General features: G+C 47.6%; 1 protein-coding gene across 1 annotated transcript; it reads right to left on the bottom strand.

Moving 5' to 3' along the window:
• Positions 1-52,441: 52,441 nt before the first annotated feature.
• PITHD1 (PITH domain containing 1) lies at positions 52,442-114,875 on the bottom strand. Its single transcript, XM_086955795.1, has 6 exons — positions 114,609-114,875; positions 105,041-105,084; positions 88,496-88,573; positions 88,119-88,223; positions 56,377-56,485; positions 52,442-52,818 (listed from the first exon to the last, which is right to left on the bottom strand). The coding sequence occupies exons 1-6, from the start codon at positions 114,801-114,803 to the stop codon at positions 52,717-52,719; spliced, it is 633 nt and encodes a 210-aa protein (XP_086811921.1). The 5' UTR covers positions 114,804-114,875; the 3' UTR covers positions 52,442-52,716.
• Between the last annotated feature and the right edge of the window lie 29,304 nt (positions 114,876-144,179).

Genomic DNA, 144,179 nt, shown 5'->3' with positions numbered 1-144,179 from the left:
AAGGGATGTGGAGCAAATTGTACAAACGCAATAATCCAGGGAAGGTGGTCACTTGGAAAGAATTAGAAATCTTTTAATTGGAGAGAGATTACAGCAATCGGGAGGACATTAATGCACTTTTAGAAAAATGTCAGAAATCAACATGTTCTTATCAGAATTGACAATGCCACTGATTTGTCATCATACAATCATACAGATTGGAATATGGAAGGAAAATCATCTTCTATCCCTCAAAGCAGCACATTTAAAGGAGAATGTAACTGCAGATATCGGAAGCAGGGTCTTTCCTTCATCTCAACACTTATCTCTCACAAGATGGGTGTTCCCCCTTACATGTCATAGGTTTGGGGAACTGTTTATAGATCCTTTTCCTCCCAAGAAGACAAGCATCTTCAAATGTTTTTCTTATGCTTTCATATATCAGGAACCTTGGGAATGATATCCTATTTTTAACGTAGCCCCTTCATATTCTTTATACATTCCCACCTATTCCAGTTATCCCTCAGATGCCTCTCAAAATTCAAGAAGAATCAGCAGAGGTGAAAATAGTTCTTCCTTTCTGGCCTGGACTCTCCTGGTTTCCTCTGCTGAGGTTGATGGCAGTAGTAGGAAAATCCTGGTGTCACCTTGTCCTCTACTGGCACTGGGATGTGTTCCTCTGTCAAGACTTTGTCTGTTTTGAAGCTCCAAGGGTCGGGTTCAAAAGAAGTGGCTTCCTGAACATTTAGCTTAGATTCTACAAATTTCAGGAAACCCAACCACTCTAAAATCATACTCCAAACAATGGAGATTTTTTCTACTTTGGTATTTTTCTCTTTCCACCCTTTCCTGTGATATCTCTTCTGTTGCCCAAAGGTTATTGAAAACTTCTCTTTCTCTAGATCATCTACTACATCATATGTTCCTCTTTGGGATGTTCCCTTGGTATTGAGAGTGTTTATAGATGCTGCTTTTGTGAAAGTAACTTTTTCTGTGGCAATTACATTGGCAAGGAAGATTGAAAAACTTGCAATCTCGTGTTTCTTAACATGTTTGAAGATCGAGTAGGATTAAGATCTAATCCTACCTTTCTTTCTAAAGTTCTATTCAAGATCAATATGGACCAAGAAAGGTTCTTACCTGTTATATTTTCTTCTCCCATTTCTGATGTGGAAAAACATTTACATTTTTTGGATGTCAAATATGCTTTTTGTATTTCTCTTGAATGCTTGCGGATGTACAGGCTTGGTATTAGTAGGAAGCTCTTAAGGAGAAGCTAGTTCTTATAGCACCCTGAGGGCGGGTGGAGTTTAAAAAACCTTCCTGTTCCTTACTCTTTTGTGAGGTGGGACCACCTCAAAAGTAATGACTGTGACAAGAACTCTTTGGACTAAGGATAATGAAGGTTTCTGGTAAGTAACTGGACATTCCTTATTTACTGAATTTTCAATGTATCTCATTTCAATGTGACATTATTTAACTCTAACAAATATTATTGGGGGGGGCGTGGCCAAGATTGCGAGTTGAGCGGTCGCACTCTCTGCGAGCTCCCCGGAACCTAGACCCTGAGCCCTGTTTTCATGCCGATCTCCCCCCGATCAGCCTAAAACTAGCAGCGGAGGCGGTGGTGCTGCCAGTAGATCATTGTGAGCCAGCATCCACTCCGGGGATTGCGCCGACGAGGCTCTGCAGCGCAGGCCGGTGCCAACGTCAGAGGCAGGAGGGACTGTGACCCGAGGCCTACCGGAGCATTGGATGACGCGGTAGCCAGGCCCGCGGCGGTTCTAGAGCAGCGGACTGGCCGAATGAACAGCGGAGGCTTCCGCAGAGCAACAGACGACGGCCCACGGGACTGCAGGGTGACCGGAGGTGACCGGCAGTATTGCCGAGGCTCTCCCAACGGCTGGGAGCTTCTACGCAAGGCCGCGGACGCGGCCTGTGGGCGGATCTGCCCGGATTCCTGCACCGGACCGGGAGATCGCGGCGCCTGCCATCGACGGAGGAGAGGTGCAGGGCTGGTGGGGGCAGGGAGGTCGAAGGAACGCAGGCCCCCTGAGGCGATGAGGCCCAACGTTTGCCGAGAAGGACTAGGCCCCGGACAGACCCCGCCAAAGGAGTGCGGCCTCACCGGAACAAGGCCGAATGTGTGGCCGGTCGTGACGCAGGGAAATATCAACACCCACTGGGCCCCTCAAGGTTGGAATGGCCTCGGGACCGTGACAGAGGTGAGGCTTATTTGCCACGGTGTTCGAAGGGCAGGGCGTTTCGATGACTAGACACAGCAACAAGGCCTTCCGGTCCGCGCCAACGCACGGAGCAGGGGTGTTGCCGAGGGTGGCCCCGTACTTGAGGCGACGGACGAGGGGCCCGAGGTGGACAAGCTGGGGCGTGGAGCACGAGCTGGGGCGTGGAGCACGAGCTGGATCGGCGCCGACAGTTGGCAGAGGCGGCAGAGCCATGAGATTGCTATCTACAGGAGCCCGAGAGAGACACATCCCTTGGAGGCCCACGATGATGGGAGCAATGGCGGCCTGCTGGAGCGGCCTGTAAAATTGCACAGGGCCCGGCTATGAGAGGCTAGCAAGGAGCGGCCCACGTACTGCTGAGGGGCTGGGGCGGGTATCTAGCCCACACAGTCTCTGTAAGCGGCGGTGAAGACCACGCAAAGATTGCTACCGGGTTGGGGTATAACGAAGAATCAGGTGCGGGGCTCCCGAAACAGACGCCTTTATCGGACACATGTAGTGACCATCGAGATCACGAAAGCGGCCCAGATTTCATAGGGGGGTGGACCCGACACGCACTAGACAGGACAGACTACCACATGGCAAGTCGGAGGGCAGAGCCGGCCACCGCACTGCATCTACACGCAGCGAGTGTTCGAGTCCTCTTGTGACTTGAGACGGAATCGGACAGCCCACGGCGCCCACCAGGGAGGTCAGACTGAACGTCGGTGGGGGACAGGGCAGTCTCCCCGGACTACCAGTGACCCCGGCATACAGCTGGCTATCACCCAGGGCCGAAGACCCGACAGGCCTCACCCAGCAGCTTCTGCTTCTATGATGGCCGGCAACAGGGGGGAAGAAAGGAGAACGGACATTACCAGAGATGCTAAACAAGGGATCATCAAAACAAGATAAAGGATAACACTCGCCAGGCCCCTCACGAAGCCCGCCAGAGGCAGGAGGGGGAGAACCACCGGTCACTAGGTCCTTACTAGAATCTCTTTTCAGCTCTCTACGGGATGATTTTCAGACTCTAAAGCAGGAGGTGGCCGGAGAAGTCCGAGAGGTGCGGAGAGAGGTTGATAGCCTAGGTGAAAGGGTGGCCAGCATGGAAGAAATGGACACTCGAGGGATGAAGAGGTCGGGCATCTGCAGCAGGAGGTGCTGCGACAGAGAGCAACAGCTGGACCTCCAGGCCCATACGGAGGACCTTAAAACCGGTCCCGCCAGAACACATCCGAGTCCGGGGGGTGCCTTCCAAAGAAGAAGGAGAGGACACTGCTGGATACTTGCAGAGCATGTTTAGGGAGATACTGGGCGAGCCAGTAACTTTCCCATCAGGATCGACCAGGCGCATAGAGTGGGCATAGCGCGCCGGTCCTCGGCGCCCCCGCCGGATATCCTAGCCTTCCTACCGGACTTCCCACTTAAGGAGCGAATCCTGCGTGAAGGAAACAACAATCACTCCAATTCCGTGGGCACCCAGTTGCACTTTTCCAAGACTTATCGGCGATCACGCTGCAAAAACGCAGAACATTTAAAATAGCAACAAACTTTCTGAGAACCCATGGGACACAGTATTCCTGGGGACACCCCTTCTGTCTTATCTTCCGGTGGAATGGCGTCCTACACCAGCTCCGATCGCTCCAGGACACTTGCGAGGTGCTGGGAATCATGCGACGGACGAAGAAACGCACACACCACGCAGAAGGCGCATCACCAGAGATGGCTGGCAGAGGATCTCTGAACGCCAGTTCTCTGCTTCTTCTGCTCGACCAGACTCGCCTACCATTCGGGCCGGAATGGACGGGGCGCTCCGAGAGACGGCCGGTCACACTACCTCGAGTGAAGTCGCGATGACAGCCTAAGTCGACTCCGGCGGGAGATCAACACAGCTTATTTCGCATTGCAGGTTTGGAGGTTCTGGGGGAAGGAGGTGGCGAGAGGAGTGTAGTGGCTGGACGTCCACATCAGTGACTCACCACGGACTTGTCCTTTGAGGACCGGCCTGGGACTATGCCGTTCTGGAACTTGTTGAGGGCGGGAGGGGTGGGAACGGAGGGGTGTGCGGGTTGTTTTCAGGGGAGGGGGGGTCGGGGAGTTTGGTTGAGGGTAGGGGATTTGGGGAATAGGGGGAAGGGGAGGGTTCGTCCAGTGCATTATGCAGGTCTCAGCCGCGCTAACGGCATGCATACATTTTGCCCTGCTCAGGCAGGTGTCTTCTGCTTACCTTCGAACACTTCACATGCCTCCCACGTCTCTTAAGATAGTGACTCTAAATGTCAGAGGCCTCAATAACCCAGTTATGAGGAGGGCAGTACTGTCTTTATTAGAGAGCACACAAGCAGATATTTGTCTTCTTCAAGAGACCCACCTACTACCTAGCGACTCCCATAGGCTGCGCTCCCATAAATTCCCGACACAATATTTTTCCTTCAGCAACACTAAGACCGCGGGGTGGCAATCCTAGTAGCGCGACATTTCAAGGGGGAGGTCCTTCATAAACATGCAGAACACAAAGGCAGATTGTTTGCCTACAGATTTAAGATTGGGGGCCTTCCATTCACGGTTGGATCCCCGTGTAGCCCTAATGACCAACAAGAGCACTTCTTATGATCGGCGTTAGTGGACATCACTGCTTCGCAGGATAGGCACATTATCATCGGAGGCGACTTTAGCATGGTCTTCGATTCGGCCCTTGATAGATCAGCACAGCGTACCCCAAAGACTGGGGAATTTTCAGCCGGATGTAAAGCACAGCTGTCGGAAGTGGACCTCCACGATCTCTTGCGTTGTATGCACCCTACCGATAGGGAGTACTCATACTACTCACATGCGCACAAGACGTATGCGAGATTGGACCACCTCTTGGTAACGACCCAGGTAAAGGCATTGGCCTCGACAACTAAGATGGGGGAGATCTCCGTATCGGACCACGCACCGGTACTCGCTACGCTAAGCCTGCCATCGGTGACTTGCTCCCCCAGGGTTTGGCGCCTTAGGGACACACTACTGCACAGGAAAGAGGTGGTTAAACGCATAACAGAGGTTACTCAGGAGTATCTGTCCAACAATGATAACCCCGAAACCTCACTGGCGAGACGGTGGGGTGCCCTGAAAGCTGTACTTAGGGGAGAGTTTATAGCCATCGCGTCGGCTGAAAATAGGGAAAGGCAGAGTAAAAGGGAGGAACTTACTCAACGGGTCTGCGAACTCGAGCAAATACACCGCCGGACGGGGGCTCCCCGGGTATGGAAGCAACTCAAGGGGGTGAGGAAACTCCTGACGGCTCTAGATATGGACAATGCGGAATACGCAGCACTGCGATTGCGTCATGCCTACTACACTGGGGGGGGACCGCTGTGGTCACCTATTGGCAAACAGACTTCGGGTACAACGCCAGCGACAAATGGTGCAGGAGGTCTCTGACCCCACCGGGACGACGTCACGGAAGACGCCCTAATAGCCGAAACCTTTTGAAGGTTTTAAGCTAATCTCTATGCAGGGGACCCCCCGAACGAACCTGCGATGACGGCATACCTGGACTCCGTCACCCTCCCATCCCTAGCTCCCTCGCAGGCCGAAAATTTAGATAGAGATATTCGAATCGAGGAGGTGATCTCTGCTATCGCCAAACTTAAACACGGCAAGGCTCCAGGTCCGGACGGGTATACGTCCCTATTTTATAAAACATTCTGTGCATTGCTGGCCCCAATCCTCACTCGCCTATTTAACTCGTTCGCGACCCTGGGGGCCATCCCACCTGACCTCCTGCGGGCCTCTCTCACAGTCATCCCCAAGCCAGGGAAAGACCGGACGCTATGCGGCTTCTACAGCCCGATATCTCTCCTAAACGTAGATCTCAAACTATACACAGGGATCTTCGCTGCCCGACTGGCCCCCCACCTGCCAGGCCTTATAGAACCGGATCAGGCAGGATTCGTTCCTGGGAGGCAAACGGTGGACAACACCAAAAGGATCGTCCACCTCATTGAGAAGGCCTCCCGAATTCCAGGAGAAAGGATGATGTTGGCGGTGGACGCCGAAAAGGCGTTTGCCGGGTACACTGGCCGTATTTAGAAAAGGTCCTGCTGAAGGCAGGCATTGGAGAGAAATTTCGCTCCTTAGTCCTTAATTGCTATAAACTTCCAACGGCGGTGGTGCGGGTGAACGACTACAGCTCACAGAGCTTTGACATCGAGAGAGGCACTAGACAGGGGTGTCCACTCTCGCCCCTGCTCTGTGCCCTTTATATGGAGCCCCTTGCCTAACGGATACGCACGAATCCGGCAGCGACGGGGATACGGTTCGGAGGCTTCACTCACACCATAAGCCTCTACGCCGATGATATTATATTGTCGTTGGACAAACCCCGGACTGCCCTCCCAGTATGCATTGGGAATTAGACTCCTTTGCAGCCGTCGCAGGCTTCAAGATGAACATGGGGAAATCGGTGGCGTTAGACGTGTCCCTTGACCCAGCCACTAGGGCGTATCTACAGGGCATGTTTCCAATGCTCTGGTCGTCAGATCTCGTGCCTTACCTGGGGATCCAGCTGGCCCCTACCTTGCTGGCTATGGTAACAGCTAACTATGCCGTTCTGGGCAAGAAGATTCGGGAGGAGCTTGGGCGATGGAATCGTAGCACCATCTCCTGGTTGGGCAGAATAGCTGCGGTTAAAATGGCGGTTTTGCCCCAGATCCTATACCTCTTCCGAGCTCTTCCGAGCTCTTCCGCTCCAGCCACCCGTTGGGTGGATCCAACAGATGCAAGCAGATCTTGCGCGTTTTATCTGGCAGGGCAAGAGGCCCAGAATGAGGAGATCACTCTCGATGCTAGCCCCTGAGGCTGGAGGCCTCGGGATTCCGGATCTCCGAAAGTACTTTCAGGCTACACAACTGCGCTATCTGGTAGAATGGAGCAGGTGGGAATCAGACAAGCACTGGCTCTTTCAAGACCAGGCAGAGGTAGGCCGGCCTTTACAGGAAGTACCGTTTCTATGCCGGGCTCACCGACCCGCGTACCTCTATGCCTCATTCGTTACCAGAGTGCCCCTGCGGGTATGGGATGCGACAAACATCAATTACAATCTAACTTCGTTCCCCTTGCCCCTTACATCCATAGTAGATAACCCGGACTTAACCCCGGGCACTGAAAGAGGGGCCTTTACCCACTGGAGAACGGCCGGATGCCGGGCCCTGTGCCATATATGCGACTCAGAGGGTGTCATTCCCTTCTTGCGCCTCCGACAGGAATACTCCTTCCAAGAGACCGAGAGGCTCTGCTATATGCAGGTACGCCACTGGGCTCTGCACCCACAGGTGGGAGACGCAGCGGATAGGCAGTTCCTCCCTTATGAGAGGTGGCTTATGACCCGCTCGTCGGATGCAAAACTGATCACGGACCTGTACAAACTACTACAGCCGCCTTCCTCACACCTCTATAATCCGGGGAGGGAACGATGGGAGAGGGAATTGGGCAGGACACTGACACATGAAGAATGGGAACAGATTTCATACAGAGCACGGCACTCAGCATACCATATGGGTCTCACCGACACTCTGACTAAAGTCTCCAATTATTGGTGTTATACCCCAGTTAGAATTCACGAGATGGACCGTAGTAAGGATAGCGCTTGCTGGAGGGGATGCGGACAGGTGGGCACACTGACACATATCTCATGGGACTGTCCTCTCCTAGAATCTTATTGGAAGGAAGTAATAGATGAGATTGACTCCCATTTTGACACCGAGCTGCCGCGCTTCCCGGCATATATATTGCTAGGCCTCCCGAAAGGGTTGGTGTATCCCCTTAAATCCCGTAGGGGCAGACAGATAGCTATTGCATTGGGGTCAGCGGTACAGAACATCTTACTACAGTGGCGCAATACCACACTTCCTTCTATCACGGGCTGGCTTCATAGACTGTGGCATGTATTAGGGATGGAGAAACTATCGCTCACAGTAGCGGGGGACATAGAGCAATTTGATGACCTCTGGCAACCATTCCAGTCTCTGCTGCTCACCGAATTTAGCGAAATTATCTGCCCCAGATACCTACGCCTTTTAAGGCTTACGACGCCTGAAGAGTCACCTTCTTGAATAACCGTTGAATTAGCCTTTTTCAGTTCAGGGAGATCGAGGCGGAGGGCAAGGGGCGGGCCTGCGCACTGGATGGGGAAAAGGGGTGGTATGGGGGATTAGGTGACATACTATGCAGTTCATATTATATTTTGTTTATATTTTATATTTTGTTATGTGGAAATCATGTATATATCCTGCATGTATTGTATAATATATGACCACAGGTCTTTAAATTTTTATTTGATATTGGTTTACCGCTTTAGGTGCTGTTTAATATTGGAGGATCAACACCGTCACTTTCCTTTCGATCTGTTTCCACACGGGACACATAGTTTAACCATAATACATCACATCGTGGTATTGAGATCATTCCAAACTTTATTAACACGATTCTCGCACAAGTGAGGTTCCTTTAAACCTACATCACTTACACGGAACGCCCTATATACACGTCAGATGCCAACTATAACGCATGGCCAGACATGGCGACAGGTTCATCAGAAGAGAGAACTTAATACACGATTCATGGTAAGACCGTGAGGCACAGCCCGGCAGCCACGCGTTTTGAGCCATGATAATGACACTTGATAACCTCCCACACATCAGCGCGTAAATGTATTCGACTTTTCCACAGAAAGTGAATAACCACTAGCGATAGTGCCTGTATTAGGATTATATCGTAGTGATTAACATTCATTTGACACACCTCAGCTCACAGTCCGTGAATTTAGTAATCTGAAGTTTACGGAAATGAACAGATTTTTACATCAGTTTTGGTTAAATCATGGATATTATGTAACAACTATTTACCTGTTTAATAATACAACAGCAGATACGTATGCCTTCTGAGAAATGTTCTGTAAAGTGGTTTAGACATTAGACACTTAGTATTGTTTAGATTAATTAAGTTTTGTACATATGTTCATTTCGATTTAGTTTTGCATACTTGTCAGTTAGAATGCGATAAAAACACAGAGGAGGATTGCATAGTCATTTTGTTATTATTTATTCTTTTTAGACTTCCCCGATGTAGGCTTTATGCCGAAATGCATTGGAAGGACTAATGTGGAAGGATTAATATGTGAGAAGTGATGATATATATGACGATGTGAGAATATATGGAAATGTTATGAAAAATCATGAAATTTGAATACAAGTATGAATAAAATACTTTGGAAATAAAAACTTTGAATATTGTGAAGAAATAGTTTATTGAATAAACACGTAGCTGGATTCACAGCGACGCACGCCTGTGCCTAGGAGACACCCTCACATTTGTGGCGGTGCAACTGACATCCATTAGGAATCACAGCCATCACTGGTATGGTGGCCTACTAGTTTCAGCTGACCACGATGTCTGTCACTGCTTTTAAATAAAGCATTTATTTTCTTCTTAAATGCAGCCCGTTTTCCTTTCGTTTCAAATAAGAAAATTAAACGTTTAATTTTAGTCTTTTAAAAGCCAGCAGTAGTCCATCGGACCACTACCTGCTCTTAGAAAATATATTTTTTTACATTCTCAAAGGGAATAGGGTCCCATGGAGACCCCTTCCCATTTGCAAATGGGTTACCACTAATTTGGAATTAGTGGTAATGTATTACTGTTTTGCGACCGGAATTGGTTTGCAAAACAATAATTCTACCATTACAATTCAGTATTTGGAAGAGACGCCCTAAACATGACCAGGGCCGGTTTAGGGCAGTGTGACTGGTGCGCCCGCACTGGGCACTGACCTGGGGAGGGGGCACTGATAGACCTCAGGGGGTCGCTGTGTTTAGCAATAGTTATGATTTAAAAACACCTGCTACAGAGTTACTTGTAAGTCCAGTTTTCAGGCAGCATTAAAAATGTCAAGTTGACTCTCGTGATACTCTTCCTGCTAGAGCGAGTGATCAGACTTTTGTCTAGTGGCAGTTTTCACTTGCCATAAATTAGCCTGCTGCAAAGAACTCTTACCCTGCAGATCACAGATCTGTATTGTAGGTGGATAGCTGAGTGGATAATGGCTTTTGCCACAGAGATCCTTTTGTCACCGCAGTTTGTTCATTAGGTACAACCCTAATATAGAACAGTGTCTGTTATGAGCTGTCATCAAAGAGCTGCATGTAAACTGCTTAAAATAGGCTAGGACATTACTTTTTTCCCCCAATGTTTCATTATCTGTTCAGAATGTTGCTAAAAAGGGTTTGTTTGGGTAGATATACATTCTTATTATTAAAGTCAGCCTTTACCAGTGCTTTAAAACAGATTAAATGCATGTGAGAGAGTGTCTATATAGAAATGAGGGGTACTTTTGCCCAGTGGTCATGAGGGAATCAGAGGAGGAGGTCATGGCTGGGTGCCAAAAATTATTGTCGCACAAGGCGCCAACAGTGCTAAAGCCGGCCCTGAACATGCCCCTTCCAAATACCAATTTGGTATGCATTCGCAATCCTTCTCAATCTCGAATAGCAATTCCGTAACATGTTCCTGAATCACAATTTGGGATTAATACATGCCAAAATGCCCTTTTGCATTCCAAACTGTTTGCTGGTGCAAATAGGCTTGTTACATCTGGCCCCTGGTTCTCTGTAAAAGTGTGCTCTGACCACCTGGCTCTCCCTGTATCATTCATTAGTAATCATTGAAGACCATGGGTAGTGAGGCCGAACTGTGTCTTCAAAACATACAATATGGATTTGCCATGATGCTCGATTTGTCAGTGTCGAAATTGGTGGAGGCTGACATTTCAAAGGTCTTACAAAAATTGCAAGACAAGCACACCCAACATCTTTGTGTAGCTGCACGGAAGCAACCGGTGAGTGTAGGAGGGCACCTCAGAGGGAATCACTGTTCAGAAGAACCCATGAAGATGGAGGATTCTGTCACCAAGTTATGCAACCTATTGCACTCTAGTTGTGCAGACCATTGAGATGAGGTAGTGTGGACTAGCAATGTAGTCTCACCGGACAAGGGCACCAATCATGATGTGGTTTCAAACCAAGACTGGTTGAACACAGTTGCCTTGACATCTGAGGACTCTGACAGTATACTCAAAAGATCGAAGGGCTGACCCCAAAGAAAAAGCTCAAGTGTGAGCTAATGACCCCCCAAAGATTGGGATCTACAGAAGGACCGCTTTGATCTCAAGGACATAAGATGCCCACACTCCTATGGGAACCGACACCCAGCGTGGCCTATTACCTCAAACAAAGGCTTTGTCAGCCTATGAATAAGCAGGTTAGGAACAGGCTATGGGCAGAATGTCTTAGACACTTCGTAGAGGGACAGGTTTCAGCCATCCAGGAACTTGATTCCACCATGATGACCTTTTTGGGAAAGCTCATCAAGGTTCTCAAAAGGGGCTTCGATCGTTCCTGGTGCTACAGCCATGACAAGCTTCTAGAGATGGCGGGTCCCCCCACTAAAATTATGGAGATGGATGAATCAGTCAAGAAGTCTGAAGAAAAGATTAAGCCGGAGGTGCTCTACAGCTGGACCCAGTGGGCAATCTGCATACTGGGCAATGAGAACTGTACCCTGTTCATTGAGTGCAAACTCTCAAAGCTCTTGAGACTGGACTACAAGCTCAAGGACCTGGCCTTTTAGAAGACAAGGCTGAGGTGAAAGCTAACCTGTTTGGCGAGGCCCTTGTGAAGGACCTCTTGACGTTCGGAAAGGTATTTATAGCGCTGGATGAAGTACAATCATTGCTGAAAACCTATACCCTGAAGGTTTCGGGCTAAGTCAGGCTTTCAAACAAATTCTCTTGTAAAATGTGGCACTAATAAGTGCAGACTGGTATGGTCAAAGGTGGTTCAGTATCTTCTTTCCCTCAACAAAGAAGTTCAGTAAGGGTCTTGCCGGCCAGGGTAGCGTCAGAGGGACCCTCAGCTCTTTGAGTAACCTTTCAGTGCTCTTTCTTAGTAAAATTGGGGGGAGCATTTTCACAAGTTGCAGCCACATGGGTCCCTCAAGGGTTTAGAATTGAATTTTGGGCTCCCCATTTCAGACAGTATGTCAGATGCCAGTGTATTGTCTCATCTATCTTCCTCCCAGTAGCGTCTGGAATTTGCTTCTCTACTCATGTAGTGGTTATCTCGGGTCGCTACCTTATTACCTGCACCTACTGCCTCATCACCTGAAACTGTACAAACACCAGCCCACAGACCAGATCTACCCCAAACTCACCACAGATAACCCTTTAAAAAAAAAACAGCAACTCGCATGTGCCATTCTCAACATGCTTGCTATGCAAACACACTACTGAGATTTGTGTCCTTATCTCCACCCTCATACCCGATGTTCTCTTTCTCACTGAGACCTGGCTCAACCCCAATTCTGAATCCGACATCACCACCGCAATACCTAAAGGATACAAGATCACCCACCGTATCGACAAACCTGGCAGAGAGATCACCGCCATACACAAGGAATCCATCCAAGGCATCACTACAAACAATGACAGCAGCCCAGCCATGGAACACCTCAATGTCCGACTCCAAACAGACAGCAAAACCACCATCAGGGGCACCCTTGCCTACCATTCTCCAGGATCACGTCCAGTCTTCAGTAACTTTATCGCTGACTTCATTGCCATAGACTCCAACAACAAAATTTTCCTCAGTAACCTCAACTTCCATCTCGACAATCAAAATGGCAACAACACTACCAACCTCCTCAAAAGCATGAACATCGGGTTTACCCAACACGTCCATGACCCCACACACACCGCAGGCCTTCAGCAGCCACATCATATACAGCCACACCACAGAATTCAACTGGACTGACCACTCCATCAACTCCAACTTGACTAGTTCACGGGCCTCTGCCCCAAGTCTGCTCAATGCCCCTCACTGCAGCTAGAGTAACATCTCAAAGGAAACATGGATCAACGCCCTCAACAGCAGCCACCCCATTCCCTCCAACAACCTAGACCAAAGTACAACAATTGGATCACCAACTGCACCAACACTGTCACTCTCACCGGCAACTTTACCCACAGTAGGTCCACCAAGCAGGCTAGCTGGTACACTGAAGACCTCAGAACCGCTAAATGACACTGTATACAACTGGAATGGAAATGTCACACCAGCAAGAACATGGCCAACAATACTGCCTTCAAGATGACCCTCAACCACACCACAGACTGTTGAGAGAATCGCAGAAAAAGACCTTAGCCTCACACAACGAATTAAGCTCCAATAACAGCAAAGACCTCTCCAACAACGTAAAAGAAATCTACAACACCTCAGCTGTAACAAACATTACTACCCCACAGGAACTTCATTCCACAACATGATTGCCACCATCTACCGAAACCCTACCCAATGCCACTGACTACTTCAAGCAACACAACAAACCCACGACCACCAATAACATCCGACTAATCGAATGGAGCCAGCTCACCCCACAGGACACCTCCTCCATCATGAACTTGGTCCACTAAGGGGCCCCAAACTACCCATGCCCTCACCATATCTTCAACCTAGGCAGAGCCAGAATCAGCCATGTACTCATCACCTTGTTTAATGCCTAAATTGCCACTGTCCCCTTCCAGAGGACTGGAAACATGCAGAAGGCAACACCCTATTACCATAGGCAGATCCCAGTGAACTGAACAATTACTGAACGATCCTCCTGCTCCCATTCCCAGCCAAAGTATTAGAAAAAGCTACATGTTGGACCCCACAAAGGTTTGTTCAGAATGTTTGCATCCCCTCTACGTCAAGTGGGAACCTTCACCAAAAGTAGCTTTCTACGCAGTGGAGTAACAAAGGTGCTGTGGGGCTTTAATGCAAGCAAGACAAATGGACCCCCATTAATCCTTGCTTAGGTAGTGGGAGCCAGCCCTAATTGTGGTGCAGAAGGCCTGTTATCTCCCTGGGCCGCATTACCACTGCATGGAATGCACTGCTGATAGCTACTTCCGTGGTTCTAAGTCCATACCACACTCCAGTGCCCCAATAATAAGGAGGTCACGAGCCATCTCAGACTGGAGTCTCATTGGACCTCAGTCAACAGCAAGGTAATAGCCACGCCTGAGTTGAATGCCAAGATGGTAAACTTAGACATGTACATTAAGAATCCGAACAGGGGCATTCACAGGTCATGGCATACATGTCAGGACAAACTTAGTTTTGTTGCTGCTTCTAACAAAATGTCTATATTTGACTGTGGCAACCAAAGATACAGGACATCCATTTGTCCCAAAGACCCTCTCTTGTTGGGTCAGCTGTACAAAATCAATTGAGGACAAGCATTGCATCCTTATAAGAGTAAGCCTGAACCTTGGGAAATTGTTCTAGAGGTTGGTCATGAAGTTATGAGAAGTTTTTTCAATTATTCCTTTTGTGAAGGACTATGGCAAGGTTGTTCAGACCTTAGCCACACCGAAGGAGGCATAGTATTTGATTAGGATATTCTATCCTGAGATTTGTGGAGTAGATGGGTACAGTATGGTGGTGCCCACTGGGCCTTCGGCAGTTCCAAAGTTACTAAGGGAACAAACACTTCAGAAGGAATATATAGCAGAACAAGGTACTGGTGGTGGTAGTGGATCAAAAGATTAAGGAGATGGAACTTAAGAAAGCAATCCAGTGGTCCCTTTCCCATTCCAGCACTTCAAAATGGGGGATATGCATTTTGTCAGGACCATTTTGTGAGAGAACAATTAGATAGTCCCACTGGATGTCAAGGATTCATTTCCTGTAACTCCTAGGCAAAAAGTAGTATGGGTACTTTCATTTCGCCCTCCACATGCTGTTCCGGATGGTTAAGACCAGTGTTACCTGGGTGTGGGCATGGTATTCCAGGTAATAGGTGAAGATAATGTTGTCTACAGTACCTAGATGACATTATCTTCATAACTTAGAACATTTTGTTATCCCAGTTGCAGTTGGCAATCCAGCTACTGAAGGTCCTGTGTCGTTCCAATACCCCTGGAGATTTTGGGCCTGGTACCCAAAATAAGGATTGAATGCCTATCTTCATGATAGACTCCTGGGTGGCAGCTTTAAACATTCCAAAAGAGAAGCTAAGGACCATCAAGGCAGATTTCAGACAAGCAGTTTCTGAGGGTCATTACCAGGCTAGTGGTCTGTTGGCCTTGCCCATCTAGGCAATTTTCCTTAAATCGTTACATTACTAGGATGTCCAGAGATTAAACATCGTCTCTTCAGAAGGAATTGTCTTAAGCAGCAGAGGTTTACCTCTTGCAGGATGCCAGGATGGAGATATTCTGGTGTCTGGACAGTGTGCACGCATGGCAAGACCAAGCAATCTTTGGGTCAATGCAAGACATTTTCATAAAGTTGAATGCTTGTTGCTTAGGTTGGGGAGTCCTTTGCTGGGACGTCTTTACTGGAGGTTAGTGGCCAAAATATGAATTACACCTTCACTGTATCTAGAGTTGGTGGGTTCCTTCTTTTTAGAAGCAAAGTGATGGGCTGAATTCTCAGGATGGGCAACACCTTTGCAGTCTGATATATCATCCACATAGGAGGGACCAAAAATCAAGAGTTGGCCAATGGCTTTTGTTATATATGCCTGGAAAGTGGGGTTTCGGTCACCACAGAGCACTTATAGTGTCATTCAAATGTAGTGGCATACTGAAACACTTGGTTTCTTTTTGGTTTTAGAAATTGAAGGACACAGCCTCTAGTTGTTAAAGGTCTGGTAACATATGACGATTAGATCAGAGGAAGTGGTTTATTTATTGGATGAAAGTGCTACAACGGGAAGAGTTTCATTATGCATTTCCCCCATTTCTCATGATTTCTTGTGCAACACCTTAAACTGGGTGCCAACAGGTCTAGGTGATTCTAGTGACTCCAGTTTAAAAGATACATAGTTGCTGCTACTTCTTGAGTTCTCATGCAATTGCGTGGTCCAGCTGTCTCCATTCCCAGAGATGCTATTTTGTTCCCTTATGGAGGTAAATCACATGATTTAGGACGGGCTCCTGTCTCTCATGGCTTGCGAGTTTCAGGAATTGAGGTAACATGTCAGCCATTTCATGTAAGGTTGACTTCTTCACGAAGCAGTCATCATGTACCCACAAGATATACAGTTGGTGAGGGGGAAGTAATAGTGAAACCAGTGGGGCCAAATTGTCTTTGTTCTGAACTCTCTTGAATTGACAGTCAAGGACAGCATACATGAGGCGAATTTCCACAGTCATGGCATTACGGCAGATAAACCAATGATAACAATGTAGTCATCATATCAACAAAGGAATATACATCATCAGTAAATAGCGTATTACAGTTGCCAGCCATTCCAAACACAGAGGCCTGACATAAATGGGGGTAGAATAATCGTCATCTTCTATGTTCTTCACAGAACTTTGACTTTACTTCTCCAAGTTATCTAGGACTTTTTATGGTGAGATTGGAGGCAAAGATTATTCTTTTTTTAAAACTAGTTTACTACCAAAGCTGCAAAATATTAGACACTTTTCAAAGGTTGATTCCGATGTTCTTTTCACAACCTTAAATTTAAATTCCAGTCTGGACCCTGCAGCAAAGGTCATAGAGACCACTGCACGCCAGTAGAATATGTTCCAAAAACAAAAAAGACATATATTTGTCTCCTCCATTATCCACCTCAAATATCTGGTGAGGCTCTGGAAGGACATGCTACAAAAAGCTTTCAAAACAAGATCAATAATTGCTTCACACCCTAGGTCATCACAACATTCTATTAATCTACCGAACACCAGTAAACCACACACTACTTGACTAATTGGAGTTCTCTGGCAAAGCCGGGTATGAAATGACCCACGTGTTGGACATCGGCCATCTGGCAACTATTAACATGCCCCTACCATAATCTACCCTACAGTTCATCTTTAGGATCATTTAAAAAGCAGCACTTGTTCAACTCCAAGTTCACATCATTCCTACCCATCTCATGCACGAATACCAGGCTGGCTTCAGATGCTGCAGCATGAAATCTAGCACCTTACACATTGTAGACAATGCCCTCTTGAGGACTGGTGAGGATGACCCCTGCTGTGAGAAAGTGTCCTCTTTTTGCATGGTTGCCCCCACTTTTTGCTGAACTGCTGATGTGCTTTGACTGCGTGTGCCCTGGGCTCCTGCCAATCAGGTACCCGGGGCATATGTTCTTTCCCTAAAACTGCATTGAAAACAAAACACAAATAGCATTTCTGGCCGCAGGTCAGCCCCTGGTAAATGGTACCATAGGTACCCAAGACACTGTGACCAGGGAAGACCTCTAATGGCTGCAGCACTTATTGTGCCACCCTTAGAGGCCCTGTACCATTACACTCACACACTGCCTTTGTAGAATGCATGTTTTGGTGCACAACAAAGTGAAGAGTCGACATGGCACACATGCCGGTGTGCCATGCCTACAGTCCACTGCCCTGGCATAGATCAGTCTCCCCTCTAGCTGAGTTTACTATACCAGTGGTGAGGGTACAGGTGCATGATCCCTGTACCCCTACAGTGTCTAAGTCCATTCTTAGACATTGTAAGTGCAGTGCTGCCATTAAGAGTATATGGTACTGGGTGTCTGTCATTATGAACTCCACAGCCTCATAATGGCTACACTGAAAACTGAGACGTTTGGTATCAGACTTCTCAGCACATTATACCCACATTGATGCCAGTGTGGGATTTAATGAAAAATGCACACAGAGGGCATCTTAGAGATGCCCCCTGAAAAACGACCTCTCTCTAGTGTCCAGGATGAGTGGCTGCTTTCAGCTGCCACCACCAGACATGTTCCTGGACCCCTGGGTAGAGAGCCTGCTGCTCTTGGGTGCCTGAAACAATGCACATCCTGGGACGAGGTGCCAAGCCTCCTCCCCCAGGATGGGCAGGGTCCACGAAAGGGAAGCTTCAAAGGCTTGCCGCCTTTTTGAGCTTCCCCAGGCCACTTGCTGCTTTCAGCAACTGGTCCCCACTAGTTCTGACCCCCACTTTGGGTGGGTGAACCGGCGTGAAAAACAAGTGAGGAAGAGAGGTACGCCCACCTCTGGAACTCCACCCCTCAGGTGGGGGAGGCGAGGTGAAGCACAACTCTCAGTCTCCGCCATCCTGCAGATGGGGGGGCCTAGCCAACCAGAGTAAGGCTTATGCCCCCCTCCTACTGGAGGGTGGCATAATAGGGGGTGTACCCACCCCAGGGAAGGGGCCCATTGGTCCTAACCATTATACCTACCTGTAACGCCCCTAAGTCTAATATTTAGGGGCACCCCTGAATCTTGCTTCCTTAGACAAGAAACTAGAAGAAGAAAAGAAGAAGAAGAAGAAGGACAGAACAGCCGTGCCAAAAGCTAACAAGAGGAGGACGCCCACTGGTGTGTTCTGCAGCCAGCAACCTCGAGAAACCTGGAGGACCTGCCTGCCTTCCATCCCAAAGACTCTGTCACCAGTGAACACCGGATTTGTTCATCAACAGACTCCAGATCAGCAGGGATCCATGGGTCTGCACCACTCTGCACCCGACGCCCATGACCCGAGTTTGAGTGGTCCAACGCCAAGAGGAGTTCTCCCCGGCGATCCTGATCCGGTGATCCCTGATGCCTGTAGCCTCAAACCAGAAGGTCCCCCCAATGTGACCAGGAGCTGGTAAGAAGATCTGACCCTAAAATGCAACCCTGCACCAGACACCCACAGCCTTCTGTGGCCCAACCAACGGTGCCTAACCAACCCCCCACCATCCCAACTTACCTCTCAAATTGGTGGTCGCACTCAGAAGACCTTCGTCCTGAGTCTGCAGTGTGTTTGCAAATCGGAGACTCCCCATTAAATGCTACAGGGCTCCAGACGCCAAAACAGTACTCTGCACACGGCTGCACCAGTGCCGCTTAGGGTGCACCTTTTGTGCTGGCTCAAACACCCATTTGCCCTGAGCTTAAATCCAGGAGCTTTGCTCCCACAACCCAGTGGCCTGCTCGTCAGCAGCCACCAACCGGAGGCCCATATCCCCCATTGGATAACATTGGGCCTGAGCACTCTGCAATTTGTTCGAGATCTTCATTAAATCGTAATAGATTTTTTCTTGTCCTAATCCTACATCCCTTCCCAACTTGTAATTGGTATGCACCACGAGCTTTGGTGTTAAAATTATGTTATTCTCCCCATTGTTTGCGGTAAGTAAATCCTCATGGTTGAGGGCCATAATGAGAGAGAGTAGGACTTGATGTGACGCAGAGTACCTGTAAGCAATATAGGCATTCACTGTGTAAAAGGCACCTGGACCTGAATTGGGAGTAAGCTTTTTTGACCATCCTTTGTATCCGTATATGGCTAATTAGAAGTAGGCAGGTCAGCAGTTTCATAGTCAGAGGTCTACCTTGGCTCTAATATATATGTTTTTTCTGTAATGCTTATTGAAAATAAATCACTTTAAAATGTTCTAGAATGGGTGTGGTCAATATGGCGGAGTGAGAGGACATGCTTTGAGGTCTCACCCGCTCCGGTCCAAGCAAGTAAGCCCGCTGCCTCTGCACCCGTGCTCATCGGAGTGCTGAGCTGAGACCTGGGGTGCCGAGAGGTCTGTCGGATCTGTGTGGACTGGTTTTGATTTGATTGATTTGATTTTTACATTTATACAGCGCAACGATTGCCCAAAGGCATCTTGGCGCTGAGGACTGAGACATGACTGAGCTAGCATGTATATAAGCCTTAAAGGTCAGACTGGAATAGCCATGTTTTTACAGCCTTCCTGCGCTGTTTTTAATTGCTAATGGCAGAAGATTCCAAGATTTGGCAGATCTTAGCAAGAAACTTCTGCCTCCGCACCGTACTTGTTTGAACCTAGGGATTTGCAACAGTTTTTGTTGTGTAGATCTGAGGTTCCTAGATGGAGCTTAATATTTTATACGCGTTGTCAAGTATGAGGGGCCTTTCCCCTGGAGTGTTTTGTAGATGATACACAAAGCTTTAAATACTATTCTTTTCTTGACTGGCAGCCAGTGCAATGCATCTAGCTGCCGTAGGTATATCCAGAATCAATCTAGCTGCTGCATTCTGCAGTCGTTGCTGCTTTTTCAGGAATTGAGTTTGTATTCCCAAATAAAGTGTGTTGCCATAGTCTAGTCTGGAAATGGCCAGGGCAGTTACAACTGTTTTTAGAGCCTCAGGAGGAATAAAGGCACAAATCTTCCTAATCATTTTAAGGATGGCCCAGAAACTGGAATAGAGGCGGTTGATTTGGCTGTCAAATGTCAGCCTGTGGTCAAAAATGTTCCCAAAGTTTTTTTGCTTTTGAGACGGTGTAGGACATTCACCCAACTCTGAAGGCCACCAGTTCGGTGACCAGGCAATGGGGTTAGTACCCAACAGCAATACTTCGGTCTTACTGCCATTAAGCTTAAGACAGTTGGATTGCATCCAGGAATTAACGTGGCGCATACAGTAGTTAAAATGATCTGCAGTTTCGTCCACATTATTGGTTGCTGCGATGACTACCTGAGTGTCGTCGGCGTATGACACTACTGAGAACCCATACTGTCTTATCAGTGCTGCCATCGGAGTTACATAAATGTTAAATAACGTAGGGCTTAGCGAGGATCCCTGTGGTACTCCGCATTGCAGATTGAAAGTTTCGGAGCTGGATTCATTAAGTTTGAATCTAAAGGATCTCTCAGTGAGATAAGATGTTAATAGAGTCGTGGCAGAGTCTTGAATGCCAATTTCAGATAGTCTGGAAATTAAGATGTTACGATTGACGGTGTTGAAGGCCGCCAACAGATCTAATAGTATCAAGGAGGCCTTCCCGCCTTCATCCAGTGACTTCCTGAGCTCCTCGCTAGCAGTAATCAAGGCAGTTTCGATTCCATGGCCCTCTCTAAAACCAAATTGTGAATTGTCGGGTAAGTTATTAGTGGAGATGTAAGCCGAAAGCTGGATGTTCAACAGTTTTTCCAAGGTCTTAGAAAAAAATGGGATTCTGGGAATTGGTCGATAGTTATTGGGTTCTGTAGGGTCCAGATGTGGCTTTTTCAGCAGAGGAAGTACCGAAGCTGTCTTCCATGCTTCAGGGAATTGCTCATGGAGTATGATCTCGGAGAATAGTACAGTTAACTGTTCGCTGAGGATATCAGGAAAGAGATGGAAAATTTTGGGGGGACACGGATCAGATGGTGCCCCAGATTTAGTACCTAATATGGCTTCAGTAATCTGTTCGCTAGTTGGGGGGGGGGGGGGGTGGAGGGGGGAAAAGAAAAAAACAGATGAATTTGGGACAGGATCGCTCCTATTAGGAGGTGAATCATTGGCAAGATTGGAAAAGTTCTGTAGACCAACTCCACCTTGTCCACAAAAGCCTGGCCAGGGGTGTTGCAAAAATCTGGGTTGTTGTCCATGTTAGTCTCGCACTGTAGTTTTGCTAAATTTCTGACAGTAGCAAAGAGCTCTTTGCTAGAGTTTTTAGAAGCCAGAATTTTAGCAATAAAATAGTTACTTTTTTCCTCTGTGATAATTTTTTTTATAGGTGGCTAGTACCTGTGCGTAGAGCTTTTTCGAATCTTTGCTCTCATTTTGTCTCCATCGTTTTTCTGTTCTCCTACAGAGCTGTTCTTGTTTCCTTAGTCTGTCAGAGAACCATGGCTCGGATGGTTTATTCCTTTCTCGAGACAATGGTCTTTAGAGGGGCTATGGCATTGGTTGCATTAGCAATCCAGGCAGTTAAATTCTGTACTGTGAAATCGGTTTGAACATGTAAATTAAGCTTATTTATTAATAGAGATGCCTGAAGGCGCTCGGTGTCAATATTTGCCCAGACACGATAAGTGAGTGTCTCTGATGGATTGGTATCAGTCTTCGTCTGAGGTGTGGCCTTGATGGTAAATATGATTGCTTTATGGTCTGACCACACCACTGGTAGAACATCCCTAATTTTGATGTAGGGGTTGGAGGTGAATAAGCCATTCAGTGTATGTCCGGCGATATGAGAACTCTCTTTGACTACTGGTGGGGGCTCAAGGATCGCAGAGAGAGACGCCTGCTAGAGCGACCTGCAGCGAGTCAAGGCAGCAAGTGTATGCCGAGTGAGGAGACGCTGCTGTGGGTGCCATTGCAGGCTGAGGATCAGGCGGCACGGACCGGCCCCGGTGACAGGAGGTCCACAGAGGGTGGCGGCCTCAAAGACAGTCTTGTCTCCCCAACTCCACGGCGCCCTGAGCAAGATAGCTGGTGGCTGTTGCGGGGCGGCCCATCGGGATCATTGGAAGACACCCGCCGGCCCTGGCTCCTAGGAGGCCGTGAGGAAAGATGCACCTGAGGAGAGCTCTTGGCTGCCCCTGATGCCGGCTGCTGATGTTGCCCATGGGGGCCAGGGCCCACTGCCGATACCCGGTCCAGGAGCACCTGCACTGCCTCTTTGCCCTCGCTGCCTGTGGAGGAAGCTTGTCCGGCTCAGTAGCACTCCCGTGGGCCTTGATGACGTATCGGCGAGAGGCCCATAGCGAAGGGGGCGGGGTGCCCTAGGGGACTTGGCAGGCGCACCCAGAACAGAGAAGCAAGTGACAACCCCGCAGACCACTGGGGTGATCATGGGCTGCGTCTCTCTCTGCCTGTTCAACACTGCTTTACTCACCTGGGACAGGTGGTGCCCGGCCCTGGCCTACGGCGTTGGAGACTGTGTTCACCCTTGGTTCCGGTGATGGACTGCGACCCACAGCCCCTGAGGGGTAGGGGCAGGTAGCCCACAGGTCCGGAATGGCAGTGCCACGCACTAAAAAGGACTGCTTCCTCTAGGACATCCTTAAAAAACCCTCCTCCTCGCTACCTCAGGAGAGCTCCTGCTTTTAGAGCAGGCCGCCATCCCTTGGGGAGGTCAGGGGTGAGGCTCCGGTCACCTGTTCCTAACTGGAGATGCTATTCTCCTCCCTAAGGGAAGATGTGCAGGCGATTAAGAGGGATCTGGTGCAGGAGGTACAAAGGGTCCAGAAAGAGGTGTCAGAGATTGGAGACAGAGTGGATTCCCTTGAAAACCGCAAGATAACCAGAGACGTGCACATCAAAAAGCTCCGGCAAGAACTCATCGACTCATAGACCAGCAAATCAACCCGCAAGCCCCTGCCAAGAACTTTGAAAACAGGCTGTGGCGCAACAATATTAAAATAAGAGGGGCCCGAGTGGCGGAGGACATAGGGGAATATGTAACGGCCCTCCTAGAGAACATACAGGCGGAAGACATCTTGCTAGACAGAGTACATAGAAAGGGTCCCTCCAGATCTGCAAACAAGCCACCCCCAGGCATCCTAGCATGCGTCCATAGCTTTCCCCTGAAGGAGCGGAACCTCTGCAGGGCCAGGGACATCAACCTAGTACAATTCCATGGACATCCACTTCAGCTGTTCCAAGACCTCTTGGCAATCACGCTGGAGGAAAGACGAGAGTTCCGCCCGGTGACATCCTTTCTCTGTGACAAAAAAAAACATATACACCTGGGGCCATGCCTTTAGCATGGTCTTTACATGGGTGGGGAAACTCCACCAAATTGGCTCCCTCAGGTGACTTGCTGCGGATCGATGCTCCTGATGGCCTCTCCATCTGTGCAGCTGCGACAGGCCCTGGGACCGGATGACGCTCACGCTAGAAGAAGGAAATTCATAGTACAGGGTCCACAAGGCCTGCCCCAGCCACGATTGCCCAAGAAAGAAAGGCGGTTCTGGAGAGTCTTGCGGAAGACCCAGTGTCACAAGATACCACCTGAGGCACCAAGGCGGCTCCTCCATTGCTTCTTATACGCATTCAAGACACTGGGAGGTGGGGCCCTCACATTGGAGACTGGCCAACCATATACCCTACTCTTAGTCTACTTTCTGAACTGGCACTGATTTTGTTGGATGCCTTGCTCCTTCCAGGGACTTTGTTTAAGTTCCTTCTTCATTCTTGTGTCATAGTTCTGTTTCTTGTTGGGGATGTTAACAGGGTACCGACGTCCTTCGCTCCCAAGCTATACATGATGATGTTTTCACACTCAGATGGGTCCTTACACGCTAGTTCACACTAATGGTTGAAACGGGTCTGGGTTATGGAATTTAGCATTGGTACGTATTCACCCTCAGAAGATAGGTGACCTCTTGAAGGTGATCTCCCTGCTTGTGAAGGGACTTGACAATCCTGTCAAGAGGCTGTCCGCCTCTCGTATATGAAGCGTTCTGAGGCAGATATCTGCCTTCTCCAGGAGACCCAATTGATCACATGGGACTGGCAAAGGCTGAAATCTAGAGCATTCCCTCATCTATTTTTCTCTTCTGCAGGACGGAAAGTGGCAGGTGGCCATCCTGGTCTTACGTAACTGCATGGGGAAGACTGGACATAAAATAATAGAACTTAGAGGCTCCTAGTCTATTGCATGCAGATAGGCACCCAGACAGTTACCTTGGACTCCCTTCATGCCCCTAATGAAGGCCAGAAACATTTACAACAGACAGGCATAGCAGAAACCTTTACCTTGAAGGACTGAATAATCTTAATAGGGTGTGCCTTTAATTTGATATTCAACAATGACCTAGATCGCTCGGCTCTCAGGGAGGGAGGTACAGGTGACCACACAGAGGAGAGCACAGACTGGCTCCGGAAGATGGTCCTGATAGACTTGTGGAGAGAACACAATACCCATACCCATGATTACACTTTCTACTCACATTCGCATAAGTCTTATGCCCGCCTAGATCATTTTCTGGGCTCCAGGGAACTCCAGCGGCTAGTCAAGTCGGTGGAGATTGAGCCAAGATCTCTCTCTGACCACTCGGCGCTCGTTCTTGAGTTGGGTACTCCACTGGTGGGAGATGCCCCTCGGCAGTGGAGACTCCGGGAGACACTGTTTCAGACAACAGAAGTAGTGGGGCAGATTAGAAGGGCCATTGCGGACTACCTTAACCTCAATGATAATCCCGACGTGCCTTCGTCCATAGTCTGGGACATAGTCTGGGACGCCCTGAAGGGAGTTATTGGGGGTGAGTTTATTGCACTCTCTGCAGCAGAGAACAAGCTGGGAAAGGCCAAGAGAGCAGAACTCCAGAGCATGTGTGTGAAATGGAACATATCATCCCCGAACCCGGGCTCCAAGGATATTGTGCAAGCTGGAAATGGACAGGAAACTGCTGGTGGGTTTGAACTTTGATAGGGCTGAGTACTCCCTCCTTAGACTGAAGCACTCCTACTACGTGGGGGTGAATAAATTCGGGAGGCTCCTGGCAAACAAGCTTAGAGACATTCGGCGAGGGTTGACTCCTTACTGACCACTGAGGGGGTGACCTGTTATCAACCCAATTCAAAGAGTTCTACAAAGCCTTGTGTTGGACCCGGCCTCGTGGCATGGTCCCACTCCTCCCGCATGGCGGGCCTTGGACGAAATCGACCCCTGTCCTCCGGCCTGAAGCTGACCCCTGTCCTCCGGCCTGAAGCTACCCCCTCCAACCTTCACGAGAGCCACCCCTCATGGCGACCCCCAGCTCTCCCCCTCCAGAACATGGCGACCCCTACTCGCCCCATGCTGCTGGTCCGACCCCTATTCCGGGCCACCCTCTCAGGCCCCGACTCCATCTTGGGCCTTCCACGTCCGGGCCCCGTGGCCTCGGCCCGACCTCGGCCGCAGCCCAGCGAAGCCCCGACATCGAGGCACCAAAATCCGACCAGGTGGTAAAACGGCCACTTGACACATCAAGGAGGAGGGAGGTTTCGATGGCCCTCCAGCCGTCCCCGGACGCCTGGTTTCGATCGCCCTCCGGCCTACCTGGGCGCTGGCTCCACCCTCCTGCTGATGACACTCTCATCCCGGCCCCTCTGACCCCCAAGTGCGAGGGTCCGGACATCAAAGGACTCCAGACCTATATCTGGGGCAGCTCTGGAATGGGTCGGGAGTTGTATCCTGGAGTCGAGAGCCCTGCAGGTTGAACCGCGGCTGACCCTGAGACAAACTCACTACGGAACCTTGAAACTATCTTCGGAGCGCTGCTGGCGCTGCCGCGGGCCGACCTCGCTGAACCATCCTCGGAGCCCTGCTGGCGCTGCCGCGGCCCGACCTCGCTGAAACCATCTTCGGAGCCCTGCTGGCGCTGCCGCTGCCTGACCTCGCTGAACCATCTTCGGAGCCCTGCTGGCGCTGCCGCGGCCCGACTTCGCTGAACCATCTTTGGAGCCCTGCTGGCGCTGCCGCAGCCCGACTCCGAGGAACCCCCCAGCTCGAGGATTGAGAGCTGAGCGCAGGGTATCCCTGTACCAGGCTGGTACCGAGACTGTCCCGCTACCCCATTCCCACAGTTACCGAGACCTTAAGGATCCCTCGATGCCTTTGTACATATATCGCTGAGATAACCTGCCTTGATTGCTGATAAAGACGTTAAGAATCTATCCTTGTGTGGTGTCCTTCTGTAGTGGTGTGATTGCTCGCCTGTACGATCCTAGGAGAGGAACCTCGCCAGGAGGCCTCTCGACAACGCTCGGCCAGTTTCATAAGGAGAGGTGGGTCTGGGGTGGTCGGCCAGATAGCCTCTGCCTGCCCCCTAAGATCGCCTTTCTAACATTGGTGGCAGGCGGTGCGATCCGAGCCAACGCAAATCGTACAGAGAGTGACTCACCCACTGCTGACAGAAACACACTACGACCATGACTACCAAGGAAACCAGACCGACCACGGAGTTCCAGAAGGAACGATTGGAAGACTATAACCACAAAGAATTGAAACAATTCTGCAAGGACCTGGGCATCGCTACCACTGGACTAAGCACCAAGGACGATTTCAAGCAGGCCCTGCAAACATGGGTAGAGGCAGGAGCGACGCCACCCCAGAACGAAGATGACACTGTCCCAGATATGCGCCCTGAAACCATCACAACCACAGCAGAGGAAAGAAATACCAACGTAAACACAGGCCTCTCCTACGAAGACGCCCGAGAGCGAGGAAAGAGTCGGCTCCACGAATTGGAGCTGGCCCGACTCAGTCTGGATGGAGAACTACAGCTGGCCGAGAAAAAGATAGCCCTTGAGCAACTACGGCTGCAAGGGGACCTGGAGGAGAAACGAAGGCAGAGGGACTTAGAGGAGAAGAAGCTCATGTACGAGCACGAGCGTGGTTTAAAAGAACTTAAGATCGAGGCTAAAAACAGGGAGGCCAGCGAATCCGGGAACCGGAGCCCACCTCCTCCTGCGGACACAAAGGTCCACATCCCCAAAGATCTCGTCAGAGAATACTATAAAAACGACGACATCCAACAATGGTTTAAGGCCTATGAGGTAGCCATGACCTCGCACCGGGTGCCGCAAAAAGACTGGGGTGCCGGCTTGTGGGGAAAGTTCGTCAACGAGGGGAGAGACACCCTGCTACAGCTCCCAGACGCCGAGATGACCTCGTACAAACACATGAAAGCCGCCCTCCTTACCCGCTAAGGACTCACCCCCGAGATGTACCGGCAGCGATTCCGAGACTGAAAGAGAATCCCCGGTACTACATGGGTGGAGTATGTGAACTTCTATAGTAGAGCCTTAGAGGGGTGGATCAAAGGCAGCCAAGTCACCACCTACGAGCAGCTGTTCAACCTCATTGTATGGGAGCACCTCTCCAACAACTGTTTTGTCGAACTCAGGCAGCATCTCCTCGACAGCAAACTGACCGAGCCACGAAAACTCGCCATCAAAGCCGATCGATGGGAGAGCACCCGGGTCCCCCGGAACTCGATGGGAGACCACGGCCGAGCTACCCAGGGGCCCCACCGTCCGCGAGGCGGCGGAGGAGGCCAGAACCGGAACCGGGACGCCCCCACGGTGCCTCCCCCGACCAACACTTCGCCCTCCCTGGCCAGAAGAGGGGCCCCCCCAGCACTGCCGGGGCCCCGCTCGAACGTTATATGCCACAAATGCCAGCGACCCGGTCATTATGCCAATGACCCCAACTGCCCCATGAACCAGCGAACCAGCACCACTGGCCCGCCAAACTGCCAGATCGCCGCTGCCTCCCTGGGAGAGGAGAGGGGCGAATAAGAGGACTATGACCAAGACCAGACCGAGTGGGAGCCCGCCGCCATGTCCCTGGTATGTCTGGGCGAAAGAGACATGGTCCCCCGGGCCCCAATCCTGGCCAACACTCAGAAGTACAGCCAGTGGGTCACCATTAATGGACACCGGGCCGAAGCCCTCCGCGACACAGGAGCCAGTGTGACGGCCGTCCGTTGCCACATGGTGACCCCATACCAGATCCTGCCCAATGTACTATGCCCAGTGCGGTCAGCAGACATTTCAGAGAGCCTGTGCCAGATGGCCCGAATCCCCTTTGAGTGGGGGGGAGTGGCGGGCATGCTGAAAGTAACCGTCCGGGACGATGCCCCCGTAGACTGCCTCCTCGGGAACCCCTGGGCCGACGTCGAGCGGAGAAAGCATCTGGGGATGCTAGGCCTCCCTGAGTGGGTCTGTGCGACCACCCGATCCATGGCCGCCCGGGCCACCACCCCAATCGAAGAACCAGAGTGGCCTGAGCCTCCGCCGCCCGCCGTCTCCGAAGACTCCGACACTGAGCCCGGCCCCCTGGGGCCCAACCGTGAAGAAATTGCCCCGCTCAGCGACCTCCCGGAACTGGCCCAATGGCGCCAAGAAGGTGGCCCCACACGAGAGCAGTTCCGACAAGAACAGAAAACATGTCCCTCCCTCTAGGGGATCCGCCAGCAAGCCTCCGCTCAATCAGCCGGAGACCCCTCGGGGTCCCACTGGGTCTATTGGGACAACAATCTCCTCTACCGTGAACAAAAGATTGCCGATCTGGGGGCCAGCCGGGTGCTGGTGGTCCCCCTCCGGTTCCTTTCCTCCGCCCTGACCCCCGAACAATGCCGAGACTGCCAAAATCTGTTGGGACAATTTGCAGACTTGTTTTTTCTCACCCCCGGAGTCACCCCGTGGTGCGTCCACGATGTCGACACTGGGGACAGCCCGCCTGTGCGACACCGGGCCTACCGAGTTCCCGATCGAGTTCGGACCTGTATTCAATCGGAGGTCTCCAAGATGCTGGCTTTGGGGGTGGTCAAACCCTCTGACAGTCCATGGGCCAGCCCTGTCGTCCTGGTCCCCAAAGCCGCCGCCCCTGGCGCCTCTCCCGAACTAAGGTTTTGTGTAGACTACCGGGGATTGAACGCCGTCACCCGGACCGACGCCCACCTCATTCCCCGGGCTGATGAACTGATTGACCGCTTGGGGGCGGCCCGCTACCTAAGCACATTCGACCTAACCTCCGGCTACTGGCAGATCGGACTCACACCAGGTGCCCAAGAACGCTCCGCTTTCTCAACCCCCGATGGTCACTACCGGTTCAGGGTGATGCCCTTCGGGATGAAAAACGCCCCCGCAACGTTCCAGAGGATGGTGAATAAGGTGCTGGCGGGGCTAGAAGAGTTCAGCGCCGCATATCTGGACGATATCGCGGTGTACAGCCTCCAATGGGCCGAACACCTCCAGCACCTCAGCTAGGTCTTGGCGGCCCTCCGCCGGGCCAGATTGACCATAAAAGCAAGTAAATGCCAGATCGGCCAAGGTTCCGTGACCTATCTGGGACACCAAGTGGGGAGCGGCCAGGTGGCCCCCCTCCAACCCAAGATCGACGCCATCTTGGCCTGGGAGCCCCCGGTCACCCAGACAGCGGTCCGAGCCTTCCTGGGGCTCACTGGGTATTACAGGCGCTTTGTGAAGAACTATGGCAGCATTGTGGGGCCCCTCACTGAACTCACTTCCAAGAAACAGCCACAGAAGGTACACTGGACCACCGAATGTCAGGCCACCTTTGAGACCCTAAAGACAGCCATGTGTACCGCCCCGTGCTCCAAGCCCCCAACTACAGCCGGGAATTCGTAGTCCAAAAAGATGCCTCCGAGCACGGTGTCGGGCAGTCTTGTCCCAAATCAGTCGGTGGCCTTCATCAGCCGACGTCTGCTGGCCCGAGAGCAACGCTGGAGCACCACTGAACGAGAGGCCTTTGCGGTGTGGGCCCTCAAGAAGCTCCGACCCTATCTCTTCGGCACCCATTTCCGGGTGCAAACTGACCACCGCCGCCTGCGGTGGTTGATGCAGATGCGAGGGGAGAACCCGAAGTTGCTACGTTGGTCCATCTCCCTACAAGGGATGGACTTCACCGTGGAGCATCGCCCCGGCAGCGACCACGCCAACGCTGACGGCCTGTCCCGCTTCTTCCGCCTCGGCGAGGAGAACCCCCAAGAAGATGGGTGACTCTCCCTGCCTTCAGCTGGGGGGGACGTGTGTTGGACCCGGCCTCGTGGCGTTGTCCCACTCCTCCCGCATGGCGGGCACTGGACGACATCGACCCCTGTCCTCCGGCCTGAAGCTACCCCTCCAACCTTCACGAGAGCCACCCCTCATGGCGACCCCCGACTCTCCCCCTCCAGAACATGACGACCCCTAATCGCCCCACGCTGCTGGTCCGGCCCCTATCCCGGGCCACCCTCAGGCCCCGACTCCATCTTGGGCCTTCCACGTCCGGGCCCCTTGGCCTTGGCCCGACCTCGGCCGCAGCGCCAGCGAAGCCCCGACATCGAGGCACCAAGATCCGACCAGGTGGTAAAACGGCTACTTGACACATCAAGGAAAAGGGGAGTTTCGATGGCTCTCCAGCCGTTCCCGGACGCCTGGTTTCGATCGGCCTCCGGCCTCCCTGGGCGCTGGCTCCACCCTCCTGCTGGGTGTCTGGACACTCTCATCCCGGCCCCTCTGACCCCCAGGTGCGAGGGTCCGGACATCAAAGGACTCCAGACCTATATCTGGGGCAGCTCTGGAATGGGTCGGGAGTTGTATCCTGGAGTCGAGAGCCCTGCAGGTTGAACCGCGGCTGACCCTGAGACGAACTCACTACGGAACCTTGAAACCATCTTCGGAGCCCTGCAGGCGCTGCCGCGGCCCGACCTCGCAGAACCATCCTCGGAGCCCTGCTGGCGCTGCCGTGGCCCGACCTCGCTGAAACCATCTTCGGAGGCCTGCTGGCGCTGCCGCTGCCCGACCTCGCTGAACTATCCACGGAGCCCTGCTGGCGCTGCCGCGGCCCGACCTCGCTGAACCATCTTTGGAGCCATGCTGGCGCGGCCCGACTTCGCTGAACCATCTTCGGAGCCCTGCTGGCGCTGCCGCGGCCCGACCCCGAGGAACCCCCCAGCTCGAGGATTGAGAGCTGAGCGCAGGGTATCCCTGTACCAGGCTGGTACAGAGACTGTCCCGCTACCCCATTCCCACAGTTACCGAGACCTTAAGGATCCCTCGATCCCTTTGTACATATATCGCTGAGATAACCTGCCTTGATTGCTGATAAAGACGTTAAGAATCTATCCTTGTGTGATGTCCTTCTGTAGTGGTGCGATTGCTCGCCTGTACGATCCTAGGAGAGGAACCTCGCCAGGAGGCCTCTCGACAACGCTCGGCCAGTTTCATAAGGAGAGGTGGGTCTCGGGGTGGTCGGCCAGATAGCCTCTGCCTCCCCCCTAAGATCGCCTTTCTAACACCTTATATTTGAAGCATCCCCTCTCCCTTGTGAACCGGGCCCGTTAGCTCCACACCACGACCATGACCCGGCTGACTGAAGCGCAAGGGGCCTCACTTGACTCTCCGATACGCATATAGGTCATAACGGTCTTATCCAGACAGAAACTTCTTAAGTCTACAGCCCTGACGGCTTTCCAACAGGCTTCTATAAAATCTTCTGCCCTGTACTAGCTCCTGACCTTATGAGGCTTTTTAACTCAATATCAAATGTAGGCACACTCCCACCCTCGATGCAGGAGGCAACCATCCTCGTCATTCCTAAGTCCGGAAAAGATGGCCAGCACTGTGCAAACTATCGTCCCATTTTTCTACTGAACATAGATGCGTAACTAATCACCTGAGTCCTGACAGCCCATCTCAAGCCCATTATGCAGGGTCTAGTAGCCCCTGATCAGGCAGGTTTTATCCTGCAGAGGCAGTGCACAGATAACACAAAGCGACTCCTCCTTGTCATAGACAATGCCAACTGTATGAAGAGCGAGACAATGCTGCTATTGTTCGATGCCGAGAAAGCATTCGACTTTGCGCACTGGCCCTATATGGAGGCAACATTGGCCCACTTTGGCATGGGGGAACGATTCCGCTCCTTGGTCTTAAGCAACTAAGAGGCCTGAATGCCTCGGTGCGAGTCAATGGGTGAAACTCTGCTTGCTTTCCAATAAGAAAGGGCATGCGGCAAGTTTGCTCCTTGTTACCCCTTCTTATTGCGCTCTAGATGGAGCCATTCATGCAGAGGGTGAGGGACCATCCTCGAATCAACAGAGTTCTTTTTGATGGGGAGGAAAATTGTATCAGTCTATAACGCAGAAAAGGTCATGATGATGTTAGACGATCCCCGAGAGACTTTATCCCACTTCTTAGAGGAGCTTAGGCAGTTTGGGGAGGCCTCTGGGTTCCAAATGAACCTCCATAAGCCCTTAACCTATCTGCTTCGATCACTAAGCTGGCTTCCTTGAACCTGGCTTACCCGTTACAATGGGTGCATAACTCCATCCCCTATTTGGGAGTGCAGTTGGCTTTGACACTGGAAGAAAAGAGACTATCTGTTGTCTTTGTTAGGTCGCATTGTGGCGCTGAAGAGGACAATCCTCCCCAAGATACTCTTCCAGACCCTTCCTCTGACTTCAGGCACAATCTCCCCCCTGCAGGGCTTGCTACATCACTTTATCTGAGCGAGTAAACGCTCCGAATGTGAAAGGAGGTGAGCTGGTGCCCACCGGCTGAGAGAGGGCTTGGAGCGCCGATCCTACTTCATTACTACCAGGCAGCGGTCTAGAGCAGAGCCGGAAAAGCCGTGGTTGTTTTTGGATCTAGCACTCACTGGGACAAGTGCAGTTTCTTCCTCGCACATATAGAGCACCCAGTCTCTACATATCCCCAATCACAAGCTTCCCTTTAAGATTTTGGGACACTCGCACGCTCAAGGGAAGCCTAACCACTTTCCCCTCCCCCATGACGTCAGTAGTGGACAATCCAGCCTTCACGCCAGGTACAGGGCCCACTTTTTGAGCTTGGCTGAAGGCCGGTTGTCGGGCGATTGGGCACTTTTTTTTAATCAGGACTGTCCCATTCCCTTCTATACTCTATGGGCGGATTATTCTATTCCTGAAGATGAACGGTTCCGTTATCTTCAGATTAGACACTGGATTTTACACCCATCAGTTAGATAGGGAGCCCAGAGGCCACTAACAAACTTTGAAAAACGGTTTCTTCCCAAAAGGTCAGATAAAAGCATAATCACAGAATTATACACTCTGCTTCTACCATCGAAGGCTGAGGACAAATCCCCCACCCAATTCGGTTTGGTGGTGGTATTGGGAAAGCAGCTCACCCATAAAGAGCGGCAAAACATCTTTTATAGAATGAGGCACAAGGCATGCAACGCATCTAGCACACAGGTGTAAAAATTGCAACTTATTGGTATTTGACCCCATCAGGCAACACAGGGGCAACCCTGCCCATAGCAATGAGTGTTAGCGAAAATACAGGGTACCCTTACCCGCATTCTCTGGGACCGTCCAAAGGCGACTTCATTTTGGGAATCTGTTCTGGATGACATTGTTACCCACCTTCACACCCAACTCCTCTGGCTCCAGTCATTTATCTTGCTGAGACTCCCCAATGTCCTCACATACCCGCTTTCAACACGAAGGGGGTGTCACATTAACACAGCTCTGGGGCGGCCCATCAAACCATCCCAGCACTCTAGGGTACTGCCAGTATACTGACAAACCTAGGGTAGCTTCAGCGCCTTTGGTTTGTTCTTGGGATGGAAAAACAGACCCTCACTCTTTCTGCCCAGGGTGACAGAGTACCCTCTGGCAACCATTCATCGTCCTCCTGTCTCAGGAATGTAGGGAACGGACCTGCCCCCGCTATTTGCGGTTATTACGTCTTACAGATCCTATTCTGACAAAGGAAGAAGAGGCTCCTTCTGAGGGACGCTCGTCTGATAACTTCTTTCTGTATATTCATATTGCTATTAGTACCTGACGAGGGAGGGGGGAGGTCTGAGGGGGGAGGTCTGTGGGGTGTGGGTACGGGTTACTCTGAAAAGTTACGCTTTATGATTATAATCGAATTGAAAGTGGATTTCTCAATACAATAAGTTCGCTGTTTGGGTGAGGAAATAAAAACGAATTGAGACCTAAAATGTTCCAAAACTTGCACTGAAGGAAGAGGAGGTTCAGTGAGTTAAAGGGATGTACTCAAGATCTGTTCAGTAGGGTTTCATGATTTGAGTCTGCATTTGAGACAGTGAGCATTCATTATCAAAGGGTGAAATAGCACAAAGGAAGATTTGTTTTTGGAACACGGGTGCATTCGAATTCAGCAGCAGCACGGATTAGTAGTGAAATAATTTTGTTGGGTTCAGTACAGCTAAAAGTCATAAAGCAAATTATATGGTGTAAAGAGAAGAGTGGCACTTTAGTGAAAGCTGTGAAACAAATTAGAAAAACAGAGGCCACAGAGGCCTACTCAGTATTGTCAGGTAACAGGCAGGGCTACAGTTTGTAGATAAAATTACATTTGTTTTCATTTAAACTGCTTTCTAAGAGCAAGGAACTGTCAGAGAAGCACACACCTTTTGAACTGTATTTATGCCCATGTACAGCACACCTGTCCTTCAGGAGATGATAAATTGCTTTTGCTCTAAATTCTTTTTTAGAGAGAGGAGAGAGGATGATGCCAGGGATTCTGGCCCAATTCTAACTTAGCTTGGACATTGCCATTGGAGGACCAAATGCTGAACCATACAGTTTTCTCAAGCTAGGCTCAGGTTTTCAGTGACTCACCAGCCTACGGGACCAAGGGTTATTTCCTCACTGCCACTTTGCAGCACTGTGTAACTCTTGGTACCTGCCATTGCCCTTATGAGGAATGATGGCTACGGGGTGTAGTTAGTTCCCTCTCAGCACTGGAAAAGGACTTAGTATTACCCAACCTTTAGTGCTGGGCAGGGGTGGGCTAACATTCACAGCATGGGCACTTACAGTGCAGGATTCCTGTAAGGAGATCCTATATCCCATAAAACTCAAACTGTCTAGTGGTGTTTTCACAAATTCAGGACCCTAATGCGAATGTATGGCTCCTAAACACTGCAAAATAAACACATTGAGATTAAAGGCAACTAGGTAGTTTCTGACTTTGCATCTCTGGACTGGGCAGTTCTGGCTATACACTTGGTGCAAGCAGTATTGCACTCTTACTCTGAACAGGGTGCACATTGCATACATATTTAGTTTTTTCCCATGTACAAATCACTAGAGGTGTGATTAGAGGAATTTTAAGTAAATAATAAGGTAAAACCTCTGCTCTTACTATGACATAAAAAACTTTTCTGCTCAATGTCTCACATTCGACCTCAAGGTGAGGTAATGGTATTTTTATCTAGACCGTCTTTTCTTCCAATATCTTACTAGTTAAAGCAGTTTCTGACTCTTCATTCTCTGCACTCTTGGTTTGGGCAAATCCAGACTCTATACTCCCCGGTTTGGGCATTTACTGAACACATGTAGCATGTTTACAGGACTGGGGATGCATGGATTTGCTGTGTTTTTCCATTCAATATGCTAGTTTAACTCTGGTTATCAAAACTTCGCTCCCCAACAGCAGGACCTACAAGAGGACACCTTTAAACATTAGTTTTACAGCTGGATTAAAACATACCAGTTGTTTTTGATAGTATAGAAGGAGCGAGGGCGTTTGCCAGCAGAACTTTTTGTGACAGTCTAAAACGTCTTGAAAAGATGTTCTGAGCTCTAAATAGGCACACTGTGTAGTAAATTATCTATACGCTGTAGGAAAGTGCCTCTTTTTGCATGGTTACGCCCTAACCTTTTGAAGATACCTGATACCAACTTGACTGGGGGCGATTTCAATACACGTATTTGTCCTCAGGCAGCAAGTGGGTTGAGTGGTGTACAAAATGAAGATAATGAATCTATGTTTCATTTTGCTCCTTCGATAGGGGGGAGAAGTTCAATGAATTAATGGCCTTACATTCTGTGTTCCCCGCCAGTGGATTTTAACCATACGTTTATCGGTAGAGGTTTTAAATCGCTAATAGATTTCATCATTGTTCCAAATCGTTATGCTACCTGATTTGACAATTTAAAAACCCATTCTAATGTTCTGAGTGACCATCTAACTTTAAGTATTAACTTAATTCTCCCTGAAGCACAAGTTACTTACCTTCGGTAACGATATATCTGTAAGAAACATTAGTTAGTTAGAATCCTTACTTTAACCCCTTGCATGCTGATGACGGCCCCCATCCGTCATGCACTACGGCTCTCGTGTGCGGATGACGGCTGGGTTCCATCATAAACCCGCCCACTCGCGATTTTGCCGCACAGGCGCAGAATCGCGGCCGCATGGAAGGGGTTAAATTAACCCCCAAGCGTCAGACTGGATCCGGAAAGTTTTCGTCAGCAGTACCCTTGCGCGTCGGTAGGCGTCGTCGCAGCTCCGCATCCGTTGTCGTCGCCGAGATGACGTCCCCGGAGTACTTAGACGCCACCCTCGTGCGCGGACGTCAGTTCTGTACAAAGCTTTCCACGCCAGGAATACAGAGCCATGCAAGAACCAACACTGGTGCTATGAAACTAGGGCCCTGAAAGGGATGACCTTAACCCTAGATATCGGCTCGCAGAACGGGGAGGATTGGTGGGGCAGTAAGGAATCTAACTAACTACTTTTTCTTACAGATATATCGTTACCGAAGGTAAGTAACTTGTGCATCTGAAAGAAACACGTTAGTTAGATTCCTTACCTTAGAATAGATACCTCAGCAATACCAACCCCTGTGGTGGGTCTGCGAACCAAGATCACACCAGGTAGTCCTGGAGAACCGAACGGCCAAAGAAGCCATCCCTCCGGACTCGGCTGTCGAGGCAGTAGTGCTTGGCAAACGTGTGCAGCGAGGCCCACGTAGCTGCCTGACACATGTCCTGCAAAGGGACTCCCCGTCCCAGGGCAGTAGTAGCCACTGTGGCCTGAGTGGAATGGGCCCGGAGCCCCTCAGAAGGCATTTTTTAGCCAAGGAATAACAGACCTTGATGCACAAAACAACCCACAGAGAGATGGTCCGTTTGTGCACCGCCCGTCCCTTTTTAGCGCCCACGTAGCCAACAAAAAGTTGGTCATCCACCCGGAACTGTTGTGTGCGGTACAGGTAAAAGGAAAGCGCACGTGTTGGATCCAGATGGTGGAGCCTCTCTTCTTCTTTCAAAGGATGCGGAGGCCGAAAGAAGGTGGGCAAGGTGATGGTCTGGCCGATGTTAAAGGCAGTAACCACCTTGGGTAGAAAAGAAGGACAAGTCCTCAAAACAACTTTGTCCGGATGGACAGAGAGGAAAGGAGGCTTAGAAGAAAGAGCCTTGAGCTCACTCACTCTTCTGGCAGAGGTGATGGCAACCAGGAAAGCAGTCTTGAGAGTCAGAAGACGAAGAGGACAGTTATGGAGCAGCTTAAAGGGAGCACACATCAGATAGGTTAACACCAGATTCAAGTCCCACTGAGGCATTACGAAGGGAACAGGAGGAAACATGCGGGTAATGCCTTTCAAGAATCTATTTACAACAGGGGACTTGAAAAAAGAAGGCTGATCAGGAAGCCTCAAAAAGGCTGAAACAGCTGAAAGATATCCCTTGATGGTGTCCAGAGCAGAGCCCTGCTGGGCCCGGGAAAGAAGAACCTCAGAAAGAGGGGCGGAAAGGGGATCCACAGCCTTTGCTGTGCACCATTCCACAAATTTGTTCCACCGTATACCGTTTTTGTTGAGGGACGCCTGGCTGCCAGAATGATATCACAGACTTCAGGAGGCAAGTCAAATGGCATCAACTGTTGCCACTCAATATCCACGAATGTAGGTGGAGGCTGGACAGGGTCGGGTGGAGGACCGTCCCCTGCTGCTGCAACAGAAGGTCCTCCCGAAGAGGAAGTCATATCGGGGGACCGTATGACAGACTGAGTAGCTCGGGATACCAGTATCTTCGTGATCAGACGAGGGGTACTGGTGAGGCTGAAGGGGAGCACGGGAAACTGAAAGTGCTTGTGGCCAACCGTGAACCGCAGGTAACGCCGTGGGCCGGCAGGACGGGAATGTGGAAATAAACATCCTGCGAGTCCAACGCTACCATCCAGTCTTCAGGGTCGTCCAGGGCAGCCAAACCCTGAGCTAACATCCGCATCTTGAACTTCTCCTTCTAGAGGAAGCCAATGACGCTCCTGAGGTCCAAGATAGGGCGTAGGCCACCTTTGCCCTTCTTGGGAACCAGAAAGTAATGGGAGTAACAACCCCGTCCTACTTCTGGGCCAGGAACAGGCTTGATGGCCCCCTTGGCCAAGAGGGCCGTAACTTCCTCCTATAGAAGTTGCAAGTGATCCCCCGACATGCGGTGGTACTGCGGTGGCATGGCTGGAGGGGTCGCCTCGAAAGGGATGGAGTAGCCCCTTTGGACGATTTGCAGCACCCACCTGTCCGAAGTGATGGTGCGCCAGTGGAGCAGGTGATGGTGACCTCTGCCTCCCACTGGCGTGGAATGGGCCTGAAAGTTCGGACTAGGAAGGCTTTGAGGCAGATCCTGCGGGAGCGGATGTGGACTGACCGGCTCTCTGTCCCCCTGCTCCGCCAAGGTGGAAAGCACGTCCGCGGCCACGTTTAGGTTGGTTCTGTGGCCTCTGGCTGGACGAACGTGCTGGGGTGCCCCTTCCTTGGCCACAAAAGGAGCGAAATGCAAAAATTTGCTGACGCTGGGCCGACAGGTCCAAGGACTTGGCCGTAGCCCTGGAGTCCCTAAAGCGCTCCAGCACACAATCTGCTTTGTCCCCAAAGAGGCAACGGCCATCAAAAGGCATGTCCATTCCTTCAGGCAGACTTTCAAAAGATGACCGCCACGTTCACCGAAGTCGAACAAGTGACTAAATCCCTCACGAAGTATACTACTACATTGATAGAGGCTGAAAACAAACGCATAGCGGCAAAACTGGACGACCAGGTAGGACGCTCCTGTCGTAACAACGTCAGAATTACGGGCATTCCGGAAATCGAAGGGGGCCCTGCCATGGACCTGTATGTGGAAGACCTCATAAAAACTAGATTACAACTAAGAGGGCTTTCTACTTTTTTCTCTGTGAAGCGAGCGCACAGGGTGCCGGGAGGCAAGCCCAAACCTGGAGCCCCCCAGCGACCGGTTCTGGCCCGCATTTTCAATTTCCGTGACAGGGATGCTATATTACAGACGGCGCAGGTGGCATCACCATTGCGCATTCAAAACTCGACAGTGTCCTTCATCCCGGACTACACGGCGGCCGTCTCGGCTCGTCGCAGGAGCTTCATGGAGGTTAAAAAAGAACTGAGAGCCCGAGAATTAGCCTACTTGATGCTGTTCCCTGCAAAACTGCGGGTTGTGGCAGACAGAAAAATATGTTTTTTTGGGACACCCGAGGAGGCCCACGACTGGCTCGAGGGATGGCGACGAGTGGAAGGATCCAGACGGACAGACAGACGCCAGCAACATCACAGGGCTGAGGAAGCCCACAGGGACCGAGACCAGGTGGTTGAGGGGAACCACCCGCAGGTGGAGGGGACTGAAGAGTGAGATAATGTATGGCAATTTACACTATGCTTGGGCACCCAAATGGACTCACTATCGCTGAGAGACGGTAACAGAACTTTAAGTACAGATTGTCTTTGGGGAGGGGAATGACTGTGACCCTCTTCGGACTTCTCACCCCCTACATGCAAGTAACGTTCATGGGTTTAGGGACTGAGCCCTCTGCTGAGTTGGGGTGGCAGGCAGTTCTCGGTCTGTCTGGCAGGGAGGCAGGGTGGGGGGATGGGGCAGTTCCAATGTTCATGTTTGTCCTTTGTTTTAGTTTCAAGTACAGCACTTGGATATGTATCACTCATGCACAGTACACAGCACATGCATTGCACTTATGACTCCGCATTACACCTTGCACATTTCACCAGATATGGCACTACATGACCCAACGGATCGCACATAAGGAATGTCCCCCTTGACTCAGGGGGCACCCCTCTCCCTGCTCACGTGGAATGTACGTGGCCTGGGAGACAAAATAAAGCGGGCTTAGTTCTGCAAAGTATCAAATGGGCCTCTCCGGCAGTAGTTTTGCTACAGGAAACACGTCTTATTGGCACCACATGCAAAGCGATGGACAGATGGGGGTAGAAGATGATAGCGCACTCTGAATTCTCCTCTGGCTCCCGGGGGGAAGGCATATTGCTTAAGAAACAATCCCCACTGATAGTACACAAAACCAAGACTGATGATCACAGGCGTTTTGCTGCCATAATAGGTCAGTGTGAGGGGTGATCTATTAATATAGTCTCAGTTTACATTCCCCCTGCACTACATGCAGTGACACTCCCGGCTTTTGGTGAGTTTTTACTTGACCTCCCGGTAGGGGAGCTATTGATTGGCGGGGACTTAAACGCAATTATAGATGGCACTACTGATCTAGACCCTGCGAAGACGGCGAATCAGACGTGTCTCGCCTTCTGAGTTTTTTGGAGGCACTTGGGCTTACTGACGTGTGGAGATGGCACCACCCAACGGCACGGCAATTCACATTTCACTCTGGGGTACACAATAACCTAACAAGAATAGATTCCACTCTGGGGTACACAATAACCTCCCAAGAATAGATTATATCTTAGCCTCTGCAGGTAACCTTACAAATATTGAAAGCATAGAGATTATACCCAGAGGTGTCTCAGACCATTCCCCATTGTTTTTAAAATACATATACTACCATAAAACACGGTGGCGAACCTATCCGATATATCCTGGCTACTTACAAGTCCCCAAGATCAAGAAGGCCGTCCTTAAGGCGACGGACCACTATTTCCAAGAGAATACTGCATTGGTTAGATCTCCAACTACCCTATGGGAGGTGTACAACACTGTACTTGGAGGGCAGGCCATTGCTTCAATTACGGGGCACAAGCAGGAGAAGAAGCAAGAGCTGCAGAATTTAGAGCTAGAGTTACATGACGCAGACCCAACACACCGACAACACAACACCTGCAACGTCCCAGGCCCTGCGTCTTAGACAGCAACAGCACAGAGTATCTTAAAGAACTAACCGAGCAGCAGTTAGCAGCCACGCAACACAGGATTTATGAAACTGGTGATGAGGCCGGAAAACTCCTGGCATGGCTCGACAAAAGGGAGCGGGGTACTAGATGGATAGCGCGGCTTTGTACAGAGGGGGGACTGATGACTACAGACCCCCAGACGATAGTGCACACACTAGCGCAACACTTTTAGACGGTATGCACGTCAGCCTCTGTGACGACACAGGAAGAGGAACTGAATTATATAAAAGACATTGCCATGCCCAAGCTCACCCCGGAAGAAGCGATACGCTCGAGGCAGATCTCTCGATGGAGGAATTACAAGAGGCGATCAGGTCACTGCAATCGGGCAAAGCAGTAGGACCTAACGATACCTATTGAACTATACAAAAAGATGGCGAGGACCATTGCCCCTCACCTATTATTGGCAATTAGACTGACGCCACACCTTGCGACCCTGATACACCCAGACCAATCTGCTTTCATGCCCCGCAGGAACACAGCCCTGAACTTGAGGCGCCTATATGGGGTGGTGGCCCGTACTCCATATCTCCAGGAGCCGGCTGTCTTACTATCCCTAAACGTGCGAATGGTGTTTGACATGGTCGAGTGGCCCTTCCTGTTCGCGGTACTCAGTACCTGGGCTTCGGGCCTAACTTTTGTGCATGGGTCCGCCTCCTTTACACTAAGCCAATGGCTCACGTTGCGGCTAATGGACACATCTCCGACGGGTTCCCCCTGGCACGCGCCAGAGCAGTCCTCTGTCGCCGCTGCTTTTTGCCCTGGTGCTGGAGCCATTGGCAGCATGGATTAGGTGTGAGTAAATGATACGGGGAATCAAATGGAAGGAAGAGTGGGAAGATCTCATCTTCCTGTATGCGGACGATGTCCTGTTATATATGGCATCCCCTAGGCGCTCTATACTAACTCCTCTAAACATTTGCGAACAGTTTGGGCGGGCGTCTGGATTAACCATAAAGTGGTCCAAATCAGTCCTGCATGTATTACACGGCCCCCCACCGCATCTCCCTGCAGGCTGCCCGCTCAAGATCTCGCAAGATGGGTTTAAGTATTTAGTATATATACCAGCCAACTCAGAGGATTTCTTTAGAAGAAATCTACAACCCCCACAAGATCGCCTTAAAAGAGATGCAACACATTGGGGGACCCTGCCGTTGACACTGTTGGGTAAAGCAGCGCTATTTAAAATGATCGCCCTTCCTTGATTTCTGTACGCGCTGGAAAACACGCCATACTCAGAGCCGCAGAATTATTTCACGGCAATAGCAGCCCAGGTCTCCTGCCTACTATGGGGAAACAAACCGCGCGCATAGCACGATTCAAGTTGGTCCGAGGATGGTATGATGGTGGGCTAGCACTCCCAAACATACAGTTATATTATTGGGCGGCGCAGTTGAAGCTAATCAACCAGTGGATACATGCCCCACAGACGGACCCAGCATTTAAGGCAGATAGACCTGTACTTGGGACGGAAAGCATGCTGTCTGCCCTATACAATCATAAACTAACTCCAGCGTTAATAGGGCCTGTAAAGCACATAGTTACCATATGGCACACAGCACAGGCTAAATTGGGATGGCAAGGGGTCATAACCCAACTTACCTCTCTGGGACACAAAACGTCTGGATAGGCTTAGGAATAGTAAGGGCTTTGATCAGTGGGACGCAATAGGCATATCCATGGTGGGTGACATGAGGAACAAGGGGAAAGTTGTCATATTTGAGCATCTCCAAGAACAATATGAATAAGCACCCTCGGAACTCTTTAGGTATACGCAAATAAAACACGCACTAACAACGGTCTTAACACCTGGCACTGAGGTCCCGGAGGCATCACCTCTGGAGGACAGATTGTTGACTGACTGCATGCATAAGAAGGCGACATCACTCACCTACCAAAAATTGGTTAACTATCTGCCGGATCCCACAGGTCCCCTTAGGGAAAAATGGTCCAATGACGTAGGGGACTTCGATGACACTGAATGGCAGGAGGCATTGGCCTCCCCACGGGAGGTGGGTATACCCTCACGACTTAGACTAGTACAGATAAAATTCTTACATCGATCCTATTATACTAGGCATACCTTTCACAGGATAGGAAAAATATCACAACCTTATTGCCTACGTCATTGTGGGGATGAGGGTACCTTTTTCCACACCATATAGCAGTGTCCCTAAATAATGGAATACTCGAAAACAGAGATGAGGACGATATCCCAAACTGAGGAAGTGTCACTGGTGCCAGAGCCCAGGAGGTGGTTATTACATTTTTGGGAGCCCAATGATCTTACACACAAGGCACAGGACTGGGCCACGCTTGGGATCATGGTTTCAAAACGCAACATTGCACAAAAATGGGGATTGGCGGAATTGCCGACACTTGCCTCGTGGTGCGGGGACATGGATGCTGCCATAATAGCAGAGAGAACGTTGTACATCAATAGTGGGTGTCCCCGAAAGTGGAGTAAAATCTGGGGGGCATGGAATAAATTTAGGGGAGACATATGTGAGTCACCACATGACCGGGATGATGAAGGTTCGGAAGAGGAACATTAAGAGGAAACGTGTACAAAGTGTGAGGGGTCTAAACAACAGCTGGGATGTGATGCCTATTATTGTAATGTATTGTCCTACTGTGTATGATTATATATTGAAGATGTGTAACATGATTATAAGTCATCCTGAAACTCTGTACTGTAATATTGAATATAATAAAATGTTTAAAAAAAAAAAAAAAGGCATGTCCATGATAGTGCTCTGGACATCCCCTGAAAAGTTTGTGGACCTCAGCCAGGCGTGACGACGAGTCGCCACCGTCGTTGCCATCGCTCTACCCAACAAGTCCAATGTGTCAAGTCTCCATCGGATGGAGTACCGTGCTGCATCCCGCCCCTCATCAAGAGCTTGGGCGAGTCGTGCCCTGGCCTCCTCAGGACACTGGGGCAGCACGTCCGCTCTGTATCCCACAGAGAATGGGTCGAACGGTCCAAAATGCATGCAGTATTAATGCTTTGCAACCCTAGACTGAGGGAGGAAAACAGTTTCTTGCCAAACTGTTCCAGCCTTTTGGATTCCTGGTCCGGTGGTGCGGTCGGGAAGGCGGTTTGGGACGTGGAAGCCTGGATAACCAGACTCTCAGGGGTGGGGTGGCTGGACAGAAAGCAGGAGTCGCCCGGAGCTGGGCGGTGGCGCCGGGCCACGTTCGATCCACAGGAGGGACTGTGGTGGGCTTGGACCAAGTGCCCATCAGAACGTCAGTTAGGGCCTCATTAAACTGCAGCAGAGGCTCTGAAGAGCTTACTGGCCGTTGAAGCACCTTGGTGAGGAGGTTAGTCCTCACGGCCGCTGCAGGGAGCTCAAGGCCCAAGGCCTTGGCCGCCTTGCGCAGCGCCACAGCATAAGTAGCTCCCTCCTCCGTAGCCACGGAAGGAGAAGAGAGAAAACCAGTGTCAGGTGAAGAGTCTAGCCTACTGGCCTCGCCTAGCTCATCTGCCCAGTCCTGACTTAACTGGCACTGCTGTGCCACAGGGTCCTCAGACCCCTCCCAGTCCCCCCCTTCATCCGTGTCCTGATAAACAGGCAGAAATGACGGAGTCGGGCGTAGGTGAATAACTCACCAGTCAGCGTCGGAGATGGCGCCGATCAGCGCCGGTCCGACGCCGGGCCCGGGGCTGAAACCAGGGCCGGCGTCGCCGGAGGTGGCACAGAGGGGGTCGGCGCTGGCAGAGGAGTCGTGAGGTCAACCGGCGTCGACCGGGATCCAGGCCTGGATCCCACGGGGTCCTGCAGCACCGGGCCGGCAGCGCTGAGGCCAAGCCGCTGGCAACACAGGGCTAGGACCCCCAGACGGACCCACGGGGCCCAAAGGCGCGACAGCATGGCCCGACCGCGGAAAGAGAGTCCTCATGGCCACGAGGAAGTCTCAAACCTGCTCCGGCATTGCACTGAGCCCAGGGACCGGAGGGTGTGGGGCTGGATGCGACTGCGTGGGCTCTGCCAAAGCCGCTCGGGCAGCGCCACCTGAACCCTCGGCCGAACCATGCGACCGGTGAGGGGAGGTCGAAGAACGATGGTGTTTCTTTGACTTCTTTTTCCCATGCCTCGACTTACTGGAGTGCGAGGACTTGGATCCCGACAAACGGTGATTATTCCGGCTCCGCGACCGTTCCCTCAACCTCCTCCTCGACCGGGAACTCGAGCGGCGCGGAGCGGACTGCCGGATCTCGAGCAGCTTACAGAAACGCTCCCGCCTAGCCTTCGACGTCAAGGCCTGGCAGTCGGGGCACGACTTGTCGTCGTGGTCGGCCCCTAAACAGTAGGGACACCGGTGGTGGGGGTCGGTAACCGACATCAGTCGGTGACAGGCGTCACACGTCTTGAAACCGGGCATCACTAACGGCACCAGGAGTCAATGTCGACTCAAAAAAGATAGACAAAAGAATGTCCAAAAGTTAGTCAAAAAATTACTACGGGTACGCTCTTCCCATATCTGCGCTTGCTGGCATGGAAAAAAGAACTGACATCAGCGCATGAGGACGGTATCTAAGTACTCCGGCGACATCATCCCGGCGATCACGACGCTGACAACGGACGCGGAGCCGCAGACAACGCCTCCGACGCGCAAGGGTTCTGCTGACGAAAACTTTCCGTATCCAGTCTGACGCCAGAGGGTTATTCCAAGGTAAGGAATCTAACCAACGTGTTTGTTTCAGATTTGGATATCAATCAAAAAATAATGGTCTGGCATGGATATAAAACATTGCACTGGTTTGCCAAAATGGTTACTCCCTGCGATGGGGCAAGATAAATTCTGAGGAGATTAATAAGAAGATTATAGCTAATGCCTATGACCAAATAGTAGTGTGTTTATAAGAAAGTACAGATCATGAAGATACTTTAAGGGCATTCTCTCATATTACGACAGTGGTTCAAAATTTACTTAGAGTTCAGAACAAGGGATGTGCTGCTAAAGAAACAGGATGGTTTGATTCTATCTGCACCAAAACCTATACCCATTTGAAAGCTGCACTTCATAGAACAGTGAGAGACCATGAGGAGATCAGACTACGCAAGAAGGAGTATAATCTAGCCAGGAAAAACCGTAAGAAAGAACTGAAAAATCAGGCTTGGGTTACTCTTTATGAAGCATCCCCGATTAAGGACTGTACCTTATTCTGGCAAGCTGTAAATGCCCCGTTTTTCTCTAACAAAGATGGTGCAAAGATCGAGGTTGCAATAGACGAAAAAGAATGGATTGGCTTCTTTTATAATGTTTATAGTATTAAGGGGAATGAAGAATCTTATACTGACCTTGAGCTTCCACAATGTGGAGGCAATGTAGGCTTTACGCCTATTGAGCTGCACATAACACTCGATTAACTGGTAGCGGCTATTAATGCTAGTAAAGGAGGTAAGGCACCGGGCCCTGATGGTGTGCCGATGGACTTATTTAAATATATTCCATTATTATGGGCCCCTCTGTTAACTCGGGTCTTAGAAGCCGGTTGTGCTAAGGGATTTATTAAGTCCTGGTCAGTATCTTTGATTATACCGATTTTTTAAAAAGGGGCAAGCGACAAACCGGCCTGTTACCGACCAATTTCCTTTCTAGATTCACTAGTAAAGGTAGCAAGAAGGATTGTCTTGAATAGATTACAAACATAGGCTGCGGACATTAATATTCTAAGCGCGGTTCAGTATGGTTTCAGACAGGGGCTGGGGACAAATGAGCAAGTTTAAAATTTTAGCATTTTAATGGGAAAGTATACCCAACCCAAGGCTGGGAAGTTATATGTAGCATTTGTGGATCTTACGGCCGCATTTGATTGCATCGTACATAATAGATTATGGGAAATCCTTCTGGATTTGAAGGTTAACCCAGTACTGGTGCAATTTTGAAGACAATTATACTTTGGGGCCACGCCAAGTTGAGGTATGGATTAATGGGTGAATGTACTGCGCCATTCGGCGTGGAGAGGGGTGTGAGACAAGGCTGCGCCCTGGCCCCGTTCCTTTTCTCTTTATATACCAATGCTCTACAGGTGGAACTGGAGGCTGAGGTGAGAGACCCTCCTCAGTTTAACAACAAGCCGATTGTATCCCTTCTCAGTGCGGATGACGCAGTGCTCAAGGCCAGAACGCAGTTGGGTCTAGAGAGCCCTTGCTACATATATACATTTTATGGATAGTCGAGGCCTTAAACTAAATGTGAAGAAAACCTTTGTAATGACATGCGGGAAGGGGGAAATAAATGTAAAAGTATGCCAATGGGGAATGACAGGATAGACTCAACTAATACATTTTCTTCGTGGGCGTACTATTGGAGCATACTGGTTCCTGGGGACCGGCGGTCAAGAGTAGGAGCCTCCTTTTAAGGAGGACAACCGCGGTGATGGTGAATTTTGCTAAAAATAATGGGCAAAAGACCCCCGGGATGCTCCTAAAAATTTACCAAGCTAAATGTATGACCATTGAAACGTTTGGGGCAGGAATTTGGGGCTATACTGATGTAAAATTCATTTTTAAGGTTTATTTTAGCTGTCCCACAGAGCTCCTCAGTTATTAATTGCCATAATTAATTGGGGATCGCCTACATTTCTGATATTATTAAAATACAAGCTTTATTAATATGGCATTGAGTTTGGACTTCAATGAGCACAGGGTTAAATAGAGATATTAGAGACTCAATGAAATTAGATAATGCAAGTAAAATTACATGGTTGAATTATGTTAGAAGATTTTTAATGGATTTAGGCCGACTTGATTTTAATATACATCCAGAAACCATGACTTTAATGCCAAGGAAGGAATTTAAACTACTATGCATGTCACATTTAGAGTCCTGTAAATGAAATGAAGAAATGTACGGTAATCCAGCATCAACTGACTTTGGTTACTTTAAGTATACAACCCTACCTGGTCTGGTGCATTGGAGGGTATGATAGATATGTTCTCACTAGGTTTAGGTTTGACAGTTTCCATCATTTAGTGAGCTTTCCTATCGTAAAGGACTGGTCCAGAGATCTTTGCCACTGCCCATGCGACATGAAGTCACCTCAATCAACAATACATATGATTTTATTCTGTAAATATTACTCAACCAAAAGAGCAAGATGGAATTTGCCATTTGTAAAATGAGGGGGTTGGAGGCAATGTCACCCTACCTTTTTATATTTGCAACTGTTGGAAAATGTTTATTGCATGGGCATTATGACTGGACTTTTGAAAAGCATATTAAGGAAAAGTGATCACTGGTTAACATACTTTCACTAATTGTCTCGGCTGCATGTTAAACTTAATTGATGGAATCTATATGAATGTGACTCATGTGTAGATGGAATTGAATAGGGTATTTTAATCATATTAATGTTTTATATGTTACTTTTATGATTTTAAAATGTCTAAAACTGAATACAATATATTCTGACCTGATACCAACTTGACTGAGTGTGTGCTAGAATCCTGCTAACCAGGCCACAGCACCTGTTTTCTTCCCTAAAACGGTACCTTTGTACCCACAATTGGCAAAGCCCCGGGCCACCTGTAAGTCCCTTGTAAAAGGTACCTCAGGTATCAAGGCCTAGTGTCCAGAGAAGGCAACTGAGGGCTGTAGCATGTATTATGCCACCATCAGAGACCTCTCACCCTAGCACCCCCACCCTGCCAATGCAGACTGGGTGTTTTGGTGCAGACCAAACTAAAGAGTCGACATGGCACACGTGTGTGCCATACCCACCAACACTACCTGTGGCCTGGGTAAGTCACCCCTCTAGCAGGTCTTAGAGTCCTAAAAGCAGGGTGCACCATGTCCAGTTAAGAGCATAGCTGCAAGAGCAATATGCCCCTACGGTGCCTGTACCATTTTACTATCAGTGCAGTGAAGCCATTTTGAGTACTTGGGCTGGGAGTTTGTCAACAAAAAATTCACAGGCCCATGATGGCTTCACTGAAGTCTCGGAAGTTTGGTATCAAACTTTCCAGCACACTAAACCCACACTGATGCCAGTGTTGTTTTTAACGAACAAATGCACACAGTGTGCCTTTTAGACAAGCCCCCTTGAAACGACAAACTCTGGGGAGGCTCCTGACTGGCTCCCAGCCATCTGCAACCACCAGACAGGTTTCTGGACCCCTGGATAGAGAGCCTTTGGCTCTCTGGGTCCGGGAACAAAGCACATCATGAGCAGTGGTGTCATGCCTCCTCCCAAAGGATGGGCAGGGTCCTCGAAGAGTGAGCTTCAAAGTCCTGCCGCCTTTGTAGCTCCCCCCAGCCTTTTGCTGCTATCAGCTACTGGCTCCCACCGCTTCTGAAGCCAATTTTGGGCGCGAGAACCAGCAGGAAAACCTAGCCTGTAAGGGAGATGCGCCCACCTTTGCCAACCCCACCCCTTCCCTCCCCTCAGCAGGGCAGGCAAGGTGAAGCACACATCTCAGTTGTTGCCATTTTGTAGATGGGTGACCCCTCCTATCTGGAAGAGTCTTATGCCCCCCTCCACTGGAGGGTAGCATATTAGGAGGTGTAGACACCCCAGGGAAGGGACCCATTGGTCCCCACCTGCACACCCTGTAACACCCCTAAATCTAGTATTTAGGGGCACCCCTGAACCTTGCCTCTTCAGATGTGACATGCCAAGAAGATGAAGGACAGAGAGCCGTGCTGCAGAAGAGGAGAATGACTAGGACAACTACTTTGGCCCCAGCCCTACCAGCCTGTCTCCTGCTCAGAACTCCTGTGAGCTGAACCCGGCGTGTCCTACACCCAGCAGCCTCCAAGAACACCGGAGGCTTGCTATGCCTTCACAAAGAACTCCTATCTTCTGTCAACACTGGATTTGTCCAACACCAACCCAAGTCAGGACCCCAGATCCGGCCGGATCTGCGAGTCATCAAAACTCTGCACCCGGCGCCATGCATGGTCAGAGTTCGAGTGGTCCAATACCCTCGCGAGGTTTCTCTGGTGATCCTAACATGTGATCCAGCGTTGGGCGACCTCCATCGACCTTCACCTCGACACCTCCAGCCTCATTTCGAAGAGTCCCTTCAACTAAGACTGGAAGCGGTGAGACAAGTCCGACACGAAGGGACACCCCTGCATCCGCAGCTCCTGTGACATGACAGTGTCCTGGTGTCCAGCAACTCATCAACTTCATCCTGCTGTCATTGGTTCCTTTTGTCCAGTATTCTGGCTCCAGCCTGCAGTCCTTTTCCCGTGACCGACGTCCTCCATTGAATTGCATTGGGCTCCCAACACCACCTAAGCACCCTGCACCCGGCCACCCCGCGCCGCTGGTGGTGTGATGTTGCTAACCGGAAACCCCCTTTGCCCTGATCTTAACCCTAGGAGCTTGGCTCTAGAGACTGAGTGGCCTTCCCCTGAGCAGTCCCCAACCCAGGTGCCCCCTAGCCCAGTAGGCTAACACTGGCACCCAGCCGCGGGGGGATTCCCCTCGAGTGCCAACCTGAAACTTGGTTCTACCCCAAAACTCCCATTCCTTAACCAATTTATTCCCCTGTACCTTAACATGTGGTTTTTCCCATTGGAAATTCTTTTAGGTGTTGAACTGTCTTGTACTGCACAAACAGTAATCTATTGCTTGCACAAGAGTTAACCTGCTTACAAATGTCCTGTGTGGTATAAACTGAGTTAGGAGTATGTATCATACCAAACCAGAACTGTAATCTAAAAGTAATGCAAAAGTACTTTAACTGCATTTTTTTACCTAACTGTTTTCTCAACTGCAAAAAGTAAATATTCCTCCGAATCTTGTATTCACTGTCTTGTTGAAAGTAACATTGAATGAAGAGTTTAACATGCTACTAAGTGAATCTTGGTTCTGAATGTAAAATAAGAAAATAAACTGCTTAACCACTCTACCACAAAGGAGAGTAAAGTATAATCTACTTTACCCTCTGCTATACCTCTGGAGATCCACTTGACTCTGTGCACACTATACCGTACTTTGGAATAGAATATACAGTCAGATTCCTACATACACCATGACATTTTATTTTGCTTCAGTTGAGAGTGCAGCCCTGTAGAAACTCTTGGCCCTGGGCCACGCTTAGAATGTATTTAGCTTTAATTAACAATGTATTCTAGTTTTCAGCAATGTACCGTTTAGTCCAGGGCATCACATTGATTCAACTGCATTTCTATGGTTTATCAAGAAAGCAAATATTATTGTTAAATTTCAGTTTTTATCACACTTTTTGTATGATGTTTATAAGATCAAAATATGATATCATTTTCTACATTTGAGGATCTTGCTAAATAATATGTGGTTCCCAATATTTCTTTGTATTTGTTTTTCGGGAGTCATTTCCATAACACTTCTACACCAACATCCTCCCTTTCTCCTTACTTCAAGATACCCTAAAGTTCCCTTCCTTAATTCTTCCTGGTAACTCTTTCAACAACTCCCCTTTCACCTAGCTAGGATATCTTACTTTTCCCAGATAAGGGATTACAATGACACAAGTGAGTCACAGTTGCAGGAAGAAATGCTTCATTCACTTCACATCTCATGCTGTGAATTTTATATTTATTAACAATTTTACAACAATGTGTCAAGGGTTTCATTTCCACATACCACAGCGTTTAGCGTAAGTATCAGTTTACCAGGTTAGTATTTGTAAGCCCTGCTTTAGAGGAGGGCTTGTGGTGCACCACTCATTCCGGAGGTAGAGAATGACCAGGAGGGACCACCACCCTTTCAAGCCAGGCGGAGTGATGCCGGCCACTCTTGCTCGTGGGATCAGTCCAGGTCTACACCACATGTGTAAAGGCTAGAGAAAGATGGGATGTGCCCTTTTTTTGTGCATACCTGGAAAATGGCTGAGGGGGCCCATGGAGTGGAGGATAAAGGCTCAAAAGCAGGTCCAAGGGAATTCAAAGACTGGAGCATCGATGTCCGAATCTGGTGAAAGCAGGATCAAAAAAAGATTGGTGACAAGATTGGCAAGTGAGGGCGCAGACCAGAGGACAAGGGTGCATGATGTGCCATTTTGGAAAGAAGGAGTTTACCACTACCTTACTTAGGCAGACAATAATTTATTTGAAGAGAAAATTAGCATTCATAGTTTTGGTCAATTTTAATGTCAAATGAAATCCAGTCAATATTCAAGTGTTGCAAACAATGACTAAAGGCACGCATAGGCAAGATGCAACAGTGTTTCCTCTACACCTCCTGTTCCTCACTGCACAGAAGCAGTTATGCACTCGGGATAACTTCTTCAGAATTGAAGACCTGCAGTGCTCAATTAAGAAGGCGACTTCTCATTTCAAAGATTCAAACTAGCCTTTGCTGGGCTCACGCAATAAAGTGGCTCTGAGGCATGACCTGTTTGACTGAATGATCAGACGGGTTCGCAGCAGCTTCATAGTTACAGATGACCACCTCTTGCCGCTGAGCCTGAAACAAAGAAGCAATTAACTTAGTCTGATGTACCAGCAATTCCTGGACAAACTCAACTAATTACCCTTCGCATATATAGCACTGTTCACTTGCCCATTCTCCCTCACCCCAAATCCCAGATCCAATGCTTCTTCCACTCGCTCAGTCCAAGGAAGGACAAAACATCAACTCTCAATCCCTTCTCTCAGCATCAATAGAAGCCCCCACCAATATAAATTACAGCATGCTTGACCGCTTAATGGAGCAAGCCACCAAGAACATAGCTGTCCCACATGGTTGCATGTACCCGTGCCAATCTAGGCATGCAAGGCACTGCACTATGCTCTGTCTCATCGTGGTAAGCCAACCGGTTTCAGGAGCTACGCCCTTTGAGATTAGCAGTCTTGCATGCAAACCATGTACGAGTTAAAATGGACTTTGAACTCTGCTTTCTTGCAGTAACTAATAATATGGAAAAAGCAGGAATGGAAAAAAGATATTGGGTTGCCTCCCTTCATGTTCCACGAGAATGTTCAATCACATATCTATGTGAAGCTGTTAACTTTTTGTGAAAACTAGTGCTGGTCAATTACCTAGCTGCCATTTCAACAACTGTTTTTGAGGTCGTTCTGGTTTGAATGGGCTAGGTAGGAGCCTCATTCAGAGACCAAATATTCAGATAAGCTAGTCCTTCTACACCCATAAAACAGGTTACAATAGTGTGGCAGGTTAAGGTTACCTGGTAGCATAAACCTTGAATAGGATGTTCTGCTTCAAGATACCTGGTAGTGTAAACCTTCATAAGCAAAAGGCACTGCCTAATAGTTTCAAGGCGGAGATTAGTGGGGAGGGGACCACTTAGATCTTCAGGGATAGGTCCCACATAGGCCACCTAGAAGAATCAGTCGGGTACAAAGCTGCTTGGGGATCTGGGACTTCCGTGGTCTGCTGTGGTTGTTTCACTAATTAGGTTTCAAAAGAAGGAACTTCCCGCACTGCATCCTGGAAAGCTGCTGGTCAGCTGTATCGCAATTGGGCAAAGCCCAAAGCTTTGAAGTCCCTTCTAAGTCATAGGTGTCTATCTTAGACCTGAGAGACCCCAACTTGCAACAGGGTATGTTGAAGAGTATGTAGAGGTGAAGGACTGACCATCAGAAATAACAGGTACCAGGTGTAGCCAAAGGAGCTCCATCTCGCCGAGCAGAGACCGAAAGTAAGAAGTGAAACTGTATAAACTCCTTCCTTGAACTCCGCAGCCCTTATCCTACTCAACCTTTCAGCAGCCTTCAACACCATCTCCCACCGCACACTCCTCGCCAGATTACACGACGCCGGCATACAAGGACCAGCCCTATACTGCATCCGATCATTCCTCACAGGAAGAAGACAAAAAAATTAAGACTGCCATCCTTCCGATCCGATCCCATGAAAATCACCTGCGTAGTCCCACAGGGTTCATCACTTAGCCCGACACACTTCAACATCTACACGGCGCCCCTGGCCACCATGATCCGACAACACAGCCTCAACATCGTATCCTACGCTGTGACACCCAGCTCATCCTCTCCCTCACCAAAGACCCCAATACCACCAGACTCAACTTCCAGATTAGAATGCAGAACGTGACTGTCTGGATGACCAACAGCTGCCTAAAGCTCAACGCTGAGAAGACAGAAGTCCTCGTCGTCAGTACCACCCCCTCAGCATGGGACACCACCTGGTGGCCGACCGCCCTCGGAAGCCCCCGATCCCTGCGGACATCGCCAGAAACCTCGGCATCATACTTGACTCATCCCTAACCATGAACGACAGGTCAACGCCGTCACCTCCAGCTGCTACAACACCCTACGCAAGACCTTCAAATGGATCCCCCCAGAATCAAGGAAGACAGTCACCCACGCACTCATCACCAGCAGACCGGACTATGGAAATGCTCTCTACAGCGGCATAAACAAGTCCCTACTCCGCAAACTCCAGATGATACAGAAAACCGCTGCCAGACTCGTCCTCTGCATCCCCCGGTACAAACACATCAGCAAACACCTATGGCTCTCCGTGGAGAAAATAGTCATCTACAAAATCTTCACCCACGCCTACAAATGCCTACACAACACCGGACCCAAATACCTCAACGACAGAATCAACTTCCACATACCCAAAAGAAACCTCCGAACTGCCAACCTCGCACTGGCCGAAACCCCCCGCTTCCACAGAGCAAGCGGAATATCCTTCTCTCAAATTGCAGCCAAAACCTGGAACAAACTCCCAGCAGACATCAGATGCGCCCCCTCTCTAAACACCTTCAGGAAGACTCTCAAGACCTGGCTCTTCAGCTAAACAGATCCCTCCCACCCACCAGCGCCTTGAGACCCCCAAGGGTGAGTAGAGCGTATCAATCCCCTGACTGTTTGAATGATTGATTGTGCAGTGTACATTGTAATAAGATTAGCTTCCACCCTGTCCCCTCAGACCTACATTATTGTAATTAAGCATTTTTAAATGCAACTGGGTTATAGGAAACATTATTAATTTCCAGATCAACTCTACACTTTTGTTAGTGAGCAGCAGGAACAATGGATACTGGTCCAAATGTGGGCAGAATTATTTTTAGTGTTTATCTTTTCCAGCCACAAATCGTGGCAGGCAAAGATAAAAGTATGCAAAGTGTTTAAATCCTTCAGTCTGACTTTTCATCAACCTGTTTCACTACTAACTCGCACATTTCCTATAGTTACATGGGGTTTCATAATGCCTGTCCATGCGACATTACATTACCAGTTGAAGTACTAACGTATGCACATGCATCTGTCCATTGGGCATATGTCGCATGACAATATTCATGGGATCCCACCCTTTTTTTTAAAGAGGTAAGGGGGCTTTTCCATACTTGGGGTACAGAACATGGGCCTGTCACCCATTATAGCCATGTTTGAATATTACCAGCTTGCAACCAGCTGCGCTCATTCCTACTCACAGTCCTCCTGCCAATACTTGCTCCCACCAACCCTTGTATGATGAAATTTACAGAAACTTTGTCTGCAGGCAGTAATACTAATGCATCTACATACTCAAAGCCACACCTAACTACCCACAGTCATACTCCACCCAGTCTCCGACATCTCTGCATGGCCTCACAGAGCCTGTGCCTACTTATCGCCAGCTTCTGCCCACAACCCATTAGTGACCATCGCAAAACAATCATCACTGCCCAACCCACTATCAACCACTCATGTCTGCTCACAACCAGCTTGTCTACTTACGACTGAAGAGTTAATTCCCATTCAGTCACCACAACACAACCAATGTATCAGGTTCCTGCTCAAAGGCTACCACTGGCTTGTCCTGGTCACAGTCACTCCTGTTTTTCCCCATTAATTCACCACAACTAGCCTGTCACCACACAGCAACCTCAAGCCAAGAAGTCACAAAGACTCTCAGGCACAAAAGAATTTCTTTACTCAAGGTCATCAAAACGTGTTCCTCCCTGCAACTCCCACAACCCGTCTTTCTTCACCTGCACTATGCTCCCTTTCTGTGGATTACCTCTGTCCCTCACATATATACATTGTCACTTACCTCTGTCCATTCGCCCCTCAGGCCAATGTACAGGATCTTCGTTTGTTCTGCTCCAAAGTTTTTAGATATATGAATAGAAAGATGATGAACGCTTGAAAAACGTGCAATTCTGAAAGAAAAATGTAAAGGTAGTATCAAAAGTACTGCAAACAGCCCTATTGCTTATCAACCAGAACAAAACTTTAGGGTCCCAATGAGTAAACCAATGGCTTGTTGCCTTACGCATATAACTTTTCTCCTTGGTAATCCATTAATGGATGTAAACACCTTCATGAGGTATAGATGCTAAAGAATTGTTTTGGATTAGATTTACTTCAGTGGCCGGGCCTTTCATACTGCTTACACAGTGTCAGGTAGAGTTAGCAGTAAGCAGGTATTAAAAGGAAAATGGAGTCACAGCCGCACACGATTTAGAGATAGATTATGAAAAATATAAATGGTAGAAATAATAGGCACCAAAATCAGCAACTCCACTTTCCAGCGTTAGATTCAATGTTTCTCGATTTAAGATGATGTGAGGTGTTGTCTAAGACCTATAAAAAACAAGAGAGGGAGTGAAGAGGTAGTGGGCCAGATGTAGGTATTTGGATATGGAGATGTAGGGGCATGTTAAATTACAGAATCGGTAATTTTACCGAATTTGTAATTTTTCCAATTCGGTAAAATACCGAATTGGTAAAATTACCGATTCTGTAATTCAACATGTAGGTAGCACTGTAATCAGTGCTACAAGGGTTTAAGAATTCGTTATTTACCACCAACTAGAAGTTGGTGGTAAATAATGAAAACCCTTCAAAAAGCATTTTTTTGCTTTAAAAAACGTGCCATGTTGCAGACATACATGCCCTAAGGGCATGTATGTCAGCAACGTGTGCACCCATGCATAATTGAGGGGTGCAACAGGGTGTCAAAGTGACACCCTGTCCCCCTTGCAAATTTGGTAATTTTACCGAATCGGTATTTACTGATTCGGGTAATTGGCATTAATTTCTATTGGCCGATTCGGTAATTACCGAATCATTCAGATTCGGTAATTTCAAAAGTGAAATTACCTACATCCCATTTACCTACTCCTAAATACCGAAACGGCATGATGCGGTATTTAAGAGTAGGTAAATCGAGATTACCTACATCTGGCCCAGTGTCCTTAATGGGCACTTGAGGTGGAAATCTATATAAAACACAAAGATCCCCCAGTAGATGGGTTTCTTTCTGTGGAAGTTCTCTCATTCATTAGAGTGTGTCTCCTACATTGGTTGGAAGTACACAGTGTTTGCTTAGATAACCCTCACACACCAAAAGGGCCCTTGGTGTCACGCTTCATCATGGGGGTCTTCCCGTCCCGCTGCGGAATGGGGTGTGCTACGACCTCGACTATGCGGGAGCACTGATCTTCAGTACTATGTGTAGTGTAGGAGTTTGTGAGGGGAAGGGTCAAGGGTGAGCGAAAAACTGAATTAGTTCCGTGGACACTGCCTCGCTCAATTAAACGGAGCCGTGGGTAGGCGTTTAATTGAGCGAGGCAGTGTCCACAAAATTAATCAAGGAATTGTTGGGGATTCTAAACGCGTTGGCTGTTGAGTGTGGGGGATGGTAGAACAGGGTGTGCCACGAGGGGACTGAATAGAAATTATTTCCCCCTTGTTCTAGGTTGTTAACACCCTTAAGTAGGATATGCATCCCCACCCTCCCTCAGGCAGGATAGTAGACATGCGTCTTTGAATGATCAATTGTCCGCCTTGTGTTTTCAGTGCAAATGCAGGACTGGTTTAATTTCAGGCTGGCACACATAATTTATCGATGTTTGTCTTGCGATCATTGATTTGTTGTATATAGTTTTGTCACAAATAACGTTTGGTATTATGTATATGTTGTATATATTGTCTCACAAAAGAAATGGTTCTAAATCACGCATACAAATGTGTTGCAATTGTGTGATCCACTAATGTGGTGTTTCCTTTAAAAAGACATGTCCAATTGATTTATGAATGTCTTTTTGAATTATCAAAACTAAGAAGAATAAATGCTCAAAAACCTACGGACAAGTGGTCTTGAGTTTATCGCGAATATTGCAGCAGCCCTCTCCCAGACCTCGCAAAGACTGTGGACTGGCCCATTGTCCTTCTGACACTGCAGATGATTATCACAGATAGAATGACAATGGGCCCTATTATAGGACAGCATGTGGTAGGACTTCTGCATCAGAGTAGGGCAAGGCATTCTGCTTTTGTCTTGGTATGGCAAATTAAATACCTGTCAGAGGCAGAGCATTCATTTGTGCAAAACCTCCATCTATAGGTCATTTACCACATTGTCAAGGTGGATATCTGTGAAAGGTAGAATTGATAACCACTTTTGAAATAGTATTCAGTTCAGTTTCTAATGTCCCTGAAAATATAATCCCTTAAACTAAATATAAGGTGCAAGGTAAAAGAATTCTGAGTAAAAATGAATACAATAGGCTATTCAGCGAAGTGCTTCTTAATGTCATGGGACGGAACAGCGTTTTCACTGTACATTTAAAAGTAAGATTTAAACATACAAATAAAGAAATAACATATAATGTGTATTGCTACATTAGCACTAAGTGCATGATGTTGCTTTGCAAAGCTGCGCGCATACTGAAAAACTGTGAAGTGCACGATTGTCTCAACCTTATATAAACTTATTTTGACTTGTACCTATTTTGGTTGTCTATTTACCTATATACTATTGTGCGACCTCCTCAGATATGTCTGTAAAACGTATGTTTTGTCCCAAATTTAGGTCCTGAATTTTGACCCTTTGGCCTGAATTTTTTCACTGACCGTCCTGAATTTGAACTCATGCCAGTTGGTCACCCTACTTGGCATAGAATTGCAGTTGTTTGTACGATCAATCAAGGGCCGCAGGTAGAAGGACACCATAACCAAGACAAGACAGAAGCACATGTGATCCAATGCATAAATAGGCGAGGAGAGAAGGGAGGTGTTCCCTGAATGGTACCTGGGGGTACCACCTAATTATTCCCAGAGACCTCCAAAAATCCACTGAGATAAGGCCACCTGCGCACGTGCCCTCCCATGCCAGCTACTGTGTACCAGCATCAGGCAAACCCTGCCAGTTTAAGAGGGTGAGGAAAGGGTTCGCTGGTAGCTGGTTCCAGCCTTTGCTGAGGTGGCAGCTGCAACGTGTGCCCCTCACATTGGAGTGAGCATATCAGCTCACTCCAACAGGGAACCCAGGCCCCCTGACACATCTCCGACAAGCCCCTGAGGGCCAGAGTGGTGGGACACTGCTGTAGAAAATCCAGGCAAACAACCACCAGTAACTGGGCATCTAAGCACATCTTCGTGGAACCTTCATCACGATAAATGAGGTTAGGACATTCCAGGTCCACGCCGTATGCTGGCAACAGAGAAAGGAAACACAATGCCACGTCCGAGGTGGGTGTAGTGACTGGCTGGTCACGGTCAAGTGTTTATAAATAATGTGTTTCCACCAGCCACTCCTAGAGGGCTGGTTTCCACACTCACCCAGTCATCCATCACAGGCCATGTGACCCTGCCAATAAAAGCGGCCAGGCGCACGTGCCATGGGCCAGATCCAGCATGTAAGCCTCTGTGTCATTACTTTAGGTGTATGGGGGACTGGGGCCCGACCCTTACATTGGCAACAAGCGAGCTAATCTCCGCATGGGAATGGTCGGTTGGTCAGTCTGTGACTGTTGTGGGGTGGTGTGTGTAACCTGCGAATAAGGTTCCCCTGTGCATGTTGGCAGCAAGACGGAGAGGAGACTGAGGCAGCACAAGGGGAGAAGAAGGCTACACAGAGAATCCACCAACGTAACCGTTGCTCGGTGAGGCTCTTGTAGCCAACTACATTCTGATGCCCCGGCAGCCGAGATGTTCACCAGTTCTACAGCTTGAAGGTAATAAAATGTATAACGAGGGTAAGTGTCGCAGCTGGGACATTGCTGCCGACCCTCCTGCAAGAGACAAGAGGCCTCCCCCTTCCTGAAGTGCCCACATGAGTAGACAGAAGGACTGCGACAGTCAAGGGAAAAGACGGCAAGCGAGAAGAGGGGGGGGGGCATCCAAAAAGTAAGAGCTGAAGCGGCGTGACTAGAATATGTGCCCCATACGCCCTCAAAGTATAGAAAGGCCAAGGAATGCTTGCACTTGCTAGGAACGGAAGTAGCTGCCACAGGGAGATGAAGAATTCTGTTAGCATCCCAACCACAGGAGAGTGGTAAAGAAATGAGGCCACTTTGGCCCGAATCTGTGAGGCAGCTTCTGCAGAAATGTAAAAAAAAGAAAACCACTTACCCTGGAGTGGGGTGCTGTGAGAGGCCGCGCCCATGTCGCCAAAGTTACCCACGGCATCAAGGCAGCTGCCGATGCCGTGAGGAGTGCCTGGCACCGGCATCCATAATCTAAGGGAGCACCTGCGTTGGAAGTACCCTTCCACTGGGAGGGTCAGAGCGGCGCACCAGCCTGGGCCAGATGCTACATGTGGGAAAGGTGCAGGCTGTGTGGAAGAAGCAGTGGCAGCACCACCTGGCGGTGTCTCGCGACGTTGGATCATTCAGTGGAGATGGTGGCCAGGGCGCCTAGTGCAGCCCTCGTGGCACAAGCCAGTGGTGCATCCAGGCAGGCCTCACCCCATGATACTACGCCCCAACCAAAGTCTGCAGACTGGTGAGGAATGGCACAGCCTCGCAGCATCTGTGCTATTGGAGCCTGTCTTTGAAGTGACTGGAGTACGGCACTAGGCGGTAAGAGTGTGAAGAAAAAGCAGTAAGGTAAATGGGAAAGCTGCCATCGGAAAGTGGCAGCCCGCAGAGACCCTGTCACTCTGCTTTGTTTGGAGGCCTACATACCCTCTCAGAGAGGCGGTGCTGAAGGGAACATCGAGGAGAGAGGCTGCCAGTGCCTATGAGGCCTGCAGTGAGACCTAGTGGATATGGGTGGCCACTGCAGCAGTTAATGACACCTGTGGGGAGCGAAAAGTACCTGCAGTGCTCGGAAGGCTGCCCTGGCAGTGTTGGCAGCGAGGGCAGAGACAAGAGGATGCTATGAGGTCAGCACCCCCCTGCTTGGGGCAGAGTGAGAGGGGACAGACTGGGCACCCCAGTAGTGGGAAATGCTCAAAGAAGCGCACAACAGGAAAGCTGCCAAGAGAATGGTGACAGCAAAAGGGAGTGTGTCAAAGGCAGCAGAGGAGAGTGGTAACCACTGTAAATGCAGCATTGACAGCTGCCATGCCTGCCGGAAATTACTGCAGCACAAAGATGGGTGCTGTGGTCCTGAACTGTTCTAGAACTAGCACTAAGAGGGCACAAACTGGCAAAGAGGTTGGGCAAGAGTGTATTATATCCCTCCCTATGTGGGAGGACTGTCATGGGCAGAGAAGAAACTGTGTATTGACCTATGGCACCACAGCAGTGTCAGGCCAAGATGACTGCCAGGCATTTTGAAAAGAAGTTTTGTAAATCCCCGCAAGTACAGCCACAGACAGCCACAGATTGGTTGCCCCAGAGAAGTCAGGAAGAGCGTTGGCCGGAGCAAAGAGGCCCCAGACAAGCGAAGGTAGCAGGCGATGAGCACCCACTGCAGTCGAATACCACAATCATGTTCAGGAGAGCGCCGATTGCGTGGTGATTGTGTGGTGGCGTCCTTTTGCGCGTGGCAAAAGGACGCTGCCACAAGAGGAGGAACCGGGTGCGCAAGGCATCCGCAGAAGGCACACCCAAGGGAAGCACGGAGGGCGCAAAGTCAGAAGCGTGCCGTACACCGCACCAGAAAAGCTGACTGCATGGGCATACGCCCAGGAGTGAGAGCCCTGTGAGGAAGTGGGCCCGTATCGTAACAGGGTGTGAGAGACCTTGCAAGGTCTTGCCTGAGTGGAGGCAGGAGCAAGCGCTATGACAGCATAGCCTTGAGGTGCAAGGAATACGTCCTCAAATGAAGAGGAGACCTGTGAGAGGTCCACAAAGAGAAGACCTGTGTGAGATCTACGAAGACAAGACCAGTGACAGGTCTACGTAGGGAGGATCTGTGAGAGGTCCACAACCCGAAGAACTTTCCGGTCCTACAGTTAGGACAGTACGTGACCTTGAATGTCCAAGTGAAGTGCACGCCAAATGGAGAGGCCTGGTCCTGGAGGAAGAGAAGAAGGGAAGTACAGAAGATGGAAGGGGAAAAGAAAAGTGTGGCACAAGAGCACAGCACTAAAGCATGAAGAAAAAGGAGGAAGAATTGAATGGTGTGTAGGAGACACCTGGAACACCACAAAGTACAGAATACGGACTGTGAGTGTTATTGCAATTAAGTGCATCCCTAAGAATACCCAAAGCGCACTGAACATCTAAGGTGGAGCACTGTAGCTATGTAACACCCAAAGGTCAATGAGGCATATTTGGCACCGTCAGTGGCTGGCCACTCAGGAAACAACTGTGTGCACCAGTGACCTTAAGCCTGCTGGTGAGAGCAATCTCAGCCTTTGGAACATCCACCCTTGGGATTGCACAAAAGGCTTGAATGTGGCCCTGTTGGGAGTTCTTCAGTGACATATTAGCAATGTCTATAAGAGGCCTGCACAGCCCATGCAGGCCTGTGTCAATCCAGGGGCAAGGGCGTCAAGGAATTTCCATGAGGGGCGTCCCGCCAAGAGAGATGGGTCTGCAGTCGCTCCACAACAGGTATCCAGAAGCAACAAAAGCAAGCATGGAGACTGGGTCACCACCAAAGACTGCCCCATAGATGCCTGTGCACCAGAGTCCAGATTGCAGGAGTACACCGACCTTGGAACAACTACCCTTGAGGCGGAGCGAGTGACTTGAAGGTGAGAATGGTGGTGGTTCTTCCATGTGCCTATAGTATGGGATTGCTGCTCGTTTATCTCCTGAGGCGGAAGCCGGGAGGCATTGTCTGACAGCGCTTTTTTAAAAAAATCACCTTTTATCCTGTTATTGATTTTATCCTGTTATTGCTCATTGGCCCTTTGTGTCCGCTCCCTCCCCCTCCCATCTCCCAGCGCCCACGGAGTTTATCGTGGCGCTTCTTCCATTTTAAAACTCACTTTGCTGTGTCAGGGACTTCGCAGAATTTGCACTCTGCTCCGCCGACATTATTTCACATCCATTGTCAAGCACCCTGGGCGGCTCTCGGCCGATTTAAGGGCTGAGGCTCCCGGGCGCCGCAATTCGGCAGCGGCCATATTTGATTGGGCACTCTTGGTTCGGCGCTCTAGTCGCCAGTATTTAAACAACTGTCATGACTCCGCGCAGCGGACGCGATCAGCGGTCGCGCCGCATTCGCGCCAGAGTCGAGCCAGAGTCCAGCCTGTCTGCGCCCGTCAGCGACAAGGAGGCGCCAGGGGCCAGGCATGCTGCCTCAGGTGAACTCTTATATTCTTCATCTGCCCTGCAAGCTCTTAAACCCACTAGGCTGCCCTGTTATTACTCCCTTACTCCTGAAATACTTGCAAACGCCCTTGTATGCGGCTTCATAGCCATTATGCATACATCCCCGGATACGGCTAACTACTACCCCCCTTCCATGAGGCTTCCCTCGTCTTCTACTGTTGCCTACACGGGTCTCCTTCTGAATTCCCGTTCATTGGTCAAAAATAACATCTCCTTCAGAAATCTTATCTCACAGAGAAAGCCCACATGGGCTTTCATTACTGAAACATGGGCCACGGACTCCTCCGAGCCGGACCTGATAAATGCTATTCCCGAGGGGTACTCGCTGGCCAGGATGGATAGAGTGGATCGTGTGGGAGGAGGCTTGGGGATACTATACCATAGTTCCATAAAATGCCGGACTGTCCATCTGTCCTCCCCGTCGAAACGCCTTCAGGCAATGCACTTTACTCTCAATCCCTCCCCCACGATCTCCTTTACCGGGATACTGGTCTACAGACCCCCTGGTCCTAGGTCGGCGTTCAGCTTAGAACTCCTTAAGATCTTAGAGCCCAATATTGATGGGCCCAGTTTAACCATTTTAGGGGATTTTAATTTCCATTTGTAAAATCATACTTCTCCTGATACTACCCATTTGTTGGACGCCCTATCTTCCTACGGCCTGCTGCTGTTAGGGACTGGGCCTACCCATTCAGCTGGCCATACTCTGGATGGAATATTCAGCAACGATTCCCGCCTCCTAATTGGTATCCCCTTCCCTTTCTCGTGGTCGGACCACCTTGCTGTCCCTTTTGATTTTTCCCCTTCTTCTCCTATTGGCCCTCGGCCCTATCACACCAAGTGGGTCTTGAGAAGGAATTTTGAAGAGATCACCAACGACTCCTTATTTGGCCACACTCAAGCCCCTATCTATCGGGGATGTTCATACTGCGGCTCTTGACCTCTCCAATTCCTTGACGGAGGCTGTTAACTCGCTCGCCCCAGCCGGCCACACTATTCTGCTAGGAAACGGCCTTCGGCCCCCTGCTATTCTGAATCCCTAAGGACTCTCAGACAAGGATGCAGAAGCAGGAAAGGCTCTGGAGGACACATCTTGACCTTATAGAGAAGGATAAGCATAAAACCCTTCTCAAAGGCTATAAAGCTGCTGTACTCAGAGACAAACAGGCTCACTATTCCAAACTTACGTCCTCTCTCAAATCTCCTAGTGATTTGTTTCAGATAGTGGATAACCTTTCCCTTATTCAGATGCCTGACCCCATAACAGCTTCCCAGGCTCTGTGTGACCAGCTCTCCACATTCTTCCATGAGAAGATCTCGGATATCTACACAGACCTGGAATTCCTTAATTCCAGCTCCCTACCTGCCGCCTCTCTGACAAGTTCCTGCCCCTTCCTATTCCCTTTCCCAGTTCCCCTCCATCACCTCTACTCACCTTAGCACACGGCTGGACAAGCTTAAGTCTGGGTCACCTTTGGACCCATGTCCCTTAAAGGTCCTTAAAGACTGCAGACAGACTATCCTGCCCCTTTGATGGAGGTCATGAATCTGGCCATTTCAGAGGGGATTTATCCCCTCTCCTGGAAACTGGCCACCGTCAAGCCTCTATTGAAAAAACCTACCCTGGACCCTGGGATATTAAAGAACTTTTGTCCCATTTCCCTTCTCCCTGCCCCTGCTAAACTTCTGGAGGCTCATCTTAATCTCCACCTGAGTGCTTTCCTCGACAGTACCAACTCACTCGACCCCTCACAGCACGGTTTCCGAGGGACTCACAGCACTGAGTCGGCGCTTACAGTGGTTGTCGATAGCATCCGTTCCAAGGTCGACACCGGTCAGACCACCTTACTGGTGTTACTTGACCTTACGGCGGCTTTCGACACCCTGTCCCCTACCATTCTCGTCAGCCGACTCAGTGAGCTGGGAGTCAAGGGTTCTGCACTCAGCCTCCTCACATCCTTCCTTGACCCACGGAAGCAAAGGGTTAAGCTATGCGAGTACATGTCACCCATTAAGGCCGTGAAGTGTGGGGTCCCCCAGGGCTCCGCACTGAGCCCGATGCTTTTTAACGTCTACGTCGCTCCTCTCGCCAGGCTTATAAGATCCTTTGGGCTAGAAGTTCTTTCCTACGCCGACGACACGCAGATTATGGCCTCCATTTCTCAATCTGCGAGCATAACTGCTCTTAATTTTAAAAACTGCATGGAGGCGGTCGCTGGATGGATGGTTAAGAACTTCCTCAAGCTGAATGGGGAGAAAATGGAGGTCCTCATTTTTGGAGGCAAAAGCGAGACCTGGTCCATGGACTGGTGGCCTTCTGTCCTTGGCGCCTGCCCCTTGCCGCCCCTTTCTGCCCGCAACCTTGGAGTCATACTGGACACCTCCCTCTCCCTAGATAAGCAGGTCAGCAGGACTGTGTCCACCTGTTGCAATGCTATGAGGATTTTAAGAAAAATCACTCATTATGTTTCCCCTGAGGCACGCAAACAGGTAGCAATGGCGGTCATTGCCTCCAGACTGGACTATTGCAATGCCCTATATTTTGGCATTAGCAATTGTCTGGTCCAGCGCCTCCAGACTGTGCAGAATGCGGATGCCCGGTTTGTTGTGGGCGCCCCTAAACGCTCCTCGGGCACCGCCATCAGAAAAGACCTGCATTGGCTCCCCATGCAGGCGAGGATTAATTTCAAGGCTTTATGCCTTACACCGTGCCCTCAATGAGTCTGGACCGGAGGCTATTCGCGCTCTGGTGGCCTACTACACCCCTGGTAGAGCACTCCGCTCTTCCAGTAAAAGCTTGCTCGTTGTCCCTCGTATAGCCAAGGCCAGATGGGGCGGAAGGTCCTTTCGCTTCATTGCACCCAGACTTTGGAATACGCTCCCTAATGACCTCAAGGTGATTTCTTCCCACACCTTGTTCCGTAAAGCACTCAAGACCTGGTTATTCAAGAAGCCTATCTTTAATTCCCCCTTTGGCGATTTTTGAGCTCTCTGTTTACCATCATCAGCGCCTTGATGGCTACGGGTTTAGTTGCGCTATCTATAAATGTCCATGAATAATAATAATAATAATAATAATAATAATAATAATAATAATAATAATAATAACAATAGAGATACCTCGCAGTCCACACAGTCCCATTGAAGCCCGGTGAAGAGGACCACAGGGGACTCACGTGAGAGAGGAATCCGGATAAGAGCTGAATCCTGGTGAGAGAGGGAAGCTGGAGGTTGCTCCATCATCGGGCAGCTGGAAGCACTACGGCATCCGAGGTAGATTCTTCGATAGGCTCCGGTACGTCATCTGCCTTTGGAGAATTGCTATTGATGGAGCTAGCGCGCCTTTGAACATGTATCAGCAACAGACTTCACTGTTGCTCCATATGCACACTCACAGGATCACTGTAAATAGACTTCCACGCAGTGAGACCAGGTGGGACAAGACCCACAGTGCCCAGATACGACTAACAATTTGGACTAGCAAGCGAGAAATCCTGACTTCCTTTACACTGCCATTCGAGTCTGGTTAAAATGATGGAGACGTGCCATGATGCCTGGTGATCCCAGCTGCACCCGTAGACTTATCTTGTCCCGCCAGCAACCTGCATGGACTCAGTTGAGTTCTTGTTTTGTCATTTTGTTCTCTCCCACAGGTTGGATTTGTTGTCTTGGTTTTAATAAAGGTTGCGAGGGATATAGTGACCAGTTGGTCACAGACTAGTGCTTATAAGTAACGTGTTTCCACCAGCCACTCCTCTTAAAGGGCTGGTTTTCACACTCAGGCAGTGCAACAGAAAGGCCTTCACACCGAGAAGAGGCATTAGAAAGATATCAGACTTCTTCAGTGCCCTCAATTCGCCAATAGCAGCAAATACTTTTAAGTCACTGGGAGTAGGGTTGTGGGGATGGGTGGGATGAGGAGACTAGGTTGGTTAAAAATAGACTAATTTCTCAGGAGGCAATTGGAAATAGCCACCACTCCCTGAACAGTAACTGCTTACTGTCGAGCTTGTCTGAGTTCCGAGTTCCAAGCCCAGGGGACACTGATGGCAGCCCTAAGAGGCCGACGTGAGACTGAGGTAATATAAATTTTATGGTCAAGTTGTGTTCCCTAGCGAGTACCCCACCGACTCCATGTACGAGTTAAAGTGCATGTAACTTCCCTCCTGTGTCAGCTATGAAGACGCAAATACATTTGCGTCCAACGTTAACATGTCCTCTTTCAGACCCACCATGAATGGGTTGAATGGTCCGTTCCTAAGTATGCTATGCCAACGTCTTTTTGTAGTGTACTCCTACGTTTTTTCAGCCCTGGCTGAAGTAGGCCCTGAATCTCTGCCACCGAGCCTCTTTTCTGGCTTCTGACTCCGTGAAATCTCTGCCCAGGCAGCCCCCGTACCCGTGAACTCTGACTTACTTCTAGCGCGGCCCTCCGTGCTCAGCTCAGCCTGCTGCCTGCCAAGATTGACTATAACCTTCGAGTTATCTGTTTCCCTCCCCGAAAATACATTCCAGCCTGCTAGCTCCAGTAAACATCCTTCCTCAGCTACAGGGCTAAAGGGCCGACCTGTCTCTATGCAAGTAATTCATAGCTTCTGTTGCCATGCTTCCATGGAAGGCCCCATGCCCCCACGCTTCTCATACAGACACTCAGGCGCTTATACACGCACTCACAGCAAGTATAGAATAGCTTCTGCGCTAGAGACCTTTCTGCCCAGATAGCTTAGTTCCTAAACATCAGATATCAGATATGATAGAAGCACAAGTTGATCTGACATGCCAGACTTCTGTCTCTTTCCGCCAGTGTAAATGTCAAGTCCCCTGCACCCCTCCAATTACACGTCATCCAGCTGCGCACGCATCCAAGCTTCCGATTTCTGCTGACATTGCCACATTTTCTGTTAGTGCCACCCCTTTGTGACACCTATCAGTGACGTTTCCAGAACACACCTCTAGTTCACGCCTCTTGATTACGCACATGTACCACGTGTAATACTGTTATCTTGTCTTCTCTCAGCTGTTACGCCTTCTATACTGTTTTCAATGATGCAAAATAAGTATATAAGCTATGTACTGTTAATAAAATGTAGCGCTCTATCCCTTCTGACACCCTGTGTGGTGGTCAGAACATGATATCTTGGCCATGACCATTCCTTTTTAAGGAATAAAACCCCTTAGAACTCTAACACCACGGACTCTGTCTTTTTTCATCCGATCTGAGTTATTATTGATTAAGTACTTACCTGCATAGAAATTAAGAGAGTAAATTAATTATTTACATCATTTTGGCGCCCGAATAGGGACCCCTCCCCCACCTCACGCGCCGGTTGGCGCATTGCAAACTCTGTCCCCTGCCATCAGTTAGAAGGAACATACGCGTACCGGCAGGATTTCCTGCATCTCCCTCTGACCCACGGAGGTGACGAAGACTGCGATCAGTGCCCAGACGAGGCGGTGAGGAGTGCGGAGGATCCCGACCAGAGCCTAGCCGAAAGAAGCAAGGTCCGAGGTGTCAAGAGGCCCACCAGGTTTCCGAAGTTTTCCGAAAATTCCCGAAGTTTTCCGAAGTATCGAGTCGAGTCCAGTCGAGTTTTTCCGAGGCCTTCTGTTTCCGTGCTTCCCGGTGAGTACCATTGCTGGGTCGTATCTAGACGGGTTTGGGTACGCAAGTCCGGTCTGCACTGTTTTTAGGCAGTGTATCTGTACTGTTTAGCAGTATATCTAGTATTCCGAATTTCTGAATTTTTGCACTGTTACAACAGTGTATCTGTACTGTTTAGCAGTACATCTAGTATAGTGGGGTAATCATCTATGTTTTAAATGTTTTTGTGATTAATGTCGTGGTATGAATGTGATTGTTTTCCTTGTGCATTATTGTGTTTTTTTGTATAAATAGTTACATTCAGAATTAAGTATCAAGGATCGAGCATTTCAGTATCAAGTAGACACAATGCCGTTTTTCAACAAGTTAAAGCAGATAGGAACTAGGAAAGGGATGTTAGAGGAAGAAATTCCAATCCCCCCTAGGGACACTCCAGGTAATTTCATGTATAACAAACATGGCATAGACGCCATATTGTATCTAGAGTTATGGACCGATTATACCAAGCACCTAGAGGAAAGATACCGATGGCCAGTTAACGGAACAGGGGATGCCGAGTGCATCATAAAGGTAGAAGAAGCATTACGGAAAAAGAAAGCCAGACAATCTCAGAAAGACGCCATAGAATTTTGGCGTAAGGAATCACATAAACGTGCTGAAAGAGCACTCCGTAGAGAAGACAGACTCAAAGAATCAGAAAAGGCCCAAGAAAACGAATTAGTTATTGAAGGAATTCGAGTAAAATCAGAACAAATAGATCGCATCCGAAATAGCCAAGTGAACAACATGTATCTTTTGGCCGAAGGTACCCCTGACGCCATTTCAGAAATACCGAAAAATTTGCCGTCACCATTAGTTCCAACTAAAGCAATGCATAAGACTACTAAAGATATATTCCTAAATTCATACTTAGACGATGTAGCACCAGCTTACACCAATCTGCCTGTTCGTGCCCTGCCTATTGACAGGGACGGGGGTGGCACTCCACCCCCAGGTCACGTTCCGCCGGTACCGCAACAGACTTCTCCCGTTCCGCCAGCCCCGCCACTTCCCGTACTCAAAACTGACCTACCGAAACCACGTTTGCCTGATCCACCTAAACGACAAGTTCAAGTTCAGATACAGACTCCACAGGGAGGTAATGTACAAGCGTCCGCTTCAGGAGGTGCGACCGCGGGTCCTCAGACCCCGCCACCAACTCACAGATTCAATCTCAGAGATATGCAGAGTCCTCTCACGTACAGGTCTCCCCACTCCTCTAATTCATCCCGCCTTGACGCATTAAAAGAAAACATGTCAGTTTGCAGATATGATCCAGTACCCGGAAAAGACGATTTAATGATATTGGCATCATTACGGTTAAGATCCGCTACGGATAGCTTGTTATGCTATGCAGGAATGAAGGATCGTCTAGACAGAATATATGAGTTCGTTCAGACAGGAAAGGACTCTGACAGTATTAAGGATGCCATGGAGAAACAGAAAGTTGGCATGCAAGCACTGATACTACGATTTTTCATAAATTGTCTAATAAGAGAACGAGACAGGCCCGGAACAGATCAGAGTGAATTAGACGCATTGAACAAGTGGGGTCAAAATATAGCTGATGGAAGACATGACAGACAAAATTGCATAGACTCTATGTACAAGAAGATTAAGAAAGCAGTGATAGCAGTACACCAGAAAGAGAAAGAAAAGGTTTCCTCCGAGGAGGAAGAAGTACAGGAAGGACTCGAAGGAAATGTAGGAACAATAGCATATGTAGGTAAGGGAACTTACCTTAGGAAGGGTATCCGTCCAGAGAGCAAGAGAGTTTTCTTCTCTGCCTTAACAAATCCGAATTCTGCTGAGCATCAGTTCCAGGAAACTGATAAAAGGCTCCGAGACCGAGTTGGGTACCATGTACTCAATTCTATGGATGAACAAGAACTCGCCCGATCAGCTGTATCATGGGCTGAAAATGCAGACATATATAATGACGACACGGTAGCGCAGACATTTCTGAACCTCTCCCCCGACGAACAGAAATTAGCAGGTGTATACATGATTCAGCACCTTCTCATTAAATACAGAAAACATTATTCCGATCCAGGTCCCTTACACGAGACACTAGAAGCACTACTGATGGATAGATGGAGAGGTCAAAGCACTAAATTAATTCAAATAATTCTAGAACAACGACACAGATATGATACCTTTGTAAGCTCTGAATATGTTCCCGCCCCACCTCCAGAAAGGAAAATGTACCATATGCAATGCGGGGGTGGTATTGAAAGTCAGAACCCCTTACGAGAAGTGCACCCTGTTATGGGTGAGGATAAAACTTTGAAACGCGTGTATGTTCACACGCCTCTGACTAAATTAGAACTGTTAGAAATGAAGAAACTAGTACCATGCCATGATAAAGACCCTGCAGGTTTCCATAGAGAGCTTAAAGACATGTTATTAATGGGGGACTACACATACGATGATATCATGAAAATGTTGAAAGTATTATTGCCTACGGGTATATTCGAGAAATTAAAGGAAAAGGAATGGGAGGTGGGAGACACAAAGATTGCCTGGGCAGAAATAGAGGAAGAAGAAAAGAAACGGGTCCCAGGGTTAGGCCTTGGGGACAAAACTAAAGCATTACCAGGTTTGATAGTACAGGTCCTGCCCAGATTATTGACAACTAGAAAGGAGGATTGGGATGCAATCTCGTCCTGTAAACAGAAACATGATGAAGATACTAGTGACTTCTATTCAAGATTCGAGAAATGTTTTATTATTAATAGTGGCCTCCAGCCAAGTAGCGAGTCGTACCCACATCTTTTTGTATCAAAGTTAGTCGAGAATTCCCTACCGTTAGTTAAAAATAGAGTGTACAAGGTTGAGAGTACATGGCAAGCAAATACGCCATCCCAGATGTTACAAATGTTACAATATCATCAGAACAGAATTAGAGAAGAACAAGATCAGGAACAAAAACGCATGAAAGACACAAAGATGAAAATGTTAGTAGCTCAGACAGTCCCATCCGACGGACACAGAAAGGGTACGACCCAGACAAGTCACACTGCAGCTCCTGTTAAAGGGACATGCAATTATTGCAAGCAGCCAGGTCACTACGTACACGAATGCCCAGTTCTGAAACATAACATAGCGACAGGTAAAACTAAAGAAAGACCGCACCCGCCTAGACAAGACCATAACCAGCATCAGTCTTCACAGAATACACAGGGTACACAGCCTATGCATGCTTCCTCGACTCCAGCACAGACCGTAGCAGTACCACAGCCACAGCCCATTGCCGCAACTCAGCAAGTTTCACAGCAGATGTACCAGTATGCCCAGTCTGCTTACCCCGAATATTCCCGATATACATGAAACAGCCTAGAGAGGGAAGGTGGCTTGCCTCTTATTGAGATTCCTGTAGATCAAGAAGGTCCTTATGTACACAGTCAAGTATTGGGAAAAGACAGAAAGTTTTTAATTGACACAGGGGCAAGTCGCACTACAATAAGTCATGATGAAGTTCCAGGGGCACCCCTCTCAGGCTCACAGAATGTTTCCCTGGGTTTTTCAGGACAGCCTATTGTAAATGAAGTATCCGAACCAGTCCCCCTGGCTGTGGGTCCATTATCACGCGTTACAGACCTGTTACTCACGAAATCATGTCCAGAAAATCTGTTGGGAATTAAAACATTGAAGGCTCTAGGAGCTATAATATGCTGTTCCCCGGAGGGAGTTAGACTCTTTCTGCGGGATTTCAAGGGTCATTATGTTCTGCGTGAATTTGATGTCAGATTGAAAAATGTACCAGATTACTTGTGGGCAAAAGGCCCAACTGATGTAGGCTGCATGCACATTACACCATACCGCGTTACACTCAAGGCAGGTGTTGTATTACCCAGAATCAGACAATATAAGTTACCACCCGATGCTGTAGTGGCTTTACTGAAAATCATTGAAGAGCTCATTGCCCAAGGAGTGGTCGTCGAGACCGACTCCAATATCTGCAATTCACCCATCATTCCGATTCTTAAACGTACTGATCCCAATGCACCGCCAGTATATCGGCTGGTGATTGATCTTCGAGAATTAAATAAATGCATTATTCCACAGTATCCTGTGGTCCCCGATATCTCCTCTCTATTGACTGCTATTGATTCAGAAGCAACGTTCTTTACTGTAATTGATCTCAAGAACGCCTTCTTCAGCGTGCCTATTGATCCAGAGAGCCAATATCTCTTCGGATTCAGTTTAAATGGACGCAGTTTCAAATTTTCGCGCGCACCTCAAGGATTCACAGAAAGCCCCAGCATCTATAGTCAAGCACTGAAAAGACAACTAGATTGTATTCAAATGCCAGTTAACACCGCTTTACTGCAATACGTCGATGATCTGCTGATCACCGCACGAAGTGAGCCCGAATGTGAAAAAGCATCACTGACAGTTTTACACTTCCTGGCCGACAAGGGACACAAGGTGTCCCCTTCGAAGCTACAATTCTGTGTTCAGCAAGTTGTGTACTTGGGTCACTTGCTGTCCAAAGTGGGGAGACAGCTCACTCCCGATCGCATTCAGTTAATTGCAAATATGCCACAACCCCAGACACAAAAGGAAGTGCGGGCCTTCATAGGCCTCACCTCGTACTGCAGACAATGGATTCCCCAGTATGCATTTCTAGCCAAGCCACTTATCCAGTTAACGACACAGGAGGCAGCGACTTCGACTGCCCTCCCTTGGACTCAGGAACACACACAAGCTTTTGAAGACTTAAAGAAAGCCTTATGTCAAGCACCCGTTTTAGCGACACCATGTTACAGCAAACCGTTTACACTTTTTGTTACAGAACGTGACGGTACAGCGTTGTCTGTCCTCACTCAAGATCAAGCAGGTTCACATAAGCCTTGTGCTTATTTTTCTAGTACATTGGATTCAGTAGCCCAAGCACTCCCTGCGTGCTTAAAGTCAGTAGCAGCAACAGCGTTAGCAATAAGACAAAGTGATTCAATTGTTTTAGGTCATCAGTTAACAGTTCAAGTACCACATTCTGTAGAGGTTTTGTTAAACAGAACCCAGACTCAACACTTGACTATAGCGCGACTGACAGGTTATGAATTAACACTATTCCAGCCACACATAGAAATCAGACGCTGCAGTATCCTGAACCCCGCAACACTATTACCAACAGTTATGACAGATCCAGCCCCACATGATTGTATAGAAATCATTAATGCAGTAACAAAGCCTAGACGAGATTTAACAGATGTTCCATTGACAAATCCAGACCTGACACTTTATGTGGACGGTTCATGCATGAGAACAAGTACAGGAGAGTTAGTGGCCGCGTATGCCGTGACCACTGAAACTGAAGTTAAAGAAACACATCGTATTGACACACTGTCTGCTCAAGCAGCAGAGCTCATCGCTCTGACCCGAGCCTGTATACTAGCCAAGAACAGAAATGTTAACATATACACTGATTCCCGTTATGCATTCGGAGTTGTACACGACTTCGGAGTCCTCTGGCAAGAACGAGGTTTCCTGACCTCTCATGGGGCCAAGATACAACATGGTCCCCTCATTCAAGCACTGTTAGAAGCAATACATTTGCCCTCGGGCATATCAGTCATGAAGTGTAAAGCACATACTAAAGTTACAGATTTTGTTTCCCAGGGTAACGACCTGGCAGACCAGACAGCAAAACATACAGCACTGACTCACATCCAGATTACTGATGTGACAAAGACAATAGTACCGACAAAGTCTATGACAGTTAGAGATCCCGCCCTAGACGTAATTGGCATTCAGACACATGCTACTCCAGATGAAATAAAGAAATGGACTGAACTAGGAGGGATTCAGACAGATCAAGGTTGGGTGACGAAGGGAAAATCTATATGGTTTCTCCCTGACTCAATGGTTCAAGTCATGATAAATACAGCACATAGCCCGGCACATCTAGGAGAGAAGGCGATGTTAGACAGTTTACAGAATCTCTGGTACAACAAACACTTACGAGCAGCAGCAAAACAGAAAGTGCGTACTTGCATGATCTGTTGTCAGTTCAATCCAGGTAAAAGCGTCCCTGTAGAGCAAGGAGGATTTCATCCTCCCGATCACCCTTTTGAAGTCCTCCAGATGGATTATATCCAGATGAACAGTTGTCGAGGTTTTAAATATGTCCTTGTAATTGTTTGTGCTCTGTCCCGCTGGACCGAAGCATACCCAGTTCCAGACTACACTGCTCCGACCACTGCCCGACAGTTGGTTCGTGAATTCTTCCCACGGTACGGTTTGCCCCGTGTCGTGTATTCAGATAACGGACAGCCGTTCTCGTCCGAGTTGATGAAACAGGTTTCCCTTTTGCTAGGATATCAGTGGAGGTTCCACTGTGTCCGACATCCCGAAGCAGCAGGCCTTGTAGAAAGGCATAATCAGACGCTAAAAATCCGCCTTGCAAAGATCTGTCAGGAAAAGGGGGTCGACTGGATAGTCGCCCTGCCCGTGGCACTATTCTACATGAGAATGGTCGCCCACTCAAGATCAGGGCTATCCCCGTACGAAGTGGTCTTTGGCAGACCACCGAATATGTGGGGGACGCCCATTCCGAAGAAAATAACTGATGTTGATTGTAATATGTTGACAGATTACCTTGCCTCCTTGATGTCTGCACTCCAATCATGTCGTTCACAGGTTGCCGCAGCCTTCCCTGACAACACCGATGTGAAGGCGCATGAGGTCCGTCCTGGGGACCTGGTACTCGTCCGGAATTTCGACCGGAAAAGTCCGCTGGAGCCCCGCTGGAAGTCTCCGAAGACCGTCCTCCTTACAACCAGGACCGCCGTGAAGATAGAGGGGAGAAAGGGGTGGGTCCACACGAGTCACATCAAACTTTGCAATGAACTAAAAAACGGACTAAAACAGGACTCTGACTCGTCCACCCCCACCAAAGACTGTGTTGAAAGAAAAGACTTTACCGTATCCGAACGAGAAAAGACTCCCCAAGAACTATATCGTATGAAGCTCAGATCTAGCAAGTCAGACAGTTTAATTGTTTAAGTCCTCCCCTAGGTGAATCGGTTAAATAGTTTCTGACATGTATCCCCTAGATCAAGATAGAGAGAGAGAGAGAGAAGCAAAGAAACGTACATACTGTAAATCACTGCGTAGTCACTGTATAGTGACGTTGTTAATAATGTTTTTTCTAAGTATTCTAATTATTATTGCCAGCATTCTGCTACCTATATATTGGCCTATTTTCAGGCGTGAACAATCTGTTTACAATGTCTCTGCTGAACACACTTTTAGTGAACTTCCTGCACATGAACTCTCTTACAGACTTGCGCTGCGCAACAATACATTCATTAGTATGTTACATCACTCCCATCAGACAAATAATGCTACAGACTGCTGGATATGTGGCCGACTCCCTCCCTACCAGAATTACAAGGGAGCTCTGCCCCTCTTTCCGTACCCGTTCACTCACAATGGCTCCTGTGGGGCCTGGTTTAAAATAATCAATTCCTTAGATCCTGATATTGCTGTTTTCGATGGGGGCTGGGTTTGGGGAAACTTGAACTTAGTCCGGCTCAACGTCTGTTACCCTGATAAAGAGGGACTTCCCACTCGAATAGGAACTGATCTAGAAAATGAAGTATATGGAGTAGGTAATTACACAATTAGCCTTATGATCCTTACTGTTGAATCCGAAGCTGCTCCAGTTCTGCCCCATATGTTGGTATTACCAGTCACAGGTGAACTATGTGTTAGCAAGAAAGGTTCAGTACACGTAGGTCATAGTAAATGCACTACTGTGGTCGAATTCAGTGATCATGGTAAATCGTCCTTTAAAGCTATAAGTCACTCCTATTTTGTTTGTGGTCATACCGCATACATACGTTTGCCTCCAGATTGGGATGGTACCTGTTATATTGCATTCCTTCTGCCACCTGTTTTTCTAGCTCCCCCAGATTACCATAGAAATACGAATCTAGTACCGAATAGACCCAAAAGAGATATTCCACTTGTCGACTACACAGAAACGGCATGGGAACAGTATACTGATTTCAATAAAGGATTCTTTTTCTTTCTAGGACCTGTCCAAAACAGTAAACTAATACGCAGATTAACCAGAACACTTGAAGCTGTAGTACATGAAACTGCCTCCGCCTTAGGTAACTTAACAGAGGAGCAATCTGCTATACGGGTTGTTGTCCTTCAAAATCGTCTTGTAATTGACGTCATCTTGGCAGATAGAGGTGGAGCCTGTAAGGTCATCGGGTCAAGTTGCTGTGTTTTCATCCCACAAAACGCACCATCTGTCTATCAAGCTATTACCCGTCTGCATAAAATTGCAAATCAGATACATCAGAACCCAGGCACCTGGACTTGGTCCGGTTGGTTCTGGACTACGTTAACAGCTTGGGGATGGAAGATCTTATCATTCCTAGGCATTGGCCTTGTTATAGTATTCAGCTGCTGCCTGTGCCTACAGTGTGGGCCAGCGATATGTGGACTGTGTGCCACCTCGTGCCTTGAACATTCCAGTTGTCTCTCAAACAGTCAAAGAAAGAAAGATGAACATATAATGTTACAAGAACAAACCGATCGATTTATGAGGATCGATATATCATGAAGGGTCCATAGGGAACAAGGAGGGAATGAGGTAATATAAATTTTATGGTCAAGTTGTGTTCCCTAGCGAGTACCCCACCGACTCCATGTACGAGTTAAAGTGCATGTAACTTCCCTCCTGTGTCAGCTATGAAGACGCAAATACATTTGCGTCCAACGTTAACATGTCCTCTTTCAGACCCACCATGAATGGGTTGAATGGTCCGTTCCTAAGTATGCTATGCCAACGTCTTTTTGTAGTGTACTCCTACGTTTTTTCAGCCCTGGCTGAAGTAGGCCCTGAATCTCTGCCACCGAGCCTCTTTTCTGGCTTCTGACTCCGTGAAATCTCTGCCCAGGCAGCCCCCGTACCCGTGAACTCTGACTTACTTCTAGCGCGGCCCTCCGTGCTCAGCTCAGCCTGCTGCCTGCCAAGATTGACTATAACCTTCGAGTTATCTGTTTCCCTCCCCGAAAATACATTCCAGCCTGCTAGCTCCAGTAAACATCCTTCCTCAGCTACAGGGCTAAAGGGCCGACCTGTCTCTATGCAAGTAATTCATAGCTTCTGTTGCCATGCTTCCATGGAAGGCCCCATGCCCCCACGCTTCTCATACAGACACTCAGGCGCGTATACACGCACTCACAGCAAGTATAGAATAGCTTCTGCTCTAGAGACCTTTCTGCCCAGATAGCTTAGTTCCTAAACATCAGATATCAGATATGATAGAAGCACAAGTTGATCTGACATGCCAGACTTCTGTCTCTTTCCGCCAGTGTAAATGTCAAGTCCCCTGCACCCCTCCAATTACACGTCATCCAGCTGCGCACGCATCCAAGCTTCCGATTTCTGCTGACATTGCCACATTTTCTGTTAGTGCCACCCCTTTGTGACACCTATCAGTGACGTTTCCAGAACACACCTCTAGTTCACGCCTCTTGATTACGCACATGTACCACGTGTAATACTGTTATCTTGTCTTCTCTCAGCTGTTACGCCTTCTATACTGTTTTCAATGATGCAAAATAAGTATATAAGCTATGTACTGTTAATAAAATGTAGCGCTCTATCCCTTCTGACACCCTGTGTGGTGGTCAGAACATGATATCTTGGCCATGACCATTCCTTTTTAAGGAATAAAACCCCTTAGAACTCTAACACCACGGACTGTCTTTTTTCATCCGATCTGAGTTATTATTGATTAAGTACTTACCTGCATAGAAATTAAGAGAGTAAATTAATTATTTACATCAGGAAAATGGCGGAGGTAGTAAAAATTAAATAATGACAACTAGCCCTGCTATCTGGCCTTACCTACTGTCGCTTCCCATAGTGGTTGCAGGAAAGGGTATAGGCTCCCAAAAAAGGACACCGACTAGGAACAGGGAGGGTTGAATGTGTACCCATGTACCCATGCCTATGTACCACAGTGAGCAGAGGGCATCAAGAAGTCCAACGATGCCCACCACCTGGCCAGATACAAATGCAGACTACTCTGAAACATTAAAGCCAGATGCACCCCCATTACATCGGAGTTCATTACTATCCCTATTTCCAGTGTACAGGGGAACCACACACTTTCCAAACTTCCCCCATGGATAAGGAGAAGGTTAAATATCCTAGAACAGCCCAGCCTGGAACTTTAGCCACGGATACCAATATTGAGAATGACCACCTCAGAAACACCAGATGCCCAGTTATTAATCTGCCCCACGGACTTCAGGGCACCCAAGAAAGAATGTGACTTAGTGTGGTGAGAGGGTTTATAGCAGGCAGAACATGATGAATTCCAGTCTACTTTGTGGTGCTATCCTACAGGCAACCGTTAAGGCGCTTAATCATCAAGTAGATAAAATGGAAATATTTGTATCAGGCATTGACGACAAGCTTCAGCATCTCAACGATCTAATAACACGTGCACTTGGACAGACAAGGGCAGAAACTTTGCACTATGTAAATGTATAGAAGTCATTATCAAACTAGCACAGCTATCGTCATTACTCAATGGAATCCTAGCGGAAGTCAGAGCGGTCCCTCAAACCAACATGAGGGTGGGGCGCCAGGCTGCCCATGAAGGAGGAAGACCCCAAGTATCGAGCTGCAGCAGTGAGGACATCATCATCACATGTGCTAGGAACCGTGGCCCAACCTCAGTGTCAAAAGCTCCTCAAGGAAAGAAATTTTCAAAGGCTTCGCCAGATACACCTGGGAACACAGCTGAAAAGGAAAGCTAGGAGCCCATAATGTCATGCCTATCAAAATGCGAAATAAAGTGAGTGTGTAAAGGCGGGAACAATGTCAAGCTAGATCATCATTGGAATTATCAGTGCGAGAAGCCTTGCAGGTCGTAAAGACTAAGGGAAAGAATGAAAACATTGGTTCCTCAAGTGAGGTTCACAAAACCTTGACGAAACCAGCAGCCATTTGCCAACCAGAGTCATCATTAGGAACTTTGGAAGTTCATGCAGGCATCAAATCTAGAGACTCGTGGAAAGGAATAGATAAACTTGCTGATGAGTCTTCGGGCATGAAGGGTCAGACGGTTAGACGTGACGATCAGGAGGCTGGATCAAGGCCGGACTACCGAGGCCCTGATCTTGACCCGCCCACCTTGGAACAATATATTGGACCCATAGAAGAAACTTCGAAGTTGAGATCCCCCATAAATGGCATTGGGTACTGCAATAACCACATAAGAGATACGGATGTGCAACTAAGCATCATATCAACAGGGGTTCAAGGGTCAAGAAATGGTGCCGCCAGTAGGTCAGTGTCCTGGGAACCCAAAGGAGTAGAGTCACAGACCACTCATTACCAGAGTCTTGTGTGGATCCCATTATTCTCCTCAAGGGGGAATCACGATACCTTAAACTGCTTGGCCATCCTGAAGATGATCACAGAGCTACCATTGCTAACCATGGGTGGCTTCAGAAGAAAGCTTTTCAATTGAATTCCTTCTCTGAGGAGGCAGTCAGATCACCGAGGCCACTCTATTCACGTTTAAAACGCCAGGGCTCCACTCAGAACTTTTAGTAAGAAAAGACCTGCTGAGGACCTCGGGTATCAAAATATCAGTTTCAAGACCAAATACACCTACCTGTTCTACTGAACAAAGACGAAAGGACCAATGAGAAATTATTTACTAGCTCGATACTTAAAGGCTCAGTAGGACCGCACCCCTCGGGTGCACAACAATGGCCAATTATTAAAAATCAAAGAAAACCACACTGTGGAGAGGCGCAGAACCCTGGAAAGGCAGGAGTTATCATCCAACTGGGGCAGGCATCCCTCTGTCTCATCATAATCACAAAGGTGGGATTGAAGCCAAATTAAGACTGTCAACACAGCAAACGCAACTGACAGTCTTCGGATCTGTTCTTGGAATGGGGGGGCTTAACTGCTAAAAAGGAAGGCCCAGACCTGATACAGTACAGGAAAAAAGTTGACATAATACCTCTCCAGGAGACATAGACCATAACGAGCATCCTGCTCATTGGATTCGTGGAGCACCAGGTCTGCGCACAGAAATTAAGCAAATATGGCAGGGCGATAGAAGGTTTATTAGTCTACATCAGTGTTTCCCAAACTGGGGTCCGCAGACCCCCAGGGGTCCGTGACACATTCCCAGGGGGGCCGGAGGCAACAGTTTTAAAAGCACAGAAACGTTTCATGTATAATTAGCAGCTTTCCAGCAACAATAAAAGTGTCAAGATTATAAATGAACAAATAAATGCCAGTGATTAATGTACCTGCTGGAGCGTGAGGAGAGTTTTGTTCAGTGGCAGCTTTGACTAATGTAGCACAGAGGGTTAATGTGCATTTTAAAAAGCAGTATTTAATGTGCATAGGTTCGTGGTTACTGCTTTTGTCAGAGATTCTTTCGTTACTGTGCACTTCATAAGTGACAATCGTAATGTAGCAGAGGGACCTATAAACTGTCAAAGAGCTGCTTGAAAACTGCATGGTTAGTAACTTATGTTTTTTCCCAGTTAGTCATTATCCTGATGCTGCTAAAAAGATTTATTTGGGTAGAAATACATTTTTAATGTTAAAGTCGGCGCTAGCCACTGTGTTATGTTCTGAATCCAGAGTTTGTGCTTTTCCAAACCAAGCACGCTTTAAACATTTTAAATACACACTGATTTACATGTATGATTCAATGTCTATATGTGTGTGATGTAAAGTGCTCTGACATCCTACAATGGTATGAGAGGTGCTATAAAACAAATGAAATGCATATGACAGAGGGGATATTACTTCAATATAAAATACTAAGGGCCAGATCCATTTTTAAATGCGCGAACGGGCTCGCACGCCCGTTTGCACATGCATGTACATTGCCTATTTCGTGAGTCGAAATTTGCTAAATAGGTTTTGTAACTTGCTATTTGGAAGGGGCATTCCCTTCCAAATAGCGAGTCTCAAAACCATGTACAAATGTTTTGTGGTCGTAAAACACACATGTCTGGGACTGCTATTAAATAATGCAGTTTAAAAAAAAATGCAGCCCGCTTACCATGCATTTAAAAAGAAAAAGTAAATGAAACGTTTTCGTTTCATTTTCTAAGGGTAGGCAGAGGTCCCTGGGACCCCTTCCCCTTTGCAAATGCATCAGGCAGTGGTCCCAGGAACCTCTGCCTACCCTTAGAAAACGAAACTAAAACTTTTCATTTACTTTTTTTTTTTTTAAATGCATGGTAAGCGGGCTGCATTTTTTTTTAACTGCATTATTTAAAAGCAGTCCCAGACATGGTGGCCAGCACAGCCCAGCAGGCCACCACACCTGGGAGGGCAGGCATTCCCAACGGGCTCGCAAATTGCGAGAGGCTTATTAATATTAAGGAACCTCGCAATTTGCGACCCCATTGGGAAGCCCAAACAGTGTTAAACACAGATTTCATTTAGCAACTTGCAATTTGCCACTTGCAATGTGTTGTCAATTGCGAGGCGCTAAATGAAATGGTCGTACATCTAGCCCCAAAATCGTTAGTACTTTGAGTATTTGTTTTGTGTGCACACGTGTATATGTTTTTTAAATTACTGTTTTAATATTTGAAATTTAACTCATACAAATTGCTTGGGGGTCCTCGGCTTCCAGTGGTGACTCAATGGGGGTCCTCAGGAGTCAAAAGTTTGGGAACCAATGGTCTACATCAATTCAAGTATATTGATAAAAGTTAAAAGCTTGGTTTTGCAAGACCCACAGAAACAGGCACTGGTGCCAGAAGGGTGGTCCTAACACGTAGTATCCCCCTTGATGCTAGTTAACATTTACATCAAGCCCAGAGGCAAGGAGACCTCAGTTGAGAGGTTGATTGACCAACTAACTTCCTTGAAAAGCGAGCATGTGGTATCAAACTTTCGAGTAACTTGAGATTTCAAAACAAATATTTTCCAAAAGGCTGAAGATTCTCCAGAAGAAGAGGTAAGAAGTGCCTCGCCTGGCATATTACCAGAGCAAATCTATTCAGAGACAAGACGCCAGATAAAATAGGTTGAAGATTAGTAAGAGCCGTGAACATGCAGGGTTGGCAATCCTGAACAGGCGATTCCAGGGGGACTTTCCACCAGCATTGGCCTAGGCCTTAACCAAGACAGCATCATATGTAGTTTACACCGTGGTGAGTTTCAACATATGCACATGATCGTGGACTTCAGGATTGATAACCACAATGAAAGCGACCACCAGCCCCAAAATATATAGATCAGAACCAAGCCCTCTATACTCACCCCTGCAAGAATTCTGATCGAACAAGCCAGTACAGAAAACCTGAGTGGCTAAGATGTAACTTAGTTAATATACAAAGCCTAGCTGATAGGTCACTATAAGCATTCGAAAATGGTGTCAAGAACAATCCATATCCAGTAAGAGTTTGGGCGTCATTCATTGATCAAATAGTGCCAATGTATCCAGCCAAAAGCTCATAGACAAGTATGGTCATCAGCAGCAGCAGAAAGATCGGTCTACCAGATAACGTATGCCTTGTAAAATCGAGATTTAGTCAAACCCTGAGGCAAATAAGAATCCACCCATGAAACAACCTGTTATTCATAAGACTGAGGGAGGAGTGCAGAAAACTAAAAGGTATGGTCTCTAAAAAAGAAGTATTGATGAGAGATTCTGGGAAAAGCTTATAGGTGCAATAAAAAGTAAAAACTCAAGAAGGTTCTGGAGGATATTTAACAAGCTAGATGGATTGCGGGCCACCAATAATGGAAATGTTTGGTGAAGTGACCTGGGTAGAGTTCCTTAAAGCCCATTTTTCAACACACTCAGAATGTGGGAGAAACTGAGGAACTGGACATCCCTATGGAAAGCCACTTTCTGCTAGAACTTGAGGGACTATGATACTCAATCGATGCAATCATTAAAGTATAAACGGGTCTCTCTCCAACTGCACACCAGGCCCCAACAGCATCCCGCAACACAAAGCATAGTACTGCGACCTGGTCAAAGCACTTGGCAATAATGTTTAATAAGTTTCGGCTATCCGGGGACAACCAAGCGAGCTGTCGAGGCTCAATTATCCACCCAATCTTCAAAGGCGGTAATACATCCTCGCCAAGCAGCTACTGCCTCCTAGCCTCATTAGATGTGAAACTCAAACACTTCTCATCTATAGTGCTGCATGACCTCTCCAACTGGGCAATAAAGCCAGTAAGAATCCCTATAAATCAAACCGGGTTCCCGAAAAAACAAGGCACTTTCACAAATTTGATGGCAGTGGAGCTTCTAATGGAGAGAGCTTGCGATCACATCCTGCCCATATATATATTTTTCGCTGACTGCAAGGCAGCTGTCGACAGAGTACCCCATGGAAAGTTGTGGGCCAAACTATCACCTTGGGGCATTCCCTCCAAACCTTTTAAGAGACATTATAATGCTCTACACCAACAAATGGGTGAAGATCAAAGTCGGAGATGGAAGGCATCTTTCAAAGGCTTTATCAACAATGAGATTGAAGCAGTGTGCTCCCGCATTGGTTTCCTGTTTAAATGCTCCCTCGAGCCTGTTGAGCTGACGAGCTTGTGGAGATGCACCTGCGTGCCTTGAGAGGTACTTTGACCCGAGAACATTTTGGCAGCCTCCTCAGCAACTCCGAATACTTGATGCCTAATCTCTGCTGATGACGGATAAAGATCCAGAAACACGTGTCCAGAGATGGCCAGCACAACTGTGTAATTACTCGAGACTTTCCTAAAAGCACACACGCTTGGTGAACCGCATTGACCACAATGCTCAGGGGCGATCCCGCTGGGAGGTGAAGCAGTGTGCTCCCGCATTGGTTTCCTGTTTAAAAGGCTCCCTCGAGCCTGTTGAGCTGACGAGCTCGTGGAGATGCACCTGCGCACCTTGAGAAGTACTGTGACCCAAGAACATTTTAGCAGCCTGCTCAGCAACCCCGAATACTTGATGCCTAATCTCTGCTGATGACGGATAAAGATCCAGAAACACGTGTCCAGAGATGGCCAGCACAACTGTGTAATTACTCGAGACTTTCCTAAAAGCATACACGCTTGGTGAACCGCATTGACCACAATGCTCAGGGGCGATCCCGCTGGGAGGTGAAGCAGTGCGCTCCCGCACTAGTTTCCTGTTTAAAAGGCTCCCTAGAGCCTGTTGAGCTGACGAGCTTGTGGAGATGCACCTGCGCGCCTTGAGAGGTACTGTGACCCGAGAACATTTTGGCAGCCTGCTCAGCAACCCCGAATACGTGATGCCTAATCTCTGCTGATGACGGATAAAGATCCAGAAACACGGGTCCAGAGATGGCCAGTACAACTGTGTAATTACTCAAGACTTTTCTAAAAGCACACACGCTTGGTGAACCGCATTGACCACAAAGCTCAGGGGCAATCCCGCTGGGAGGTGAAGAAGTGTGCTCCCGCTTTGGTTTCTTGAAGCAGGAGTGCGTTCTTTCCCCCTATTGTTTAATCTGTATATCTCTGATCTTTCAAGTGTCCTCGATAAAGTGCACTTGCACCCCCCCAGGTCTGGGGTGCCACCCTATTGTGGACTTTCTCTAAGCAGATGACCTACTGTTGCTGGGTCAAACACAAGTGGGGCTACAAAAAGTAATCAATAAGCTCTCCAGGATAACCACCTCGAAATCTATTGCTTAAAAAACAAAAAAACGTTGCGGCTTAACGGCCAGCCGATAGAAGAAGTAACCTCCTATAAATATTTGGGAGTTAATTTAGTCTCACAGGCCTCCTTTGCCACCCAGAAAGATATGTTCAATAAAGTCAGGGCTTTGAACCTTGAGTACGTATCCCTTTCAAAAATCTGTGGGGCCACTCCGAGATGCCACTTCTCACTGTGGTTAAAGCCAAATTTTTACCAACACCAGAATACAGCAGCAAACTGGTGCTCAGGCGTGATCCAACTTCTGGATTCCCTTCAGATCAGAATGTATAAGCTAGGCTTCCACCTTCTGAAAGCCGCTTTCGGAGTTCAAATAAGGCTCGAGTTTGCCCTGGCAAAACAAACCTTTTTCCAGGAAAGGAATCTCATTGAAATTCTGTTAAAAAACTCGGTCTGCTGAAAGAGACTCGGGGAGCTGCGGCAATATTTAAAAACACAGTAAATAAATGTACCCAGATAAGTCACTTTGCAAAGTGGTCACATGAATGCTGGTCTTAAATTCTTATACAAATGGCCTGGAGCAACCGTATTTGGGGGCCAGCTCCTCAATTCACATCAAGAAAAGGTTTAGGACTTTACAACTAGGGTCTTTACTGACATTGGATTATACCCCGAAGTTGATGGAAACGGGGATTGCCTCAAGCAAAAAATGCTATGTAACTTAGTTGATGAAACCCTGATACACAGGTTTTAAAATTGTCCATGGTTGTTGAACCATTGAAGAGCCTTGCTACGTAATGAACTAAGGGTTCTGGGAATTCGGAGTTACAGGCAAGCACTTATTGAATCGCTGTGCACACGGAACCTCATGCTGAAAATTCGCATAGTCTAATTCTTTAACATCTTCAAGAAGGAGGTAGCAGCCACACCACAGACTAATGGGGTTAATTAAGAATGAATTTGCACAAATCGCATAGCAAACATCACCTTTTATGAGCCTGTGGTATCTTATTACCATTTTAGGAACTTGTTTAATAAGGAAAAATGGAACATAGGCACGTAATGACCAACTGGTGGTACTTTTTGAGTTTAATTAGCTATGCACTTTACAAATAAATATTTGCTAATAAATGATCTACTGGGGAAAGGGGTGGTTAAACTCACTGGATCACTGCTTGCACATTATTGTCCTACTTGCACTTTATCTGATGGCAGTAATTCTAGAATCATCTCAAATCTGCTATAGATAGATGAAGCAAATGGTCCTATTATTTCATATCATATTGTTGTGTATCTTTGGTTTTATTGTGTACTCTACTTCATTGCATAGGAAAAGGGGTGGCTAACTTCGCTGGAACCCTGCTCGCACCTTATTGATCTGCTTGCACTTCATTCTCAAATCTATTCAAAACTGCTAAGATGGCCAAATCAAGTTGTCACTCTTTTATTGTTGTACCTCTTTGTTGTTATTGTCTTTTCAATGTTATTGCAATGATTTTAAGTAACTAAGCAGATAAAATGAACTTGAATCTTATAACAAATATTTTGTAGATGGAGATGTTACAGATTCGCAAACAACCAGTCCTACCTGCCCATGAGCTGGACCAGTCAAAAATGTCCTCCTGCACAGTCAATAGTCTACTGGGGCATTAAAATACAATCTAAAACTGGACATGATAGGTGAGGTATTTTGGAACACCGATGAGTGTCAGAGGGTCAGCCTTGTGGTAGACACATGCATTATTTCTTCAAATAACAACACACACATTCTGTATTCATAGTTTCATCCACCTGTCCCCCCTGCCCCTTTACATGGCACAGGGTAGCATATGACATCAAAGAGCACCAGAGAAGATAGATGTAACATCCAACAACCTAATTAAAACTGTTAATAGCAAACAGCCCAGTGTCACCAAAAGTGCCCAGAGAAAAACTCTAATGGCAAATAGCCTCCAGGGGCACCAACAAGGACAAACACCACTTAAAAACCTGTGAATGCCAATTTGGCCCATTAAAGGGAAGGGAGAAGAGGCCCTCATACTTTGTGGGATATTCCAGCTCTCCAGTGACATCTTTATTCAGACTGAATTCCTGATCCGCTTCCCGGGCTGTCTCATCAAAGCTCATGTGTGGAATGTTCTTGTACCTAAAAGGGAAAGAGAAAGGGACTGGATATAAAACTTCAATGGATTGGCAAGACTTATTCTTTAGCATTATTGGTTTGAGTCAAAGGCAGGAAAAGGCCGTCAATTAGTGAGGGTTGGAGAGAAATGAAGGTTGGAAATAAGATCGGGAACACAGGGCGAGTGTGTGATGGAATGAAGGGTCATATAGAAAGACATAGTGGAAGAGACAATTAAACCATCTATGATTAGACAAAATAAAACCTGATATCTGGGGCGATGAGGATTCTCTTACAGTCTCATCTCGGATGGATGTGTGTCATCATCTTCTCCCATGATGATTATTCCTTTCAACTTCACGTTTCCTGTGAAACTGAAACGAGGAAGGCAAATTGAAGATAGACAGAAGGTCTAAGGGGAGTAGCATAATCGAATGGATCAATGTGTAGAAGAAATAGAAGTCAAGGAAAGATAAAAAACGGAGACCCAGAAATAAGAAAGAAAAGGAGGGGGGGGGGATAAAAAAAGTGGAGATGCACGGTTGAGGAGAAAGTGGAAGGGTTCAGGGAAGAGAGGAGAAAAGGGCCCACGAGGGAGCGGATAGGAGTCAGTGATAAGATGATCTCGGAAGGAGGCCAGGGATGAGAAGATGCCACCGAAGGGGAAAGAGAGCAGGCCCTTTAAGCAAAAGTGTTAAGGGAAGAAGAGAAAGGACGTCTCAAGGAGAGAGAGCCTCCACAAAGAGGGGAAAGGGAGAGTGGGAGGATCCCAGAGAAGACAAACAGACAGTTGCCAGGATGAAAAGTGAGGGAGATAGAGTGCCAACAGAGGAAAGAAGGGAATTGAAATGAAGAGAATAAGAGGAAACCCAAAGAGAAGAGATAAAAAAGCCTTGAGAGATAGAAGTGGAGCCCATAGACGACAGACATGTGCCTATCAGGGGCACACAAAGGCAAGAATTAAGCAGTCACTATCCCTTGCTGAGAAAGATACTGGGCTGTGCCTACATACAATAGATGACACCACAGACAAATTACAGTAATAATGTATGCAGATCCATCACAGACGTTAAGATATAATTATTTACTGTTTTGGTTTAATAAAACGAGAAGCAGTGCAACTTTTGTGATATAAAGCTATAGTGTGTAAACATTACCACCATCACTCTGCACCACAATTGAAACGTACCAAGATAAAAGAATATACACAATGATATGAACTAAGGCCGTACCAGCACAGGCTCTAGTAATCCAGCAAAATTAAATCACCAGACATAAAGCTTCTAGACTTTTAGAATAATAAAACATAATACACAAGACCCATTTGTTAAGTACTTAAAATGTAGCATAATATTCTCTTGTTAGCAAATGTTAAGTATGTGACTTTCTTTTATTAACATTGACTACACTACAGAATAAAAAACTAGATTCACAGCATCGACTAATTCTTTCATAAAATAGAATTTACTAGCTTGACTTGAAGCTCCTACTAGGCTGCTGTTTTGACCACTAATGAAATCGCTATGGGGTTCAAACCCAAACTACACTTTGAGCACCATCACTCCAGTACACACCGGTGGAGCGATTGTCCTCTGCGCTGGGGTACACTGATGTCTTTTCTTGTTGCAGGACCTAGAGAACTAGCATTGCTTGTTCCAATGGGAGCATTTACCCACAATAGAGTAGGAACTGCACCAACGTTCCCAAACGCCTACCTACCAGGATATTTATCAACTTACAGCCACATGCATCAAAGGAAATTGCATTCGCAAACGGTGCGAATTGCAAAATTCGGCCGTTTGCGAATGCAATTCCCATTTTTGGGATGCATTAACATTTTAGTAATTTTCGCAATTTAAGAAATCGCAAAATTGCAATTTCTTAAATTGCGATTGCATTTAAGGAATCTCAAATTGAGATTCCTTAAATGCAATGCATCAAACTTTAAAAATTTGCAAATAAGGGGAGCAAATTACCATGAAGTTGACCTTCATGGTAATTTGCGAAAACTTTGAAAAAGTCACTAAAGTGCATTTTTCAAAGTTCCATTTTACACACACATGCCCTTTGGGCATGTGAGAGTGCAAAATGTACTCCTAAGCAGATTTCAGGGGTGCAACAGGGTGTCCTTTGGACACCCCTGCGCCCTTGAAATTGCATTCTTAATTTGCGAATTTTCAATGGTGAATTGCAAATTAAGAATGTCTTTCCATTCATCCCATAGGAATGGATGGGGAAGCATTACTTAATTGCAATTCTCAATTAGAGAATCGCAATTAAGGAATTTTAAGAAATCGCTATTTTTATAGCGATTTCTTGATGCATTGAAGTTTGCAATTCCTTAATTGCGATTCCTTATTTTTCGCAATTAAGGAATCGCAAAATGCAATATTGATGCATGTGCATGTTAGTCTCTGTAAATAGAAAATTATTCACAATGGTAAATCTTAAATAAGCATGTGCTAATATTTTTTGCACACACTGAGCTAATGACAATTTGCATGTTCACTCCTGAGCAGGGGCCAGCAGACTATGATGTGGCCCACCAATAAGCGATATCATGCAGTAGGTGTACTACTATTGACCGCTGGACTCAAGTGTCTGTAATTCCTTTTATTTACATATTGCAGCCACGTACGGCTGCAAGGGTGATGGCGATGCCTACATGGTGTTACTGTGGGGGCATTACCGCTCAGCAATACAGTGAATACCTTCTCAAAACAAATACTTTCCGAAAAAACTGACTCTGTGAAAACATATCTAGGAAATTAATAGTGCCTGTAAACAGACTAAAGTCTCCAATATCAGCTAAAATATCTAAAAATGTGGCAATGATGTCAGATTGGGCTTGAGGTCGTATTGTCCAATGTCTCAGTCACCTTGAGTATCAGACAGTGGTTCTTGGTTGGAGCTTGTCATTGGCCGTCGTTCATCTCACTTGGGCAACAGTCAACCAAGACGGTTGTCCTACTTGGCTGACTATTCCTAGTCAGATTAAGGTCTTGGAGAGGTGTCTGGAGAAGCAGAGCCATGCATGTTTCAGTGTAGACTTTTGGGCATGGTTGTCGTTTAAGGCAAAAGTTTCATAGTTTTTTCACACCATGATCATTGTTCCATATACAACTACCCCCATCCATTGTCCATACTCGAAGTGAAGAACGTTCCCTCCTTGGTAACACACCTGGACTAAAGCCCAGTCACCTATGTCGACTGAGGGTGCTTTGGTGTCTCTGCTTCGATTAAAGCATCCATTTATGGATCATCTTCTCTGTGTCTTTAAGGCGGGCAAATGAAGGACTTATTGGGGGGGCTTCCAAGCTGCTTAGATGGGATAACATCCCACCTAAGTAGCATGGAAGCAGTAGTGCTTTAGACATGGAGGAAATTATGATATGCCCACTCATCATCTTCTTCCTGTTCCTCACAGATACATCTTTGTTATGGTGTTCATGAAACGTTCAACTTCCCCACTGCATTAGGAGCTATCTTGGGGTGAATTGCTGTTTTCAATGCTAACAGAGTGGAGATATTCTTGGCACTCACTATGATGGAAGAGGTGCCCATTGTCTGTCTTTATCACTGCCAGCCAGCATTTTCTCAGTTTGCGCTTGTATACTTACAGCCAGATTCATCAAGCTTAATTGCGCTCGCAAAGGGCCAGATTCTGAGAATCTGGCCCTTTGCGAGTGCAATTTTTGCATTTGGGATTCATCATCCCAAATGCAAAAATCGCTATTTGAGAATTTGCATATTTGCGAGGAATTGGATTTAAGGAATCTCTATTAGAGTGAAGTAGTGTGGCTCACTGGTTAGAGGCGGCAGACCCGAGAGCAGAGGACGGCCCGGGACCAGGGTTCGATTCCCGGCGCGGCAGGTTTCTGGACCAGGGTCAGCGGACTCGATAATTCTCTCGCCTCGGTGCCCACTCTGATCAGCGATCACACTCGGCAACTCTGGGCATTAGCTTGCCTCATCTTCACTAACGGCCCCACCAGACCGCCGGGGATGCCTGGTCTCACCCTGGAGATACCCATTAAGGGACCATCTCTCAGGGAAGCCAGGAAGGGTTTCGCAGCGGTCGAAGCGCCTTGGGACCCTACGGGTAAGTAGTGCGCTATATAAATGCCAATACATTTACAATACATTCCTTCTCCGTGATTATCAGCACAGGGAGCTTAGTGCACATTTGACTGCTGCTGATAGTTCAACTCTCATTAAAATTGGGGAACCTTACTGTTTCAAGTAGTTTTGCCTGTGTCTTTGTTATTCTTTGGTATGTCAACTACAGAGCTCGTCTATCAGGGTTTGTGCTTACTGACCACTATAAGGATCTGGATGGAGCGGGCACTCCAATCTCAGAGGAGATACTGGATGCCTTTTTGAGCAGGACAACTCTCAACCAGCTGCCGGAAGGGAGCGAGAGGCACTGCGGGTCCCTATTGAAGAGTCCAAAATTCGAGTCGATATATAGGAGCTGGCTCCGGGCAAAACCCCAGGAGCGGATCATCTACTGGTCGAATTTTACCAAATGTTCGCCTCCCAGAAAGTCCTGAGATTGGCAGAAAAGTATGCTAATGCACTGATTTGTGGCCGCATTTCAGGCACGACTAGGGAAGCCCTCATAGGGTCGATATCCAAACCCATGAACGATGCTCTGGATGTACTGGCCTACTGTCCCGTCAAACCTAGTTTTTTAAGAACAAAATTTTGATGAATTGTCTCCAGGCCCACCTAGCAACCCTCCTACATGAAGATCAAAACGGGTTCATTCCAAAACGCAATTCTTCAAACAATATAAGAGACTTGCATCATATCCTAAATGAAACATCAGGGGCACAACATCCAGAGGCAATGATATTCTCTGTAGACATATGGAAGGCATTCGATATATTGCAGTGGCAATATTTGCAGGTCATCATGTGCAGGATGGCCTTGATGAGAGATGGAATATACAAGGGCAAGAGCGTAGATGGCCAAATGTATTTCTGAGGCATTGGCAGCACACAGCAGAGTTGTCTTCTCTCTCTCACGCTCTTTGCACTGGTGGTAGAGCCTTTCACTTGTTTTGTATGGGAGGAGAGTCAGGGGAGGTAGGATCTCATTTCATGACAGAGAACAGTTTCACTCTGTGCAGATAACATGCTCATCTATTTTAGAGATGCAATCTCTGGTATCCTGTGGAGTGTCTCCTGCTTGGAGGATTTTAGCCAGGCTTCAGACATGCAGACAAATTGGCGAAAGACTTGTGCTTTTCCTGGGTCCCCGAGGTTGGCGAATACCCCACTCCCTAGCCCCCTTTCCATCCTCCCTGGCCCACTCCTGTCCCAAGGAGGTTATGGCTTTTGGACTCAAGCAGGGGGCTTATGTCTAGAAATATCTGGGGGTTAAGGTATATCACTAGGACAGAGACATCGCGGGCAATTTTGGGGGTGGGGGATTGCTTTGTGCTCTCTGAGGTGATGTCTCATTTTGGAGGACACTTATGCTCTCCATTACAGCTTGCATAACACTGACTAAAATGGTCATGCTGCCTATGGTGCTGTACTGTTTTGTTAACCTGCCTATCTGGATACCAAAGGTGTGGTGTGAGTGCATCAATAGCTTGCTTAGGAAGCTGATCTGGGATGGGCATCATACCAGGTGTCCCTTTGCACGCTCCAAATACTAACTGTGAGAGGTGGTCTTGGGGTCCCCGACTTTGAGCTTTATGATGATGCGGTGCAGCTGCAATGGATTGCTTGCTGGCTACTGGGGCTTAATTTTGCAGGACTGGGGGGAGTACAAAACTAGGTGCAGAAAGAGGGCATTACTGGTCATAATGTTGGGGTTAAGCTGACAACCTCTTGCCAATAGCAGCTTTTTTGTATAGCTCTCCGGTGTTGGGGATTGGCTCACCGCAGAGTGGGACTTCGTCTACCTTACGCCCCAGCAAGCCTACTAGTAAGGTTGGATACTTTATTGGCCAAAGTCTGACTGTCTGGATAGAAGTTGGCTTGGAGACATTGGGGTACTGCTCCACTAAAGACTCTTTTCGCACAATGTAGGTTTTAGAGACAGAGAGCAGCGAACCAGGAGCTCAATGTATGACAGACAAGGCATCGATGCTGGAACTAGGCAGGACACTTGAGCCAGAACCCCCTGTTTTTGCTGCAGACATTACTGACGTTTGGGAGTCATTAGAACTGCTGGCTTTACCAAACTACTCCATTTATGAAGACTGGCAATCTGCCGCCCTCCCTGCGTGATAGGTGGGAAGCCACGATTAGCAGGACATTAGCTGGGAATTACTGGGTCCAAACCTGGGAGCATCTTGGACAGCCCAAGTTAGCAGTGTGCAGGATAATATTCAATCTATGAGGGGCGAGATATGTCCCATGCAGATAATTTAATTGCGTGAATTTAAACCACGTGTTGCAGGTGTACGTAGAAGAGTGTTCTATGGTTGATGCAGTCTTTTTCCATAGGGTGTGGACTTGATGTATCATTGAGCAGTTCTGTAGGCATGTCACGGGGATCTGGAGCGTACCTGAAGCCGGCAACATCTCCAGGCAGTCGATATATGCCTGCTGAGATTATATAAAAGAAGAGTGGAGAAAAAGGCAGCCAATAGGTTCCTTGACTTCGCCCCAGGAATTGCCCACAGAGATATTGCATGCCATTGGAATCTGCTCAGAGGCCAAAGCATAGTTGATGGTGAAAAGCAGTGGACAAATGGGCCTTAAAAGAGGGACTGTCGCTGTGGGCAAAGGAATATTGGGGGGAGGGGGGTCCGCATTCAAACTTTTGCTGACCTGTGGGCATAGGTAGTAGCCAGTTTTCTGCACTATGACTCCCAGGCTGAGGTGGGCTGGGACAATGGCCTTTCATAGGCATGACCCCTTTTCAGCGCGACTACCTACACTACAGCCCCCTCACCCCCGAAACTCCCATCTTGCCAAGCATAAAACCAAGGATGAACTAAATGATCTTCTCGATCACTAGGCAATCTACTCCAGGGGTATCAACTGAGCAACTATTTTTGTTACTTATTATACTGTATGTTTGTTTCTCCTTACTTGATGAGAGCTATCAACATGATGGAAGTAATGTCAGTCATGATTTTGGCAGAAATTGTATATAACTGAGCATGCTATCAGTGTATGGTCATAAGCAGTACACTGATAAACAGCACAGAGGGCAGTAGAGGTGCTGCGTGTTCTATAATTTCATTTCTACCAGTTAGCAAACGATGTACAAGCCATTTATCTGATTGCATGTACTTGGATTAGCACCAAAAATGAATAAATGTCAAAAACCAATAAAGAACGTTTTTCAAAAATGCAACGGGTGTTGTATAGTATGAGGTGATTGTTCTCGAAGGAAAATGGCTCAACTCCACATGGAGTAGAAGCCAGACTAATTTAAGTGGTTTTGGTTGGATCAAAGTAATTCATGATGGTGTCTTAGAGTACAGCATCCTTAGTATCCTGGAAGGCTTTCTTATAAATGAGGTCCCAAGGCAACATGGTCTGGCTTTTGGTCAGGCTGCATAGACGCTTCACAACAGTGGTAAGGGTCAGGATTACCCTGTAACAAGTAGGTGACACTGAAGAGTTTTGTGGTGTTCTGAGGCAGCCCAGTAGTCTTAATTTCTTATTTTTGGGGGCTTCAGCTAGCATCTCTTAGCCCGAGAGCATCCATGAAAAGAAATTAAGGCACTTCTATTTATCTTTATGTAAGGTTAGGCCACAATACAATATTCTTTGGAGATCTGTACTTCGTCTTTGTGGTGGTCTTGAATAGCCATGGTGTAGATCAGGACGAGGTTTCTAATATTCATGACCCATTCCAATCCTACTAGTATGTCTGTCTTGGCATCCAGAGGTAAGAGATGCCAAAATGTAGTCTCCTGTACGAATGTAGTCCCAGGTGGATGAAGAACTTTGTGGAGTATCAATTAAATTGTTTGCGCTGGTGGTGCTCTGCTTTGATGTTCAGTTTGAAGAACCATTTTGTTCCACTGAGGTCCACCAGAAAGTCTAGCATGGACATCAGGTGTCTTTCTAGTTAGAAGATGGGTTGGGAAAATGTATATTGATGCAAATCCTGACTGCCAAGGTTGCTTTGGTTTGCATGTGACTTCTATCGGAGAAACAAATGGTGTTGAGCGAGAACATTTTTCTATGACATCTTCCTGCTCTGATTTCTGCTGCTAATTTTATGCTTGGATTGATGTGATAGGTTTCATAAGGTTGTACTGCTGGGCCAATGCGGAGATTCATTAGTTTGGTCTCGAGACATCCTCATCAAGAGAACAGGGGTTGGAATCTCGTGCTGGTTCTTCAACTTTTAAGGCATTCACACTCCTCATGAATTGGATCAAGCACAGGCCTTCTGTTATGTTCCAGTGTCTTCCTCCATCACATTGAATGTGGCCTTGACCTACTTGTCTTTATGACTGTTTTGAAAGTGCCTGGCAGTGGAAGTGATGTCAGGCTACAAACGTATAAATACATTACCCAGGTTTGAGCTGGAGGCATTTTTTCTATCATATGCACCAATACACATCTATACTACTATTATAAAGAGAGAAATGTGTCCTTTGAGCCAGGTAAACTCGAAAAGTACACCACCAATCCAAACACCCAAGACATCTTTGAAAACCTCAGGGCAAGCAGAAGGACATAGGCTATATAAAAATAAAAAATATACGTTCTTTAAAAAATTTAGGAATAAAAAAAAGTAGTCCCTTGCAAGTAGCGCCGGCCGCGACGTGCGTGATGACATCGGGAGCGTGGGGAGGAGCGGCGTTCAGGAGCAAGGGGAAGAGCGGTGGACATGAGCGCGGGGAGGAGCTGCGGACAGGCGGGGAGGAGAAGTGGGGAGGAGCGGCGGACAAGCGGTGAGGAGCGGCAGACAAGCGGAGGAGCAGTGGAGCGGTAAACTCAGCAGCGCGGGGAGGAGCGGCGGCTGAGGTAAGTGAAGCAGTCGCGGGTGCGCACCGAGGGACGGGCGGGGGCCACGAGTGCTCGCAAGCCTTCTGCTGCTTACGGCCGCTCTGCTGCGCCTCTCCTGCTGCGATGCTACCCCCAGCCCCCTTCTGCCCCGGGCAACGCCAGGGCGGGCTGCTAGTATCGAATAAAGTGGTGCCCCGGAGGCTTGGTACTAACGATACGCATTTTGGCTGCAATCGTTTGGATCCAACTTCAAGTTTGTGAATGGAGACATCAAAGGATACTTCTTTGCCTTTGATAACAGGGATCACGGATTGTGTCTCGGACCCAGGTTACTGAGTGTACTTTTCTTGCACAATTTTGGACGACTGGCCCTTGTGTTTCTGCAGAGACATGCAAAGTGGTTCACGCAGGTGCAGGTACTTTTTTCATTGCGCAAGACAATCTTCCAAGGGGTGTTTTTCATCACCACAGAAGCCGTAGGTTCATCAACAGGAGGCTTAACTGATTTTTGGCTTGTTAAATATATTAATGGTCAACTCTCTTGAGCATTGTTAATATGTTCTGTCTTAACTGCTCACTGCTCGCAGGAATCTGTCTCTCCGACATCTTTGCAGTGGCTGACTCCATCATTGTAGCACACACATTTGATAAGGAGCGTGATTGTCAATACTCAGCAATTTGAGCCAGTCTTCAGACCTGGATGATATCAGCACTTAACACCTTTGTTTGGTTCTCATCTGGCCACATGCATCATGGCTTTCCCTAACTGGCGTGGCAATTCAGTAGGTTGAAGTGAACTACTAGGGCCTAACCTGCCTTGTCCCAATTGTATGCTGTGGCAGTGACAGTCTGGAAGAGTTACTTTCCCTCACCAGCATGGAGTACTTTCTTGACAGCCTGACTAAGCAAGCAGTCTTTTTGGTGACTATGAAATATTCATTCAGTCTTCCAATCCATATCTTCCAACTTTGTCTGTGTGTGGGGCTGCTGGTTCTGCAGGGCATGAAATCACCAAACGTTTATTGATCTGGGCAGTAAATGGCATAGCTGTAGATTGGAGGCTACTGTTCAACTGCCCTTTAGTGGAACTCTATTCCAGGATGGCCACAAATCATGAACATCATTCTAGTATGTTCCTTTCTGAGACTGGCCCTCCCTGTCAGGATATTTCTGTTCAGAGTCCAGCTATTTCCTGCCACGTGGTTTCAGACGTACCAGCATATAAATAGCCTTTGAGCAGTTTACCGTTGTGTAGAGACACCTCTAGTTTGATCCTGCTGTTGGAATTTTATCTCCAGCTCTCCTTCAGTTCAAACAGCTCTAGCTCTGCTCCAGTTCATTTCCTACAGAGATCAAAAATGTCATTTTTGCAAGAACCGTCCTACAAATAAGACGTCAGAATTTTTTAAAACTTTTTCATCCTTGTGTTATATTTTCCATTGGGCGTCTTTGTGTTGTATTTTCTGAAGGGCATCTTCTCTGTAATCTTACACTCAGGACAGACCGTTTGGCTACCAGAAATACCTTGTGGCACAATGCACAGGCCACATCATAGCTCCTTGTGCTTTCATGAGGAAGAGGAAAAGCAGCCCTCCGTCCAAATGAGCTGTAGCCAGCCTGAAGCGAATCAGAGGGCACAGGGTTTGAAGTGTTCCTCTGTTCAGGCGCAGAGATGTGAGAACGACACTGGGGCTTAGGTCAGGGCCACTAGAGGTCACCGGCTGAGAGACATGCTTAATACTGCTGGGGTTAAGATGCTGGTGCCTGGCAGAGGTGAGCAAGCCAGTGTCCTGTCAGCCTCCTTGTAACCAATACTGAGAGCAAGAACCTGCAGATGCTAAGTGCTACCAATAAGATGGACCATGCAGTTAGTCTGCAGGTATGGACTGCCACTAATGAGAGCCCATGCTTTATTATATTTAGACCAGGCTACAGCACCCAGCTGCATGGGTGATGGGGATGCATGTGCCCTATCTCACACTGGTGGTATTTGGGCTGTGTGGTACAGTATAATACATGTTATGTTAATTAACTGTATAAAGCGCAACAGTTACCCGAAAGTGTCCTGGCGCTTAGCTCAACAGCCAAGATAGCAGATTGCCAAGGAAGATCCTGATAAAATGAACTGCTGAATAGCCAAGTCTTCAGTGTCTTCCTGAATAACAACAGGTCCGAAGAGGCCCAAATATGGGTTCATTCAATACCATGGAGGTGCAGGTAACAAAGCTTCTGCCACCCCAATTAGCTCTTTTGAATTTAGGCACTATCATCATCTTTGCTCCTAGTTCTGTTTGGGTTATACCAACTGAAACATTGCCTAAGATGGTCTGGTCCCACGTCATGCAGAGCCTTGAAGGCAGTACAAAGTGATTTGAATCTGACCTGGTGCCTTAAATTGGCAGCCAGTGGAGCTTTCTAATTTCTCTTTTAACTGATGTGAATGTCGGAATACCTATTGGCAGCATAGCTGCCACGTTTTGCAATAATTGTAGTTGGTTCATATGTTGCTGTTGAACATTCAGGTACAAGCTGCTGCAATAATCAAGTTTCCATAAAATAAGGAATGTTACCACTATTTGTTTACCTTGCCCGAGGTAATAGATGTAACATCCTAAGCAGCTGGAAAATTGCGGAAGTGACCGTGTTCACCTGATTTCCAAAGGTGAGCCTAATGTCAATTACCTCTACTACGTTTTTAACTTGCCAGACAGGTGTTGGAAGGATAGCTAGTTTCTCCGGCCACCAGCTAGCAGACCAGAAATTAGCGCCATTTCCAAAGGTGATCACCTCTGTTTTACTTGAATTCAGTTTTAAACAATTTTCCCCCATCCAGGTCTTTACCGACTTCATGCAGTCATTGAATTTCTCACTACTCTCGGTTTCCTTATTCGGTAGCAGAGACACCACTATTTGCATGTCGTCCGCATAAGAAGTTAGGTGAAAGCCGAATGTCATAATCAATGGGCCAGAGATGAAACATATACATTGAAAAGAGTGGGACTCAGTGAGGATCCCTGTGGGACCCCGCAGGGAAGCGAGAAAGTTTTGGAGTTAAACATGTCTAAGGCCACTGTTTGTTTTCTGTCTATCAGGAAGGAGCGGAATAGCACGCCGACAGTGGGACCATTAAGAGATCATGGTGGACAGTGTCGAAAGCTGCAGAGAGATCCAACATTATCAATGCCCCATTGCCTCCTATATCCAATGCCTTCCTGATTACTTCAGTGGACTTAATAGCGATGATTCTGTGCTACAGCTTCCCCTGAAGCCGTATTGTGTTGAATCTAAAATATCATTTTCCTGAATGAAATTCATGAGTTGAGAGTTCATGGCCTTTTCTATCAATTTTGCCAGGAAGGGGAGCCGGGAAATAAGCCGAAAATTATTAGGGTGTTTAGGGTCGAGGTTTTGTTTTTTCAACAGTGAGACAATAGAAGCCTTCTTCCATGCTTTAGGGAAATGCCCAGAGTTAAACATGGCAGTGAATATTGAGGTAAGAATCGCTGCTACAGGATGAGAAGCCAATTTAATCACTCATACCGGACAAGGATCGTAAGGAGAGTGATGCATACCTGAGAGAAGGAGAAAAACTGTTTATTGGGAGCTGTGAACTTTATCTTAGTAGTGGAATGTACTCCGATTATAGGGGACATCTGATTAGTTACATTTCTATGTGTTTATTAGTCACAGTACCATAGGTTTCTTGTGAAATGGTTCTTTGTTGTGAGCTTGAATGGCATTATAGTAAAGGGCAAGATAATAATGTTATAAGTGCCTCCAAGTTTTTAATAAAAATCCAGATTTTCTCATACTACAGTTAAGAAATCCACACTCATCTCCTAAAACTGCTATAAGTTCCGTTGTCAGGTCTCTCCAATATTTCTGGGGTTGCCATAAACTTTTCTATTATTAAAGAAACAGATTATTTCTATGCACAGTAGACAAGAGGTGTATATAGTACCACCACAGAACTGTCTACAGGAACACTGATGACTCAATACCAACAGAACCACACATTGTCTATGTAGGAAGCTGGCTCTCTATATAGTGCACAAAAATGAAGTACATGCAGAGAGTCCAGTGGGTCCCAAATCGGTATACAGAGGCAGAAATAGATAATACTAACGCTCTATTTGTGATAGTGTGGGCGAGCAGTTAGGCGTGTCAGAGGGTAGTGCTAAGCATTTGTTGTACTCACAGAGGCAATAAATGAGACCCACACAAGAATAAATCTGAGACCAATTTGAAAAATAACAGATTTTTATATAATTTTTAAGAACAAGAACTTCGCTCACAGATAAATACAATCAATCAGGTGTTTGTTTGTTAAGCGCGACTACTCACCCGTAAGGGTCTCAAGGCGCTGGGGGGTGGGGTCGCAGGTTCCAGTCCATCAAGGAGGGGGTCTGTCGAAGAGCCAGGTTTTAAGGATTCTTGACAAGATGGGGAGTGATATTGTCTGTCTGAGGTGGAGCGGAAAGTCATTCCAGGCTCCAATCGCGCATAAGGAGAAGAAGCGGCCTCCTGATCTGGTCTTTCTGGTGCGGCGGACCATGTCGTAGGAGAGCTGGGCTGATCTTTGGGGTGCGTGAAATTTGAGTCGGCTGTTCAAGTATGCTGGTCCGGTGTTGTGGAGGGCCTTGTGAGCGTGGGTTAGCACTTTGAAGGTGACTCTAGCTTTGATGGGGAGCCAGTGGGGTGTGCGCAGGTGCTGGGAGATGTGGCAGTGTCTTCGCAGGTTGAGGACGAGTCTTGCGGCGGCGTTTTGGATGGAGAAAAACACAAAAATCCATAGAAAATCATAGTCTGCTCTAGGGATTTACCTTTGAGGCTTAGGGTAGCAGCAGACAATGGTCCAATATTCTACAAGCAGATGGTCAGAAGAGTCCCGGATTCGTCCGGGAGTAGGGTGCTGAGGTCGTTAGTAGCTGGTGCAGTACGAAGGAAGCCACTGACAAACAGGCTTCACAAGGGGCCTTGCAGGTAAGTTCAGGGGACTCTTCGATTCTGTGTCGCTTGCGGGTGGTCCAGTCCCTCAGGTATTGCTACGGCAGGGCTCCGGTAGGTCCTGGTGTCCTCTCACTTGGTGGGGGCAGATATGACCCTCTGGAGCTGGTGTATCTCTTCTTGCTTGGGTGCTGCATCTGAGTCGCCGGGGAACAGCAAGTTGGTAAACCAGACTCTGCAGGTTCAAAGCCTGCAGACTGCAGGGAAGCAGTTCCTCTACTCCAAGGGAGTTCTCTGGCAATTGGGAAAGGGCTGAGGGTGCTAGGGGGTTCTTGGAGGCCTCACAACAGCAGAACGAAACAGCACACCACGATAGTAGAGTCCTTGGAGATTCTGCATATGGTACTGTCCTCGAGTCAGCAACTCCTCTCTGTCCATTTTCTTCTTAGGTCCATCGAATTTAAAGTTCAGGATCCAGGGGTAACACCTTAATACTAACTTTAGGGGGAGACAGGTAGGAGCCTACTTTTAGGGTGTCTACACCCTCTATGTGACCACTTCCTTTGGGAGAGTGGGCGCAACCCTGACCATATTTGGCTAATTCCCTCTCAAACAAAGATGGAAGAAACTGAAAAGTGGGCTTCACGTCACCTGCCCCACCTTAGGGATGGTGCTGCCTGAATGGGGACCCACCGCCTAATTTAAATAATTTTACCCCCTGTCCTTCCGCCAAATGTGGAGCAGGACAGGGGGGTTATCATGCTCCATTATCTGGAGATTCCTGGGTTACATTCAAAAAGCGGCACCACCTTTCAAGTTCCGGTCTTGGAATGCCATTACGGCCTGGAGGAGGTGTGAAGCACCTCCGCCCAGAGCAGGCTTTGTCCCTGGCCTCTGAGAGCGCAGGCTGTCACCGCATGAGGTCAGAAACATGCCTGGTGGGGTCAGGCTGGCTAAGACTAGTCAAAGACCACAACAGTGTTTGGTAGATTTTCAAGGGAACCTCTAAGGTGTCCTCTGTGGGCATTTATTAATAAATCCATCACTGGCCATCAGTGTGTATTTACTTATTTATTGCACATCCCTGGGTACAGTGAAGCCATCATGGTGCTGGAGAACTCCTAATGATGGGTTGGATCCAGCCCATGTACTCTCTATGGCTTCCCTGTGCACTCACAATATCAAAGAATGGACTTAGATAGTGTGGGGCCATATCTGCTGATGCAAATATGTCCTCTCATAGGATATAGTGAACCCTGTCTTTGGGTTGAAAGACCTGCAGTAGGGGTTGCTTGCCCACACCTTATGCAGAGACTGTGGGCATGCACACAGGGATGGGTGCCATGACGACTCTGCAGTTTTCTTTTTGCAAGAGAAGCAGCCTGCAGTGGAAGTTTGCATGATCTTGGTGAGGGGTCCCAATGGTGGCACGATTTGTACTGCAGCCCTAGTTGGCCCTCTTTAGTCCAAATGCTCTAGGTGGGTACCATTTACAAGGAACTTGTAGGGGTTGCAAAAGTTGTGCCAATTGTGGTACCATTTTGGGGAAAAGCTCTTGCACCGGGAACCGGGTAAGCAGGGACCCAGTGCACTTTCAGTTGAAATCCTGTCATGTTCCAAGCAAAAAGTGGGGGCTATCTATGTCAAAAGAGGCACTTTCCTACAGTCTACATACCCACTGTGCACCAAATGGCTATACAACTGCAGAAATGGTGCTATCACGACAGGTGTAACCTAGTGTATGAAGGGCAACACCAAATCCAGAACATACATGACCACCACAGACCTAGGGCATACAATATAGGATCAGCACAAACCTACCGGACCACTTAAGACCTCGGATACACATCACCACTACTGCCCCAAGGTTTTCAGGACGACCACAAAACTACAACTAACATGGATACGGAATTAAATATCAAACGTTTAGCAGGACGGACCACCACAGGTATAGCACCTACATCAAAACCAAGATCCTAGTGAATACAAGGTCACACTTGTTCATTCATATGAAACAGAAAGAAATGTTGGGCACATACATTCTTGCTACCTTCACATAATATGCTTATTGGAAAAAATGGAGAAAACCCATCCTTGGGCAAATGTTAGAAATAGCAAAGACACCAGCATAGCATGTACACAGCTGTGTTACCTAGCTATATTCATAAAACCTGTCTCACAGAGTGGCGGAAAGAGAATGATTGTAGGTAAGAGAGTGAGCTGACACTTCCCAATCCTCTAGTCCATAAGATATCTGGGGCACCCTAGGAGCTTTCCTACTGAAGATCAATGACGTTGATATACCACACACTATTAGACACAACCAAGCCTGTATTTCATCAAGTCACCATTCAAAACATTGTGGTAGGTTTATTACGATCATGACTTGGTCGAATAATATTGCATCACACCCTCACTGCCATTTTGTATGTTCAACTATACTATTCCTTTAACACACACTATATGTGTGTGGGTGTGTGTATGTGTATATATATATATATATATATATATATATATATATATATATATATATATATATATATATATATATCCATACTCCTCTTCTTTCAAAAAGGCAGAGACCCACAAGAGGATTCATTTGGAAGGCTTTACTGCTGGCATCACAGGAGAGTACAACACAAATGTCTTTTCGGCGTATGCGTATATATATATATATATATATATATATATATATAGTCCAGATTAAACACGCGCTACTGTAATGAATATTTGCTGATGTGTACAGAATATAGAAGTATTAAAACAACTTTAGCACTTATCCTTGGGTCCGTGTCTGTAGCAATCCTATTGGTAACGGAAGAAAGTGAGATATATTATATTATATATATATATATATATATATATATATATATATATATATATATATACGTTACTTGCAATTAACAAAATTATAGCTGAAAAAAGGGAAGCAGGAATCTGTCTCAATCAAATACTTACGGAATGTTGAATAGCAATTCTTCATCATCATCGCTTTCTACAAACTAAAAGACAAGAACTCATTAGAAGAAAAATCTAGCCGACAATGTCACGCTTCCCACTCCCCAACTATACCCGCCATCTTCTTTTAATTGCCTTCTCTACCCTCGACTCCCCTGCCCCCCTGCCCTTCTCGCCACAGGCCATTCTTCAGTTCATGTTACTCTGTCAATCTATCACTCACTTCGCTCAGCAACCCATTTCCCTCACCCCTTAATCCACTCTCTCCAGCACCCATTTACGGTGCCCCTCTGCCTCCATCTCCACTCCACTCTCACCTTCGTTGAAATTCCACTCAAATCTTACCCTTCTCCAACGCTGCTCTAATGCGCTTTTTCTTTAGCGCCTCCCTCGCACCAGTGAGACACTGCCTTGATGCACAGGTCCCTCTAACCTGTCCACTTTTACCATGTCCACATTTCATGGCATGCCAAGATCCTCTCCCACACAGTTCTGCTCTCAATCCCTCTCAACTTGCCCTGCACCACCCTATTGCCCAAGCTAGCTGTCTTTGGCCCACATCTCCTACACTCTTTGCCCAACTCAACTTGTGGCTGCATTACACAGTTTCATGTTCGTTCCCTTTAGGCTCCCCTTAGATTGTCATCACACTTCATCTTGTTCATCTCTCATTTCCTCGCCTTAATCTGCTTCCCTCCCATCACCATTCATTCCCCTGTAGCTCCTAGAAACACTGGCTTGCAGTACGAATGGGTTCCGTCAGTATTTAATGATGTGCTAAGTATTGATTGGTTTACTTAAACAAGCACTGTGAAACCGTTCTTTGCATTATTTTAGCGATCTTCCCTTACAGGAGATGCCTGAAGGACGCCCAAAGTCAAAACAGTTTAGCAAAAACATTCTACACTAGTAAAAGCGTCACCTTTTGCCGAGCGCATCATACGTTTACCACGCAAGGCTGAGATGACCTGGATGCCATTTCTGCCAACTCCACCCAACAGGTTCTGCTAACCAACCTGTCCTGCAGGTGCTCAACCTTTGCCAAAGTATTTGCTCCTGGTGTGCTTCCCAATTTGCAAATATGGGTCCAGATGCAAGCACTCCGTAAGAGTGCTGGGCCTACAAGAAGTGGCTTTGCTCTGACCGCCTTCACCAAGATCTTCCCATTGTCTGCTACCAGCAGAACCAAAAACTGATGAACCAGCACTTAGGTCTAGGTAAGCGGTTCTTAAAACTGGGGGCCACCACTGTTTACAAAATTAAATGTTAGCAGATTTATAAAGTTTATGTACACATTTTTATTTTCGTTTTACAATTTGAAGAATTTGAAATTTGAGGATAACATTTTGTTATTCTTAGCCTAATTTATGAGCGCAGCGTGAGTAAACCAGAGAATCGAGAACGCACAATTGGTGGCCCCCAATTAAAGTAGTAGCAGTACTGAAAAAGTGAAAGTATGCATTTGTGTAGGGGTGGAGTCCAGCAAATTATTTTGTCTTTAAGAAATAAAAACACATTTATAAAAGTTCCAACCTTCCAATTAACATTAAAAAAAGTACATCTTTTGTTTGTAACAAATAACATATTTAATAATTTCTATCTACATTAGTTAGAATTTTGTGTATCTGGATTTGTGTGTATTGTAGGTTCCGATCATACAAATTGCTTAGGCTGGGGTCCATGGATTCCAGAAGTAATTCAGCGGGAGTGCACAGAAGTTAAAGGTTTACGAACAGCTAGCCTAGGTGATGCACAAGGAAATGTAACCCTTATAGAACAGCAACCTCAGTGTAATGTCCGAGACCTGGATGGATTGGCAATTTTGATTTGTGACAGACCTTCTCCCGCAGCGGTCTTGATGTGCTACATCCGTGCCAGTATAATAGATCCCAATACCCCTTCCTTCAAACGGAAAGAAAATCCAGAAAGTTTCACATTTAAAAATAAAAAGTTCACAATCTGTATCCATAAAGAAACCCAAAAACCTAATTCCAGAGAAACTCTGCTATGGAGTTTGATGGTCATGATACCAAATCTTAACCCTAAAAAGATCACCACATTAGAACTTTTGTCTTGAAATCTATATGCTCGCATAGTTGAGCCAAGGAAATTAAGGGTTTTAAGTATACTTCTCAGCTAGGACTGCACTGATGGAACGTGCAGCCTAAAAATTATTGAGCTCAGATAAGATTTTCTCTGTACAACAGCTGTGGTTAATGGGGATTCGCAGCAATGCCTTGCTCAACCTGATAACAGTATACCAAACATGCACCGCACAAATACTTGAGTCTAGGTGAATATACGAACAATGAAAAGGTTATGATTCTGATATTAACATGTATACAAGCAGATAGTCATGAAAAGGGGTACCAGGACTTTAAAAATAAAGCTGATGCTCGACTGTACTCAAACGTAAGCAGTCAAAAGAAAGAAGACATAGTAACTGAACTTGTCTACGAGCAACTGCTCACCCTTCAACACACCAAACTAACCACAACAAGCGCACCATGAATCACAAGCCTCCAACACACGAACCATTGAACAACCCACTGAACCAATTCATACTCTTACTCCATTGTTTACTTATCACAACAATCAACGGGGGATATGTGTACAAAAAAATAATCAACAAAAATTAATCAATGGTGATGAAACATATAGCAACATAAATAAGATGAGAACTGGGGCTCTGGAGAAAGATAGAGAGAGCACCGGTACGGGGACACGTTAACCTTGGACAGGAGGCCCAGGAAGAATACTGTTCAGAACCCCAACAACGGAGTACCCTTAGTGAATAGATACTGCACCTAATCCAATATATATAGACAGGCTACTTATATGCCAGCTCTAGTTATAACTGTAGAACAATACAAGGGTGTTAATAGGAGTGTAAACCACGCTAAACAAAGTTCATTTGGTGCACCACAACAATTGTACATTTGAATAATCGAGAAGTATAATTCAATTTCCAAAGCTGCGTTTATTGGATCAGATGTGAGATGTATATACAGTGAGAAACAGCCAACGCGTTTTGTCCAAGACATTGGACTTTTTCAGGGCAATTGTTTGAGAAAGAACAATGATATCAATAGTTAATCAATCCAATGGTGGGGGTAGTCCGAAGTAAAATCGCATGTAGATAAGCTCAATCTATGCAGAAGATATAACTTTAAAGGGAATTAAACTTTTGCGAATATGATGTAGAGTTAATAACATATCCAATACAAGAAACTCAGTGTTCCTCCACCCACGCGTAAGTAGAATATATATGAAGGACATCAAATGAAGTAAGTTCTTGACTTGTACAATTAAGGAGAATAAGCGTGATTTCACCCTTGGTATGGCACCCAAGTATGTGCCGGTATCGTGCCTGCACTACCCTATTTCCTGCACAGTAAGATGGTTTTGGACGAGGAGTGTAAACCACCCCTCCATCACCAGCACAAGCACCCACAAACTCACAAAAAAAGGTAATAACCATCCCTTGCAGTATAGGGTCAAATAAGACCACAAGCGGCATGCAACACTTCCACTGCTAATATGGGTTAGCTGGTTGATCAGAAGACCTGCATCCTCCGTGCAATACACTTCGCAACCTCCCACAGGTTTGAATTACAGGTTGCAGGATAATCTCTCTACCCCTTCATGGACACCATTAGCAGGCAAATCTATTGACTCATTCCACCCCACATTTACTCCTTGGGCCAGGGCACGTCCACGGACTTTCCCACAAAGAGCACTGTCCCACTGCCAGCTCAAAACCGCAGACAAGCGCTGACATAAGGCACTAAAAGACCAAGTAACAAAAACAGTGTTAGATTATATAAAATATGCGCCTTCCAGGAAATACTTAAGTCTCAAGTGTTGCACCATGTATTTCTGAGTGAAGCCAACGAGGGGCCATGTCAGGCTCGGTGCATTGCAAAGTAACTCATAGCCAGTACAGAAAGTCTGACTTTACTCAAGGGGCTATCTTTGTAACTATGAGGTGAGGGTATAAATATTAAGCAACGTGCATTGACAGGAAGGGGTTCTAATAATAATAACACTTTATTGCATGATTAATTAAAGCATTTGCAAACAGATAAAACATAAATTAGAAGAAACATAGAGCGACTTCATTAATAATGCTAAAATTGCTAATGTATAGTAGTTCCATAAAATAGCAGGGGAGTAAAAACTGGTGTATGAGACAGCCAAAGGGGGGGGGGGGTCAGATGGTGCAAAGTACAACATTTGTCGGAGAGCTAATTAGTGGGGCCACTTTGTAGTCCACATTCCTTTAAAGTTAATAATGAAAACTTAGATCTTGAAGGTGTTTGGGAGTGTAGCGGGCAACAGAGAGCTTGTAGTTGATGGAACAATGTATAGTTCATCATGTCGCTTGCTCTCCTGGGTAGTTGCACCCCGTAGTAAAAATGTGTGTAGAAGTTTATGTCGCTGTACTGGCTGCCAGCCCGAAGTGGCTGCAAGAGAGTGTAAGAACCATGGTAATAGACAGAGTTGCCGGAGGAGAACATGATGGTCAATGTTGTTATACTTCTCTCAGAGACCAATGGGCCTGGGTTGAAGACCAGATTGTTGGAGTGCTTCCTGGTTTAACTTTACATTAGCTGCACTCATAAACCGGACAAGGCTACAGGCCAACCGGATGTTGCTGCCCTCAAAACAGGCCTTTACTGCCTCCCTGCATGAGCGTACCGGCCCCAAGTACCTCAACGAACGCCTGACCTTCTACACGCCCACCCGCCAGCTACAGTCCACTAGCCTCTCCCTCGCCGCCTTACCACGCATCCGAAGAGCAACCCCCGGAGGCAGATCCTTCTCCTACCTGGCGGCCAAGACATGGAACTCCCTCCCCATCCACCTTCGGCTGACCCAGGACCATCTCGCCTTCAGGAGACAACTCAAGACCTGGCTGTTCGAGCAGTAGCAGACCCCCTCCCCCAAGCGCCTTGAGACCCTTCCGGGTGAGTAGTGCGCTATACAAGTGTTTATTTATTTATTTTTATTTTTAGAGTTTTCTATAGCGCGAACTTGAACCGATTAGGTTATCAGAGCGCTTTACATAGCACAAGTTTTGTTACATGTTAACACAGCAGTTTACATAGAATCAGTTACGTTGCACATTTCAATAACTTGAACCGAATAGGTTATCAAAGCGCTTTAAATAAGACAGTATTCGATGTCCAGTGCCCTCCTCCGCCGTGTAGCGGGGGACCACTTCAAGCCCTCCGAAGTCGTCGAGCTGTCGGGACTAGGCTCCTGGAATGTCCAGTGCCCTCCTCCACCGTGTAGTGGGGGACCTCTTCCAGCCCTTCGAAATCGTCGACCTGTCGGGACTAGGCTCCTGGAATTTCAGCTGTCCCTTTACAACTACTTTGTTAAGTGAGTGAGTCAACCAGAGGGTACGGGATAGGTTTGGAGGGGAGGTGGGTGAGGGGTGAATGTTATGATTGATTGATTGACTGATTGCCTTGTGATCAGGTGCGGCTTTAATAGCTGTCTTCGTTCAAGTCCCAAGCCGTTGCAGATGCATAGTAGATGTAATGTATCCTCGTTGAGGTCTCCGCATAGTCTACAACGGTTTGAAGTATCTATGCATTTCCACTGTGGAAGGTGACGCTTTGCAGGCAGGATTCCCAGCCTCAGAAGCAAGAACCTTTCTTTTGTGAATCTTGAAAAACCAGTGCCTAGGTATGGTTGGGGCTTTGCCGACGAATAACTCTGAATTACGAACCAGCCATGGGCCCTCCTGCTGAGGGCAGCTTTGTCTTCTGCGAGGGATGCAATCTTTACTGATTTGTTTACCAGGGCCTTGAAACATTTTTGTGATGTGCTTGATTCCCATAGGTCCTGTAGAGCTAGCAGCCTGATTGCTGATTGAAGGTAACTCATGGCTGGGCTGTTTTTCCTTTTGATTTCCTTCCACAGGTATGAGTTCAGTGTGCCCGGCTCAGCTCTCTTTATTTTGAACCAGCACTTGGCGTAGGCACCCTTCCGTGAAATTTGCTGCTTTGAAGCCCAAACTCTAACCTTATAAGAGCTGGCGAAGAGGACTGCAGGAGATTGAATATTATTCTTAACGCCTTGGGGACCACATTGTCCAAGGTAACCTCGTCTCTTCCTCTCATTGGTTAACTACCGTAAGTGATCGAAGGTAAAAGTCTCGCTCAAAGCACTTCTAATAGTGGAAGAAGACCAGGGCCACTTGTTTTTTGCTTGTTGATTTTTAATGCAGCTGCCAGTGCAATCCCTCTACCTTTTATGGTTGCTTTCTGTTTGATGACCGAGCCGTTCCTATCAAATATTACTCCCAAATACTTATATTACTCAGCTGTCTCCAGCAGCCGATCCCCCGTTGTCCAGTGGGGATAGCGTTTGTTGATCCGTTGGTTTAATACCATAACTTTCGATTTTTCAAGATTTATACTCAGACCGTTCTTGTCAGCGAAGTTACTTGTGGTATTTATCAAATGCTGCAGGCCGACTGGAGTACGGCTGATAAGTAGCAGGTCGCCTGCGTACAGGAGGTTCGATCGGGTTAAGCCACCCCAGGTTCCGGGCATGGGGATTACAATTGTCCAACTCAATGGTGAGGTCTGACACAAAAAGGTTGAACAGGGTTGGGGCCAGTATACAACCCTGCTTCAGCCCTTTGGTAGTTGGTATTCTCCTAGACAAGCTGTCTCCTGCTCCCACTTTAATTTGTACCCATGTTTCAGCGGGAAGCAAGATTAGCTGGTTCAGGAGGTTTGTAGGAATTCCCCACCTTGCAAGTTTAGCCCAAAGTATCCCCCTGTTGAAAGCGGCTTTATAATCAATAAAGCAGACAAATAGTGGCTTGTTGATGTTTTTGGTGGCGTCTATCAAGAGAGAGAGAGCAAGGATGTTTGTTGTGGTCCCCAGGCATTCCTGAAAGCCGGTTTGATAGATGGGAGTTTTTTTTTTTTTTCCTGTGCCCAGACCGTAAGTTCATTTAGTAAGAGCCCTGCATTGACAGGAAGGGGTTCTTCTTTGACCTCAACCAGGGTGTCAGGTCTGCTGCGATTTATTTACCACAAAGAATTTAATTCATGGAGGGAGTCCAGAACAGTGGAAAGGTTTCAGGGCAGGTCAAAGTTCCAGTTATGGCCCTTTTGTTGGTCAAAGGTAAATATCCAGGCTTTGGGAGCACAGCCTGCCCCTCGTGTTGCAACCAAGTTATGTGCTCGCAAGTGATGACTAAATAAAAAAAAAACCTTCATTGCTTCCAGGGATACATCCCTTATGGTCACAGATTGAGGAAGAAGAGCGGGGAAATTGATGAATTGATTATTAGCAGTGCTGCATACAACACAGAGATGAACCATGGTCTCTTAGACAGGAAGTCTACAGTACACAAGCAAAAACATTAAGTTGCACTTTGGTAGGAAGAGGATTTTTCAGTTAAAGGTTCTAACAAATGGCACAACAATCAGACAAAGTGAAAATACCACATAATCGCAAACATTAAATGTACATGAACTGTCCACTTATGGTAAATGCACCCTCTTGTCGATAAGTCTCTTGGTGTTCTGTGTCCTCGTCAGTTCACGAAGCCAACACCTATAATCTGGTCGAATATCAGTTTGAAAAAAAATAGAAGTTCTTCAAATTATGAGTTTTCAAAATAGAGGTGTCACATAAGTGGCCACTTAAGATTCAAATCTTAAACTTTGGAATCCCAGTTCAAACCACTCTATCATATTACGCCGAATGGGTGTCTTCGAACCATAATTACTCTCCTGGAAAAATCCCAAGCACCTAGGAAAAACCTTCGGTTGTGCCCAACATTTTAAATGCCATTCTTCTGCTTATAAAAAAAAAAGCGATCTAGCAATCCTCTGACCAGTTCATAATTAATGCTCTGCCCAAACTGCTTGCCCTCTTCTGAACTTTGCGTTCCCATTAGATTTTAGATTCATGGGTAGGAGAGAGGGAGAGCCAATGTTTCACTTACATTGCACCATTGAGTACCTCACTGGTATTCGTCCCTCTTAAAAGGTGACCAAGAGTGGTGTTATGGGTTCAAAGGGAATAAGATCGATCCCCTCTTCTATCTGCGTGTCTAGTAAGATGCTTTATTGAAGTGGTTCTTATATGGCCGAATTTTTTTTTGCTATAGAAGAATTTCCCCTCCGCAAGGAATCGTCTGATTTTCACTTCGTGTAGAAATAGACCAACTTTTGGAGTGGGGTATGGAGATGAAAGAGAAAGTTCTGGCTGCTTCAAGGCTGTCCTATGGAGCAAGGTAGAAATATCTTGCTAGTGAAACACAGGTACAACCTCCATGATGCTTTCCCAATTTCAAACCTGAATGCTTGCTTGGCCCCAACTAGCACCCCAAGGTTATTCATCTGAAACGGGTCAAGTTGGGGATGCCTGGGGCCTCCTTTACTTATTTTTTAATCCAAGTGCTTCGCACAGCCCTTTTATATTCAATAATGTTCTTTGGCGATGTGCTGGTTTAGAATGCACCCAGGAAGTCTGTCGCCATGCAGTAAAAGGTTCGCTCTCTTTTGGTCAAGAATACATTCAGGGTTACAACCGTCACATGCAGCGACCATAACTGTATGACGTATTTTAATCAATTATGCAATAACTAAATAACTTGTACAGTGATTACAAATAAAAATGTATATATAATATTCAACTTGTCTGGTTTCCCGTAAAGTTTAGTGTTTATCTATTTACATAAAGAAATGTATGTGAAGCAACTTAACAGGTCTCGGCGGTTAGTACGTTATAATCATTTATGAGGTTTTAGCGTGACGTTGCATGAAAGCGTAGAGAAGTCCATCGACAGGCTACATATAGCCTTGATAGTGTGACACTACAACGGCAGCCATGACAGTAGAAGTATGTATTCTCAGAACACGGAGTCTGCGGCTCCTTGCAACCCACAGCTAGCGCCCGCCACAGTGGCCATACACTGGGAGGGTTTATGCCACCAAGGGATGTCCATTCTGCACACGGTGTATGGTCATGTCTACTTATAAGACTGCTTCTTGGGACTCACAATTTAAGTATTCGGCACATTTAAATAGTAGTCTTCTTCCAGCTCTGCTGCACCAGAGATTGCACCACTCACAGTTTGTCATATCATGCGTGTTGAACTGTAATTTGAGTTTGCTCTCACTCTGTTCTGAATCCTCATGTTCCTTTCCCCAGACTTCAGGCAGGAACCTTGGCCTTATTTTGTTCTACCATTCTCCCTACACGTCGGACCTTCCAACCAAGTTCCACATGCGCCTACCTTTATCTTGCATCTGTTCCCCTTACCATACGTATATCATTACTAGCCAGCTCTAAAGACGTCCCGGTCACTCGTGCAGCGGGGGCATTGAAACAGGAGTGACAGGAGCGAACTTTTATTATTGGAGTGGAGGCAGGACTATCATTTTTTTGCTTTTGCCTGCATTACAGTAGGTCCAATCGAAACCTTGCCACGGCACCCGCCTTTCACCCATCGGCTTTCCCCTTCTATTCTCTCACTATATGCTGCTTGCCGTCCTCCCCCCAACCCCACCCTCTTCCACTTTCTCACCTTGCCCCGTTCCCCTCGCTCATCCCAGGCTCTGAACACCAGCTTCCCGCTGCCCTCCCGCCGCTCGTTCAAACACTCCAGCCTCTGCAGATCTATCCGGCGATAAAGACCAAACTCCAGACCCCGCTCGGGGGTTTCCTGGGGATCCGCATCATGCGAGCAGCCCCCATGCCCATGTCCGTGCCCATGCGCCATCCTTTAATCGGTGTCAGAGGTGCACTACAGACAACAGCAGCATCGAGAAGCGAAACTAGTAACTTCCGAGAGACATAAAAATAGGACAAGGTGTGTGGCAGCAACAAACATCGACAAAGAGAAAGGACTTGCTCTCAAGGGGAATGGGGTAGCCTAAGAACTAGCGCGCTAACTTATCTGCATTAAAGTCCAAAAGCAGGCGCCGTGATACTGATATAGAGAAAGCGGAATGTAAAATTCTATAGCCACCCAGAAAGAGACTTTCTATTTTTTCAAGGACACGGAGACGAGGATTTTCTGTCAAGTCAATCAATCAATCAATCAATCAGGAGTTTGTTAAAGCGCGACTACTCACCCGTAAGGGTCTCAAGGCGCTAGGGGTGCGGGGGTGCAGGTTCCATTCCATCAAGGAGGGGGTCTGTCGAAGAGCCAGGTTTTGAGGTTTCTTGCGAAGATGGGGAGCGATGTTGTCTGTCTGAGGTGGAGCGGAAGGGCGTTCCATGCTTTGGCCGCGAGGAAGGAGAAGGAGCGGCCTCCCGATCTGGTCTTTCTGGTGCGGGGGACCACGGCATAGGAAAGCTGGGCTGATCGTAGCGTCCTTTGGGGTGCGTGGAATTTGAGTCGGCTGTTCAGGTATGCTGGTCCAGTGCCGTGGAGGGCCTTGTGTGCGTGGGTGAGCATCTTAAAGGTGATTCTCGCCTCGACAGGGAGCCAGTGGAGTGTGCGCAGGTGCTGGGAGATGTGGCAGTGTTTTGGCAGGTTGAGGACCAGTCTTGCGGCGGCGTTCTGGATGTTCTGTAGCTTGCGGATGAGGTTTTTGTTTATTCCGGCGTAGAGTGCGTTGCCGTAGTCGAGTCTGCTGGTGACCAGGGCGTGAGTGACTGTCTTTCGGTGTTCGAGGGGGATCCATTTGAAGGTCTTACGAAGGAGGCGGAGGGTGTGGAAACAGGAAGATGAGACAGAGTTGATCTGGCGGTCCATTTTGAGCTCGGAGTCCAGGATGATTCCCAGGTTGCGCGCGTGGTCTGTGGGGGTTGGCGGGTTTCCGAGGGCGGTGGGCCACCAGGTGTCGCTCCAGGCGTCGGGGTTTGGGCCCATGATGAGTACTTCTGTTTTGTTGGTGTTTAGTTGAAGGCAGCTGTTTTTCTTCCATTTGGCGACGGCTTCCATGCCTTCTCGAAAGTTGCGTCTGGCGGTGTTTGCCTCGTTGGATAGGGAGAGGATGAGCTGGGTGTCGTCTGCATATGACACAATGTTGAGTCCGTAGGTTCTGACGATGGGGGCAAGTGGAGCCATGTAGACGTTGAAGAGCGTCGGGCTGAGGGAGGAGCCCTGGGGGACTCTGCAGGTGATCGGTGTGGGGTCCGAGAGGAAAGGGGGGAGTCTGACCCGCTGCGTCCTGCCGGAGAGGAAGGATCAGGTCCAGTCGAGGGCCTTGTCCTGGATTCCTGCATCGTAGAGTCTGCGTATTAGGGTGCGGTTTGAGACTGTGTCGAACGCCGCTGATAGGTCGAGGAGGATGAGGGCTACTGTTTCTCCTTTGTCCAGTAAGGTGCGGATGTCGTCTGTTGCGGCGAGGAGGGCGGTTTCCGTACTGTGGTTTTTTCTGAAGCCGGATTGGGAGAAGTCGAGGATGTTGTATTCTTCAATGAATGTGGCGAGTTGGCTGTTGATGGCTTTCTCGATGACTTTCGCTGGGAACGGGAGCAGGGAGATGGGTCTGTAGTTTTTGAGGTCGGTGGGGTCCGCTGAGGGTTTCTGTAGGAGGGGGTTGACCTCGGCGTGTTTCCAGTCGTCGGGGAACGAGGCGGTCGCCAAGGAGTGGTTGATGGTTTGGCGGAGCATGGGTGCGATGGTGTTGGCGGCTCTGTTGAAGATGTGGTGGGGGCAGGGGTCCGTGGAGGCCCCTGAGTGGATTGACTTCATTGTCTTCAGTGTGTCTTCGGTGGTGAGGGCTGTCCAGTCATCAATCGCTGGTTTCCGGGTGTCGGGGGTGGTTGGTGAGGGTTCAGTGTGTTGGTTGTCCTCGTCGAAGTTGTCGTAGATGCTCTTGATTTTGTGGTGGAAAAAGATGCTGAGTTGTCGCAGAGGTCTTGTGAGGGAGGGATGTCGGTAGACTCGCTGGTGGGTTGGGCGAACTCCTTGATGATGCTGAAGAGTTCCTTGCTGTTGTGTGCGTGGGTGGAGATTCTGTCTTCAATCGCTTTTTTCCTTGTTTCTCTGATGAGTTGATGGTGGGCGTTGGTGGCGGCTCTGAAGTTGTTATGGGCTTCTGTGGATTTGGTGTTTCTCCAGGCCTTTTCAAGGCGGCGGCATGTGCGCCTGGACTCTCGAAGTTCGGTGGTAAACCATCTGGCTTTCTTGGCATGGGTATTGTTTTTCTTGAGGGGGGCTATGGTGTTGGTGCTGTCCGAGATCCATCTATGCAGGGTTCGGGCTGCGGTGTTGGGGTCGTCGTTTTCCGCGATGGTTGGGGTGGAGTTGTTGAGTGAGGAGGTGAGCTGGTCATCGGTGATTTTGGTCCAGTTTCTTTGTGGAAGCAGGTGCTGGTGTCTGTGGATGTAGGGTGTTCTGAAGGTGAAGTGGACGCAACGATGGTCGGTCCATGGGAGTTTGGTGGTGTGGCTGAAGGTGATGGAGTTTCCTGTAGTGAAGAGGGGGTCGAGGGTGTGTCCTGCTGAGTGCGTGGGCTCGGTCACGATCTGGCGGAGTCCAATGTTGTGGAGGTTGTCCAGGAGGGATGTGGTGTTGGGGTCCAGTTGATTGTCGAGGTGGAAGTTGAGGTCTCCAAGCAGGGTGTAGTTGGTGGATGCGAAGGCCTGCGGGGAGATAGTGTCCGTGATGGAGTTGGCGAAGGGTCCGCGGGGTCCAGGGGGTTGGTAGATGAGGGTTCCTCGGAGGGCGGCGGTGGGGCTGGCCAGTATCTTGAAGTGAAGGTGTTCCATCAGTTCTGTGGACTCGTCAGGGAGTGTGCTCAGGCGGAGGCTGGATTTGTGGACGATGGCGATTCCTCCTCCTGGGTGGATGGGGCGGTCCTTCCTGGAGATCTTGTATCCTTGGGGGATGGCGATGGCGATGTCCGGTCCCGAGGTGGTGTTGGTCCAGGTTTCGGTAAAGAATGCTACGTCTGGGGTAGTGCTGTCGAGGAGGTCCCAGATTTCTGTTGCGTGTTTGTGGAGGGATCGGACGTTGAGGAGGATGCATTGCAGGGTCTGTTTGGTTGTGTTCTGTTCTTGTGTTCTTGTGGGCGGGTTGTGCTGGATCCGTGTTCTTGGCGGTGCTGCAGGTGTGCCGGCAGCGGTGACAGCTGAAGGGTCCATGGGTGTCGGCTGGTGATGCTAGCTTGCAGTTGTTGTTGCAGCCTGGATTGAGTGCGTGGAGTGCTGCTGGGTCGTAGCGTTGGCGGGGCGGAGGTCCAGGGTTCCTGGTGCTGGTTGCAGACGGGTCGCAGACGTGCTTGCCTTTGACGCGCCTTCGGTGCACCAGCGGCGCGCCCGCAGCCCGCGGCCGCCATTAAGTAGGGGTCGGGGAGGGCTGGACAGCTGGGAGGCGGGGAGGGGAGCTGGATTGGGCCGGTCGTGCTGGGGGGGGAGGGGCCGCGGGGGCAGCAGCGGCGTGGAAAGGTAAAGGGAGGAAAGAAGGGATAAAGAAAAAAGGGAAAATAAGCAGAAATAAGGCACAAAAGAGCAGAGATGCAGAAAAGAGCAGAAAGGTGAAAGATAGAAAGGGTAAAAAAACGAGTGAAAACAAGTGAAGGAGCAGAGGGAGAGAAAGGGAAAATGGGCAGAAATAAGGCACAAAAGAGCAGAGGTGCAGAAAGGTGAAAGATAGAAAGGGGAAAAAACGAGTGAAAACGAGTGAAGGAGCAGAGGGATAGAGAGGGAGAATGGTCAGAAATAAGGCGCAAAAGAGCAGAGGTGCAGAAAGGTGAAAGATAGAAAGGGGAGAAAAACGAGTGAAGGAGCAGAAAGAAAGAAAGGAGACAGAGGTCTACTGGACCACCAGGGATGAGGCGCAGGGAAACCTGCGGGTGGAGGAGGGCCTCGATCACCAACACTGAAGAGTGCAGGAACAGGGGCACCTCACTTAATGGTGGAGCTGCGAGGGTGGGAGAGCAATTTCACTGACAATGAGTCAGTGGTCTTGCTCGCCTGTCCCCGCAGTGGCCGCCATTAAGTAGGGGTCGGGGAGGGCTGGACAGCTGGGAGGCGGGGAGGGGAGCTGGATTGGGCCGGTCGTGCTGGGGGGGAGGGGCCGCGGGGGCAGCAGCGGTGGGGAAAGGTAAAGGGAGGAAAGAAGGGATAAAGAAAAAAGGGAAAATAAGCAGAAATAAGGCACAAAAGAGCAGAGATGCAGAAAAGAGCAGAAAGGTGAAAGATAGAAAGGGTAAAAAAACGAGTGAAAACGAGTGAAGGAGCAGAGGGAGAGAAAGGGAAAATGGGCAGAAATAAGGCACAAAAGAGCAGAGGTGCAGAAAGGTGAAAGATAGAAAGGGGAAAAAAACGAGTGAAAACGAGTGAAGGAGCAGAGGGATAGAGAGGGAGGGGCAGGGGCACCTCACTTAATGGTGGAGCTGCGAGGGTGGGAGAGCAATTTCACTGACAATGAGTCAGTGGTCTTGCTCAAGTAACGGAGCATCCTATTATGCATTTTTTCTTGCCATTTAATATAGCAGCCAGGAAACAATAAACAAAACTACAGTTCCCAGCACTCCCTTTTGCTGTGACTACAAAAGTCGAACTGCCGGTGGCTTGCTTAGTCCAGGTATAAATAGTTCCTTCGTGGCACAAGGCATCCTCTCTCTCTCTCTCTCTCTCTCTTCACTAGCTGGCCAAATAGGTGTTACTATTTCTTCTTTAAACAATCTATACAATAAAAAATTTGCAAACATACGTGACAAGAATTTTCAATTCTATTAAGGACACGGAGGCGAGGATTATGCTATCTCATTTCTTTACTAGAAATGCTCAGCAGCCAATCACAATACAGTAAAGAAAAATACAACTACATTACCCATGAATACTCAGGGTATCACCTAGTAAACCATAGAGTATACACCCTATACAAGGAACCATAGAGAAAAACATATCCTCTTTCTTTGTCCATATGAAAAACAGTTCAATTGAAGAAAAAATCGCAGTCCCAACGAAACCATGGATTAAAAGACAACACCATGAAGCAGCAGTCTACTGGAAAGGAAGACGCGATGCTTGCAACAACGGAAGAACTTCTGGGACGTGAAATAGCCACCAGGCAGAAGAAGGAATGTACAGCCATAACTTAATTTAGGATCAGAACCTGAAAAGAAATACAGAGTCGTAATACACTATACCGTCAATGTAGCAAGAAACATAAGAACCAAAGAGGGGGTGTAAAAATGACAAGGAGCATCAATATACAATGCATAATACAATTGCATAAAAAGCAATAACATCAAAACATGAGAAATGCAAGCAGAAAAAATGGGTAGGATAATGCTCATCTCCGTGTCCTTAATAGAATTGAAAATTCTTGTCACGTATGTTTGCAAATTTTTAATTCTATGGCAGGACCGGAGGCTCCGATTATACTTGTTCAAAGCTGAGCCACCACAACAGAAGCAATATCAACAATAGGTTTAAAATAGAAAGTTTTAAGCACAGAGTCAGTAGACCAATCAGCGGCTTTCATGATATCATGCAGACTCACACCCATAGAAAAAGCTTTAGAAGCCATAGCCCCTCGTGCGGAATGCGTACCGAATATGGAAACATCAATGCCGGCTTCGAGCATTTGCCAGCTCACCCATCTTGCTAACGTAGCAGGAGTCACAGGCTTAAAACGCTTCTGTTGAGCAATCAATAATTGACCCTGCAAATCCTGCCGAAAAGGAGCAGTACTCACCTCATAATCCTTAATGCACTGAACCACACAAAGCCGTGGATTATGTGGGAAAGAAGGATACGTTACGGAAGACGTATTACATTTGGTGCGTCTGGATATAGTAAAAGTAACACCTTCAGGTGAAAAAGTACGACCAGCAAGGTCCAGAGCTCGAACATCGGAGACACGTTTGCCTGAGACCAAACACAGTAACATCGTCAATTTTGCTGAGAGTTGTTTGCCCAAAACAACAGAAACATCCCATAAAGCCATATACTTCGGACAGGGCGGTTTTACCAGCCGTATACCACAGAGTAATTTAGAAATTTAAGGATGTTCCCCAGCAGGCTTGCCATCGATAGAAATGTGGCCTGCAGAAATGGCAGAACGAAAATTATTGACAGTCCTATAAGCTAGACCTGAAGAAGCAATTGAGGCCAGAAAATTGACAATCAAAGCGACATCCACTGAAGCGGGATGCACTTCCCGTTGTGAACACCAATCACACCACCGTTTCCAAGCTGAAGCACAACGTTTGTGTGTGTTGGGGGACCATGCCTCGCTGATAAATCTGGTAGCGTCTCTAGAAAGGCCTGGAACTTGCCAGCGTTCCCCGAAATCCGCCGAGCCACCAGAAGGAGCTGACCCGATTGAACCAGTGGGTGTGGATTGAGAAGAGGGTCCAGCAACAGATTTCACTTCTGGGGAAGAAGGAGCGGCGTCGAACAACTCATCTCCAGAAGAACCGGGAACCAAGCCTGAGCCCTCCAGAGAGGAGTGATCAGAATGAGCTCCGACTTGAAATGCTTCGTGCGAGCCAGGACCCTGTGGATCATCACAAACAGGTGAAACGCATAACACAGGTGAGGAGGCCAGACCTGGAGAAGCGCATGTGTGGCTAGTGCCTCCAGATCTGGATGCCATCTGAAAAACCGGGGCAGCTGAGTGTTGAGGCGAGATGCGAACAGATCGATCTGACACCGGCCCCAAATCCTGTACAGAGACCGGAACACCCAGGGATGAAGCCTCCAATCGCTGAAGTCCCTCAGATGACGAGAATTCCAATTGGCAATCAGATTGTCGCGACCCGGGAGATATTCTGCAATAACAGTGATCTGCCACTGCAGACAAAAATGCCAAAAATCTTTTGCAATCTCCGCCAGAAGTCTCGACCTCGTCCCCCCTAACTTGTTGACATACCGAACCGCTGAGACATTGTCCATGCAGAGGAGTATGCAACAATTCGTCATGTGTGGTGCCAGACAACGAACCACGAAAGACCCCGCCAGGAGCTCCTAGCAATTTATATGGAGAGTCAACTCCTCCTGAGACCTACGGCCGCCCGTAGAGATCTGACCGCAACCGGCTCCCCAACCCCACAGGCTGGCATCGGATTCCAACACCACATCCGGGGATGTCCCGAATTGGGCTCTCCCGTTCCAAGATTCCATGTGGTCCAACCACCATAACATCTCCCACCTCGCGTCCTCCGTCAGAGGAACAAGATCGGAATAGCGAAGGCCTTTCTGGAGATGCTTGATCTTCAGACGCTGAAGAGCCCGGTAATGTAAAGGACCCGGGAAAATCACCTGAATCGAAGACGCCAACAGACCGACAATCCGAGCCACCGATCTCAATGACACACTCTGTCTGGACAAAAGTAATCTCAACTCCGCCTTGATGGATCTGATCTTCTGATTGGGCAAGAGGAGTTGACAGGACTCCGAATCTATGAGAAAGCCCAGGAATTCTATCGACTGGGAGGGGCGGAATACCGACTTAAGAGGATTCACAAGAAAACCTAGTGATTGTAACAGATCTATCGAGCAATTCAAATGAGTCTGTAAAAGGAGAGGACACTGTGCCATAATGAGAATATCGTCGAGATACACAATCAGGTGAACGCCGCGGGCCCGCAAGGACTCCACAACAGGTCTCAGAAGCTTTGTGAAGCACCACGGTGCCGACGAGAGGCCAAAGGGGAGAACTCTGTATTCGAACCAAGTCCCGAGCCACTGGAATTGGAGGAACCTGCGATGAGGGCCGTAAATCGTAACGGACAAGTAAGCATCCTTCATGTCGAGGCGGACCATCCAGTCCCCTTTCTGAAGAAAATCCCGCAGAAGATGGATACCCTCCATCTTGAAGTGGTGATAAACGATCCTGCAGTTGAATTCTTTGGGATTCAGCACTAACCTGGATCCGCCCCCTTTTTTCTGGACCAGAAAAACATTGCTGACGAAACCCTGAGGATGACGGGAAGTCTGAACGATGGCCCCTTTGGCCAAAAGAGACTCGATTTCCGCGGAAATCACCTCTTGATCGTGATGGGAAAAACCAGGGGCGAAGGAGGGTGGAGCTGAAGAGGACAACTGTAAAACTCTAGCTTGTAACCCCTGTCTGTGTGCAACACCCATGCATCGCTCGAGATCATGCGCCAATTGGGGAGGAAAAACTGTATCCTGCCCACCAATACAACCTCCGAGGCTAGAATCAAGCTCACCTGAGTTGGAGGAGTCTTGCTGACCTCCTTGGTTACCTCCATCTTTCCTGAACTGGCCTCTTCCTTTGCGGGAGGGATAGAAGAAAGACTTGTTGGTGTTATAGGAGGAATCCTGACCACCACCTCTGTGGGACTGAGAACCTCGTTGATTGTACTGATTGGATCCTCGGCCGAAATAACGTCCCCTTCGTCCGGCCCTGTCGAAAACCGGACGGAATGCCCTCAGAAGGATAGACTGAGCTTTGTCGAGCCCACTGAAGGTGGCCACGAACCTCGTCAATTCCTGGAGGAAAGGTTGCCCAAACAGCAAGCCATGAGCCAAAGGCCCCAATTCAGAGGAGGCCAACTCTGCAAGTTTAGGATCCAGTTTCAATAAGATAGGGTGACGACGCTCGCTGGAAATCGCACAATTCGCATTTCACAACTGACAGACGGCCCTCTGCGAACAACCCATCAGTTCATCGGGATCACCAACAGCGCCAGATTCTTTGGCCCGAAAGGCCAAGTCCAGAATCTTCGTCAGGGGGCCGAGACGGTCCAATATCTTGTCTTGACAGGAACGCCAGACCCTGTTGATGCCCTTCTTTGGATCCTTGGCATGTTTCTTGAGGTACTTCACCATCGTGGGATCCACCTCGGGAGTATCAGCCAATTTGTCCGGCAGATCAGGGCGAGGACATTCAGATTTAAGGCGTGAACACACATCCTGTTCGAACAGTTGGCGAATATGCGCCTGTATATACTCTGCCACTTCAGGAGACGGAAGCCAAGAAGTAGAATTGGGGTGCACAATATCAGTGGGATTAAAGGTAAGTAACTGGGGATGAGAGAGCGCATCCACAAAATGTTCCTTGCGAGATTATTTAGAGAGGGGGGGTTATCATGATCAGAGGAATAAGTCGTAGAAGTGGTATCATTATCATCCGCTTGGCGTGCAGAGGCGGAGCAAGCAGACATGGAAGACCTTCCAGGAGCCTGATCGGACGAAAGCAATTTGGCCAGCCTAGCAAAATCCGAGTGGTGAGGATTCATGGGTGATTTGGAACTACGCCCGACTTGGATCGCAACCAGCCCTGCTGTAGAGCGTAATCGGATAGATGACGCTTCAAAGGGGCAATGGTGCACACCAGCGTCTTATTAACAGAGTGCTGGACCCCTTGATCAAGAGCCTCAACCAAATCTTGCGCCAGAGACCCTGACACCTCTTCGTCGTCATAGTATTCATCTTCCTCATAATAATCACCCATTACAACAATGTGTAACACTAAATGCCCACTAGAGGAAGGTATAAATCAAATTGGCAAGATGCAATATCAGGGGGAGTGAAAAAAAAACACAGCAAGCCTTAGCAATGCAGGTAGCCACCTGACTAAAGGTAATGTAAAGCATGGAGGGAGGGCTTGCTGCACAAAAAACTGGCCACTCTAGGCAAAGCCTATGAGAATTATACAGCCCCAATGACAATCCTTTTTCAATTAGGGCGTAAACGGGGGACAACAAGCAGGCTGTGGGCATGAGCAATAATAAGACGCTGCTCCGGCGTGTCTAGGTCCGTGTAAACACGGAAGAAGAAACAGAGAAAATGGCCGCCGCGCATGCCGGTAATGGCCGCCCGCAATAAAGGGCACGGAAGGCAGCGCGAGCAGTGCGAGCGCAGCCGCCCAGTCCCCCTGTCTTCGACTCCACAATAAACGATGGATGCGGGCGCCGCGGGCCCGAACCCAGGAGGAGTCCACACGCTCCAGCACAGACACAGCGCAACACGCGTAGGTGAAAGACAGCAAGGAACTGCGGAAAACCAGAGATAACCAGGCAAAGAAGCACAGCACAAGGCAAAAGAACAACTGTAAGTCAAAGCACAATGCAATATAACACACAGTAATAAGTAAAAGGACTTAACTGGCTGAGGAGCAGCAAAGAAAGAGGATATGTCATTCTCTATGGTTCCTTATATAGGGTGTATACTCTATGGTTTACCAGGTGATACCCAGAGTATTCATGGGTAATGTAGTTGTATTTTTCTTTACTGTATTATGATTGGGTGCTGAGCATTTCTAATAAAGAAATAGATAGAATAATCAGAGCCTCCGGTCCTGCCATAGAATTGAGTTTAACTTTAGAGTTTAAGAATTTCATATGTTTTACATTATTGTTAAACTGGCTTATTTCCTGAGTCAGAGGCACAACCCTCAGGGCACACTCCAACGCACTGAGCTCAGCGAATATGGGACAATGAAACAGAGCCCCAGATAAAGTACAAGAGCGCGTTCTTTCGACAAACAAGCACTTGAACCACTTTAAAAATTACATAATATTTTTTTTTTAAACTCACTATCACACATTCACCCCCACGTTGGAGGAATAGGAAAATGACTTTGATTGGTGCTGGCAAGTTGAGTCAGTGGTCTATAAAAGTAGAGGGTGCCCCAAGAAAGGAGAGACAATTTGGGAAGCTTGGCGGGTATATCGGGGACTTTAAGAGGGAGGCAGGGAACGCTTGTATGCTGTATGGATGTTGACTTTCATTTGTCATTAGGAACAGAAAATTCAAATGTAAAATAAGATTGATGCTACAATATATATGCTCTTTGAACGTACAACAATATCTTGGTTTAATAAAAAGAGTTATAAAAAAAACCTCACTATTACATTGAACAACCTATCACCCCCACCCTTAAGCCTTCCCTCCAACATGAAAAATTCTTCAAAACAATTCAAAAGTTTGCATCATCCCCTTCGTCTCCCTCACCACCCTTCCATACCTGACCTTATCTTACTCCCATGCGCACCCTGTGGTAAGGTCCCCTGCAGCACGGACCCAATCCTTCGAGCTCAAAGCCCGAGCCCTGTGACTGTCTGTCACCTGTCCTTGTTGTGTGACAAGAGAAGACCAAGCTACTGCTGCCCGAAAAGAAACCTATATCATACTCAATAAAGCAACCATAAAATTGATTCTCAAAAAAAATACTAAGGACCCTGAGAAAACTTGTGAATAACACAATCAAGAAAAATAAGCATTGGCATAGCCATTAGGTCTCGCCTTTGGGACCTTATAAGTGTTTAGCCATGCAACACTTGATGTTGTTGCACCAAGGATATTGTACTGGATAACTAAACACTTATAAGGTCCCAAAGGGGAGACCTATTGGCTATGCCAATTCTTGTTTTTTTTAAAGGACAAGCAGAGCTATCAGGCTCCGGCTGCTACTTAGCCCACCGCATCCCACGTAGATGCTGCAGCCATCTTTGAATGGTTTTAAAGCCAATTCAAAAGCGGTGGCCAGTGTATGTGAATCCCTATCTCAACTGTGAGACTGTTCTCCTGCTTCCCAATTCCATTAAATGCAAATGATGTAAAAAGAACATTCCTTTCTGACCTGCACGGCTCATCCTATCCACGTTTCATGCACAGATTTGAAATACTGATGGTTTGGGCTTCCCGGAATTTAACTGGTTGAGAGGTAGAGCGGTGTAGAGAGGTAGAAAGGTAGAGAGAGGTAGTGAGAGGTAGAGAGAGGTAGAGAGAGAGGTAGAGGTAGAGAGAGGTAGAGGTAGAGAGGTAGAGGTAGAGAGGTAGAGGTAGACAGGCAGAGGTAGAGGTAGAGAGAGGTAGAGAGAGGTAGAGAGGTGTAGAGAGGTAGAGAGAGAGAGGTAGAGAGGTAAGGAAAGGTAGAGAGAGAGGTAGAGAGAGAGGTGGAGAGGTAGAGGTAGAGAGAGGGGTAGAGAGAGAGGGGTAGAGAGAGAGGTAGAGAGAGAGCGGTGGAGAGAGGTAGAGAGAGAGGTGGAGAGAGGTAGAGAGAGGTAGAGAGAGAGGTAGAGAGAGGTAGAGAGAGAGGCAGAGAGAGAGGCAGAGAGAGAGAGGTAGAGAGAGAGAGGTAGAGAGAGGTAAAGAGGTGTAGAGAGGTAGAGAGAGAGGTAGAGAGAGTGGTGGTAGAGAGAGTGAGGTAGAGAGAGAAAGGCAGAGAGAGAGGTAGAGCGAGATATGGAGATATGGAGAGAGAGAGGTAGAGAGAGATGTAGAGAGGTAGAGAGAGGTAGAGAGAGGCAGAGAGAGAGGTAGAGAGAGAGAGGTAGCGAGAGAGAGGTAGCAAGGTAGAGAGGTAGGGAGAGGTAGGGAGGGGGCGAGGTAGAGAGGTAGAGAGAGAGAGAGGTAGAGAGATAGAGAGAGGTAGAGAGGTATAGAGAGAGGTAAAGAGGCAGAGAGAAGTAGAGAGGTAGAGAGGTAGAGAGAGAGAGGTAGCAAGGTAGAGAGAGAGAGGTATAGAGAGAGGTAGAGAGAGGTAGAGAGAGAGGTAGAGCGGTAGAGAGAGGTAGAGAGGCAGAGAGAGGTAGAGAGAGAGAGGTAGAGAGAGAGAGAGAGGTAGAGAGAGAGAGGTAGAGAGAGAGGTGTTGTGAATCACTGCGTTTATGTGAATCAGGTGTGATAACTTCTGTACTTCATTTTTACTGAAAGGTATATTGATTAAAGGGGTAAAAGAAAGAAATAGAGAGAATAAGAAATAAAAGCGTGAATGGAAGAGCAAAAAAGTGCAAGAAAACGAGAAGCCACACAAAGAGATCCCGGACTGACATTAACTTTCATCATTTGGATCCCAAATTATTCCCTTTTGAAAGTCAAGCTGATAATGGGATGTGTATTGCAGACCAGAACAAAAGGCAGCAGGCGACCAGGCGGTAGGAAGAGCTGTGTGCGAGAGAGAGGGGGAGCAGGAGGTGAGCCCGGGAGTGGTGCGTGCGCACGCAGTCTGCTCTTGTGGCGCAGTCCTGCTTACTCCCCCAAGGTGGATGCCGCCACAAGCACGAGTATGTGCTTCGGAAAAGAGCAGAACGACGGCTAAAGGTCTCCGAAGCAGCGCATGCGCGCTGTGTAGGCGGGACCTAAAAAGGGGGAGGAGGGGCAAAAAGGCACATCTTCCTACCAGTACCATAGCACTCCTAACATGATCAGCAACCCCAGAACTGACTCCAAACTGTCACCCAGTCCCCGCATAAAATAAGATGTGGACAATCCATGTCCCCAAAGGGTCCTTGATTGTCCCATCAGCCGAAGCCCCCAGCGGGTGTTGGGGAAGGTGATGCCCTTCGGGCTGCATAACACCCAAGGACCTGTCGGCCAATATGGAACAATAAACCAGGAGTCCAGATAGACTAAAAGGCAGTTTTATTCGAACAGGCAAGCAGTTGAACCGATTGTGATCGGCAGCCCGGAGATCGACATCCTCCTGTCGCACGCTGCGGACCTGCTGCGGCCCCGGGACTCACCTGAGCTGGGAGTCGCCTGCCGCCTCTGGCGATTGCGTCGTGTGGCTTGGGGACCCCTGCCACCCTGGGCGCCCCTGGGGGTGTCTCCGCTTGGTGGGCCAATAGGAGTGGCGCTGGCGGTGTCCTTCGATCGGGGGATTCCGCAGTGACCGGATTGGACCAGGTTGCGTCCCTTGGCCTGGCTGCGATCTTGGAAGCCTGGTGAGCACGCCGCGGCCCGCGGTAGTGGGGCAGCGCTGCTGGGACCTAGCTGGGACCAACGCTGGGTTCCCCTTGTTTTCGGATTGATCCTGTGTCCGGTTGGCAGCACCGCAGGCCCTTGATCGATATACGGACCCCCTGCAGTAGGGGCAGAGACCTTTTGGCGGTGGCTGGTTGATGGCTTCAACAACAAGGTAGTGAGTGCATTGTGCCTCCCGGGAGACATTAGATGTGTGTGAAGTGCGATTGGAGCCAGCTTGGAACAGAGATTTTGGTGGAAGCTCCTTCCCCCCATCAGGCACTTGCCCTTGGACCCCAGTGATGCCTCATATAACCCCCGCTCCTCATGTGGCCAGCTGGATACTGACACTGTGCGGCGAGAGGCTCTAGGTTAACAGCTGCTTGTGACAGCAGAGAGGTCCCCTAGGTGGGGCCCTGTAGAAATAAAAAATCCACTTCTCAGGAGTCTCACTAATACAAAGAAGTTGACACAGAAGCTGGAATATAAAATAACATCTTTATTAAACTCAAATGAGTGAGACTACGTCACACAGAAGCCTTAGCAACTGAATGACGCAGTCCGCTAGAATGGTCTTACTTCACGACTTTTTATCCTGCCCCAGGCATGTAAGGGAGTTGTACCAATTACATTCCTACACAAATGGAAAATCTGGAGGGCAGCAGGTGAGTAGCCTTTGAGGTTTTAGCAGGATATGGCCAAAACATTATAATTACATAGTTCACAAAGGTTAATCTGATTTAGATGGCACTGCATGGCATGGCATGATTACATGTACAGTATCCCAACCCAAAAATTAATCATTAAGAATGTCCCAAATTCAAACTCCAAAAGCCAGACAAACCTATAATTGAAAGCATAACCCATGTAATGGAGAAACATAAAAAGAAACAGTAAAAGATGATGAAAAAGATAAGACATGTGCAAGGAAACTGAAAGTTAACGATGTCCTGAACATTGATTGGCAATCTCAGACAAAGATCGATCAGGGAAATTGGCTTTACGAGGTCAGTTTCAGGTGAAGAGGTCAGTTTCTTACAGTTCATTTCAGAGTCAAAAAGAAACCTTAGTTATTGTATACATGAACAAAGAAGGCCAGGCCACTTTATTTGCCAGGCTACCTTCACAGGCCTACGTGAGGGCAACACAAAATGGTGGCACAGAACAAAATGGAGTCAGACTCGAGAATTACAGAACCTCAGCCCTCCTCTCCCTTGTACAAGTCCCGGGACTCTGCTGATGTGAGTGGCGACCTGTTGGGCTAAAGATCCCTGTTGGCACTAGTGAGCGACTCTCAAGTGTGAGGGCCAGTGAAACATTCTCTGGGGTGCGGCATTTCACGGGGCCAGCATTAAAACCAGGCGGATGGGTGACACCCATTAGGGGGCACAGAGGCACCGGTATGTGGAAGCGGCCAGGCTAGGCCTGGTGCAGTTTGGATGCGGATTGCCTCTGGGCCTGTCTTCCCGCCCAACAGCTACGGACTGGGGGATCAGACGTCCTGTCATGTAACTACTGGGGCTAGGATCTGTGACCGGACCTACCCAGTGACACTCTACTCTACATCATTGGGCCATTACCCACTCCCCTGCAGCACAATGACCAGGGACAAAGTCATGAAGCAGAGCAATTTAGATCGCTATGTGGGCCCTGGGGCACACGCACCAGAGAAGTCGAGCCAGGCCCCACACAATACGGACTTGCTGGCGGCAATAACCCAGTCCCACAAGGCACTTGAGACTAAGATTGGAGAGGTGGGATCGGATGTTGCTCTTATCCGCCAAGACCTGCGCAAAGCGATGGATAGGAGAACTGAGGCTGAAACACACATTTCCACAGTGGAGGACACAACTGCATCCCTCAAGGTGCTAATGACCTCACTGGAATCTATTACTAAGGGGCTGCGATCAGGGCAGAAGATGCAGAGGGTAGGGCGCGATGGAATAACCTTTGATTCGTAGGTTTCCTGGAGGGATGCGAAGGCAACAACATGAAGCAGTTATTCGCGGGTTGGATCGCGAGCTGGATCCCCCAGACGGCATTGTCGTAGTGCTTCATTATCGAGTGTACGCATCGTGTCCTGATGCAAAAACCATCTCCAGGGGCCCGGCCACGGCCCATCATTGCGAGACTCTTGAACTTCCATGACTGCGAGGCTGTCCTTGCTCAGGCCATGGTGGCCGCCAAACTCCACTATGGAGTCTCACCACATCCTAATCTTCCCCAACTATACATGCCTGGTGCAACAATGACTGCAGTCTTTTGCATCTGCTAAAGCCAGATTGCGGGACCTAAAGATCCAATATGCCTTGTTTTTTCCGTCGAGGTTGAGAGTCAATTACAAGTCACGTACTCATTTTTTCGATACTCCAGAGGAGTTCTTCGCCTGGACGGGTGAGAAGGATAGCCACAGGCCGATACTCCAGCACAATTTGATTCCGAATCCTCGTCCGGAGAGATCACGTGGTGGTCGGTTAAGACTAAGTCAAAACCACTTCGCAAATCGTGATCGACACGCGAACCCAAATCCTGGAGCGTCTCAGAATCAAGAATAGCAGAGGAGCGGCGAGACCTGTCCCCAACATGAACGGCGGCTGGAGAACTTTCATCGCAATGGTTGCAGCGCGGATGATCTCTGTCTTGTTACAGGCCTACTTGAGGTCTACCCCCATAACTCTTCTCTCAGCATCTAAGAACTTTATTTATGTTTGGGGATTTTTTTGGGGGACTTCTTGGTATGGGGTTTGGCCCTGATCCCCTTGGGGCAGTGCTGCGACGCCTACCGTGACAGATGCTTCAGCTGTTATGAGGTATTCGGTGGGGTGGGAGAGCTTGGGTTTGTTAAATATTGTTGTTTATACTGTGTCCTGTTCGCTTCTTTTTTATTTTTTTTAATTTTTTTTATTGAACCTTTATTAGTAGTATAAGCAATTACAAGTATGTGCCTACAACCATCCCGGCCGGCCGCTAAGTTAAGCAAGAGTACAGCAATCAATATGCAAGGTCATAGCATTTCGAAAAATCGAGGTCGTAAAATACCAGAACAGATCTTGTAATCAGGTGCACAGACTTGAAATCAGGATTTGAGAGGTTCATTTTCAAATAAGGAACTAAAAGGGTGTCGCCCAGTCGTACACAGTCCTACAATACTGCGCGCGAAGCAGGATATCTACAAACAGTGCAGCTACGAAGGAATTATCGGGGAAAGATACACAAAGCAGGAGAAATGCAGGCACAACCCCAGCACGTAGCGAGTCTAAACCCCACCCCTCAAAACTAAACATATTGCAGAAACCATGAGCGTCGACGACACTAAAAAGAGAGGAAAGACTAAAGGGCCATAGAAACAAATACCGAACGAATGCCCATCCCCCAACCCCCCACCCTGCACACCCGCAGAAGGCCATGGCCTACCCCCCCAGCAGGGTGCCTGTCGCCCTAATGGAGACCCGAAATATAGAAAGAAGAAGATGAGAAAAAGAATAAGAATAAGCGGAGGAGGGCCCTCTGTCTTGCCGCCTGACCCCGCCCATCACCCCTACACATGGGGAAATCTCAGAAATGAAGTAGTACAGTACAGAAGAACATCAAGTCCCGGCCATGATAGCGATAAATCCCGATCAAACATACCCACAGCACCGTCTGTTAACAATAAAACCAATAGACTGCGAACCACATCATCCCTGTCCCTGTCTGGCAATGGTACCGCCAGAAGTCCACTCGTCAACCGGTTGACAAAACAGCCCGAGGGGTCCAAACAATCTGGGCGGGTCATGTCGGGGCGAAGTGTCGACAGCGGAGATCCGGTAATATCGACGCTGACCCCGGAAACTTCCCAGAGTTCAAACAGAGTAGTACCATCCAGGAAAGGAGAGTCACACAGTCCAGCAAGCACCACAACATAGCTGGGGCAGTCCAATAAGGAAAATAGCGTTTTGTCCCCCGCCGCCAGTTGAACATGTGTCCCGAAGAGACATCCACACGTGTAACCATGTCGGCCCAAGCGGACACGGGAGCCGGGTCTTTCAGTGGCTCTTGGTACCTAGGCAGGGCCGGGACTCCCTCCGCGGACTCAGCTGCAGATTCGTCGGATGTCCCTTGGGATCGGACCGTGGCCGTTAAGGACGGCGAGACAACAATGGCGGCCATTCTTCTACCCAGGTCCCGGGCATGACAAATCAGGGTCTCGTGCAGAACTGTTAGGGCAGCCAATACGTCCTTGGATGTGGGCTCCTGCGTACGTTGCAAGCATCTCGGCCCCACTCGTGTGACAGCCGTCCGACGTGGACATGGACCGTAGAGGAGGGCACCAGCCGCCATCATAGTCAATTTGGCCCCGTCCCTCTTCACCTCCCTCAGGGACCAGGCCCCAGTGCGGGGTTTCAGAAGATGTACCACCGGGGCTCAAAACTGTGAGACGGGCTCCCCGAAGGAGAGTCAACAAAAGGCTAAAATCCCTGCCGCACCCCGGGAGTTGCCCGCCTATATCGGGGGCAATCCTTGGTTATGCCCAGGCAAAAAGTTTGGGGAGGGGGCAGGAGTCATGCGCCCCCTCCGATCCTGTCCCGCCACACTGCCCCTCAAGGGTCACCGCCAAGTGGACCGGGCCTTAACCGCCATCAGCGGCCCTTCAAGTCAACGGCACCCTCCGGCCGGCTCCTCAACGCTACCAACGGCCGTTGTTGTTGCAGCCGCGGCCAGATGCACGTCCAGGTCAACGCCCCGGTCTCCTCACCACGTGGGCCGCAGAGCAGTCGGGGGCCAGTTCTCAGGGACTGCCGCACGCAGGAGCCTCAGGAGCAGACGGTAAGTGCTCGTTCTCCTTCTCCTATTAAAGTACGCCTTTGTGACTCAGGATAAACGCCAGGATATACGTGTGGGGCGAAAGGGCTCACGGAGCCGAGCGACTATGCGGCCATTTCGAATGCCTGCTTGGCTCCTCCCCCCTCCTGTTCGCTTCTTAATGTGGTCTGTATGCCCTGTAACACCCAAAATATCCCATTTGATTAGATGCCATGCCCTGTAATAGATCCAGCAGGTAGGCTCCAGGTGGTTAGTTGAAATGTATGGGGGACGTTGAATAAGATCAAACAGGGTGCGGTCTTACGACAGGCTAAGCATACTACAGGAGACCCATCTTCTGGGAACTAAGGCACTGTGCCTCGCTCGCTTTGGCTAAGTACAAGTCGATCATGCGGGTTCACTGGGGGCTGCAGAGGGGTGGCTATCCTCATTCACAGCCGAGTTCCCTATATTCACTCTAAAACATGGACTGACCCCCAGGTTAGATATATTTTTGTATTAGGGACATTACTCTTAGAGGCCATTCTCCTGGGCAGCGTATATGCACCCCCCTCCCACTCTCAGACTCGTTTATGGAGCGACTGACAACGTTACTGGTAGAAGTGCCTATAGGCCTCTCCATTATAGGGGGAGACTTGAATGATGTGGTAAATGTGGCGCAGGACAGGTGGAGGTCACATAAGGCACCTGAGATACATAGGAATACACGTCTGCATACACTAGTGGGGGACATGGGGTGGTTGGACACAAGGAGACACATGCTCCAGGCACACATGGCTACACGTATTATTCGGCCGTCCATGACTCTTTCTCCAGGATAGACTACATATTCATACCACACTCCTATTATTCCCGAATGGCTGCGACTGATATCCTACCCAGGGGTCTCTTGGATCACTTTGCAGTGGCTTTAACACTGCATTTAGAGGTGGCACACACCCTTTTCGATGGTGCTTATCTCAGTGGCATCTCCAAGACCCGCAATACACGTCCCACCTACATCAGGCTCTCACAACATATTTTACTGAAAACTTGCGCATGGTGGACTTCCCGGCTATGCTCTAGGAAGCTATAAAGCCCACCATCAGGGGGGTGGACATTGCATACTGTGCCACCCAGTGGAAGAAAAGTAGGGAGGCCCTGCTCCAGACTGAGGCCCAGATCATGCAATTCGACCAGACATGTAGAGGCGATCACGGTGGGCCCACCCGCCGCCAGCTGCTTCTGCTTCAACAAACCTATGCTGACACGCTGCGCGACGAGGCCAGACAGGCTGGGCTGGCATCTAGGCGTACAATTTATCAATGGGGGGCAAATATAGCTCTCTTTTGCATTGATTGTGCCAGCGCGCTCTCCGCCCAGTGAGCATACTGGGGATTCTAGATGGGGAAGGCCTAACCCTTACCTACCCTACGCAAATTGCTGCTAGTTTTGCATCATATTATGCGGAGCTCTATGCACCCTCCCTGAACCCTTAATTCAGCAATACCTCGATGAAATGCCTCCCAAGGTTATTTCGGACGCTGTGAGGGGGGACCTGGATGCCCAGACGAGTTGAGTGCGACACTGGTTGACCTACGGTCCGGGAAGGCACCAGGCCAAAACGGTTTCCCCTGTGAATTTTTAAAATCATTTCAGACTCAATTCCTCCCGCACTATTTGGGAGCGCTATATGCGGCCCTTGACGACGGGGAGCTTCCTCCGGATTGGCGGCACGCTGAGATCGCAGTCCTCCCCAAGCCGGGGCCCTCCCCAGACCAATACTCCTCGTGTTGCCCTATCTAATTGTTAAATATTGAGGATAAACTACTGGCCAAAGCATTAGCCAACCGCATTCTTCCACACGTGCCAGAACTGGTTCACCCGGACCAGGCTGGCTTTATGTCCCAGCGGGCTATCCGCCACAACATCAGAAGGGTGCATAATGTGATTGCGGCCATTGATCATCTAGAGGGCCCGTCGGCTCTGTCATTAGCAGATATTGATAGGACATTCGACTCACTGTTTGCACACTTGCAACATTTACATTTTGGCCCGACTTCTGTTGTATATTAAACTCCTATATACTGGCCTTTCGGCCTCTGTCCGAATAGCTGGTGCAGTCTCTGCTCCTTTCTCTATAGGACATGGTACCCATCAAGGTTGCCCCCTCTCCCCATATTTACTTGCCTTTGCTATGGAATTGTTGGCCGCATGGGGTCGTATCGATGCCCAGATTAAGGGCTTTGAATGGCCCGGGGGGTTCTCGGATCGGATAGCTCTCTATGCTGATGACGTCTTATTTTTTCTTACGGTTCCGCATCGATTGGGACCGCGTATACCGTGCATAATGCAGATATTCGGCCAGCATACTGGCTTGTATATCAATGCTAAGAAATCTATACTGTGGCCGATACGTGTGGGCTCTGATATAGGTGCCTGGACGACGGAGGTGTTGTTGACTACCACCAGCTTGAAGTACCTTGGGGTGTAAACATCTCAGACACCCAATCCATTTCATGGGAAAAGAACATTGCCCCCATCTGGATATGCACCCAGGCTGAGATGGAGTCGTGGTCGCATATGCCCCTCTCTATACTGGGCAGATCATCCATTTTTTTAAATGGTATCGCTTCCTCGTCTCCTATACCAACTACAGAATCTCCCTTTTCAGACAGCGCCCTCCTGGTTTCATCAGCTGAATTCCAGACTCAGTTGCTTTTTGTGACATGATCAAGTAGCTAGTGTGTCCCTTAAGACGTGCTCCCAATCGACCTATTGCGGGGATATCGCGACCCCGATATCCAATCATACCATGCAGCCTCCCACCTTTTAGTCTTAAATGACAGGTGGTACGGTATTAGCAATGATCCGGCATATCGGGTAGAGAAATGGTTGATGGGGGACATGTATTGTATTGTATTGTAATTGCATTTGTATAGCGCTTACTACCCCTGACGAGGCATCAAAGCGCTTTTTCAGCGAGTAGCACGCTACACCGGGACCCATAGAGGATTAGTTTTGAATTAGTATAGTGAAACATGCAAGTATATTTTAAGTGGTGGATATGTTAGTCAGTTATTTGGATTTGGAAGGAAAGCAGAAGGATAGAAGAGGAAAGAAGGTTTAGGTTTATATAGTGCTTCTGACCCCTGATGGTGAGTAGTTCACTACTTCGGAAACCCATAAAGGATTAGTGGTGAATTAGTATGGTGAAGTATGAAAGTAATTTGAGTGTGGATATTAGTCAGTTATTTGGAGTGAGAAGGATAGCTGAGGGATAGAGGGGAAAGAAATGTTTGCATTCATATAGCGCCTGTTAACCCCTGATGGGGTGTTGAAGCGCTTTTCTGGCGAGTAGCAGGCTACTCCAGAACCCATAAAGGATTAGTGTTGAAAATTAGTATAGTGAAATATGAAGTAATTTGAGTGGTGGATATGTTAGTCAGTTATTTGGATTGAGAAGGGTTGGGGAGGGGTAAAAAAGGAAAAAAAGTTTGCATTTATATAGCGCTTGTAACCCTGATGAGGTGTTGAAACGCTTTGTTGGCGAGTAGCGCTCTACTCTGGAACACATAAAGGATTAGTGGTGAATTAGTATAGTGGAATATGGAATTAGAGAAGTGAACGTGGTAATCTGTTATTTTGATTGAAAAGGATAGTGGAGGGATAGAAGAGTGAAGGATTTCTGTTTTTAGGTCACAGCAGTAGGGGGAGGCTTTGGATGAGTAAAAAGGATTTTTGGAGGGGAAGAGTCAGAGGGAAGAGTTTAGAAAGATTTGTTTTGGGGGATCGGTATAGTAAAAGATGTGTCATATGATGCAAGGAGGGGTAGAGTATGAGAGAGTCAAGAAAGGGTTATTATGGGGAATATAGCAGTGGTATGGGGTTTGGGATAAATGAGAGAGTGGGTGTAGAGGATATAATGATAGATGTATGCGGTGAGAGATAGGGTAGTGAATTGGAAAGAGTAGTAGAAAGAAGTTTGAGATGAGTCAGAAAGTTGGGCTAGAAGATATATTGAGAGAAGTATAGGCTGAGAAATAGGGTAGTGCATTGGAAATGCCAAATTAGAAGAAAGTGATAAATATATAGATCAATAAGTACATTGAAAGTATATAGATGAATAAAGGAGGAAAGTATATGCAGATTAAAGATATTGATCGAGGTAGCGGATGAGAAATAGGGTAGTGCATGGATATGCGTTTTCATGAAAAGAGTAACAGACACACAGATCCAAGTACATGGAAATACATAGATGCACAATGGAAGCAAGTACATATTGACCAAAGATGATTTATTTTCCTTTAGTTTTTGTTTTTATAACATAATTATTGTACATGTTTATACAAAGCAATACACAAAGATAGGCACATATCTATAGTGAAAATAAATGCTTATATACAGAGGGACAAATACATAGGGTGGGTATTAATGAATGGGAAAATGGGCAGAATTTCTGGCCCAGGTCCCAACCAATCTCGAACAGGCTCAAACAGGCACTCACCTTTGTCCTCTCCACCCTTAACAGGCTCCAACAGGCACTCACCCTTGCCCTCTCCACCCTTAGCTTCGATGCTCTAAGCCATAGCCGTTTATAGCCCTAGTAGTCAGGTGACCCCTTCAGCCAATGGGAACCCGAGCCCTAACACTATCCAATCACAGCGCTAGCCCTAAAATCTAGAACCAATAGGAGACATGGACCTTAGAGCCAATCTTAGCCCTTGTCCAAGCACCCAATCAGTTGAAAAAACCCTGATGTCTACGTTCAATAGAGGCCCTAGCCCTACCAGTAGTCTCAATACTGGTCCAAGCAACCAATAACACAGGAAGCCCTAACCCCTACTTCCAATAGATTACAAGGGACTTGCATGTGGCCAGAGAGGTGTCATTGGGGGTACAAAGGTACAGTTGTTTGAAAGAACACTGGCCCTAGGAACCTGATTGGCAGGGACCCATGGCATACCAAGCCATAGTGCATCACATCAGGGGTGTGTGTGTGTGTGTGTTGCAAAAATACTTTACAACTTGCCTCTTTATATAAGCCTCACTGCTCTGTGCCAAGCTACCAGAGGGTGAACACAGGTTATCTTTTAGTGTGGATCTAGCTTACCCTGACTAGGATTACGGCTTCTGCTTGGACAGGCTGCATACTTTTGCCAACCAGAAACCCAATTTCTAACACATGAGACCCAGAGGAAAGCTAGGACAGGAATATGACCCCGTTGACACACAAAATTAAGGGATATATGGTGAGATCCCGATCAAGATGGAGTATAGAGCCAGTCAAGTCAAGAAAAACTTTATTTCAGCTCAGAGAACCATGAAAAGATTTACAAATTAAAATGATTAAAATACAATACATACACGATTCACAATAAAAAGGAAAAATCTCTATACAGGTTTTACTGATAAGGCTTTCTGATCGCAATGGAGTCTTTATGTAATTAGCTACTGCAATACAGATTTCATCCGTAGCCAAAGACTGTAAGAAGTTAAAACCATCAATACGAGCAAGAGTGAGTATTCCTTAGTAATGGGAGCAGAAATCTATTTCTCTCTGATTTAGACAATGTGCATTGTTCTTTGAACTGAGACATTATCACATGGACAGGGCATAAGCTTGTTTGACCACCCTCCTTGGCGAAAAAATGCCGGCAAAAAAAGTGCACAGTGCATAAACAGAACCTGGTTAGATAAAATCAGAACTGGGACTTAGTAGAAATAAATAGGTAACATTGTGCAGGGGCAGGAAGCAAACAGGGGACTCCAATATTGTCATGTTGGTAACTAACAAGCCTATTGCCCCTGGAACAGTACGCCTCCTTGATAATTCCTTTGGCATTTAGGGGAATTCCTTCAGAGTTTTCAATAAAGTATTCCAGACCAATCTCATGGTAAATCCTCCCTAAATAATAAAACCATGGAATCTTTAAAAAATTGTCTGATTTTTGGGAATCTTTAAAGACATCACATGAAAATATTAAATCCTCAGAGGTCCCTATCTTGGCCCATAGGAGAAAAGGGGCACTGCCTATACGGACTTCCATAAACTCTAGTTAAATTCGTATGGCAAAATAGGTAGGAACACTTTTCAGGAGCATCAGTAATCTTTTCATGAATTTATTTTCGATTACTACAAGCTGTTGGCTTTTAGCATAGCCCCACACCCCAGCTCCAAACCTGGCAATAGAGAGACATTTGGTTATAAAGACTAATTAGTTCCTTCACAGGCTTGCGCCCCAATTTAGAAGCAAAACAGAATAGTGCATCCTTCACCCTACTTGTCTGCTGTGCTCTTAAAGTTAAAAGAGGTTACCATCTCAACTGTTTGCTAAAAAGATTGCCTAATATGAGAAGTTACTGACCTTTTCTATCTTCTTTCCCTGAACAATAAATGTTTTGGTTTTAGTGGCTTTAGGTCCTCATACCATTGTATATGATTTAATAAAATGTACTTTTAAATCAAACAAAGTCATAAAATTGGTAAAAGCAGCAAGAGATTTCTGCAAACTCATAGCTGTCCTTGCTAATAAAACCACACCATCTGCAAAAGATAAAAGCAAGTCAGGTTTATTGCCAATTTTGAGAAAATCAAGTTCCTTGCTTAATAAGTAAGCCTCCAAACCATTTGTAAAAATGAAAAACAGGAAGGGGGATAGGATGCATCCCTGCCTGACTCCCTCCTTAGAAATAATTGGGTGTGTTTTTTCCCCTTTACTGCCATATCTCAATATGACTGTGGTACTGGAGTGACGCCTGCGGAGTAGGGTGACCCCACTCTTTTTTCACACCCATACCTTCCAACATAGCCCATAATGTATCCCAGTTGACCCTGTCAAAAGCACTAGATAGGTCCATGAAGGCCAGAAAGATAGAACTCTTCAAGGACCTTCTGTGCTTATTAAGGATTAGAGATAAATTAAGACATTGTTCAGTTGTACCCCGCCGTCTCCTAAAACCATATTGAGTATTGGACATAATGGGAATTTGCCTAGGCTAGGTGCCGGTAAGTTCCGATTCTATTAAGGACTCGGAGGCGAGGATTATGCCTTCTTTCTCCGCCTTTATTTTCACAACAGCGATGAAAACATCAACAAACTACATTTCCCATGAAGACTTGGGAAAGGAAAACAAAGTCCAACAGCAGTAGTTCTTCCTCAGTGACAGCATCCCAGCCAGCCCTGATAGTCCTTCTTCTGTTATTCCTCATCATCTTTCTTCGCGCGATGCACTTGTGGTGGCGTTTCACGCATCTTACTTGGAACCATCATTTCCTGCAAAAGAGGTGGTGTCAGAGGTTGAGCTGGGCCAAAAAGGTATCACAACACTAGGCACAACAGCTGAAAGCCTGAGCCAAAAAGTCATCAGAACAAATAATCCCCATGAATATCTTACTTACATCAATACGGGGAGGGTCCACTTCACTGAAGTCATTGGGAGGGATAATCCTCGCCTCAGAGTCCTTAATATATTCAGTACTTACCAGCACCTAGGCTAGGCAAATTTCAGGACTGCAGGCTTCGGATTATGCCCGTTCAAAGCTTGTCGTCCACTTTCCTTGCCACCTCAACCACTGGCTTAAAATAGAATCTCTTAAAAGTAGAATCCGAGGACCAATTGGCCGCATGCATCAGATTTTCTAACCGTGCCCCTAGGGCAAAAGCTTTGGAAGCCATTGCACCCCTTGCTGAATGAGCAACAAACTGATTCGTGTCTATACCAGCCTCCTGCATCACCCAATGCACCCATCTGGCGATAGTCGGGGAAGAAACCGCTTTGTGCGGCTTGCGTAGCACAATGAGCAGTTGCATTTCGCCCAGAGGGCGAGACTCATTAGTCATTTCTTCGTAAGCACGGAGGCACTGAACCACACACAGCTTCCGGGAGTCAGGAAAAGCTGGGTAAGAAATCACTCTTGTGTTCGACTTCGTCCTTCTGCTCACTGTGAATTATACCCCTTCCAGGGAAAAAACTCTGGCAGAAACATCCATGGTTCTTATGTCCGAGACCCGTCTGCATGACACTAGACACAACAACATCGCCAACTTGGCTGGTAAATCCTTAAGGGGGAGGAACCTATTTTGTTGCCAAGAGAGAAACAGGTTCAGAACCTTGTTCACGTCCCACAGGACAGAATATCGTGGCTCCGGTGGAAGTGACAGGCATATTCCCCTAAGGAACCGGCACACCAAGGGATTTTCACCAATAGGTGAGCCCTGTACCATCCCATGTCCAGCCGAGATTGTGGATCTGAAGATATTAATTGACCGATAGGCCAAGCCGTCCTTCGTCAAACACACCAAGAAATTCAGGACATGGACTACATCCTCCCCCATGGAATCGACACCCCGTCGCAGACACCAACGACGCCATCGGTGCCAGTCTGATCGGTATCTCTTTGCTGTGCTATCCGACCATGCCTTGGAGAGCAAGTCCTTAGCCTTTCCCGAAAGGGTACACAGTCAAAATATTGAATCTTTAATTTCGACTTACACTTATATCGAGTTGCTAATATCGAAGGGACAGAATATCGATGTCCAGAATATCGATGGCCAGAATATCGACCCTAAGGTAAGTAATATCGAAATTACTTATATCGATAGCATATATATCAATGTAAGTAATTTCGATTTACTAATATGTGTTAGAAATTTTAGTTAAGTATTTAAATTAATTGTTATAATATGTGTTTAATATGTTTTTATAAATAAAAAATATATAAAAGTAAATTATATGTTTTACTACCAGAGCGGGTTGTGGGTTTTTAGGGGAATAGGGTGGGAAGTAATTTATTTGTAATTAAATAATTATTTTTTAATGATTAATTTATTTTGCAATTAAATATTAATTGGCAATGAATTATTTTAATTGATTAATTGATTAATTAATTGATAATTTATGTATATTTTTAAGTAAATTATATGTTTTACTACTGGAGCGGGTTGTGGGTTTATAGGGGAATAGGGTGGGAAGTAATTTATTTGTAATTAAATAATTATTTTTTAATGATTAATTTATTTTGCAATTAAATATGAATTGGCAATGATTTATTTTAATTGAATAATTGAATAATTAATTGATAATTTATGTATATTTTTAACTAAATTATATGTTTTACTAGTGGAGCGGGTTGTGGGTTTATAGGGGAATAGGGTGGGAAGTAATTTAATTGTAATATTAATTAATTTTGGGTAAAGGAGTATTTTTAGGGTTCAGGGTCAGTTTTGGGTTTTTGGGTAAAGGGGTATTTTTAGGGTTCAGGGTCAGTTTTGGTTTTTTTGGTAAAGGGGTACTTTTAGGGTTCAGGGTCAGTTTTCAGTTTTTGGGTAAAGGGGTATTGTTAGGGTTCAGGGTCAGTTTTCAGTTTTTGGGTAAAGGGGTATTTTTAGGGTTCAGGGTTAGTTTTCAGTTTTTGGGTAAAGGGGTATTTTTAGGGTTCAGGGTCAGTTTTCAGTTTTTCGGTAAAGGGGTATTTTTAGGGTTCAGGGTCAGTTTTCAGTTTTTGGGTAAAGGGGTATTTTTAGGGTTCAGGGTCAGTTTTCAGTTTTTGGGTAAAGGGGTATTTTTAGGGTTCAGGGTCAGTTTTCAGTTCTTGGGTAAAGGGGTATTTTTTGGGTTCAGGGTCAGTTTTCAGTTTTTGGGTAAAGGGGTATTTTTAGGGTTCAGGGTCAGTTTTGGGTTTTTGGGTAAAGGGGTATTTTTAGGGTTCAGGGTCAGTTTTCAGTTCTTGGGTAAAGGGATATTTTTTGGGTTCAGGGTCAGTTTTCCCTACTGTTGCACCCACTGGAGTGGGAATAGTAATTTTAACCCCTACGCTATCCAACACTTTCCCTACTGTTGCACCCTCTGGAGTGGGAATAGTAATTTTTACCCCTACGCTATCCAACACTTTCCCTACTGTTTCACCCTCTGGAGTGGGAATAGTAATTTTTACCCCTACGCTATCCAACACTTTCTCTACTGTTGCACCCTCTGGAGTGGGAATAGTAATTATTGTTAAGTAAGTATATATATTATATATGATTTGTTAATATTATTTTTTTATTAAATATGTATTATTATGTTTTTTTTACCATTATTAAATATATTTAAATATGTTTAAGTAATTTATAAGTATTATTTACAGTATTTTTCATGTTATTTTAAACCAAAAAAAAAACCGATATATTTGACAACGATATCTTTAACATCGATATTATTTTTTCGATATTTTGGTACTTACCATGTTGTACATAGGGCGTCGATATTCTTGCAATCGATATAATTACGCCGATATTTGTGTAGGTCGAAATTCTGTCTGTCGAAATTCTGTCATAGATCCTCCCGAAAGACCTGAGATCGTCCAACAACGCTGGAGATCTTCCAGACCATTAGCTTCAGCGTCCCGTCTTGGACTAGGCGATGAGGAACGAGATCCGGACTGAGAAGGATGTGAGGAGAGTGGGTGAGTGGGATTGGAAAATCCCAGGAAAGTTCCAGTAGAATCGAAAACCACACTTGAGACATCTACTGCGGGGTGACCAACACCACCTCTGCTTGCTGGCGACGCAGGAGCGCCGACACCCTCCTGATCATCAAGAATGGGGAAAAGGCATAGCCCTACTCCCCCTGCCAGTCCTGGAGGAAAGCATCCGTCGCCTCCGCTAGAGGATCTGGCCACCAACTGAAAAATCTCGGAAACTGGTGATCTAGCCTTGAGGCAAACAAATCCACTGAAAACATGCCCCACAACTCTGACAGGTGG

The sequence above is a fragment of the Lissotriton vulgaris genome, chromosome 2_1, assembly GCF_964263255.1.
Source record: "Lissotriton vulgaris chromosome 2_1, aLisVul1.2, whole genome shotgun sequence".
NCBI lineage: Eukaryota > Metazoa > Chordata > Amphibia > Caudata > Salamandridae > Lissotriton > Lissotriton vulgaris.
Note: the sequence above shows the minus strand (reverse complement) of the source record. Positions and strands in the feature narration are given on the sequence as shown.

Excerpts from the sequence above, each read along its gene's own strand:
- PITHD1 (XM_086955795.1), bottom strand. The coding sequence starts at position 114,803 with ATGGCGCATGGGCACGGACATGGGCATGGGGGCTGCTCGCATGATGCG. Across the intron at positions 88,224-88,495 it reads CATCCATCCGAGATGAGACT|GTACAAGAACATTCCACACA; the intron begins GTAAGAGAATCC and ends TTTCCCTTTTAG. Across the intron at positions 56,486-88,118 it reads GAGCTGGAATATCCCACAAA|AATTGCACGTTTTTCAAGCG; the intron begins GTATGAGGGCCT and ends TTTTTCTTTCAG.